This window comes from Rhinopithecus roxellana, chromosome 12 (genome assembly GCF_007565055.1).
Source record: "Rhinopithecus roxellana isolate Shanxi Qingling chromosome 12, ASM756505v1, whole genome shotgun sequence".
In the NCBI taxonomy this organism is placed as follows: Eukaryota; Metazoa; Chordata; class Mammalia; order Primates; family Cercopithecidae; genus Rhinopithecus; species Rhinopithecus roxellana.
In genome coordinates this window covers 129,985,357-130,116,041 of record NC_044560.1, presented here as the reverse complement: position 1 = coordinate 130,116,041, position 130,685 = coordinate 129,985,357, and the positions used below count along the sequence as shown (strand labels likewise).

Sequence of the window (130,685 nt, the reverse complement as noted above, 5' to 3'; positions counted from 1 at the left end):
TAATCCCAGCTACTGGGGAGGCTGAGGTAGAATCGCTTGAACCCGGGAGGCAGGGGTTGCAGTGAGCAGAGATCGCGCCATTGCACTGGAGCCTGGACAATGAGAGCGAAATTCAGTTTCCAAAAAAAAAAAAAGAAAAGATAACACATCAGTAACAAACCCAATGACCCCTACCGTCCCATCACCAAGACAGAGATCTGATTTACACCCAACCTTTGCTACTTCTTGTCTCTGACAGGGCGAGTGAACTCAGTTAGGTCACCTCTTTTTTTTTTTTTTTTTTTTTTTTGAGATGGGGGTCTCACTGTATTGCCCAGGCTGGATTGCAGTGGCACAATCATGGCTCACTAAAGCCTCAACTTCCTTACCTCAAGCAATCCTCCCACTTCAGCTACCTGAGTAGCTGGGACTACAGATACATGCCACCATGCCCAGTAAGATGGAGTTTTGCTCTTGTCACCCAGGCTGTAAATGCAATGGCACGATCTCGGCTCGGCTCACTGCAACCTCTGCCTCCCCAGTTCAAGCTATTCTCCTATCTCAGCCTCCTGAGTAGCTGGAATTACAGGCACCCACCACCATGCCCAGCTAATTTTTTTTTTTTTTTTTTTTTTTTGAGACAGAGTTTTGCTCTTGTTGACCAGGCTGGAGTGCAATGGCAGCATCTCGGCTCACCGCAACCTCCATCTTCCGGGTTCAAGCGATTCTCCTACCTCAGGATTATCCTACTCTCCTGCCTCCTGAGTAGCTGGGATTACAGGCTTGCACCACCACGCCCGGCTAATTTTGTATTTTTAGTAGAGACGGGGTTTCTCCATGTTGGTCAGGCTGGTCTTGAACTCCTAACCTCAGCTGATCCACCCGCGTCGGCCTCCCAAAGTGCTGGGATTACAGGCATGAGCCACCGCGCCTGGCCTTTTTATTTATTTATTTATTTTTTCTTTTTTTGTTTTTGAGCACTTTGGGAGGCCAAAGCGGGCAGATCACGAAGTCAGGAGATCGAGACCATCCTGGCTAACACAGTGAAACCCATCTCTACTAAAAATACAAAAAAATCAGCTGGGCGTGGTGGGGGGGTGCCTATAGTCCCAGCTACTCAGGAGGATGAGGCAGGAGAATCATTTGAACCCCGGAGGCAGAGGTTGCAGTGAGACAAGATCATGCCATTGCACTCCAGCCTGAGTGACAGGGCGACACTCTGTCTTAAAAAATATATATATAGGCCGGGCGCGGTGGCTCAAGCCTGTAATCCCAGCACTTTGGGAGGCCGAGACGGGCGGATCACGAGGTCAGGAGATCGAGACCATCCTGGCTAACACGGTGAAACCCCGTCTCTACTAAAAATACAAAAAAACTAGCCGGGCGAGGTGGCGGGCACCTGTAGTCCCAGCTACTTGGGAGGCTGAGGCAGGAGGATGGCGTAAACCTGGAAGGCAGAGCTTGCAGTGAGCTGAGATCCGGCCACTGCAATCCAGCCTGGGCAACAGAGCAAGACTCTGTCTCAAAAAAAAAAAAAAAATATATATATATATATATATATATAGAAAGAAAAAAGAAAAATCAGAGATGTGAAGTATGCAATAAATACTGTTAATAATTATTAGCAGAGTGAACTCTATGCCTCATGGATAACAAGAGCACTCTACCCTACAGACTCCAACTGTAACAACAGTTAGAGTAAACAGCAATAAACAAGCTGGTTGCAGTTTGTGTCTGACACATGTAATCCCAGCACTTTGGGAGGCTGAAGCAGGAGAATTTAATGAGGCCAGGAATTCAAGACCAGCCTGGGCAACATGGTGAGACTGTCTCTACAAAAAAATTATTTATTTATTTATTTATTTATTTATTTATTTATTTATTTATTTGAGATGGAGTCTCCCTCTGTTGCCCAGGATGCAGTGCAGTTGCAGGATCTCAGCTCACTGCAACCTCTCCCTCCCGGGTTCAAGCAATTCTCCTGCCTCAGCCTCCCCAGTAGCCTGGATTACAGGCATGTGCCACCACGCCTGGCTGATTTTGTATTTTTAGTAGAGACGGGATTTCTCCATGTTGGCGAGGCTGGTCTCAAACTCCTGACCTCAGGTGATCTGCCCACCTCAGCCTCCCAAAGATCTGGGATTACAGGCATGAGCCACCAAGCCTGGCTGAGAGGATGGTTCTTATTGACAGATCTGTGTCCGTGATGTCCAAAGGGCAGCCCAGGCTTATGTTTTCTTTTTCTTTTTTTTTTATTTATATTTTAAGTTCTGGGATATATGTGCAGGACATGCAGGTTTGTTACATAGGTAAACGTGCACCATGGTGGTTTACTGCACCTATCAACCCATCACCTAGGTATTAAGGGACCTTTTCTCTTAAAAATAAAATTAAAAAAAATAAAGCATACAGCACTGAGTGTGAAACTGTGTATTAATGTCATAATCCCACTCTGACCCAGATGGATGGCTCAAACTCACTGTTTCTATGAAACACAATCACGGATGATCGGCATGCCTCATGGGAGAATCTGAATGATCCGCAGAGAGTGAAAGTCCCTCGTGAAAATGTCGCCTGGGCCTCATAAATTTGGTGGTTTGTGCAAATGTGTCCATGGATATTGTAACCTTTCAGTGGTCTATGTGACTCCAATTGCTTTATCAACACTGATACCCACTCTCAGACACGGTAGAGATGGTGAAACATTGGCCAGGTGCGGTGGCTCACGCCTGTAATCCCAGCACTTTGGGAGGTTGAGGTGGGCTGGTGGATCACCTGAAGTCAGGAGTTCAAGACCAGCCTGGCCAACATGGTGAAACCTGTCTCTACTAAAAGTACAAAAATTAGCTGGATGTGGTGTCGGGTGCCTGTAATCTCAGCTACTCAGGAGGCTGAGGCAGGAGAATCACCTGAATCCAGGTGGCAGATGTTGCAGTGAGCCAAGATTGTGTTCAAGTGATTCTCCTGTCTCAGCCTCCCAAGTAGCTGGGATTACAGGCGCACACCACCACGCCCGGCTAAGTTTTTTTATTTATTTTTTATTTTTTTATTTTTAGTAGAGACAGTGTTTCATCATGATGGCCAGGCTGGTCTCAAACTCCTGACCTCAGGTAACCACTCTCTTTGGCCTCCTGAAGTGCTGGGATTACAGGCGTGAGCCACTACACCCAGCATTCTTTTATTTTATTTTATTTTATTTTTGAGACAGAGTCTGGTTCTGTCGCCCAGGCTAGATGGAGTGCAGTGGCGCGATCTTGGATCATTACAAGCTCTGCCTCTTGGGTTCACGCCATTCTCCTGCCTCAGCCTGCTGAGTAGCTGGGACTACAGGTGCCTGCCACCACGCCCAGTTAATTTTTTGTATTTTTAGTAGAGATGGGGTTTCACCGTGTTAACCAGGATGGTCTCAATCTCCTGACCTCGTGATCTGCCTGTCTCGGCCTTCAAAAGTGTTGGGATTACAGGCATGAGCCACTGTGCCCAGCTTTTTTCTTGAGGTGGAATTTCGCTCTTGTCACCCAGGCTGGAGTGCAGTGGCACGATCTCCGTTCACTGCCACCTCCGCCTCTTGGGTTCAAACAATTCTCCCGCCTCAGTCTCCCAAGTAGCTGGGATTACAGGCACTCGCCACCACACCTGGCTGAAAACCCTGTTTCTTTTTTTTCCCCCGTGAGACAGAGTCTTGCCCTGTCGCCCAGAGCTGGAGTACAACGGCACCATCTTGGCTCACTGCAATCACCACCTCCCGGGTTCAAGCGATTCTTCTGTCTCAGCCTCCCGAGTACCTGGGATTACAGGTACCTGCCACCACGCCCGACTAATTATTGTGTTTTTAGTAGAGACGGGGTTTCACCGTGTTGGCCAGGCTGGTCTTGAACTCCTGACCTCGTGATCCGCCTATCTCCGCCTCCCAAAGTGCTGGGATTATAGGCATGAGCCATTGCCATGAGCCATTGCGCCCAGCCAAAAGCCTGTTTCCTTTCTTTTTCTTTTTTTTTTTGAGACAGAGTCTCGCTCTGTAACCCAGGCTGGAGTGCAGTGGCCGGATCTCAGCTCACTACAAGCTCCGCCTCCCGGGTTTACGCCATTCTCCTGCCTCAGCCTCCCGAGTAGCTGGGACTACAGGCGCCCGCCACCTCGCCCAGCTAGTTTTTTGTATTTTTTAGTAGAGACGGGGTTTCACTGGGTTAGCCAGGATGGTCTCGATCTCCTGACCTTGTGATCCGCCTGTCTCGGCCTCCCAAAGTGCTGGGATTACAGGCTTGAGCCACTGCGTCCGGCCCAAAACCTTGTTTCTTAAGAAAAAAAAACTACTGTGATGCCAGGGATTGAGTCCAATCTCTCCCCCTCTGCAAAACCCTATTGCAGTGTTCTCTATGAAAACAAACAAAAATTTAAAAAATGAATAGTATGACTCATCTCATGTTACAGCCAACCATAAACAGTGTGACCACCTCTAAACAGAATGTCACCCCCTTAGAATACCATCTTTCGCATCTCCCTGACCGGAGATGCTGAAGGCACCAGGGATCAGATCTCTCTTTTCTCCTCTGTCTAGACTCGTTCCCTTGATAACCTCCACCAGTCCCATGGTGGATGTTATCTCTGTGGTGATTACACCCACATTCATTTATTTATTTACTTGTTTATCTCTCTCTTCTCTCCTTCTGTGTGTGTGTGTGTGTGTGTGTGTGTGTGTGTGTGTGTGTGTGTGTGTCTGATCTCTCTCTTTCTTTCTTCTTTTTCTTTCTTGACAGGGTCTCACTCTGTTATCCAGCTAGAGTGCAGTGGTGCGATCACAGCTCACAGCAGACTTGACATCCTCGGTCTCAGGTGATCCTCCCACCTCAGCTTCCTGAGCAGCTGAGACTACAGCTGTGCACCACCACACCTGGCTGATTTTTGTATCTTTTTGGAGAGATGGGGATTTTACTATGTTGGCCAGACTGGTCTTGAACTCCTGGGCTCAAGTGATGCTCCCACCTCAGCCTCCCAATAGTGTTGGGATTACAGCTGTGAACCACCACGCCGGCCTCCGCCCACATTTGTATCTCAGTCTTGACTCTCCCCTTAACTCCAATCTGGCACATCCAACGACCTCACCAGTGTGTATATTTGAATTTCTCAAGCTTGCCAAATCAAAAATGGTTTTCCTGAAGTCCCCCCAGCTGCCCCCATAGGCTTCCCCATCTCAGGAAATTGCAATTCCATTTTGCTGGCTGCTCAGGCTGAATACCTTGGAGTCATCCTTGCCCCCTTTCTCTCATCCGATATCCAATCTGAAGGGAATTTCCACCAGCTCTACCTTTGACTATTCTAGAATCAGCTACTTTTTTTTTTTTCCTTTTTTTCAGATAGGGTTTGGCTCTGTTGCCCAGGCTGGAGTGCAGTGACGCCATCTCAGCTCACTGCAAACTCCGCCTGTCAGGCTCAAGCCTCCTCCTACCTCAGCCTCCCAAGTAACTGGGACCAAGTCACATGCTACCACTCCTGGCTAATTTATTTATTTATTTATTTATTTTTTTTTCTAAGACGGAGTCTTGCTCTGTCGCCCGGGCTGGAGTGCAATGGAGCGATCTCAGCTCACTGCAACCTCTGCCTCCCGGGTTCAAGGGATTCTCCTGCCTCAGCCTCTAGTGTAGCTGGGACTACAGGCACCCGCCACCATGCCCAACTAATTTTTGTATTTTTAGTAGAGATGGGGTTCCACCATTTTGGCCAGGCTGGTCTCAAACACCTGACCTTGTGATCTGCCTGCCTCAGCCTCCCAAAGTGCTGGGATTACAGGCGTGAGCCACCATGCCCAGCCACTCCCAGCTAATTTTTCTCTCGCTGTGTTGCTCAGGCTGGTATCAAACTTCTGGACTCAAGTGATCCTCCCGCCTCAGCCTCCCAAAGTGCTGGGATTACAAGCGGGAGACATCGTATCCAGCTTATTTATTTATATTTTTTTGAGACAGAGTTTCGTTCTTGTTGCCCAGGCTGGAGTGCAGTGGCGCAATCTTGGTTCACTGCAACCTCTGCCTCCCAGATTCAAGCAATTCTCCTGCCTCAGCCTCCTGAGTAGCTGGGATTACAGGTCAGGCTGGTCTGAAACTCCTGACCTCAAGTGATCCATGCGCCTCAGCCTCCCAAAGTGTTGGAATTACAGGCGTGAACCACTGAGCTGAGCTGGATTCAGTCTATATTTTTCACTGCCTTATCACCAGTGCTTAGACCAGTGAGTGTCATAGAATAGGTTTGTAATATTGGCTGGGCAGGGTGGCTCATGTCTATAATCCCATCACTTTGGGAGGCCGAGGCGGACGTATCACGAGGTCAGGAGATGGAGACCATCCTGACTAACACGGTGAAACCCCATGTCTACTGAAAATACAAAAAATTAGCTGGGCGTAGTGGCATGCACCTGTAGTCCCAGCTACTCTGGAGGCTAAGGCAGGAGAATTGATTGATCCCAGGAGGCAGATGTTGCAGTGGACCCAGATCACGCCACTGCACTCCAGTCCGGGCAACAGAGCGAGACTCCAGTGCAGTGGCGCAATCTCAGTTCACTGCAAGCTCTGCCTCCCAGGTTCACGCCATTCTCCTGCCTCAGCCTCCCGAGTAGCTGGGACTACAGGCGCCCGCCACCATGCCTAGCTAATTTTTTGTAGTTTTAGTAGAGACGGGGTTTCACCATGTTAGCCAGGATGGTCTCGATCTCCCGACCTCCCAAAGTTCTGGTATTACAGGCGTGAGCCACTGTGCCTGGCCCAGAGTTACACTGTTGTCGCCCCCAGTTGGAGTGCAATGGCACGATCGCAACTCACTACAACCTCCGCCTCTCCGGTTCAAGCGATTCTCCTACCCCAGCCTCCCTAGTAACTGGGATTACAGGTGCCTGCCACCATGCCTGGCTAATTTTTGTGTTTTTAGTAGAGACAGGTTTCACCACGTTGGGCAGGTTAGTCTCGAACTCCTGACCGCCGGTAATTCACATGCCTTGGCCTCCCAAAGTGCTAGGATTACGGGAGTGAGCCACAGCTCCCAACCTTTTTTTTTGTATTTCTAATGGAAATGGGGTTTCATCATGTTGGCAAGGCTGGTTTTGAACTCCTAACCTCAAGTGATCTGCCTATGTGGGCCTCCCAAAGTGCTGAGATTACAGGTGTGAGAGCTACAGCACCCTGCCCTGCGTGGTATGTCAGTTTCATCAGGTCATGGATGAGGTAATTATTTCCCATACACAGGTAGAAACTCCATGTTCTCTTGAAGCCCTCTGGGCCATGGTTCACACCTGTTTATTCCCACCACTTTGGGAGGCCAAGGCGGGAGAATGGCTCGAACTCAGGAGTTCAAGATCAGCCTGGGCAATGTAGTGAGACCTGGTCCCTAAAAGAAAAAACAAAAACAGGCTGAGCCCGGTGGCTCACGCCTGTAATCCCAGCACTTTGGGAGGCCAAGTTGGGCGGATCATGAGGTCAGAAGATCGGGACCATCCTGGCTAACACGATGAAACCCCATCTCTACTAAAAATACAAAAAAAAAAAAAAAAAAATTTAGCTGGGTGTGGTGACGGGTACCTGTAGTCCCAGATACTCAGGAGGCTGAAGCAGGAGAATGGCATGAATCCAGGAGGCCGAGGTTGCAGTGAGCCGAGATGGCACCACTGCATTGCAGCCTGGGCAACAGAGCAAGACCCCGTCTCAAAACAAAATAAAACAAAACAAAACAAAACAAAACAAACAAACAAATATTAAAAAGAAAAACAAAAAGAAACCCTCTGGACCTTTGTAACCTTCATAAAATTCCATGAACCCCCCCCGCCAACCAACAGTCTTAGTTCTTCTATAAAAAGTTACCTGGCTGGGCATGGTGGCTCAGGCCTGTAACCTCAGCACTTTGGGAGGCTGAGGTGGGCGGATCACGAGGTCAGGAGTTGGAGACCAGCCTGCCCAAGATGGTGAAACCCCATCTCTACTAAAAAAAAAAAGGCAGGTGTGATGGCTCACACCTGTAATCCCAGCACTTTGGGAGGCCAAAGTGGGCGGATCGTGAGGTCAGGAGATCGAGACCATCCTGGCTAACACAGTGAAACCCCGTCTCTACTAAAAATATGAAAAAATTAGCTGGGCGTGGTGGCAGGTACCTGCAGTCCCCGCTACTTGGGAGGCTGAGGCAGGAGAATGGCGTGAACCTGGGAGGCGGAGCTTGCAGTGAGCTGAGATTGTGCCACTGCACTCCAGCCTGGGTGACAAAAGCAAGACTCCGTCTCAAAAAAAAAAAAATTAATTAAAAAAATCAATCAATAAATACAAAAATTAGCTGGGTGTGGTGATGCATGTCTGTAATCCCACCTACTCAGGAGGATGAGGCAGGAGAATCGCTTGAACCCAGGAGGTGGAGGTTGCAGTAAGCTGAGAAGCCCCGTCTCAGAAAAAAAAAGTTACCAATAGCAGCCAGCCACAGTGGCTCACACCTGTAATCCCAGCACTTTGGGTGGCTGAGACAGGTGGATCGCTTGACTCCAGGAGTTTGAGACCAGCCAGGGCAACAGAGGGAGACCATCTCTGCTAAAAATGATAATTAGCCAGGCATGGTGGTGCATGCCTGTAGTCCCAGCTCCTGGGGAGGCTGAGATGAGAGGATCACTTAGGCCCAGGAGGCAGAGGCTGCAGTCAGCTTAGATCACGCCACTGTACTCCAACCTGGGCAACAGACTAAGACCCTGTCTCAAAAGAAAAAACAAAAAATGGCTGGGTGCGGTGGCTCATGCCTGTAATCCCTGCACTTCAGGCGGCCGAGGCGAGGAGATCAACTGAGGTCGGGAGTTTGAGACCAGCCTGACCAACATGGAGAAACTCTGTCTCTACTAAAAATATAAAATTAGCTAGGGGTGGTGGTGCATGCCTGTAATCCCAGCTACTCGGGAGGCTGAGGCAGGAGAACTGCTTACCCGGGAGGTGGAGGTTGTGGTAAGCAGAGATCGTGCCATTGGACTCCAGCCTGGGCAACAAGAGCGACAATCCATCTCAAAAAAGCCAAAACAAAAAAATTTACCCAGTATCCCTTCTATACACACAGAGATTAAAAAAACACTATGACTTGGCTGGGCACGGAGGCTCACGCCTGTAATCCCAGCACTTTGGGAGGCCAAGGCAGGCGAATCATGAGGTCAGGAGATTGAGACCATCCTGGCTAACACGGTGAAACCCCGTCTCTATTAAAAATACAAAAAAGTAGCTGGGCGTGGTGGCGGGCACCTGTAGTCCCAGCTACTCAGGAGGCTGAGGCAGGAGAATGGCGTGAACCAGGGAGGTGGAGCTTGCAGTGAGCCAAGATTGTGCCACTGCACTTCAGCCTGGGAGACAGAGCGAGACTCTGTCTCAAAACAAAAAAAAAAAAAAAAAAAAAAAATTAGCTGGCTATGGTGGCAAGTGCCTGTAGTCCCAGCTACTTGAGAGGCTGAAACAGGAGAATTGCTTGAACCCAGGAGGCGGAGGCTGCAGTGAGCCAAGATTGAACCAGGGCACTCCAGCCTGGGCAACAGGGCAAGACTATGTCTCAAAAAAGAAAAAAAAAAAACAAAAAAAACCCAGCTGTGTGCGGTGGCTCACACCTGTAATCCCATCACTTTGGAAGGCAGATCATGAGGTCAAGAGATCGAGACCATGTGGTCAACGTGGTGAAACTCTGTCTCTACTAAAAATACAAAAATTGACTGGACATCATGGCGTGCGCCTGTAGTCTCAGCTACTCAAAAGAAATAAGTAAATAAACTAAAGTTCTGCGGTCTGGGCGCGGTGGCTCACACCTGTAATCCTAGCACTTTGGGAGGCCGAGGCAGGTGGATCACAACGTCGGGAGATCAAGACCATCCTGGCTAACATGGTAAAATCCCATCTCTACTAAAAATACAAAAAAGTAGCTGGGCATGGTGGCGGGCATCTGTAGTCCCAGCTACTCAGGAGGCTGAGGCAGGAGAATGGTGTGAACGCGGGAGGCGGAGCTTGCAGTGAGCCGAGATCGCGCCACTGCACTCCAGCCTGGGCGACAGAGCAAGACTCTGTCTCAAAAAAAAAAAAAAAAAAGGTCCTGCGGTTTACTGCTTAAGGTTATTTTATTATCCCTTTTTACAAGGGTGGAAATCAAGACACAGAGAGATTAAGTAACTTTCCCAATGTCACACAGCTGGGAAAAAGCCCAGCTGGGATTTTACCTTAGGCAGTCTGGCTAAGCCTGTGCTATCCTGCCTTCTGTAGCATCACCCCTTACCCCACATGACAGTGTAATTTCAATTAACTGTGTAACTAAGTTAACTATGGTTTATGTAATTCTCCCAGGGGCAGGGTGCAGCTCCCTGTGCACACTTTTCCTCAATGACCGGGGAAACAGGCCTTGGACAGTGTGAATTCCCATTTACAGGTTTCCTTCATGTATTTATTATGCACGCTATAACTCTTTTTTTCTTTCTTTTTTTTTTTTTTCTCTTTTTTGAGTCTGAGTCTCACTTTGTTGCCCAGGCTGGAGCAGTGGTGCAATCTCACTTCACTGTGATCTCCACCTCCCAGGTTCAAGACACTCTCCTGCCTCAGCCTCCTGAGTAGCAGGGATTACAGATGCGTGCCACCACGCCTGGCTAATTTTTTTTTTTTTTTTTTGACACGGAGTCCCGCTTTGCCACCCAAGTTGGAGTACAGTGGTGCAATCTCAGCTCACTGCAATCTCTGCCTCCTGGGTTCAAGTGATTCGCCTGCCTTAGCCTCCCAAATAGCTGGGACTACAGGCGCATGCCACCACACCTGGCTAATTTATTGTATTTGTAGTAGAGATGGGGTTTCATCGTGTCAGCCAGGATGGTCTCGATCTCCTGACCTCACAATCTGCCTGCCTTGGCCTCCTAAAGTGCTGGGAGTACAGGCATGCACCACTGCGCCTGGCCTGCATTTTTATTTTTTGGAGACAGAGTCTTGTTCTGTTGCTCAGGCTGGAATGCAATGGCACAATCTCAGCTCACTGCCACCTCCGTCTCCTGGGCTCAACCGTTTTTCTTGCCTCTGCCTCCTGAGTAGTTGGGATTACAGGCACCCATCACCATGGCTGGCTAATTTTTGTGGCATTTTTAGTAGAGATGGGGTTTTACCATGTTGGCCAGGCTGGTCTCAAACTCCCGATCTCAGGTGATCCACCCACCTTGGCCTTCCAAAGTGCTGGGAGTACAGACGTGAGCCATCACACTCAGCCGAATTTTTGTATTTTTAGTAGAGATGGGTTTCACCATGTTGGCCAGGCTGGTCTTGAACTCCTGACCTCAAGTGATCTGCCTTCTCAGCATCCCAACATGGTATAACTCTTGTAAGCAGTGGGGATCCCTACATGGACATTATAAATTTACCACAGCCAGAGAAAAGCCGTTCAACTGACAGTCAAGACCTCCTTTCACTGCAGCAGGTTCCCTAGGCCAAGTTCCCTCATGCAGAGTTCCCTCATGCAGAGTACACACCTCTCTGCTAAAAGTCTAATTCTCCCTCACACCTGATGCAAACCGACTGTGGAACATGAAATCCTACCTTAATCAATAAAAATCTCCCCCAAACATAATGTAAGCTCCCATGGGCAATGTGAACTCCTGCCCCTTATGAGCTTCCCCACAGACAGTGTAATCTCTTCGTATCCATGACAAAGTTAACACAGACAGGGCACATCTCCATGCATGGAGAACTTTCTGTGGCTGCTGTGAACCCCTTTTGTGATACCATGAACCACTCCCCATGGGGCTACCTACAAAGACAGTGCACACTCTCTTGAGTGTAAATTTCCCCCAGATTCAGCATCTACCCAATGTGCACAATATAAACTGCTTTGTCAAACCTCCCTCAACTCCGGGTCCACCCAATATGGAAGGATGAATTGTCCTTTAGGATTACATTAAAGGCTAGACGCAGTGGCTTATTCCTATAATCCCAGCACTTTGGGAGGCCAAGATGGAAGGATAGCTTGAGGCTAGAAATTGGAGACCAGCCTAGACAACATAGCAAGACTCCATCGCTACAAAAAAAAAAAAAAAAATTAGCAGGGCATGGTGGTGCATGCCTGTGGTCCCAGCTACTCAGGAGGCTGAGGCAGGAGGATTGCTTAAACCCAAGCATTCAAGGTTGCAGTGAGCTATGATGATGCCACTGCACTCCGGCCTGGGCGACAGAGTGAGACCCTGTCTGAAAAAAAATTAAAATAAAATAAAAATAAATAGAATTAGGCCGGGCACAGCGGCTCACGCCTGTAAACCCGGCACTTTGGGAGGCTGAGGTGGGCGAGTCATGAGGTCAGGAGTTCAAGTCCAGCTTGACCAAAATAGTGAAACCCCCGTCTCTACTAAAAATACAAAAATTAGCGGGGCATGGTGGCGCGCGCCTGTAATCCCGGCTACTCAGGAGGCTAAGGCATGAGAATCGCTTGAACCCAGGAGGCAGAAGTTGCAGTGAGCCGAGATCACACCACTGCACTCCAGCCTGGGCGACAGAGCGAGACTCCGTCTCAAAAAAAATAAATTCAATTAAAAATATAAATAAATAAATAAAATTATATTACAATAGTACTAGGAGTATAAGTTTAAGATTGTATAAATAATATAACAGGGCCGGGCGCAGTGGCTCACGCCTGTAATCCCAATACTTGGGGAGGCTGAGGCGGGTGGATCACGAGGCCAGGAGTTCAAGACTAGCCTGACCAACATGGTGAAACCCCGTGTCTACTAAAAATACAAAAATTAGCCAGGTGTGGTGGTGCGTGCCTGTAATCCCAGCTACTCAGCAGGCGTAGGCAGGAGAATCCCTAGAACCCAAGAGATGGAAGTTGCAGTAAGCCGAGGTCACACCATTGCACTCCAGTCTGGGCGACAGAACAAGACTCCGTCTCGGGGAAAAAAAATAAAAATAAAAAAATAATAATATAACAGTGTAGGGTATAAGATTCCTTCCGAGTGTGAACTCCTTGTGGACAGTGAATTTCCCCCAATCTCAAGACAAATAATTTGTGAACAGTGGGACTTTCTCGTAGATGTTAATATCCTTCATAGTCCATGAACCCCATTGGACAACCGATATTTCTTCTATGCTATGAACTACCTCTATGCCCTAGCACATTCTTTCACACGTAGTTTGAGTGTTTCGTGGACAGTATGACTTGCCATAGACTGGATGCAGTTTCCTCACAAATGGTGTGAATTCCAGTGTGGAATTTGAACCTGTCACAGGCAAAAGAAACCCTCCCTGCGGCCAGCGTAACCCATATGGCTTCCCATTAGCCTCGGACCAGGGCAAATACAAGGTGGAATGCATAAATGCATTGGAGACAGGTTCACACCTGGTTGTAAACTCGTATCGGGGCAGCAGGCATCTACTACAAACAGGGCATCTCCCTGTCCTCCTCCACTCCAGTGTGATACCCCCCACCCCTAGGATCTTTAAAAATCTCCCTCCGCCAGGGGCGTACACCCACAAAGTGTGGCTCTCCACGTAATGCAGTGCGACGCCCCAAGAAGCGCTGCATTTCCTCATCTCGGCCCCCTGTCCCAATGCCTAGTGGGCTGTCAAACTGCGCTGTCCTAAATGTCAAACTCTTGGAGGAGGTGACCTGTCCCCCGGGCCCCAGGCCGCGCGCGTTGCCTATACTGCAGCGCGCGACACCCCACAAGCGCGCGTTCTCTCCCCTCCCGGTGGCAACAGTGCTTTCCGCGGGGCCGCGCCAGACTTTTCGAGACCGTCGATTGGTCGTAGTCCCGACCACCCGGCAGCCAATCAAGAAGGGGAAAGGTGACATCACTGGTTCGCCTCCCCTCCCCCAACCCAAACTTCCCTACTCTGTCTACCGGCAGCAACAACCACATGGGGGAGGGGTAAGAGAGTAGAGCCGGTGAGGTCATTGCACCGCCCCAGCCGCTGCTGATTGGCTGCGAGGCTCGCGGGTGGCGGTTGGCTGCTCCTTGCACCTCCCCCTCTTGCCGCTACCGCTGCCACTGAGAGAGCCCCCGGCGACGCCAGAGCCAGGAATACGGGTGAGTCGGGACCCTGGGTCTAAGATACTCCTGGCGTCCAGTGAGACTCACGATGAACTGCCCTTTTCGACTTTTTCTCCTCGCCGGGGTTCTTTGGTGCTCCAGGCACTCTGTCACATGGGAGTTGTAGTCTGCCTTGTACTGTCGGCTATGGGCCGAAGACGTGAGAAGACTACCATTCCCAGCAGGAATTGCGACTAGTCGGTCAACAAACGTTCGGGCCACGCCTCCTACGTCCACTCATTGGACAGCCTTCCCTTAGCCCCTCCTTCTTTCATTTCATTGGTTACTGTCCCTCACAGAGGTTGGGTTCCGGCCTAGGCTGCATGGCGACTGGGTACTGTATTTGTCATTTGGAACTAAGACGGCCTGCAATTGGATACGGCTGGTGTCCTTCACTTGTTGTAGGGTTGGGCCCTAGGCAGATCAGGCGGTCGTAGGCTCAGGTTAGTGTCGGTCCCGGAGGGAGGCTGGTCTTGGACCTTGGCCCCGCCCCCCAGCGCTGCCGGATGGGCCCGATTGGTCCCCGCGAACGTCGCTCGTAGTCGAGAGGCGGAGCCGACCAGGCTGCGGATATCTATTGGTCTAGGCTGGCGCCGGTCAGCGGGGTTGTGATCGCTGATTGGCTGGCTGCTCCAGCTGTTGCAGGTCCATTCACCATTTTGTGTGTTGGAGTAAAAAAAAAAGGGAGAATCGAGAGGGAGAGCCGGAGGGGGGGCGGGGAGGGACCGGACCGGACCGAGCCGGAGCCACGGCCCCCCGCCCCGAAACCCCGCCGAGCCTAAGGTGAGGGGCGGGGCCAGGGCTGACACGGGAAAGGGGGGTCCGGGGGGCTGGGGGCCTAGAGGGGACAGGTGGCAGGGACGGGGAGGGGGTACAGGGGGAAAGGGGTGGGCGGAATGGTGGGAAGGGAGGAGGGAGTGGAGGAAGTGGTGGGGGTTTGACAGAAAAGGGGTAACTGGGGGAGGGGGTGGTGGGCAAAGAAGGGTAACAGGAATGGAGGGGTGACAGGACTAGATCAGGGTGACAGGGAGAGGGAGGGGACAGAGTTGGAGAGTGTGACAAGGAGAGGTGATGGGGAGAGAAGGTGACAGGTCCGGAGATGGCTGACAGGAGAGTGACTGGGAGGAATAGGTGACAGAGATAAATGGGGGTGACAAGGAGGGGGTGACAGGAGGGGGCCTAGGGCATGCTAACAGAGAGGTAGAGATAGAGGTGGTGACAGGATGGGAGAGAGAGTGGCAGAGAAGCTGGTGCCAGGAGGGCTAATAGAAACAGAGGGTATGAGACCCCAAAGAGCCAGGGCCTGGGCTGGCCTGGGTTCCGGGAGTTACTACTCAAATCTGAGGGAGGTGAGGGCCCCCGGGGCTTGGGTGGGAGTTATTCAGAGGGGCTGGACAGGAAGAGAGTAGGCCCTAGGGGAAAGAAAGCAGCTCTGGGGTGAAGAGAGGCTGGGCCAGGCAGCAAGGTCTGGGGGTACATGCGGCATAGTTGTAGGCCCTGGGTGGGGTATGCAAAGGTTTGTGTTTGGAAAAAACTGGGGCCAGATCTCAGTCCCCAGTATGGTAGTCCAGTGGGTCAGTGGGTAGTAGGTGGTGATGGCTACCCAACTTCTGGGCACTTGGGTGCCAGCCCCGGGGTGCCCTCCAGGCTCCGCCTGTGAGGACCCCAGGAGTGGCCCAAGAAAGGGCAGGCCTGGGACTCCAGGCTCCACAGGAGGAACAGGCCCCTAGTGAGAGAGCATGAGGTCAAGGGTCCCCCAGTAGCTGGAAGACTGAGTTGGGGTTGCCCCTCATTGTGTTTGGCTTACGGTCCTGGGTCCCCCAACCCTCCTAGAGGCCTCCGTTTTGGCCTCTCAGGTTCTCTTAGTCACTTCAGAGTAAAGTTTTTTCCCCTTGTCTTTTCTCAGGGCAGCTGGAAAGGGGGCGGGCAGTAATGACTGTTCAGGAAGTGGGTGAGGTTGGCCTGTTGGGCTTGTCCTGCTTTCTTTGACCTTATCCCACTTATCCCCACTTGGAGTTGGAGGGCATATTTGGGGGCTTGCGGGGGGCTGGCCGACTCAGCCACCCTGCCAGAGCCAGCCCAGCCAGGGCGGGGATGCATGCAGGCAAGAAGAAGGGGGCTGGGCTTTCGGGTATCACGCTGGGTGCTGTGGGGGGAGGAGCAGGCTCCCATCCAGTGGGACAGAGAAACCCTGGGGTGTAGCTCTGTGTCCCACTGTGTGATGACGTGTGCGTGCTTCTGTGCGTGTGTGTGCGTGTGTGTGTGTTTGTGCGCGTGCGTGTGCTCATGCACGGCCCCGTGGCAGTGCTGGGTATGAGCTCTTGCCCCAGACATGTCCCTGCCTGCTCCCTGCCAGGATCTGGGGAGATGGCTGTACCTGGCAGCCCTGGGGTGCAGAACAGAGTGGGCAGCCGTCCCTCGGGACTCTCAGCTGCCCACTTCTTCCCACAATGCCTGGCCATGCCAGGCCGCCCAGAGTGGCAGAGGGAGGGTGGGGGGCGGAGAGAGGCTCATATCACAGCCCAGTCACCTCCCTTTCTGTGACTTGGTGCTTGTGCATGTGTGTGTGTCTGAGTGCATGTACTCTCTGCATGGCGACAGTGAGAGTAAATGTGCCCTCTGGATCATGTGACAGGCAGCACACTGAAATGGTCAGGAGCACGGACTCTGGAGCCAGAGAGCCTGGGTTCAGACCCTAGCGCTACTGTTTCCCACCTGGATGATCTTGGACAAGTTGCCTCATCTTTCTGTGGCTCGGTTTCCTCAGGTGTGAAATGAGGCCAATAGTAGCACCTACTTTTAGGGCTGTTGTGAGGATGAAACGGGTTAATAAAGGCAAGTTTAGCATGGAGTTCAGGACCCAGGGAGTGCTCCATAGGTGTGAACTGTTAGTGCTTCTGCTGTCCCCTTGGGGCGTTCAGAGCATGTGCTCTGCGTCCTCTGCAGAGCCAGCAGGTGTCTGTGAATGTTCCCCAAGGAGCCAGAGTGTGTATACTCAGGGGACTCGGGTGCTCGCCTGTGCCTGGTGCTGACTGGGGTATCACATGAGTTGAGGGCAGCCAGCGAGGAGGCCTTGGGGATGGTGGAATGGAGACAGTAGACTCAGCAAATGGGAAATCTTAGGGTACATTGGCTCTGGTGGGGGTTCCTGAGTTGCTCCGCATAATCCCCGTCTGCTTTCCCACCCTGCAGGTGAAGAAAAATGAAGCCAATGAAAAAGGCATGCACTGGCCTTTCAGGTCCTGGCAGTGGCAGCAAGTCTCCCCCAGCCACCAGGGCCAAGGCTCTGAGGCGGCGAGGGGCTGGGGAGGGTGACAAGCCAGAGGAGGAGGACGACGAGGCACAGCAGCCGCAGCCTGGGCCCGAAGAGGCTGAGGAAGGGGAGGAAGAGGAGGCTGAGCGGGGCCCTGGGGCTGAAGGTCCTCCACTGGAGCTGCACCCTGGTGACCCGGCTCCAGGCCCAGCTGAGGACCCCAAAGGGGATGGGGAGGCAGGCCGCTGGGAGCCCTCACTCAGCCGCAAGACGGCCACGTTCAAGTCTCGAGCGCCCAAGAAGAAGTATGTAGAGGAGCACGGAGCTGGCAGCAGTGGGGTGGCTGGGGCCCCTGAAGAGCGGGTGCGGACCCCTGAGGAGGCCAGTGGCCTGGGGGTGCCTCCACGGCCACCCACCTCCACTCGCTCCTCCTCCACTGACACAGCCAGTGAGCACTCGGCAGACCTGGAGGATGAGCCGGCTGAGCCTTGTGGTCCAGGCCCCTGGCCCCCCGGCAGTACCAGTGGCGGCTATGACCTGCGGCAACTGCGGTCCCAGCGGGTGCTGGCCCGGCGTGGTGATGGCCTCTTCCTGCCGGCTGTGGTGCGCCAGGTGCGCCGAAGCCAGGACCTGGGCGTGCAGTTCCCTGGTGACCGAGCCCTGACTTTCTACGAGGGGGTGCCAGGCGCTGGTGTGGATGTAGTTTTGGATGCCACACCCCCACCAGGTGCCCTGGTGGTGGGCACAGCTGTCTGTACCTGTGTGGAGCCCGGCGTGGCTGCCTACCGGGAAGGTGTGGTGGTGGAGGTGGCCACCAAGCCAGCTGCCTACAAGGTCCGTCTCAGCCCTGGCCCCAGCTCCCAGCCAGGCCCACCAGGCAGCCTCCCGCAGCCCCCACAGCCACTGCACCGTGAGCCGGAGGAGGCCGTGTGGGTGGCCCGCTCCAGCCTACGCCTGCTGCGCCCCCCCTGGGAACCTGAGGCCATGCTGAGGAAGCCCCCGACAGGCCCCGAGGAAGAGCAGGTGGAGCCTGGGGCCACCTTGCCACCCTGCCCTGCTGCCCTGGACCCCAAACAGCCCGAGGACGCTGAGGTCTCTAAGATCAGCTTTGGTGGCAACCTGGGTACTCACTGTGAGGAGGGTGAGGAGAAGCACCCTCCAGCGTTGGGTACCCCCGCCTTGCTCCCACTGCCCCCACCCCAGCTCCTGTCACCGCCACCCAAGTCTCCAGCCTTTGTGGGCCCTGGCCGCCCTGGCGAGCAGCCCTCGCCCTGCCAGGAGGGGAGCCAGGGTGGCAGCCGCAGCAGCAGTGTGGCCTCCCTGGAAAAGGGGACCGCACCGGCAGCCCGGGCCCGCACACCACTGACAGCGGCCCAGCAGAAGTACAAGAAGGGTGATGTGGTCTGCACACCCAGTGGAATACGAAAGAAGTTCAATGGCAAGCAGTGGCGCCGGCTGTGCTCGCGAGATGGCTGCATGAAGGAGTCACAGCGGCGGGGCTACTGCTCACGTCACCTGTCCATGCGAACCAAAGAGATGGAGGGCCTGGCAGACAGTGGGCCTGGGGGGGCAGGCCGGCCCGCAGCCGTGGCAGCCCGTGAGGGCAGCACAGAGTTTGACTGGGGTGATGAGACATCGAGGGACAGTGAGGCCAGCAGTGTGGCGGCTCGTGGAGACTCACGGCCACGCCTGGTGGCCCCTGCTGACTTGTCACGCTTTGAGTTCGATGAGTGTGAGGCGGCCGTGATGCTGGTGTCACTGGGCAGCTCGCGCTCAGGCACACCCTCCTTCTCACCCGTCTCCACGCAATCGCCCTTCTCGCCAGCCCCGTCACCCTCACCCTCGCCACTCTTCGGTTTCCGCCCTGCCAACTTCAGCCCCATCAACGCCTCACCAGTCATCCAGCGCACTGCAGTCCGCAGTCGCCACCTGAGCGCCAGCACCCCTAAGGCAGGTGTGCTGACGCCGCCAGACCTGGGCCCCCACCCACCGCCACCTGCCCCCCGAGAGCGCCACTCCTCTGGAATCCTACCCACCTTCCAGACCAACCTGACCTTCACCGTGCCCATCAGCCCTGGGCGCCGGAAGACAGAGCTGTTGCCGCACCCAGGGGCCTTGGGGGCCCCTGGGGCAGGGGGTGGAGGAGCCGCCCCAGACTTTCCCAAGAGTGACAGCTTAGACTCTGGTGTGGACCCGGTGTCCCACACACCTACACCCTCCACGCCAGCTGGCTTCCGGGCCGTGTCCCCTGCTGTGCCCTTCTCTCGCTCCCGCCAGCCCTCACCATTGCTGCTGTTGCCCCCGCCTGCCGGCCTGACCTCAGATCCGGGGCCCTCTGTGCGCAGGGTGCCTGCCGTGCAGCGGGACTCACCTGTCATTGTCCGCAACCCTGATGTGCCACTGCCCTCCAAATTCCCTGGGGAGGTGGGCACTGCTGGTGAGGTGCGGGCTGGGGGACCTGGGCGGGGCTGCCGCGAGACCCCGGTGCCCACTGGGGTGGCCAGTGGGAAGCCTGGCCTGCCCCCACCTCTGCCAGCCCCCGTGCCCATCACTGTGCCTCCAGCTGCACCAACTGCCGTGGCCCAGCCGATGCCCACCTTTGGCCTGGCTTCTTCACCCTTTCAGCCTGTGGCCTTCCACCCCTCACCTGCTGCCCTGTTGCCCGTTTTGGTGCCCAGCAGCTATACCAGCCACCCTGCCCCCAAGAAGGAAGTCATCATGGGCCGGCCTGGAACAGGTAAGAGGTGGAAGTGGATGGGCTGTGCCAGGCTCACCTCTTAGAGGGCCTCTTGTAAGCTGAACTCTCGAGAGGTGAGCTCCTCACCTCGGGAGGGCTTCAAGCGAAGGCCGGCCTCCTCTCTGCACAGATGTTGCAGTGGGAATTCACATGTCAGGAAGGGATTGGACTTTTAAGGCTCAAGGCACCGTTTCCAGAGGCCTCCTGTCAGAGATTCTGGTCTCGAGAGGTCTATCAGTCAGCAAACCTTTACTGAATGCAGACTGAGTCAGGTCTCCATGGAGCTGATGGGATAACAGAGAATGATAATTGTGGCAACAGCTTCCATGTCTTGGGGGACCGGGTGAGGGCATTGCCATGGTAAGCACTGTATGTAGGTGAGCTTGCCAAATTTTCACATCCACCTCATAGTGCGCTTACCATGTACCCCCTGTTCTAAATCCTTTTCAAATATTAGCTCATTTTATCTTCACAACCACCCTAACAGGAGAGTGCTATGATTATGCTTGTTTAGAGGAAACTAAGGCCAGAGTCATAACTTGCCCAGGGTTACATGGCTAGTAAATCCTGGAGCAGTCCTCAAACCCAGGCAGGCTGGCCCGTGACCACGTGGCCATAGTGCTGGATTACAGATGGGCAGACGGAGTCTCTAACAGGTCTTTCCAGGAGGTGGCAGGACCAGGACTGGAGCCGTCATCTTTACCACTGTGTCTAATAAACATCACAGGCACAGTCAGTGCCATGGAAGGGAGCCGGGGGGTGTGCTGGGCACTCCTCCAGGTGTGAATCTAGCCTGGCTGCCCTGAGGACAGGGCGTGTAATTCAGGAGTTGAAGGATGAGTGGGAACCAGCAACTGTGGGGCAGAAGAGCCTCCTGGGAGGAGGGTGACGGGACAGCGCCGAGACTGGAAGGAGCACAGCCTGGGAGGGGAAGATGGAAGGCCACGGTGGCTGGAGAGCTGAGGCTGGGGGTGGGAGAGTGTCATTTCTGAGATGATGCTGGACAGCCAGGGACCAAGGCCAGGCTGGGCCTTGTAGGAGCAACACAGAGAGGGTGACAGACCTGTTAGAAACTCCTTTCTAGCATTTCTTTCTTACTTGTTTATGTATGTATGTATTTATTTAGTTTTATAGAGAGGGGGTCTCACTATGCTGCCCAGGCTGGTCTTGAATTCCTGGGCTCAAGCAATCTTCCAGTCTTGGCCTCCCAAAATGCTGGGATTCCAGGTGTGAGCCACTGCACCTGGCCTTATTTATTTTTATTTATTTATTAATCTACTGTTGATTCAGGGCCTGGCCCTGTGCTGTGCCTGGCCCTGTGCTGGATGGTGCTGAGGACACAGTCTATTTACACAGGGTTCATGGCCTCTGGAAAAGATAGACCCCTCCCTAGACAGTAACAGTCTGGGGTGGTCAGAGATGGGGTGGAGGAAGCCCAGGAGGCCGTGGGAGCCCAGAGAAGATGCCTGTCCAGTCTGAGAAGTCAGAGAAGGCTTCTTGGAAGAACAGCCAGGTGCCTATGAACTGAAACCTGAAGGGTGTGCAGATGTGAGCCTGGCAAGGTAGGCAGGGAGGACCTTCAGGCAGAGGAAAGAGTTTGTGCAAAGGCCTTAAGGCAAAAGCAGATATTTGTAAGATGTTGAATCTGCAAAGTCAAAGGCTCTAGATGGCGAGTGAGCGTTGGGGATGTGTGGCTGGATTGGTGAGCAAGGGTCAGATCAGAGAGGACCCTTAAGTAAAATCATTATGAAATGTATCCTGAGGGTACTAGGGAGCCATGGAAGGTTTTGAGCAGATTCAACCACTGCTGCACCATGGAGGGTGTGTTTGAGTCTCTGAGGCCAGAGGCAGGGAGACCAGGGAGGAAAGAGGCTGGGTGTGGATGTGGGTAGGAGTCACTGTGGCTTGGGCTGGGGCAGGAGCCCTTTCAGGAAGGAGCACTGGCCTGGCCCTGCCCTTATGGGGTTCCAGCCCAGGCCAGTCCCTAGGGACAGGGCACAGGGACATGGGCTATGCCTGCCCCTCATGCTCATATACGGAACTGAGGTTGTAAGCCATGTGTTTCACCCTGACGCCAACACTTTTTACATTTGTTGTTATAGGTGATATGAGCAAATTTTACAGCAGGGATTTCTGTCCTTTGGCAATGAAGAAACTAAATCAGAGAGTCTGTAACCACTCCCCTACCCTTTACCCCTCCATGTGCCCACAGCCCCCAACATGGCCCCTACAGTATTGTTTCATGTGGCCACTCCTGCTGTGGAGTGGGGAGGGATGGCTCTGGTCCAGCGGCTGGGCTTACCAGAGTAGGCCCAGCAGGGCTCTTGTTACCATTTTCCAGATGAGGAAAAGTGAGGCCCTGACAAAAGGAGAGTCTTGATTGAGGCCAGCCAGGCAGTGAGGGGCAGGATGAGGGCCTTGAGCCATCTCCCAGCCTCCAGACTATGGGACACTCACTACCAAAAGTGGCAGTAATAATAACTCACCGAGCAGCACAGGTGATACACGTGTCTGGCACACTTCAGTGAGTCCTGCTGAGTCTTTACTCCCTGAATCCTCACAATGCCCCAGGCTGGTACCATGATTACTAGTTCCACTGGACAGAGGAGGAAACCATAGCCTGAGAGGCTAAGTGACTTGCCCGGCGTCCCTCAGCTAGGAAAAGAGAGAGCCAGAATTTTTTTTTTTTTTTTTTTGAGACAGAGTCTCCCTCTGTTGCCCAGGCTGGAGTCCAGTGGCGCGATCTCGGCTCACTGCAAGCTCCGCCTCCCAAGTTGACGCCATTCTCCTGCCTCAGCCTCCCAAGTAGCTGGGACTGCAGGTACCTGCCACCACGCCCGGCTAATATTTTTTGCATTTTTAGTAGAGACGGGGTTTCACTGTGTTAGCCAGGATGGTCTTGATCTCCTGACCTGGTGATCTGCTTGCCTCAGCCTCCCAAAGTGCTGGGATTACAGGCATGAGCCAGACAGCCAGGATTCTGAGACAGAGTCTGGCTCTGTCGCCCAGGCTGCAGTGCAGTAGCGTAATCTTGGCTCACTGCAACTTCCTCCTCCTGGGTTCAAGCGATTCTCCCGCCTCAGCCTCCCGAGTAGCTGGGATTACAGGAGTGTGCCACCACGCCCGGCTAATTTTTGTATTTTTAGTAGAGCCGAGGTTTCACCATGTTGGCCAGGCTGGTCTTGAACTCCTGACCTCAGGTGATCCTCCTACCTTGGCCTCCCAAAGTGCTGGGATTACACTTTGGGAGTCACCGCACCCAGCTGCCAAGAGCCAGGATTTGAAATCAGACTGTCTGGCTCCAGATCCCAGGCTCTCAAGCACTTTCAATAATAACAATGATAACAATAATAACAATAATACCTACTCTACTGAGCGAAGACTGTGTGCCTAACCCTGGGCTTGGGGCCATTTCATCAGCTCCGCCTGATGCTGTGAAGCAGATTGCCAGGCCTGTTGTCCAGGGGTAGACTGAGGATCAGAGAAGGGAGGCCCCTTGCTGGGGGCCACCTGGTCATCATAACTTGTCCAATGCCTGTCCTGGCAGTTCTGAGGAGCACCTCCCTAACAACACCCATGCTGAGGTATTCAGGCCGCCTTCAGGTTTCTGAATAGCCAGCCCTTTCATTCTTCTCCCAGAGGCCTCCCTAAGTCCTTGGGAGGTAGGCAGCTTGCAGCCTTCTCCCCACGGGGCCCAGATAGGGCAGACCATGTTCAGTGGCTTCGTCCGTTCTGCTGGCCCGTGCCAGGGCCTGACCCTCCATCAGAGGGCAGCAGGTGTGAGGGGGCGGCCCAGGGCAGCCTGCCTGCTCCTGCCCCCAGTCAGGCATTTGCTTCCGCTGGGGGACTTGCTGGGGCAGGCGGCTGGCATTCTCCACATTCTGCGCATGGCATGGCCAGCCAGCTGCCGTTGCCACCTCCCTCTGACTCTTCCCGCCTGCTCCCCAGGAGAGGATCCCGCCCCAGGGCCTGCAGCCCTAGTCCAGGAGGCCAGATGTCTCAGCCCCATTCCTGGTATGGCCTCCCGGCTCCCAGCTTCCTGCCTGGCTTCCCCTTATTGACAGGCGTTACTTCTTGTCCTGGGCCTCTGTCTGGCAGTCTGGCTCTGTCTGTCTGTCTTATCCTTGGCTTCCTCTATCTCTGGTCTCTATTTCTAGGTCGATATGTGTGTCTCTTTCGGGACCTCTGTCTGACTCTTCTGAGTCTGGGGGCTCCCTATGTCTTCCTGGGTTTGTCCGTCTCTGGACTTCAGTCCTTGTCTGAGCTTTCAGCCCACCCTCCTTCTGTTTTGGCTGCCAGTCTTGGCATCCTGTGTCTCTGGGCCAGCCTTGGCTTCTCTTTGGCCCTCCCACTCCCACTCTTTGGATGGACTTGCTGCCCCCATGCCAGCCTCCCATCCCCACCCTGTGCATATCAGGTGTTCTGTTCTTTTAAGACAGTGGGCAGTTGCCAAGCACCAGGTCTCCTACTTCCTTCTTGGGGAGTGTTGGGAGGTTGTCCAGGCCGGGGAGCCCCTCATGCTCTTTGACAAATTAACTGCCTACTACTGTCCCTGAAATCTGCTGAGAAGTGTTGAGATTCATCCTGTAGACCCATCCACCATCCAAACACCTGTTCCCAAGACAGGCAGGAAGGCAGAGGCTGTATGGACCAAGCTAGGAGATCCGGCCGTGGGGGGCGGCAGGAAAGAAGCCCACCCACCTGCTAGAGGGCATGACCCAGATCACCCTACCTCCCCCGCTACCCCTTGCCTTTCATTTGATGCCAGCTTCATTGAAACGAATCCCAGATGTAGTGCGCCCCAATGAGTAGGGCCTCAGAGACCAGGCAGTACCCATCAACTATGCTTGGGCAGGTGGGGAAAAAGAGGGGCCAGAGGGGTTAAGCCTGGGTCTCCTGACTCCCCAGATCCAGGTACTGCCCACCATAATTTCCATTTTGTCTCAAACAGTGAACCCTATCTCCACCAGCAGGAGCCAGCTCCCTCCTCATCCCTCTGCCAGGCCCAGGGCTGAGCAGTCCTGGGGCAAGTGGGTGAGGAAGGCAGATGTGGATGCAGGCACAGGCAAGGATGAGCCTAGGGAGGTACTGAGTCTGGGGAAGCCAGGGGGCAGGGACAACTCAGTGGTTCATGGGGGCTGATAAGGAAGAATCAGGTAGGTTTCTCATTGGAGGTGACATTTGAGCTGAAGTATGAGGAATGAGTAGATTTCAGAGTAGTCAAAGAAAGGAAAAGGCAATTCCACCTGAAGCAGCTGCATGAGCAAAGACCAGGAGGAGTGAAAGTGCATGAACTCCGAGTGGCTAGTTGAGGCTGGAGCTGACACCAGAGTCCAGGCTTCGCAGAAGGGTGCTGTGGACGACAGGCCCAGCCTGAATGTCAGGCTGAGAAGCTGGGACTCTACTCGGGCCAGTAAAGAGCCAAGAAAGCATTTAGAGCAGGGGAGGGAAAAGGTCGGATCTAGGTGTCAGAGACCCCTGGAGATCGCCCTGGAAAGGCAGGAGTTGGGAAGAAGATGGCTTGGGGAAGAGGAGGAGAGGAGGAAGAGCTTGTGAAGTTGCAGGAGTGCGTCTTGGTGACTTTGTAGAAGAGCCCCCAGCACCTGGAACTGCGAGGCGTCAGGCTGCCTCCTGGCGGCAGGCCGCGGCGGGACAGCAGGCGTGCGCATGCGCGGCAGGGGGGGTAGGGGTTGGTACATCCCGGAGCCCCCGGCGCCCGGGTATTAATGGTTCCATTAGTGGCCGGGAGGGAGGCGCATTAGCGGCGGCGACGGCGTCTGGCTCCCATTACCACCGGCGGCAGCGGCTGCACCGCAGGCGGCTGGACCCTAGCCCGCCGCGCCGCCTCCTCCACCCCCACCCTATCCCCTGTTCCCGCTCCCCACGAGGCACCGGGCAGGGAACTCCCGTCCCCTGTTTTCGGCGGAAAAGCTGATTGTGAAGCCAGATAGATTTGGGTTCAAATCCCGGCTGTGCCACCTCTCGGCTGCAAGATGCTGTCCCCCCACTGAGCCTGTTTCTTGCGAAGTAGTCGGGGAAACCAGGTGCTCTGGGGGTTGCGTAGACGCGGACTGGCACCCAGCGAGGGCCGCGCCCAGCCCCCACTGGCACCCAGGGGTGCTGGTTCCCGCGCGCCCCTGGGTGCAGGCCTCCTGTGTCGGCCCTCCGTCCTTCCCATTGGTTGCCGTCTCGCCCGCCGACCGCTGATTGGCCAAGGCCTGCTTCCCCGCTCCTGAGCCATTAACCCCTGCGCGGCCGCGTCCTTGCGCTGGGTGGGGGACCCTCCCTCCCTCCCACCGCAGACAGCTCGGGTGCCAGCTGGCCGGCGCCCCGCCGCGGCCCGCGTGGGTGTCAGGCCGGCCGGGCACCCGCCCGCCCTCCCTGCACAAAGCGGCTTTGTGGGGCCTGCCTGGGGTTGGCTAGGGGCCAGGCGGCGAGTGGAAAATCTCGTGAGCGCGGGGAGGGAAGGGGAACGCAGGGCGGCGCCCCCTCCTCTGCTCGGGCTTTGGCGCCTCCCTCAGCCCGCGCAGACCAACCCTCCCAGCCCCAGCGCCTGTACACCCCTTCCCCGCCCCCGCACCTTCCCTTCCCCAAACCCACGTCTCTCAACCCCCGACCCCCGCATCGCACCCATCTCCCAATCCTTGGGGACCATCCCCCACACACACTCCCCTGTCTCTCTTTTCCTCCTGGTCCCCCTGCCTACCCCAGCCCCACTCACACTGACTCACCCCAGCGCTATTTTTAGCCCCCCATCCCTGCCGAGCCGCGCCAGCCCAATCCTGGGCTCGTTCCCCAGGCAACCCTGGCCGTCGCCGACGCCGCCCGGGGTGGGTGGGTGGGTGTGTATGTGGAAAGCGGGTGAGGGGAGCTGGGGACACCGGGGTGGTGAGCTGAGGCGGGGACCTGGGCCTGGAGAGCAGGGTGGGGAGCCGCAGGCGGCCGGCAGGGGTGCGGTGCCTAGCGGGCTCAATAAATGAGTTTAGAGTGTGCCTCTGCCTGTCCCTCAGTCTGTCAGCATCCCTGGCTGCTCGCCCCAGGCCTCTGGGCAGGCCTCAGCCTGTACGGCCCGCCCGGGTGACTGTTGATGTCTTCGTCTGGGTTCCCTGTCCCCAGGCCTGGGTGTGGTGGCACAGTAGGGGCTGTTTAGGGGCAGTCCTTCTGTGGAGTTGGTTAGGGGTTGGCGCAGAGGGTGGCTGCCATCACAGTCCTGCTCAGTACCTTTTTCCAACTAGGGAGACCCCAGTTAGGGTTGGGGATGGCAAGAGAGAGGGAGCTGTCTAGGGACAGGACCTGCTCCCTCCCCTCTGCTCCGAATCCACCCCCATCCAGGGTTCCTCCACCCTGAACAATAGAAGCTAAGTATAGGGCTGGCCCAGCGCCCAGGGCAGGGGGGCCCTTCCCGCCCGGATTCCCGCCCCTCCCTACCAGGCTAGGCCCCCACTTGGTTGTACCCTGTCCCGAATGGGGCCTCTTCCCATCTCTCCTCCGTGGGCACTGTGTCTTCTACCAGATGTGCAACCCTCCCAGATGTGTGGGGCCCTCTTTCCCTCCTGTGCCATGCCTGGCTTTTTCTGAACCAACAGAAGTGGGGGATCTGGGGGGCAGAGCCCCTCTGAGGTCTGTCCTTGGGCTTTATTGCAGTAGGGAAGGGGTTAACTTGCCAGTAGGTGACTCACTCACCGGTGGGGAGAAGAGGGGGCAGTGGTGGGGGCAGTGGTGGGGAGATAGCGGGCCACATTGATTTCAGCCTCAATTCCTGCCTCACATTGCAGTCCCTGGGGCAGTGAGGTAATGGAGGGTCTGAGTCTGGGACTGCATAGGAAGGAGGGGGCAGTCACCTAATAGTCCCTCTGGTTGCCCCTCCAGGCTCACAGCCAAGTGTCTGGCCCTGCAGTCTCTGGAGGTCAGAGAGCTACAGACCTTCCCTTCCCTTTTGGGCTCAGGTTACCCAGTTTTTGCCCCCTCTCTATTCCTTCAGCTCTGTCAGTGGATGAGGCAGGTTGGGGAAAGAGCTCCTCTGCTCCTGTCAACCATCCAACCTGTGTAAGAGCCCAGTCTTGGTCCGTCTTAGCCTGTGCAACCTTTACCTGCCCAACTGTGCGACCCCAGTCCTGTGTCTTTACTGGGTATGGCCCCAGGGCCCCTCTTGAGTGATCCAGGGCCTTTGTGTCTCTGCCAGATGGGCTCTACATCTTTGCCTGTGTCTTCGTGTGAGCCCCCTCACCTTTCTGTGGTCCACGTGGCTCTGTATCATTGTCTAACTATATTCCCCAGCCTCTGTTTGGAGTTCCCTCCCTGGGTCCACCCTGAGGTTAAGCCTTGAGTAATGGAAACAGCACTTGAGTTGGAGTTCTGGGCTGGTACATCTTGACTGCATGATCTTGCCACAGTTTATTCAATCTCTGAGGCTCGTTTTCTCACCTGAACAATGGGTGTAATAAAGCATACCTCCCTAGGTGGCTGTGAGGATTCAATGAACCAGATAATACATACAAGCTCCCAGCACACAGCAGCCCCAGTAAGTGTTAGTTTCCTTTCTTCCTGGCCCTTTTTTTCTGGGAGGAGGAGTGGGGGTTAGTGGGTGGCTGGCAGAGTAGTGTGGTGGGGTCAGCCATGGTGTGCTGTGTGGTCCCCTGCCTTATGCTGCTAGATAGAGGGTCCACAGTGGCAGATGAGTGTCAGGGTGAGTGGCTGAATGACGGCGATGGCCACTGGGCTCTGTATACCTGATGGGCCTGGGTACTGAAGCAGGTAGCGCCCATTAGGGTAGGATTATATAGAGGGTGGGGTCGGTATGATGGTGTGTGTGAGAGCTGAGTGTGCGCTGGGAATAGGAGGAGCTTTGTGAGTGCTAGGAAGGCTGTGTGTGTGATGGAGGAGTATGTGGTTGTGTGGGAGGGGTGTGGAGTGTGTAGTGGACAAGCAGGGCTATGCCGAGTTCCTCCTGTTTGACATGTTGTCTGTTTGCATGATTCATGTGGGCTGGTGGGGGTGTGATGAGGATGCGGGTTGTCGAGGCATGTGTGACAGGGCATGGATGAGATGGGTGATGAGAACAGGATGGGTGAATGCACGATGGTGGGTGGGGAGCGATGGACTGTGAGCGTGTGAGGTTGTACATCTGTGTGAGCAGGTGTGTGAGGTGTGACTTCGTGTGTGACAGTGTGGGTGTAAGACAGAGGGCATGTGTCCGTGGGGTGTGTAGGAGATAATGGGTGTGGCACGAAAGTGTGTGTGTATGTCTGTGAGGAGTGTGAGTGTGAGTAGGTGAGGGCTCAGGGATGCTTCGTCCAGCCCTACGCGCAGTTTGTCTGCCCAGCGGGGCCAGGCGCGCCCAAGCGGGTGTGCGGGAGGCGGGCCGAGCCGCGCGTGAGCGTGTTCCTCGCGCCGACTGGACACACAGCACCACGCACAACCCCGGGACCTCCGCAACGCGGCGCCCCGAACCGCCCCCCTGGCTCGGTGCCTTTACTGCAGTGCGCCCTCCCTGCCACCCTCCTACCGCGGCCCCGCCCCCGGCCGGCTCGGGGCCAACCGGAGCCCGCCCCGCCCTGCCCTTATTTGCATATGACTGACGTTCCCCCGGGGCGGCCAATGGGGGCGGGCGCGGCGGGGCCTGACCCGCGCGCGGCGGCGGCAGCCAATGGGCTCACGCGCGGGGGGCCGGGCTTGCGCGGAAGGCCGCGGGGGAAGCGGGGAAGGGGCGGGGGGAGGCGCGGCGGGGGGAGGGGAGCGCGTAGTAGTGGCGGGGCGGGGAGGCGGCGGTGGTTCGGCGCGGGGCTCGCTCGGAGCGCACGGACGGACGCACGCACGCTGGTCCGTCTGCCCGCCCAGGGCCGGAGGTCGACCCGGCGCTGAGCCTCGGGCCCCGGGCCCGGAAAGGCGGGGCGGCGGCGCCGGCAGCCGGGGCGCGCGGGGCCAGAGCCGTTACCCGCCGGAGCTGCGAGGGAGGGAGGGAGAGAGCGAGCCAGCGAGCGGGGAAGGGAGGGGGCCGCCCCCGCGCACGCGCGCCGCGCCCCGCCCCGCCTGCCCCGCCTGCCCCGCCCGCTGGACTCCGGGAGGGAGGAGGGAGAGGGAGGGGGCGGCGCCGATGGCCCCCGTGCCGCGCGCCCCGTGACGGCCCCCGCGCGCGCAGGGGGGCGGGGCGGGGCCGGTGTGCGCTGACCTCCCCCGCCCCCCGGGCGGCGGGAGGCAGGCGGCGCTGTGCGCAGGCGCGCCCGGCGGAGACCCCCGCGTGGGGCGGCCGGAGAGGGGCGGCGGGGGGGGGGGGGCATGCGGCGACGGCCTCCCGCTCCCCCCGGGCCCAAGCGGCGACGGCCGAGGAGCGGGCTGCGGGCGGAGCGGCGTCGGCCGCTGAGGAGGTGCGAGCCCCTGCCGGGCCCCCCCTGCGCCGGACCATGTATTCGGCCCACAGGCCCCTGATGCCCGCGTCCACCGCGGCCTCCCGTGGCCTCGGCATGTTCGGTCAGTAGCGCCTGGGCCCTGGGACTGCAGGGGTCAAGGTGTCGGGGTGCTAAGTGCGGAGTAACGGTGATGGGGGTATAGTAGGAGAGAACAGTAAAGGCAGAGCAAAGGGATGACTGGGAAAGTTACGGAGCTCGGCCGGGCCGAGTGGTTAGTGACGGCAGGTGGGAGTGTAGGGGAGTGGCGCGTACCTGGGGACAGCTGTGATATTAAAGTGATGGGATGGCACAGGGCTGCTGTAATAGAAAGGTGAGGGGTGTCGAGTGACCGGCTCTGGAGCATGGGGTAGAATAGGAACAGCACGAGACCTGCTGGTCCTAGGGGAGGAGGCTTGGATTGGGTAGTGGGGCTGAGGACAGAGGCTCAGGAAGCGAGTGAGGCACTGTTTGCTGAGAGCAGAGTGACGGGCTGCAGTGTGTGTAGTGTAGTTTGCAGAGAGCGCGACACCTAAGAACCTGGAGGGTTGTGCACTGGGGAGGGGTTCAGGAGGGAGCAGGACCAAAGGACTGCTCTCCATTGTCTGCTGGGTCCCTTCCCTTCCCCCCCCCAGAAAAGAGGAGGCCCTGATGGGAAAGATCTTTGCAAAGAGAGGCACAGGTCTAAGTCTCTGGAGGGTTTTATGTGGGGTTGGAGGACCCAGCGGGTTTTCAGGGGTAAGGGACAGGGTCATTGTAGAGTCTTGAGTGCTCTTCAGTGCTGTCTTCGTGATCCCAGTCCCTTGTTTCTTGAGGTCTACTTTTTCCTTTGTCAGCCCCTCACAGAATCAGGTCTCCAGGCCAGTGCCTCGCACAGAGCTTCCCCCGCCCTCCCCTGCCCATCCCTCCAGGCTTCTGAAGGCATGGGGAGGTCACCTCAGGTCAGGTTGATCTGGATCAAGGGAAGGCCCAGAATGATGGAGAGCAGGGCTAGGGCGGTTCCCTCCTCCCTTCTTCGTCTTCCCCAAGCAGGGGCCTCTCTGCTGGTTCCACTTCCCCCAGGGAGCCAGGCTGTGTGAGGGGAAGCCCACTTGTATCCTAGGCCTGCCCCAAAAGTCCAGCTAGGGGTAGGTCCCAGTCTAGAGCTTGCTCTTCCACCACCCACCTCTTGGGGCTGAAGGTTGGACCCCTGGGACCAGCCTCTTGGTGAGGAAGCATCTTCCTTTGCATATCCTCAGGGAAACACCTGGCACTTGTGCCCTCTCTGGGTAGAGACTTGTAACAATCCTCTCTTCTGGCCCATTGTCCGTGTTTTTTCTTCCAAGGAGTTTACCACACCCTCCTCTGTTTTGGGCAAGGGGGCTGGACCCTGGACTACAGATAAGCCGAGGGGCTGATGGGGAAGGCAGCTAGGAGGCTGATTTGCATTCTCTTCGTGGGGGCAAAGGGGAGAGCTGCTAGAGCCACCTGTGCCCAGCCAGGAAGGGCAGGTCTGGCACTGTTTGTGGTGGGGAAGGAAGGCAAGGAGCAGGACTTCTCCCACACCACAGTTCCCACACCACAGTTCCCACACCACAGTTGTAAGAGACTCCACAGCCTGTGGGTAGTGAACGGAGAGTTGGAGGGGAGGGGACATGGGGCTGTATGCCTCAGGAAAGAGAAAGAGAGCATGAGGCCAAGGTGAGAGGTTGTGTCGGGTGGCGACTGGGCTGCTGGGAATGTGGCATGACGGGGGTGGGGGGTCCCAGCCTGTAGAGATCTGGGGCCTTGGTAGTATGGGATGGCAGCCGAGTGTGACCTGGTTTGTGGCAGGAGCAAATCGTTCCTCTGGCCTGGTCCCTGGTGGCAGGGCTGGTGGAGATAGGTGGGGGGAGGAGTGGGGCGTGAGTACTATTTCCCTTCCCCGCTTCTGTTTTCTTTTTTATAAATCTAGAAACCTTTCAGGGAGGAGTTTTTCCTGAGTGACGTTGCATGGACGAGTCCAAGAGACTCTGGTGTTGGGGGTGGGGGGTAGACAAAAGGGGTGGGGCTACCTCATCTAGGCTGGGGAAGAGCTTGAGTTGGGGCTGGGGCCAGGTTCTCCTGCTGCACAGCTCACCTGGCTCATTTCCACAGTGTGGACGAATGTGGAACCTCGCTCTGTGGCTGTGTTCCCCTGGCACTCCTTAGTCCCCTTCCTGGCACCCAGCCAGCCTGACCCCTCCGTGCAGCCGAGCGAGGCCCAGCAACCTGCCAGTCACCCAGTGGCCTCCAACCAGAGCAAAGGTGAGGGCTGGGAGGACTAGGGGGAGGCAAGGGTGTGGGGTCCAGGTGGCCTAGGAGCCCTCTGATCTACCTCTGTGTCCCCAGAACCTGCTGAGTCGGCAGCTGTTGCTCATGAAAGGCCACCAGGTGGGACAGGGAGTGCTGACCCTGGGCGGCCCCCTGGAGCCACATGCCCTGAGAGCCCAGGACCCGGACCCCCACACCCTTTGGGGGTGGTGGAACCTGGTAAGGGTCCGCCTCCCACCACAGAGGAGGAGGCCCCTGGCCCCCCAGGAGAGCCCCGACTGGACAGTGAGACAGAGAGTGACCATGATGATGCGTGAGTTCCCTGAGGTGTGGGACTTGGGGGTGGGATGGCCAGAGACATGGCCCTCACTGTCCCTGCTGCCCTGCCGCAGCTTCCTCTCCATCATGTCTCCTGAGATCCAGTTGCCTCTACCGCCTGGAAAACGTCGGACCCAGTCCCTCAGTGCCCTACCCAAGGAACGGGACTCATCTTCTGAGAAGGATGGACGCAGCCCCAACAAGGTACTTTATCCCTGCCTGTCCCGTGCTTATCCCGTGGCCACCCACACCTATCTCCCTGGTCCTAACTGTCCCACTCTGGGCTGTGTTTAATGCAGCGGGAGAAGGACCACATCCGGCGGCCCATGAATGCCTTCATGATCTTCAGCAAGCGGCACCGGGCCCTGGTCCACCAGCGTCATCCCAACCAGGACAACCGGACCGTCAGCAAGATCCTGGGCGAGTGGTGGTACGCCTTGGGGCCCAAGGAGAAGCAGAAGTACCACGACCTGGCCTTCCAGGTAACGCCCCTGCCTGCTGGCTCCTCCCAGCTTCTTCTGGTGGGGTGGGTGAGTGAAGGGTTGCCCTGCCCTCTCCTGCCAGGTGAAGGAGGCCCACTTCAAGGCCCACCCAGATTGGAAGTGGTGCAACAAGGACCGAAAGAAGTCCAGCTCGGAGGCCAAGCCCACGAGCCTGGGGCTGGCAGGAGGGCACAAGGAGACGCGGGAGCGGAGCATGTCGGAGACGGGCACTGCCGCTGCCCCTGGGGGTTAGTCAGCCCCTTGGCTCTCCCACCTTGCCACATCCCTCCCCGAGAGCCACCAGCTACCCCCTTGCTTGCTCCTCCCCTGCCCCAGCAGCTCCTCTCTGCTCTATCGCTTTTATTTGGCGACCCTTATCTGTGAAGGAACCGGCAGTTGATTCATGTGAAGGAGCCAGGGAGATCCAGACAGATAGATTCCCAAACAGCAATCTCATTATGAACTGTTGTTTAATGAGTGTTTACTATGTGCCAAGCACTACAGGGAATATAAGCTCTAGTCTGCAAAACCCCATAGTGTTTCTAGAAGAAGAAACTGAGGTTCAGAGAGGCAAAGTCACTTGCTTAAAATCATAAACAAGCAAGTGACAGAGCCAGAATGTAAACCCCAGTTTGACTGGCCCCCAACACCATAGTTGGAGCCACTGCAGCTCGCAGACACCCCTGATGGTCTGCTTCCACTTATTGATGGTGTCTGGTGTGCCTGGCAGTGTTCTGGGGCACATTTTTGGAGTGAACCTATGGATATGGCAGTTCTATGAGGATAGATGGATAGTTCCTATGGATATGCAGTTCTATGAGGGTGGGTACGCTAGTTACTTCTTCTCTGAGATGAGGGAACTGAGGCTTAGGCCAGCGGTTGGCTAGCCAGCACCACATGAACCTCTCTCCAGGCCTCCTTACTTTCAGGAGGGCTAGCCCCCAGGGAATGGGCCTGCTGTAACCCCAGAGGGCGGGAATCAGCAGGAAGGAGATGCTGGACTGGTGGTGGGTGGTGTTTTTTTATTTCACCAAGTGGCCCAGAAATTCCAGCCTGCTTTTGCCTAGTACCTAGAAATATCTATGGGTTGTTGGGCCAGTCTAGGTGCTGGTGAGAGGCTTACTGACTGTATAGCGCCCCCCTCTACAGTGTCCTCTGAGCTCCTGTCCGTCGCAGCCCAGACACTCCTGAGCTCGGACGCCAAGGTTCCGGGGAGCAGCTCCTGTGGGGCAGAACGGCTACACGCAGTTGGGGGACCTGGCTCAGCTCGGCCCCGAGCTTTCTCTCACAGTGGGGTACACAGCCTGGATGGCGGCGAAGTAGACAGTCAGGCACTACAGGAACTGACGCAGGTCTGGGGTGCAGGCCCCCTGGGGGGTGGGCAGGGAGCCTGTCCAAGGCAGCAGCCCCGCTGAAACCTCTCTGCTACCTTTCCTGCAGATGGTGTCTGGCCCTGCATCATACTCTGGCCCAAAGCCTTCTACCCAGTATGGAACTCCAGGTCCCTTTGCAGCCCCCAGTGAGGGAGGTGCCTTGGCGGCCACCGGGCGGCCTTCGCTGCTGCCCACCCGAGCTTCTCGTTCTCAGCGTGCGGCCAGTGAGGACATGACGAGTGATGAGGAGCGCATGGTCATCTGTGAGGAGGAAGGGGATGATGATGTCATTGGTGAGCATTGCAGGGCCCAGAATCTTGCCGAGGAGCCAGCAGGCCAAGGCTCAGAGGGTGGGCAGAACTTGGATCCAGGCCCCTAGGCCCCTTTGGTTTCTTTTCCACTTGGTTTATGGTTACATGTGGCCATTTCAGTAAACTGGCTGAGTAAACCCAGCCCTGCCCTCAGGAAGCCCCCAGCCCTGCAGGAAATCTGGAGGACATGGGCGTGACCAGATCTTCAGATGCAGTGTTAGGGGCTCTTTCCTGCAGGCTCATAGGCTCCCGCACTGGGCACTGAGCATGTGGGCACAGTCCTGGGCTGAGGAGTATCTTTCCTGGACAGCACTCCCTGCTGGTTTGGAGCAGAGCTGAGATCCAGGCTCCAGACTGTCTCCTCCTGGGTCCCCTTGCATCTAGCCCCCTCCCCATACTGTTCCCTCCACTTCCTCAGCTGATGATGGCTTCGGCACCACTGACATTGATCTCAAGTGCAAGGAGCGGGTGACCGACAGCGAGAGTGGGGACAGCTCTGGGGAGGACCCAGAGGGCAACAAGGTGAGGGCTTGGGTCACGGTGCTGTCCCATCACACTCCCTCCTAAGCCACGGGAATGTCTGTTTTTCCTGGGTATTTGAGAGAGGGGGAGATTAAGATCCAGAGAGGTCAAGCTGCTTGCCCCGTGGGGAGTTGGATCATAGCCAGGATGAAAATTGAGGCCTTCAGCTGGGAGGGGTGCAGCTCTAGGCTGGCCTGGCTGACAGGCTGGATGGGCGTGGCTAGGGGGCTGCTATTGAAGTGTTGGAGTGTCCTGACCTGGGGTATCTCCCTTTCATGCAGGGCTTTGGTCGGAAGGTGTTTTCACCTGTGATCCGTTCTTCCTTTACCCACTGCCGTCCCCCACTGGACCCTGAGCCCCCAGGGCCCCCAGATCCTCCTGTAGCCTTTGGCAAAGGCTATGGTTCCACCCCATCCTCCTCTGCGTCCTCGCCTGCTTCCTCCTCAGCCTCGGCAGCCACCTCCTTCTCACTGGGCTCAGGAACTTTCAAGGCCCAGGAGTCTGGTCAGGGCAGCACAGCGGGCCCCCTACGGCCCCCACTCCCTGGGGCTGGGGGTCCAGCGACACCTTCCAAGGCGACCCGGTTCCTCCCAACGGATCCTGCCACCTTCCGGCGCAAAAGACCTGAAAGTGTGGGTGGCCTGGAGCCGCCAGGCCCCTCAGTCATCGCGGCCCCTCCCAGCGGAGGAGGAAGCATTCTGCAGACACTGGTGCTGCCCCCAAACAAGGAGGAGCAAGAGGGTGGCGGAGCCAGAGTGCCCTCCGCCCCCGCCCCATCACTGGCCTACGGGGCCCCAGCAGCTCCCCTGTCCCGTCCTGCCGCCACCATGGTCACCAACGTGGTGCGGCCTGTCAGCAGCACTCCTGTGCCCATCGCCTCTAAGCCCTTCCCCACCTCTGGCCGGGCTGAGGCGTCTCCAAATGACACAGCAGGTGCCAGGACTGAAATGGGCACTGGGTCTCGGGTGCCTGGGGGCTCCCCGCTGGGTGTCAGCTTAGTGTATTCGGACAAGAAGTCGGCAGCAGCCACCTCACCAGCCCCACACTTGGTGGCTGGACCCCTGCTGGGCACTGTGGGAAAGGCACCTGCCACTGTCACTAACCTACTGGTGGGCACCCCGGGGTATGGGGCCCCTGCGCCCCCTGCTGTCCAGTTCATTGCCCAGGGGGCCCCTGGCGGTGGGACCACTGCGGGCTCAGGAGCAGGTGCTGGGAGTGGCCCGAATGGGCCAGTACCCCTGGGCATCCTGCAACCAGGTGCCCTGGGCAAGGCTGGGGGAATCACCCAGGTACAGTACATCCTGCCCACGCTGCCCCAGCAGCTTCAGGTGGCACCTGCCCCAGCACCAGCCCCTGGGACCAAGGCAGCGACTCCCAGTGGCCCTGCACCCACCACCAGCATCCGTTTCACCCTCCCACCGGGCACTTCCACCAACGGCAAAGTCTTGGCCGCCACTGCACCCACTCCTGGCATCCCCATCCTGCAGTCTGTACCCTCCGCCCCACCCCCCAAAGGTGAGACCTGGGCCGGGCAGCACTAGGAGAGGGGCCATAATCCTATTTGACTCCCTTGTAACCTTTTCCTTTCTTGCCTCTTCCAGCCCAGTCAGTTTCTCCCGTGCAGGCCCCGCCCCCAGGTGGTTCAGCCCAACTGCTGCCTGGGAAGGTCCTAGTGCCCCTGGCCGCCCCTAGCATGTCAGTGCGCGGTGGAGGGGCCGGCCAGCCGCTGCCACTGGTGAGCCCACCCTTCTCAGTACCTGTGCAGAATGGTGCCCAGCCCCCCAGCAAGGTGAGGGACTGCTTTTCTCTCTACGTGCTGAGTGTTGGCCCCTGTTCCCCACCATTTCTTTGTTTTTCCTTCAGTCTTCTTTTCCGTGTCTCTGGTTCTCTGTCTTGCTATCTTCCGTGATTTCTTTTTTTTTTTTTTTTTTTTTTTGAGACGGAGTCTCGCTCTGCCGCCCAGGCTGGAGTGCAGTGGCCCGATCTCAGCTCACTGCAAGCTCCGCCTCCTGGGTTTACGCCATTCTCCTGCCTCAGCCTCCCGAGTAGCTGGGACTACAGGCGCCCGCCACCTCGCCCGGCTAGTTTTTTGTATTTTTTAGTAGAGACGGGTTTCACCATGTTAGCCAGGATGGTCTCGATCTCCTGACCTCGTGATCCGCCCGTCTCGGCCTCCCAAAGTGCTGGGATTACAGGCTTGAGCCACCGCGCCCGGCTCCGTGATTTCTTTGTGCATCCTGACTTTCTCAAGTTCTCAGTGTCTGTACCCTATTCCTCTGTGTCCCCACCTCCCACTGTTATCTTGCCCATCCTGTTCTCACCCCAAGTTCTGTGTTCCTTGCTTTTGCTTAGAGCCCCACTTTAGGTCTTGGTCCTCCCCTGCCCCAGTCAGGAGCCACAGCTCACCCTGGCCTATGGGTGCCCTTCCCCACAGATCATCCAGCTGACCCCAGTGCCTGTGAGCACACCCAGCGGCCTGGTGCCGCCCCTGAGCCCAGCCACACTCCCTGGACCCACTTCTCAGCCTCAGAAGGTCCTGCTGCCCTCCTCCACCAGGTAATTGCAGCTGAGCCCACACTCAAGAGGCCAGGGAAGGGGTGGGGCGGGGCCAGCTTACCTTACTCCTCCCCATTTCCTCTCCCTGCGGCAGAATCACCTATGTGCAGTCAGCGGGCGGGCACACGCTGCCCCTGGGTACCAGCCCTGCGTCCAGCCAGGCTGGAACAGTCACCTCGTACGGGCCCACGAGCTCTGTAGCTCTAGGCTTCACTTCGCTGGGGCCCAGCGGCCCCGCCTTCGTGCAGCCCCTGCTCTCAGGTGAGGGGCGGCCTGGCAGGCAGTGCTGGGGACCCAGGGTGGGGCTGAGGCAGTCCGGGCCCTAACTTGGTCTCCTGCTTCTCCTTCTCCTTCTCTGTCTCTCAGCAGGCCAAGCCCCACTGCTGGCTCCCGGTCAGGTGGGCGTGTCGCCTGTGCCCAGTCCACAGCTGCCGCCTGCCTGTGCAGCCCCTGGAGGTCCTGTCATAACGGCATTTTACTCTGGCAGCCCTGCACCCACCTCCTCAGCACCCCTGGCCCAGCCGTCCCAGGCCCCCCCAAGCCTGGTCTACACTGTGGCCACCAGCACAACCCCACCTGCAGCCACCATTCTGCCCAAGGGCCCGGCAGCCCCTGCCACTGCCACCCCAGCCCCAACTAGCCCTTTCCCTAGTGCCACAGGTAGGTGTCAGATCAACCCAGAGCAGGGTGAGTTGGGGGACCCAGGGGATGGGCTCCAGTCAGGCCTGGCTCAGCAAACACTTTTTCTCACCACTGGCAGGTTCTATGACCTACAGCTTAGTGGCCCCCAAGGCCCAGCGGCCCAGCCCGAAGGCCCCCCAGAAAGTGAAGGCAGCCATCGCCAGCATTCCCGTGGGGTCCTTTGAGGCAGGTGCCTCTGGGCGACCTGGCCCTGCACCCCGGCAGCCTCTGGAGCCTGGCCCAGTCCGAGAGCCAACTGCCCCAGAGTCTGAGCTTGAGGGGCAGCCCACACCACCAGCCCCTCCACCTGCCCCAGAGACCTGGACTCCCACGGCCCGGAGCAGCCCCCCACTGCCCCCGCCTGCTGAGGAGCGGACCAGCGCCAAGGGTCCTGAGACCATGGTGAGTGCCTGCAGGCCGTGGGGCTCCCACTGCCACTTGGCTATGCCCCTCCGTTGACGTCTTTGCTTTTCTGTCCTACTCCTCTTCCCTCCATGCCTGTGTGTCTCTCAGGTTAAAGTGTCCCCCTGTCCCTTCTGCCTGCCTGTGTTGTCTCCCCTCCCATCTGAGGCCCCTGTCTTGGCTTTCCTGAGGCTGTGTGATGGCCTTCTCGAGGGGTCTGCCGGGCGGGTTCAGATCCAACTCTTTGTTTCTGGCCTTTGCCCCAGAGTCTGAGCTCAGTGTTCTCCATCTCCCTGCCTATCTCCATCCCAGGCCAGCAAATTCCCCAGCTCATCTTCAGACTGGCGCGTCCCTGGTCAGGGCCTGGAGAATCGTGGGGAGCCTCCCACTCCTCCCAGCCCAGCCCCAGCTCCAGCCGTAGCCCCTGGTGGCAGCAGCGAGAGCAGCAGTGGGCGGGCAGCCGGGGACACCCCCGAGCGCAAGGAGGCGGCTGGTACTGGCAAGAAGGTGAAGGTGCGGCCCCCGCCCCTGAAGAAGACCTTTGACTCTGTGGACAAGTGAGCATGGGCTGGGGCCTTGGTGGAGCGTGTGGGGTGGTGGGAGTGGGAGCCGCTGCAGGCCGAGGCGGGGGAGGTGACCCTGCCAGCCCTCCAGCAGGGTCCTGTCGGAAGTGGACTTTGAAGAGCGCTTTGCTGAGCTGCCTGAGTTTCGACCTGAGGAGGTGCTGCCCTCCCCCACCCTGCAGTCTCTGGCCACCTCACCCCGGGCCATCCTGGGCTCTTACCGCAAGAAGAGGAAGAACTCCACGGGTAGGCGAGCGTCGGACAACCAGGGTCCGTAAGTGGAGGGCAGACTGGGGCCACCTGCACTGAGTCTGCTTCTGTTTGGCCAGACCTGGATTCAGCACCCGAGGACCCTACCTCACCCAAGCGCAAGATGAGAAGACGCTCCAGCTGCAGCTCGGAGCCCAACACCCCCAAGAGTGCCAAGTGCGAGGGGGACATCTTCACCTTTGACCGTACAGGTGCCTTGGTGGGCAGAACTCTGGGGGCCTGAAAGAGGAGTGGGTCTCTGGAAGGCAGTTAGAGAGTGGGAGAGGTAGGGTGGGTCCATCCAGGCTGGCAGGAAGCACAGCCTGTCAGGGGTGGGTTCTGGAGTCTGGCAGGCCCCTAAGTTGCCCTGTGACTGTGGGCGGGACCCCTCTCTGACTCCACTGTGAAATAGAATGCAGTGAGGGCTTGGATGGGCACTCAGATGGTGGTAGGAAGGCCATGCCACTGCTGCAGCCTTGCCATGCTGCCTGTGCCCTGCACAGGTACAGAAGCCGAGGACGTGCTTGGGGAGCTAGAGTATGAGAAGGTGCCGTACTCCTCCCTGCGGCGCACCCTAGACCAGCGCCGGGCCCTGGTCATGCAGCTCTTCCAGGACCATGGCTTCTTCCCGTCAGGTGAGCCTGTCTCGGAGTCTTGGGGTCACTCGGGTGGGACTTGTCTGCACATCTCATCCTCTGCTCCCCACTGTTTTTCTGTCTCCAGCCCAGGCCACAGCCGCCTTCCAGGCCCGCTACGCAGACATCTTCCCCTCCAAGGTTTGTCTGCAGTTGAAGATCCGTGAGGTGCGCCAGAAGATCATGCAGGCAGCCACTCCCACCGAGCAGCCCCCTGGAGCTGAGGCTCCTCTCCCTGTACCGCCCCCCACTGGCACCGCTGCTGCCCCTGCCCCCACTCCCAGCCCTGCGGGGGGCCCTGACCCCACCTCGCCCAGCTCGGACTCTGGCACGGTCCAGGCTGCCCCGCCACTGCCTCCGCCCCCAGAGTCGGGGCCTGGACAGCCTGGCTGGGAGGGGGCTCCCCAGTCCTCTCCCCCACCCCCAGGTCCCTCCACAGCTGCCACAGGCAGGTGAGGGACCCCTGAGAACATGCCAGGACTCATAGTACCCCCTCAGGACATGGACAGTATGTGGGGGCAGGAAGGTTATCTCGTCTCGGGTAAAGCCATTTCGTCCTCTCCAGTTTGGGGCGGAATGAGGCCTGCTCCTCTTGTAAATACCCCCTTCCCTTGAAGCTCCCTCCCAGTGCTGGGGGGCAGCTGAGGGGCCGCAGGGGCAGTCTCCCTCCTCCAGGCCCCTGTACATAACCTGGAGTGTGTGACCTTCAGAGCTTTTCACTTTATGCAAAATGGCTCCTGTGAGGGCTGCAAGCTGGAGGGTGGTGTGGGCCTTGGGCCACAGGGAGGCGCCTGTGGAATAGGGGGAGTTCATGCACCCCTTTTTTCCCCAGAGGGGCTGGACTCAGGTTAGTTTGGGGGTGGGGGCTCCTGCACTTTGCCACAGGCATGGGGAGGGTTTTCTCCTCACCCCCTCTGCCCTCCCAACTTGGGTTGTACTTTCTAAGAAGGTGATTCCCCCTGCCCTTGCCCCCTTCCCCAGAACAAAACATGTTGATCATGTGCAATATTTCTTACTGTGCCGAGAAGCCACAATGAGCGAGATTAAAGCTGTTTAACACACCTGTGTGGCTGCAGGCTCTTAACAGGGAGGGCTGTTGGTTGTATCAGTCCTGTCCTCAGTTGTTGTGGAACGGTAGGCTTTCCATGATGTGCGGGGAACAATTCCAGTACCACTGCCCCCAACATCAGAGGAACCCCACAGGCCAGGTCGCTGACTTGGCTGTGGAACAGGTGGCCCCTTTCCAGTTTAGGAGCCCAGGGAGCCTCAATGCCTGTTGGCCCCCTTCTCAGCCATTGGACTGCATGAGTTTGGGGAAGGCCTGAGGCAAGATGCCACCAGATGGTTTAGCCTCACTGGCTCTGGGGTCATTTGTCCTCAGGAAACAGGCCTCAAGAGGTCTTAGCCCAGAGGTGGCAGTGGGTGGGAGGGAGCCTAGTCTACCTGGAGTACCCTTGTCCTGTGACCCCTGCTGCCCCCATGTGGCCTGGGCCAGCACTGCAACCGGGCTTAACCGCTCCCCTGGGTGACACCCCTCCCACTCAGCATGTGGACACAGTGCCCACCTGAAGTGACAGATAACTACCCCACCCACACCATGTGTGGAGGGATGACAACTAACAGTGAGAGGATCAGGACGTCTCCACAGAAGCGGCATCTAAGGTGGAGCTTGAGCACGAGGAAGATCCAGCCAGGGCAACAGCATATGCAGAGATGGACAGTGTACGCTGGGCTTGACTGTACTGGGTCACTATGTTTCCGGCATTCTTGCTTGACCTTGGTCTTGTAGGACAGTGCTGGCAAGCTGGTCTTACCTAGTGTTTACTGATTGGTAGCGCCTGCCTGAAGCACACTATTGTGATAGTGGAAATTAACCTAACCTCAAGAATCACAGTGCCTTGATGGATCAGTGGTGCCTCCCCTGGGCAGAAATAGAACCACAGTCAGGCATGGTGGCTCATGTCTGTAATGCCTGCACCCTGGGAGGCCAAGGTGGGTGGATTGCTTGAGCTCAGGAGTCTGACCAGGCTGGGCAACATGGCAAAACCACTTCTCTACAAAAAATACAATAAGCTGGACATAGTGGCACAGGCTTATAGTCCCAGCTATTCAGGAGGCTGAGGCGGGTGGATCACTTGAGCCTGGGAGGTTGAGATTGCAGTGGGCTGTGGTCTCACCACTGTACTTTAGCCCCAGGTGATGGAGAGAGACCCTGTCTCACACAAAAAGCCTTGCAGAACTGCAGGGTCACAGATCAGGATAAGGACTAGTGGTGGTACCCAGATACCCAGACAGGTTTGACCATTAAAGCAGGAAACAGCACACCGAGGAAGGAGAGTTTAATGTTGTGGGAAGGCAGCAGGATGCTTAGGGTGCGGGCTCCAGCAGGGGAGCACCTTGGCCCTGGTCTTGGGCCAGCAGACGCAGAAGCAGGGAGTGCAGAGCCCGGCAAACAGGTGCGTAGCCCAGGCGGCTCAGATGTAGGTAATCATACATGTCATGGTGGCTGATGGTGCCATCTGAGTGCACAAAGCCAGGGTCGGCATCTAGGAAGTGGGCCCGAGGGTGACCAGCCAGTGCTGCCCGTACCAGCTCATTCACTCGTCGGTTCTTCTCCCGAAGTGGGTTGGGATGCTGGCCTCGCGGAAGCAGACCCTGAGCAGGAACACGAGGCGTAGTAAGGAAACAAGCATTTGGGTATCCTGTTCTCTGTGCCAGCCTGTCCTTCACCCAACACCATGAAGTTTCCTGCTGCAGAAAACACTAGGGATGGGCAAGTGGGGAGGGCAGGAGGGTAGTTCCTAAATATCACATCCTAGCTCTCATTTAGCAAGAGACCTCTGGGTTTTAGCCTCTTTCCAAGTATCACTTAGAAAAACGTTGACATTGGCCAGGTGCAGTGGCTCACGCCTGTAATCCCAGCATGATGCGAGACAGAGCTGGATGGGTCGCTTGAGCCCAGGAGTTTGAGACCAACCTGGGCAACATGGTGAAACCCCATCTCTAACAAAAATACACACAAATTAGCGGGACATGATGGCGTGTGCCTGTAGTCCCAGCCACTCGGGACGCTGAGGTGGGAGGATCACTTCAGCCCTGGAAGCAGAGGTTGCAGTGAGCTTAGATCATGCCACTGCACTCCAGCCTGGGCAACAGAGCCAGATCCTGTCTCAAAAAATAAATAAATGGCTCTCTTGTACCGTCTCTGTCTCTCTCGCTCTCTCTTCCCCTCTCTTGACCTTTTTTCTACCATGGGATGACTGAGAAAGAAGGCCCCTGTCAGATGCTGACCCCTTGATCCTAAACTTCCCAGCCTCCAGAAATGTAAGAAATAAAGCTGTTCTTTATAAATAAAAATAATACTAAATAGGTGAGGCGCGGTTGCTCACTCCTGTAATCCCAGCACTTTGGGAGGCTGAGGTGGGTGGATCACTTGAGGTCAGGAGTTCAAGACCAGCCCGGCCAACATGGTGAAACCCCATCTCTACTAAAAATACAAAAATTAGGCTGGGTGCGGTGGCTCACGCCTGTAATCCCAGCACTTTGGGAGGCCAAGGCGGGTGGATCACAAGGTCAGGAGATCTAGACCATCCTGGCTAACACAGTGAAACCCCATCTCTATTAAAAAGATACAAAAAAAAACCAGCCGGGTGTGGCGGCGTGTGCCTGTAGTCCCAGCTACTCGGGAGGCTGAGGCAGGAGAATGGCATGAACCTGGGAGGCGGAGCTTGCAGTGAGCGAGATCGCTCCACTGCACTCCAGCCTGGGCAAGAGCGAGACTCTGTCTCAAAAACTAACTAAATAAATAAATAAAATAAAAATACAAAAATTAACCAGGCGTGGTGGTGCACATCTGCAGTCCCAGCTACTCTGGAGGCTGAGGCAGGAGAATCGCTTGAACCCAGGAGGAGGAGGTTGCAGTGAGCCCAGATTGCGCCACTGCACTCTGGCCTGGGCAACAGGGCAAGACTCTGTCTCAAAATAAAAAAATAAATAAAAGATATCAACATCATGGGTCATGGCAAGGGATCAATCCCCTTTCAGAAGAGGAAATGTCTTAGCTACCCACAAGTGATGAAGCCTAGATTTACCCCAGGAATGCCTGACAACTTTTGGCCTATTCAAGGTTTTTTGAGGATTTTTCTTTTGTTTTCTGGTGAGACAGGGTCTCTGTCACCCAGGCTGGAGTGCGGTAGCATGATCACAACTCACTGTTACCTTGAATTCCTGGGCTCAAGTGATCCTTCCCCTTTAGCCTCCCAAGTAGCTGGGGTTACAGGTTTTGTACACCATCATACCCAGCTATTTCTCTTTTTTTTTTTTTTTTTGAGACAGAGTCTAGCTCTGTTGCCCAGGCTGGATGCAGTGGTGTGATCTGGGCTCACTGCAAGCTCCACCTCCCGGGTTCACGCCATTCTTCTGCCTCAGCCTCCCGAGTAGCTGGGACTACAGGCGCCCACCACCACGCCCGGCTAACTTTTTGTATTTTTAGTAGAGACGGGGTTTCACTGTGTTAGCCAGGATGGTCTCGATCTCCTGACCTCGTGATCTGCCCGCCTCAGCCTCCCAAAGTGGTAGGATTACAGGTGTGAGCCACCGCACCTGGCCTTTTTTTTTTTTTTTTTTTGAGACAGAGTTTCACTCGTTGCCCAGGCTGGAGTGCAATAGTGCAATCTTGGCTCACCCCAACCTCCGCCTCTTGGGTTCAAGCGATTCTCCTGCCTTAGCCTCCCGAGTAGCTGGCATTACAAGCATGTGCCACCACACCCAGCTAATTTTTTATTTTTAGTGGGATTTCTCCACATTTGGTCAGGCTGGTCTTGAACTCCTGACCTCAGGTGATCCGCCCGCCTCAGCCTCCCAAAGTGCTAGGATTACAGGCATGAGCCAATGCGCCCAGTCCATGCCCAACTAATTTTTTTTTTTCTTTTTGAGACGGAGTCTTGCTCTGTCGCCCAGGCTGGAGTGCAGTGGCGCGATCTCGGCTCACTGCAAGCTCCGCCTCCCGGGTTCACTCCATTCTCCTGCCTCAGCCTCCTGAGTAGCTGGGACTACAGGGGCCCATCATCACACCTGGCTAGTTTTTTTTTTTTTTGTATTTTTAGTAGAGACAGGGTTTCACCATGTTAGCCAGGATGGTCTTCATCTCCTGACCTCATGATCCGCCCGCCTCGGCCTCCCAAAGTTCTGGGATTACAGGCATGAGCCACTGTGCCCGGCCACGCCCAGCTAATTTTTAACGATTTTTAGTAGAGACAATGTCTTGCTACATCCCAGGCTGGTCTTGAACTCCTGGGCTCAAGCGATCCTCCCACCTCAGCTTCTCAAAGTGCTGGGATTACAGGCACGAGCCACCATGCCCAACAATGTTTGAATTTTTTTTTTTTTTTGAGACAGAGTTTCTCTGTCACCCAGGCTAGAGTGCAGTGGCATGATCTCCACTCACTGCTAGCTCCGCCTCCCAGGTTCACACCATTCTCCTGCCTCAGCCTCCTGAGTAGCTGGGACTACAGGTACCCGCCACTGCACCCAGCTAATTTTTTGTATTTTTAGTAGAGATGGGGTTTCACTGTGTTAGCCAGGATGGTCTCGATCTCCTGAGCTCGTGATCCACCCGCTTTGGCCTTCTTTTTGTTTTTGAGACGGAGTCTCGCTCTGTTGCCCAGGTTGGAATGCAATGGCCTGATCTTGGCTCACTGTAACCTCCGCCTCCCAGGTTCAAGTGATTCTCCTGCCTTAGCTTCCCAAGTAACTGGGATTACAGGCGTATGCCAGCATGCCCAGCTAATTTTTGTATTTTTAGGAGAGACAAGGTTTTGCCACGTTGGCCAGACTGGTCTCAAACTCCTGACCTCAGGTTATTCTCCCACCTTGGCCTCCCAAAGTGTTCGGATGACAGGCACAAGCCACCGTGCCCAACCGTTTTTTAGTTTTTCAGTACCCCCAAAGTCTCAAGCCATCCCTGGGCAAAAAACGCTAACTGGTCTCTGAGCACGTTTTCAACCACAGCCACTCTGAAGGGTGCAGCAAGCTCCAATGTGAGATTCTGCCTGAAAGCCACTGCTCTATGTCAAGTTGCCTAGAACCGTGCCAACTGTGGCTGTATCTGAGGGGGTCCCAGACCACTGCCATTCTTCCTTTCCCACCCTCCCAGCCTCTCACCAGCACCACAACCCGGGCCTGGGGCTGCCGCTCATTCACCAGTTGCACAATGGCCTTGATGCCACCAGTCACCTGCTCTGCTGTGTGTCCGTGGTTGTTAGTGCCCACCCAGACCACCACAATCTGTGGAAAAAGAGACATGAAGCAGCGGTGAGGGGGCAGCCAAAAGATGTTTTAGAGCCCCACCCAAGCCCCGCTCACCTTGGGCCGGATATGTTCCAGCTCCCCATTCTCCAGCCGCCACAGTACATGCTGTGTGCCGTCACCACCGATGCCAAAGTTAAGTGCATGCAGAGGAGAAAAGAGCTCCCGCCAGATCTGTGGGCAAGAAGTGGTATGGGCACAAGGGCACTGTCCCCATGGACCATCCCCCTCTGTCCAGGTGTTAACCGAATGCCATTATGGAAGAATCTTACTTCATGGAAGCAGTCTTAAAATTTCACCTGGAGAAAACTCCAGCATGGCTGAACCTCACTTTATAGAAATCTATTAATTTTTATTTATTTATTTTTCATTTTATTTTTGAGACAGAGTTATTTTATTTTTGAGACAGAGTCTTACTCTGTCACGCAGGCTGGAGTGCAGTGGCACTATCTCGGCTCACTGCAACCTCCGCCTCGCTAGTTCAAGCGATTCTCATGTCTTAGCCTCCCAAGTAGCTGGGACTATAGGTGTATACCACCACGCCCGGCTAATTTTTTGTATTTTTAGTAGAGATGGGGTTTCACCATGTGGGCCAGGCTGGTCTCGAACTCCTGACCTCAGGTGATCCACCCACCTTGGCCTCCCAAAGTGTTGGGATTACAGACATGAGCCAGGTGCCCGGCCTATTTATTTTTTGAGATGGAGTTTCACTCTTCTCACCCAGACTGGACTGCAGTAGTGCGATCTCAGCTCATTGCAATCTCTGCCTCCTGGGTTCTAGCGATTCTCCTGCCTCAGCCGCTCAAGTAGCTGAGACTATAGGTATGTGCCACCATGCCCAGCTAATTTTTGTACTTTTAGTAGAGACAGGGTTTCGCCATGTTGGCCAGGCTGGTCTCGAACTCCTGACCTCAGGTCATCTGTCTGCCTCGGTCTCCCAAAGTGCTGGGATTACAGGGGTGAGCCCCCACACCTGGCCTAGAGTCTCTCACTTTAAACCAATCCCCAGGCTCTGTGGCTCATGCTGAGGTGGGCGGACTGCTTGAGCCCAGGAGTTCAAGACCAACCTGCGCAACAGGGCAAAACCCTATCTCTACAAAAATTAGCCGGGTGCGTGGTGGTGGACACCTGTAGTCCCAGCTACTCGGGAGGCTTAGGTGGGAGGATCGCTTGAGCCCAGGAGGCAGAGGTTGAAGTGAACAGAGATCATACCACTGCAAGCCAGCCTGGGTGACAGAGCAAGATCCCTTCTCAAAAATCAACCAACCAACCCACAAACAAAATAAACCAAGCTCCACAGAAGCAAGACTCACTTTATGAAAATCCAGTCTGCTTGAGCCATGCATTGAACCAACGGTATTACAGTTGAAACTTATTTTGATGAAAGCCATTACAGTTGGACATGCTTCGTGGAAAGATATTATTATGATTGACTCCTTTTTGTGGAGTGCCATTAGAGTTGACCTTCACTTCCTGTAAAGTGACTATAGCTTTGTGTAAACCCATCACGGCTTCGCACTGCTTAAAGCAAACAAGAAAGAGCCTCACTTTAGGCAAGCCTATGGTAGGAAAACCTCATTTTAGATCTTAGTACATCATACACAAATCTAATCCGATAAAACCAAGGCATACATTTCCTTCTCAATAGAATGTTGCACCTTACACCAAGATTCTCGTAGCCTCAGGCTGCCTCAGGCCAATCTAGGTACTCCCGTAATACCCCACCTGGCCGGGGTTCTGGTCCAGATGTGTCAGCATTGGGCACAGGGCTGGATGGGGCAGGGAGAAAGGGACTGCCCTCACCTCGCAGTGGTGCATTAGCTGGACCAAGGAGTCCCCGATGAAGACGACTTCAGGTTCCTTATCTTTGCTGTCAGCCACGAACCGATGGTGCTGCGGGAGCGCGCGAGAGGGAGTCAATGGCACGCACGCTCCTGGGCCCGCCCCGCCCTGCTCCCTTAGGCAGCGCCTCCCAAACTGCTCTCAGTTTCCCAATCAGGTAGTGAGAGTGGCACGAACCAGCCGTTCTCCTGAGTCACCCCCGCCGCCCGCCCCCCGGACTCCTCAATATCCCAGGTGGGAACGCTCACCAGGGACATCCAGCGCCCGTCGCCCTGTACGTCCTGCACCGGCGTGGGCTTGCTGGCTGGGTTCTCCTCTCGGCTCATCTTGGCGCCGCAGCTCCTGCAGGAAGAGCGAGTCGGGTCGGCCCGGGAGTGTTGGCTCCGCCACGCCCACTCCTACCCCTCAAGGCAACAAAGGACCGTCCCAACGATAGCACACCCGCAGAGGACGAAGGCCGATACAGGGCGCCACCTCCTCTCCAGGGACAGAAACCTTCACTTAAGAGGGAGGTGGAATCAGGAACCTTCGCTTCCCCCACGATGGCGGCGCAGTGGGCTCGCCCGGCGCTTCCCGCTCGGGCCGCGGACTCCCAGGCCGCGGACTCCCAGGCCGCGCACCGGGCACGGGGTGGGGGGAGGGAGAGGTGAGACCATCCAGCTACCGAGGCGGGGAGGAGAGAGAAACCACCCACCGGCAACGGGGAGGGGCGAACTACCTGAAGAGTCGGGAGTGGGCGGGGAAGATCTAGCCGTCTTTCTAGCAAATGGGAAGAAACCATTTGCTGCACAGAGCGAAATGTGCGGAAGGGACCACCTACTGTTGCGGGGAGGGGCGGAGGGGCGGGGGGGCCCATTCACGTGGTGGGGGGAGGGGAGGGAGTGGACGAGTCCATTCTTGGATTCCCTTGAAGGGGCGGCTCGAATGCACCTGGCTAGGAGGGGACGCTCCCATTTTCTACTGATGTGGGGGACAGAAAAGGAAGATGACAAAACGTAAAAATTCGAGGCTCCGTTCCAAGGAGCCACTCTAAGGCAGCGCCAGGGCTTTAGTGAGCCTATCTGCTCGTGGGCTTCCCCTACTCAAAACACTGTGTGTGTGTGTGTGTGTGTGTGTGTGTGTGTGTGTGTGTGTGTGTGTTAAAATCTAAATTACGGCCGGGCACGGTGGCTCAAGCCTGTAATCTGTAATCCCAGCACTTTGGGAGGCCGAGGCGGGCGGATCACGAGGTCAGGAGATCGAGACCATCCTGGCTAACACAGTGAAACCCCGTCTCTACTAAAAATACAAAAAATTAGCCGGGCTTGGTGGCGGGCGCCTGTAGTCCCAGCTACTCAGGAGGCTGAGGCAGGAGAATGGCGTGAACCCGGGAGGCGGAGCTTGCAGTGAGCCGAGATCGCACCACTGCACTCCAGCCTGGGCGACAGAGCGAGACTCCGTCTCAAAAAAAAAAAAAATCTAAAGTACATATCTTTGCATTCCAGACATCACAGGACCCCTACTCAAAACACCGTGTGTGTGTGTGTGCGCGCGCGCGGCATAACATATAAACTACGTATCTTTGCATTCAAGACACCATAGGACCTGCGTGGACCTGCGTGGAGGGTAGAAGAAAGTGCAGAAAGAGAAAGGAAATTAGAGACGCCTCCAGGGCTCAGGTCCAGTCTGGCGTCCCTCCGGCAGATCATCTTGCAGATCTGCAGCCTCTACACCCCTCTCTAAACCCGCAGGCCAACTGGGTGTGTCTGAGCTCTGAAACCTGCATCCACAACCAAGGCCACCTAGGGTCGCGCCTCTCCCCGAACGCTGCCCCAAATTAATCTCAGACCTCAGTGTCTTCTCAGATCTCCCTCTTCTCTGGGACCAGGTGGGGGTCTCACTCCCCGCTAAACGTCCTGGTCATGTTCTTGTAGCCCTACTCCAGGTGGGACCTTCCCATGTATTTATTCCTTCGAGGTGGATTGATACTGAGACAGAGATGAGTGTTATTCATTGTGTTTATGTTCTTTTTCAATCCACTTCCCTGGAACGGGCCGGGCACACAGTGGTTGTTCCACAAGTACTTGCTGAATGAATAGTAAATGAGTGGGTCAGCTCCTGACCTTGTTCCAGTGTATTCAGGGAGACAGATCCAGACACAGAGGTGCAGGGGTGTCAAAGTTGTGTTTGAGACAGGGAGCGCTGGGGAGGAAGAGGAGAAGGACTCTGAGGACTATGGGTTTCCTAGGAGTAGTATCTCAGCTGGGTCTGAAAGATAATGAAGGCTGGGCAAGCAGAAAGAAAAGACACAGGTGGCCGGGCGTGGTGGCTCAAGCCTGTAATCCCAGCACTTTGGGAGGCTGAGATGGGCGGATCACGAGGTCAGGAGATCGAGACCATCCTGGCTAACACGGTGAAACCCCGTCTCTACTAAAAAATGCAAAAAACTAGCCGGGCGAGGTGGCGGGCACCTGTAGTCCCAGCTACTCCGGAGGCTGAGGCAGGAGAATGGCGTGAACCTGGGAGGCGGAGCTTGCAGTGAGCTGAGATCCGGCCACTGCACTCCAGCCTGGGTGACAGAGCGAGACTCCGTCTCAAAAAAAAAAAAAAAAAAAAAAGACACAGGTAATCACTTTCTTATTAGGCAGAGGGAATATTGTGAAATAGCTTGATTTTAAAGTGTGAGGGAGGCTGGCGTGGAGGCTCATGCCTGTAATCCCAGCACTTTGGGAGGCTGACATGGACAGATCACTTGAGGTCAACCAGCCTGGCCAACATGGCGAAACCCCAACTCTACTAAAAAAAAAAAAAAATTAGCTGGGCATGGTGGCACACACCTGTAGTCCCAGCTACTTGGGAGGCTGAGGCAGGATAATCGCTTGAGTCCGGGAGGCAGAGGTTGCAGTGAGCTGAGATGGCGCCACTGCAGCCCAGCCTGGGCGATATAGCGGCCCAGCTTGGGTGACACAGCGAGACTCTGTCTTAATTACATAAACAAATAAATAAAGTCTGAGGGAGCCAGGTGCAGTGATGCATGCCTGTAGCCCCAGCTACTGGGGAGGCTTAGGTGCGAGGATCACTTGAGCCCAGGAGTTTGAGACCAGCCTGGGTAACATAGTGAGACCCTGTCTCAAGAAAAAAAAAAAAAAAAAAAAAAAACGCAAGTGCCTGTAGTCCCAGTTACTGGGGAGGCTGAGGTGGGAGGATTGCTTGAGCCTGGGAGATGAGGCGGCAGTGGGCCATGATTGTGTCACTGCACTCCAGGCTGGGTGACAGAGTGAGTCCTTGTCTCCAAAAAAGAAGTCATAATCAGCCAGGCACAGTGGCTCACTCCTATAATCCCGGCACTTTGGGAGGCTGAAGTGGGCGGATCACTTGGGGTCAGGAGTTCGAGACCAGCCTGACCAACATAGCAAAACCCCATTTCTATTAAAAAATACAAAGATTAGCCCAGGCGCAGTGGCTCACGTCTGTAATCCCAGCACTTTGGGAGGCCGAGGCAGGCGGATCACGAGGTCAGGAGATCGAGACCATCCTGGCTAACATGGTGAAACCCCGTCTCTACTAAAAATACAAAAAATTAGCCAGGCGTGGTGGCGTGCGCCTGTAGTTCCAGCTACTCGCGAGGCTGAGGCAGGAGAATGGCATGAACCCGGAAGGCGGAGCTTGCAGTGAGCCTAGAGCCGAGATTGTGCCACTGTACTCCAGCCTAGGAGACAGAGTGAGACTCCGTCTCAAAAAAAAAAAAAAAACAAAAACAAAGATTAGCTGGGCATGGTGGTCTATGCCTGTAGTCCCAGTTACCTGGGAGGCTGAGGCAGGAGAATCGCTTGAACCTGGGAGGTAGAGGTTGCAGTCAGTGGAGATTGTGCCACTGCACTCCAGCCTGGGTGACAGATTGAAATTCCATCTCAAAAAGAAAAGAAAAGAAAAGAAGTCATAATTATGCCTTCAAGTCAGTGGTATAATAAGAGAGAAATTTTTGGCCGGGCTCGGTGGCTCACGCCTGTAATCCCAGCACTTTGGGAGGCCGAGACGGGCAGATCACGAGGTCAGGAGATCAAGACCATCCTGGCTAACATGGTGAACCCCCGTCTCTACTAAAAAAACAAAAAAAATTAGCCAGTCCTAGTGGTGGGCCTCTGTAGTCTCAGCTACTGGGGAGGCTGAGCCAGGAGAAGGGTGTGAACCCAGGAGACGGAGCTTGCAGTGAGCCGAGAGCGCCACTGCACTCCAGCCTGGGCAACAGAGCAAGACTCCGTCTCAAAAAAAAAAAAAAAAAAAAAAGCAAAAAAAGAGAGATAATTTTTTTTTCTTTTTTTTGAGGTAGAGTCTCGCTCTGTCGCCCAGGCTGGGGTACAATGGCGTGATCTCGGCTCACTGCAACCTCTGCCTCATGGATTCAAGTGATTCTCCTGCCTCAGCCTCCCAAGTATGTGGGACTACAGACGTGTGCCACCACACCCGGTTAATTTTTTGTATTTTTAGTAGAGATGAGGTTTCACTGTGTTAGCCAGGATGGTCTCTATCTCCTGACCTCATGATCCACCCACCTTGGCCTCCCGAAGTGCTGGGATTATAGGCGTGAGCCACTGTGCCCAGCTGAGAAAAAAAAAATTAAAAGTAAAGTCTGAGGGGACAAGTGTAGACAGATAAGTTGGAGCAGTTCCTGAAGCAAAACTTGGTGAGAAACAAAGTTTCCAGGCATTCTTCATTCACCAGGCCCATTTCAAGTTAGACATATTGGTCTAGTTTATCCTTCTAGCAACCAAATGAGGAAGCTAGTTTTATTACCAATCTCATTTTATAGGTCAGAAAACTAAGTCTGACCAGTTACAAACGTTTCCAAGGTCACACAGCCCAATTGTGCCACTTTGGGCATTTAAACTAAGCCTAGCTATGAATCACAACACTATACTAACTTTTTTTTGAGATGGAGTCTTATTCTGTTGCCCAGTCTAGAGTGCGGTCGTGCGATCTCGGCTCACGGCAACCTCCACTTTCCAGGTTCAAACAATTCTCCTGCCCCAGCCTCCTGAGTCGCTGGATGTATAGTTGTGAGCCACTGCGCCCGGCTTAATTTTTTTTCTTTTACGGGGTCTTGCCCTCTCCCTCAGGCTGGAGTGCAGGGGTCTGATCATGGCTCACTGCTGCCTCCACCTCCTAGGCTTAAGCGATCCTCCTGCATCAGCTTCCCAAGTAGCTGGGCACACGGGCATGCTCCACTGCGCCCAGCTTATTTATTTATTTATTTATTTATTTATTTAATTTATTTAGAGACAGAGTGTCACTCTGTCGCCCAGGCTGGAGTGCTGTGGTGCGATCTCGGCCCACTGCAAGCTCCGTCTCCCGGGTTCACGCCATTCTCCTGCCTCAGCCTCGCGAGTAGCTGGGACTACAGGCACCCGCCACCATGCCTGGCTGAGTTTTTGTATTTTTAGTAGAGACGGGGTTTCACCATGTTAGCCAGGATGGTCTCGATCTCCTGACCTCGTGATCTGCCCGCCTCTGCCTCCCAAATTGCTGGGATTACAGGCGTGAGCCACCGCGCCCAACACTAATTTATTTTTTGTAGTCAGGGTCTCCCTATGTTGTCCAGGGTGGTCTTGAACTCTTGGGCTCAAGCCAGCCACCTGCCTCTGCCTCCCAAAGTGCTGGGATTATAGGCGTGACCCACCACGCCCGGCTAACTATATAAGTTTTCTAGGGAATATGTCTGTGGCTGCTTGGGGGACTGCTGTGCATGGGGGCTACCATGACCCTTCTTCCCCTTGGCACGCCTGGTCCCAACCAGCCCCCGAAAGACCGCCGATAGCTATCGGAACCAATCAGCATTCAGGAAGGGGGCGGATCTAGTGAACCTCACAGCCAATTGGTGGATGGGAGGTGCTAAGACCAAGAAAGGGAGAGTTCTGAAATTGAGGCTGGGAGGGGCGGGGCTATAACCGGCACTTCCCTGGCACGCGCCTCTGGGTTTCCGTCCTCTCAGAGCCACGAAGGCAAAGGGCATGGAAAGGGCATGCGCATGCGTCTAGGGGTGCCCGAGGCCCGGAACAGAGCCAGGTGGCTTCGAGAGCTGGGGTCACCGCGGAAAACAAGTCATTGCGCCCCACAGGTACATGAAGTGGGAAGGGCCGGGGTTCTTTGGGGCAGGAGACGTGCCCTTCCCCCACCCAGCTCCTACCAGCCATACCCCACTCGCTTCACTCTGCGACCCCTGCCGTACCGCGGCTGGCCACCATACTTCCTCTCCTACCCTAGGCCCTTCCTTTGTGATCAGGCCCTGTGCCTGATCGCGCCTCTGTCTCCCTTTCTGTTCTCTCGAGGTTTTCTCAGGCTCGCTGGACTTCTCTTGCTGCTCTCCCTCTCCTGCTTCTTTGAGTCTACCATCTCTTTCCACTTTCTGTATTCCCCTGTACCTCGTCTACCCCTGGATTTCTCCGTCCGAATCCCTTTCTGGTACCCCAGATCCCTCCAATCTCATGACCCCTTCGCCACCCTCCATCCTTTTTTTTTTGTTTTTTTTCTTTTTTTTTTGAGACAGAGTCTCATTGTGTCCTCCAGGTGGGAGTGCAGTGGCGCGATCTCGGCTAACTGCAACCTCCGCCTCCCGATTTCAAGTGATTTTCCTGCCTCAGCCTCCTGAGTAGGTGAGATTACAGGCATTCACCACAACGCCCGGCTAATTTTTGTATTTTTAGTAGAGGCGGGGTTTCACATGATGGCCAGGCTGGTCTCCAACTCCTGACCTCAAATGATCCACCCACCTCGGCCTCCCCAAGTGCTGGGACTACAGGCGTGAGCCACTGCCCCTGGCCCCCACCCTCCATCTTTTAACTGTTTCCCCATGTCCCTGTTCCTAATAGCCTTTCTCTATGTCCTGGCTTCTCTTCCCATTAGCAGTGATTCCTTCGACTTCATGCTAACCCTGTGATTCCTTATCTGACCAAACCTTTCCCAATCTCTCTCTGCTCACTTATTTTCTCTCATCTTCTCTCTCTTTTCAGAGACAAGATCTCACTCTCTTGCCTAGGCTGGGGCATAGTGGTGCAATCATAGCTCAGTGTAACCTCCAACTCCTGGGCTCAAGGAATCCTCCCATCTCAGCTTCTCTAGTAGCTGGGACTACAGGTGTGGGCCACAGAATCCCAGCAAATTTTTTCTTTCTTTCTTTTTTTTTTTTTGAGACAGAGCCTCATTCTGTTGCCCAGGTTTATCATGCAGTGGCACAATCTTGGCTCATTGCAACCTCCATTTCCTGGGTTAAAGCGATTCTCTTGCGTCAGCCTCCCGAGTAGCTGGGATTACAGGCACGCACCATCACATGCAGCTAATTTTTGTATTTTTAGTAGAGACGAGGTTTCGACATGTTGGCCAGGCTGGTCTCGAACTCATGGCCTCAGGTGATCTGCTTGCCTCGGCCTCCCAAAGTACTGGGATTACAGGCATGAGCCACAGTACCTGGCATCGTCCAGCTAATTTTTATTTTGATTTTTTGTAGAGACAAGGGTCTCGCTTTGCTGCTCAGGTTGGTCTTGAACTCCTGGCCTCAAGCGATACTCCCCCCTCAGTCTCCCAAAGTGCTAGGATTACAGATGTGAGCCACTGTGCCTGGCCTCATCTGGTCACCCTAAATAGTATTCCCACCTCACCCAAAAACATCTCCCTATTCACTTGTTTTTTTGTTTTGTTTTGTTTTGTTTTTGAGATGGAGTCTCACTTTGTTGCCCAGACTGAAGTGCAGTGGCACAATCTTGACTCACTGCAACCTCTGCCTTCTGGTTTCAAGTGATTCTTCTGCCTCAGCCTCCTGCCTCAGTCTCCTGAGTAGCTGAGATTACAGGTGTGCACCACTACACCAAGCTATATATATATATATATATATATATATTTTTTTTTTTTTTTTTTTGAGACAGAGTCTCGCTCTGTCGCCCAGGCTGGAGTGCAGTGACATGATCTCAACTCACTGCAACCTCCGCCTCCTGGGTTCAAGTGATTCTCCTGCCTCAGCCTCCTGAGTAGCTGGAATTACAGGTGTGTGCCACCATGTCTGGCTAATTTTTGTATTTTTATTTTATTTATTTTATTTTTTTATTTTTTCATTTTTATTTTTTATTTTTTTGAGACGGAGTCTGGCTTGGTCGCCCAGGCTGGAGTGCAGTGGCCGGATCTCAGCTCACTGCAAGCTCCGCCTCCCGGGTTCACGCCATTCTCCTGCCTCAGCCTCCCGAGCGGCTGGGACTACAGGCGCCTGCCACCTCGCCCGGCTAGTTTTTTTTTTGTATTTTTTTAGTAGAGATGGGGTTTCACTGTGTTAGCCAGGATGGTCTCGATCTCCTGACCTCGTGATCCGCCCGTCTCGGCCTCCCAAAGTGCTGGGATTACAGGCTTGAGCCACCGCGCCCGGCCTAATTTTTGTATTTTTAGTAGAGACGGGGTTTCACCATGGCCAGGCTGGTCTCGAACTCCTGACCTCAGGTGATCCGCCTGCCTCAGCCTCCCAAAGTACTAGGATTACAAGTGTGAGCCACTGCGCCCGGCCAATTTTTGTATTTTTAGTAAAGACAGGGTTTTGCCATGTTGGCTAGGCTGGTCTTGAACTCCTGACCTCAAGTGATCCACCCACCTCGGGCTACCCCAGTGTTGATATTACAGGCATGTGCCACCGCGCCTGGCCCTCCCTATTCACTTTGCTACTCCCCTTGACTTATCTGCATGCTGATGGCCACCCTATCTTTATATTCCAGGACACCATGGATACCCGGGGACAAGTCTCCCAACCTTTTCAGCAGCCTGAGAAACCTGGTCGTGTCCGCCGTCGGAAGACTAGGCGGGAACGTAACAAGGCCCTGGTGGGCAGCCGCCGGCCATTAGCCCATCACGATCCTCCTGTGGCCATTCGGGATCCACCTGTGGTCCCTACTGCCTCCAAGCTCGTGGTCATAACCCAGGGCCGGCTGAGCCGGGAGCATCGGGGTCTCTTCAACCACGAGGTGAAATCCCTAGATGTTGCAAGGCTGCTTAGCAGTGGGACACTGGTGCCAGGCAGCCCCACACTCCCCGCCAAGCCCTCTCCAAGCCCAGGCAGGGCCCAGGAAATAGCCCCACAATCCAGGGACAAAGAGAACCAGATGCCTGGAGGCTCGGGCCCAGGCCCACCCAGGTCCCCAGAGTTGCCTGGCGTGGGGCAGCTGCTGGCAGAGCTGCAGTGTCAGCTGAGTTTGCCACAGGCCTTCCCCCGGAGGAACCTGATTCAGGATGCCAGGGATGCCATCGTGTGTACCTTGCAGGCCTGTCATGGTTGTGTGCCTGACCTTGCACTGGTGCTTCGGGGCTGCCAGCCACCCTTGCCAGGTGAGCCTCACTCCTGCCCCTGTACTCCCCTTCCCTTTGTCAGCTGTAGCTCAGCTGGCCTCTATGCTTCTTTCTCTGTGCCAGGGGCCAAGCCTGGGGTCCCTGAGAGAAAGATGACACCCTTCTGGATCAATAGCCCTGATCAAGTCCCAGAGGAGGGGAAGCAAAGGAAGCAACAAGGGACAAAGGAGTTCACCTTCCCCATGCCCTACACCTCCAGCATGCCCACTGCACACAGGGGGAGTATGGCACCGCCAAGAGGTCCCTGGCCACCATACTTTCCCTCACTGTCTTCGCCATCTGGAACAGCCTGGGGTCCTCCAACAGCGTTTGACTTGCTAAAAAGCATCTGGCTGGTAGCCACGCCACCCCCTCCTCGGCCCTGGGGGGTTGGCCTCCCTCAGCCCCTGCCTCAGCCTTCATCATCCCTGTTGCCCCAAACCTCTGTCCTGGACTGGAGCCCCTGCCCTCCTTCCCCACCGCCCAGCCTCTCCTGGGTAGTGGCCCAGAGCAGTCCGGAAGCCTGGTCTTTTCCACCCATGAGACTGTACTGAGGAGGGGCTGGGGCTAGGGCTGGGGACAGATATCTTGTATTCCCAGTGACCTCAATAAAGTACTTTTCATGGCCCTCTTGATTTTCAGTGAGTTGCTGACCCAGGAGAGCAGCTTTCCTTAGCTCTGAGTTCTAGGTCCAAGATGGAGGCAATGGTGCTGTGGCTTGTTACCTTCATAGGGCCTGAGGAGCCAGCATGGTGGGGAAAATTGGGACTTCAATTAGTCCAACACATATGCCCACTGTGGCTAACTGTATACCTGACCCTGAGCTCTGGTGATGCTGGGGCCCCAGAGTGAGTGAGACAAAGGCCTTGTCCTCATGAGGCTCCCAGTTTGGTGGTGGGCACACACAACCCCAGCTCCAATGGTTGTGTCTAGGAGAGCAAGAGAGGTGCAGGGGCTGGGGCAGTCCAAGGAGGGAGTGATGACTGCCCTAGTGAGGAGGGAATTCTTCATAGAAGAGCTGTGTCTTTTCTTTTCTTTTCTGTTCTTTTCTTTCTTTTTTTTTTTGGAGACACAGTCTCATTTTCTTCTCCAGGTTAGACTGCAATGGCACAATCTCGGCTCACTGCAACCTCCGCCGCCCAGGTCCAAGCGATTCTCCTGCCTCAGCCTCCCGAGGAGCTGAGATTACAGGTGTGTGCCACCATACATGGCTAATTTTTATATTTTTAGTAGAGACAGGGTTTCGCCATGTTGGCCAGGCTGGTCTCGAACTCCTGATCTCAAGTAATCCACTTGCCTTGGTCTCCCGAAATGCTGCAATTACAGGCATGAGCCACCGTGCCCTGCCAACCCTGTAGTTTTCAAGGTTGGTGGAAACTTAGTACTTGTGGAAAAGAACATTTCAGGCAAGGGGAACAGCATATGCAAGTCCTGGAGGAGGGTGCATAGCAGATGTAGGGCCATTTTCACTCAGCAAATCCCTAGGCCACACTGGGACCTAGATAGAGTAAGCCACATCTGGGCCTGCCCTTGAATGCCTCCTGGTGTGTGAGCACAGGGAACAGTGTATGTGCAGGCTCAGGGCAGGAGTGACAGATCAGGGCTGAATCTGGTCCACAGGCTTTTTTAAATTTCACCCACGATATGTTTTAAATGTTTGAATCAATTGCCTACTGTTACAAACCAGGCAGTTTGCTTTTTTTTTTTTTTTTTTTTTTTTTTAAATTGCATTTCTGGCTTCTCTCAGAAAGAAAGAAAAAAAAAAAAAAGGGATCTGGCAGCAGAACTACAATCCTTCCTGGCACAACTGGCCAAGTAGCAGAGGCCCCCTCTTTTTGGGATCCATGCTCTCCATTAAAAATGTTTCACTTACATTTCCAGCTTGGTCCCTTAGGGGCTTAGAAAATTTTTAGGCCGGGCGCGGTGGCTCAAGCCTGTAATCCCAGCACTTTGGGAGGCCGAGACGGGCGGATCACGAGGTCAGGAGATCGAGACCATCCTGGCTAACACGGTGAAACCCCGTCTCTACTAAAAAAATACAAAAAACTAGCCGGGCGAGGTGGTGGGCGCCTGTAGTCCCAGCTACTCGAGAGGCTGAGGCAGGAGAATGGCGTGAACCCGGGAGGCGGAGCTTGCAGTGAGCTGAGATCCAGCCACTGCACTCCAGCCTGGGCGACAGAGCGAGACTCCGTCTCAAAAAAAAAAAAAAAAAAAAAAAAAAAATTAAAAAAAAAACGGTATTTTGAGCAGCCCCCAGTTTTCTGAAGTGGAGAAGGATAAGGCTAGAAATGTTTGTTGGAGTCTGATCAGGAAAATCAAGGTGAAGAGCGTGGCTTGTACTCTGAAAAGCCTTTCTAGGGCTTGCTGTTGTCCACTGGGAAACCACAGGGTTGATACCCGCATAGAGGAGACTGGGCTGAGAGATCACAGGGCTGAATGACTTGGCCCAGGTCTTATGGTGGACAAATGACAAAGTAGGGGCCAGGCTGGGATTTGAATGAACCCAAGCAAGTTATTTCTTTTTTTTGAGATGGAGTCTCGCACTGTTGCCCAGGCTGGAGTGCAGTGGCCAGATCTCAGCTCACTGCAAGCTCCGCCTCCCGGGTTCACGCCATTCTCCTGCCTCAGCCTCCCGAGTAGCTGGGACTACAGGCGCCGCCACCTCGCCCGGCTAGTTTTTTGTATTTTTAGTAGAGACAGGGTTTCACCGTGTTAGCCAGGATGGTCTCGATCTCCTGACCTCGTGATCCGCCCGTCTCGGCCTCCCAAAGTGCTGGGATTACAGGCTTGAGCCACCGCGCCCGGCCAAGTTATTTCAACTTGGATCTGAAACACACTTTTGGCTATCTCACACTACCACCTCTGTCTCTCACAGCAACCCAGTTTCACAACATGGTAAGCAGTGACAGGTCATGGTCAGGCAGAGGGGTACGGTGGTTATACTGATGGCTCCACCACCACCATGGAGTGTAACAAGTGGCTTGCCCTCTCTGTGCCTCCGTGGGCACTTCGAAGGGTGCATCAGATCTAGAATGGTGGCAACTCCAGGATGGACACAGCTGGGGGTGGTTGCAATAGAGGTGGTGATGGGCAATCAAAGACTTGTTGGCCAGGCGCGGTGACTCACGCCTGTAATCCTAGCACTTTGGGAGGCCGAGGTGAGCAGATCACTTGAGGTTAGGAGTTCGAAACCAGCCGGCCAACATGGTGAAACCCCATCTCTATCAAAAATACGAAAAAATCAGCCGGCTATGGTGGTGGGCGCCTGTAATCCCAGCTACTCAGGAGGCTGAGGCAGGAGAATCGCTTGAACCTGGGAGGCGGAGGCTGCAGTGAGCCAAGGTCGCACCACTGCACTCCAGCCTGGGTGACAGGGCTGGATCCAGAGAGTCTGGAGGAGGCATGGCTTTGGAAGACGTGAGTTCAGTTTAGGACACGGGAAACCATAGGTATCTACGGGACTCCAGGAGGGGAGGGCTGGGGCGGGGTGACAGAGGATGAACGTCCCCCCTCCCACGCGTTGAAGATAGGAGTCAGGTAGGGCCCTCTTGTAGGAGGGGGCGGGGAGCGCAGCGTCCGGCGGCTCCTTTAATCGGGGGCGCGCTCTGGCCGGCCTGCGCGCTCTCGCCTCTGTCGCCGGGCCGGAGCGGGAGCCGGAGCGGAGTCGGGGCTGGAGCGGGCGGAATGGAGCCCCAGCGCGCGCCCGCGCTCCGCCGCCTGCTGCCGCCGCTGCTGCTCCTGCTGCTGTCACTGCCCCCCCGCGCCCGGGCCAAGTACGTGCGGGGCAACCTCAGCTCCAAAGAGGTGAGCACGCCGATCCCTCCTCTGCCGCCCGCCGGCCCCCGGGGGACGCAAGGGAGGCGAGGGGAGCGGGTACCGCCCCGCCCCCTGCCGCCTCTCCTGGCGGACTCAGGGAGCCTCGGGGGAATGGGGCCGAGGGCAATGGGGGACTGGGCCAGAGTCGAGAGGAGCCGTGGGGTCGCGGCCAGACCTGGGGGTTGTAGGAGGGATGTTGAGGTCAGAGCTGGGCGGGGAGGGGGAGCAGGTTGGGAGAGTCAGAGTTTGGGAAGGGGGGTGGTGCAGAGGTGGTGCTGAAGGGACAGCACTTTTCACTCAGCAGAGAGCCTGGAGCTCACTGCTACACTCCCGCTCAGGACCGGGAGGGGGCCGTTTGGAAGATTCCCCTGCGCGGGATGGTTTTTAGGAGCACGAGGTGGGGTGCAGGGGAGTGTGGATATTGGGAGAACGGGGTCAGATATTGGCCGGGACACGAGGTGGCCAGGATGGGCATCTGGCCCCTAAGGTCTTTCTGGGGCCTCCCGGGAAATGCAGGGAGGAGTGTTAGAATGGAGGGCAGGAAACTTGGGGTGGGCAATGGAGGGAGAAAATCAGGGCGGCAGGAATCCTGGACCCACAGTGATGGGATCAGGGAAGGATTTTGGAGGTGACCTGGTCTCCTTCTAGTACTTGGGAAGCCAGGTACCTTGGGGGTAGGGAAGAAAAGTTGGGGGTCTATGGAGTAAAGAGTTCTTGAAGGACTCTCAGCAGAGGATCAGACTGGGCCCCTTTTTCAGGACTGGGTGTTCCTGACAAGATTTTGTTTCCTCTCGGATTACGGCCGACTGGACTTCCGTTTCCGCTACCCTGAGGTGAGTCTCCCCCAACGCTCGCCATACTGAGGCTGGGTACTTCCCTTGGCCTCCAAAGGCACAGGCTGCCCCGGCTCCTTGCCCCCAACATCTGTGGTCTGCAGGCCAAGTGCTGTCAAAACATCCTCCTCTATTTTGACGACCCATCCCAGTGGCCAGCTGTGTACAAGGCAGGGGACAAGGTGAGGGCTGTGAAGAGGGCATAGGGGAGGGGGGAGAAGGTCGTGGCTGGCTGAGGGAGTGACCCTGTCCCTGCCTTCCCTAGGACTGCCTAGCCAAGGAGTCCGTGATCCGGCCAGAGAACAACCAGGTCATCAACCTCACCACCCAGTATGCCTGGTCCGGCTGTCAGGTGCAGGCCTAGCCTGGGGCAGTGGGCAGGTGCTGAAGGATGGTGCCTTGCGGGCATCAAGGGCAGGCTTCAGCCTTCTTGCTTGACTCCAGGTGGTATCAGAGGAGGGAACCCACTACCTGAGCTGCTCCAGTGGCCGCAGCTTCCGCTCAGTGCGTGAAAGGTGGTGGTATATTGCGCTCAGCAAGTGTGGGGTAAGGTGCTGGGGTGGCCACCTGGGCCACCTTCTCTTTGCCTTTCTGCCAACCCCCAACTTGCCCAGGGCCCCTCTTAGGCCTCCATACTCCCCACAGGGTGATGGATTGCAGCTGGAGTATGAGATGGTCCTCACCAATGGCAAGTCCTTCTGGACACGACACTTCTCCGCTGATGAGTTTGGTGAGCACGTGGGGACCCAGAAACCAGGCTCTCTGTGGGACACCAGAGCTGGGTGCCCATTGAGGGGACATCCACCTGAATGAACCTTACTCCTCCTACCAAATTGGCAGGGATCCTGGAGACAGATGTGACCTTCCTCCTCATCTTCATCCTCATCTTCTTCCTTTCTTGTTACTTTGGATGTGAGTCTGGCACATGGGGTGTTAGGGAAGAGACAGGAGGGAGCAGGTTTGGGGGAGGTGAGATGCTCTCCCTTTCTGCCTGTGGACAGCCTTTCCCTACCCTGCTTCCTAGATTTGCTGAAAGGTCGTCAGTTGCTCCACACAACTTATAAAATGTTCATGGCCGCAGCAGGAGTAGAGGGTGAGGTTCTGTGTCCCAACTTTTGCGTTCTGGAAGAGGAGACACTTGGGGCCAGACACCTGGACTCCTGGGTCCTGGGGGAGGAGGGGCTGGGGGCCTGGACTCCTGGGTCCAAGGGAGAAGGGGCTCGGGGCCTGGAGCCCTGGTTCCTGGGGTAAGATGGGCTGGGAACCTGAACCCCTGGTTCCTGGGGGAAGAGGGAGTGGGATCTGACACCCCTGGGTCCTTGAGGGGGTATAAAGGCCTGAACTCCTGAGTCTGGGGGAGGAGGGGCTGGGAGCCTGAACTCCTGGGTCTGAGGGAGGAGGAGCTGGGGGCCTGGACCCCTGGGTCCTGGAGGAGGAGGGGCTGGGGGCCTGGACTCAGGCTGGGTCTGAGTGAGGAGGCGGTGGGGGCCTGAACCTGGGAGACTGAACCCCTGGGTCTGAGGGAGGAGGGTTGGGGGCCTGGACCCCTGGGTCTGAGGGAGGAGGGGTGGGGGCCTGGACCTGTGGGTCCTGGGGGAGCAGGGTTGGGGGCTAGACTCCAGATTCTCCTAGCAAGTAAGTGGGGGTAGAAGGTCTGGAGTCCTGAGGGAGGAGGCGGGGCTCAGATCACTTGGATGGCAGTGCTAGAGGACAGTGATGCCCCAGAACTGCTTTCTATCCTTTCTTCTCTGCCCATCCTCCCCGCAGTCCTGAGCCTTCTGTTTTTCTGCATCTACTGGGGTCAGTATGCCACCGAAGGCATTGGCAACGAGAGTGTGAAGATCTTGGGTGAGAATGAAGCTGGGTGGGGAGAGGGTGGAGCCCAGGGTTCAGGTCACGCATCAGGTCTGAGCCTGGCTCTGAGCTGCCCCCTCCTCCCTTCTCCCAGCCAAGCTGCTCTTCTCCTCCAGCTTCCTCATCTTCCTGCTGATGCTCATCCTCCTGGGGAAGGGATTCACGGTGACACGGTGCCCGGGCAGGGCGTGCTCATGGGGCGGCTGGTGGGGGAGAAGGACAGGGGCAGGGTGGGGGAGGGGGTAGGCCCATCCGCCTCCCTGACGGCCCCCACCCTGCTGTCTCCCCTCATGGCCTGCCGCCAGGGGCCGCATCAGCCACGCGGGTTCCGTGAAGTTGTCTGTCTACATGACCCTCTACACGCTCACCCATGTGGTGCTGCTCATCTATGAGGCAGAAGTGAGTCCCACTGGCCCCTGGTCAGGCCCCGCCTTCCACTGCTTTTGGCACCGCCTCCCCCTTGACCTGTCTGCTTGCCCTTGCCCACGTCGCGCTCCTGCTGGCTCGCTCTCTCTCCCGCTCTTTGATTTTCTGCTTCCCCATCTGTCTAAGTGATTCCTTCTCTCTTCACCACCCCGCAGCAGCTTTCTTCCTCCTCCCTCTGTCTCTCACTGTCTGTCACACTGATGCTCAATATCGTGACTAAGAGTTCAGGAGTCACACACACCTGGATTCCACACCAGCTCTCCCACTTCCTAGCTGCCTGACCTTGGGTGACGACCTCTGTCTCTGGGCCCATTTTCTTCTTGGAAAATTGGGAGGATCTTACCTAACCCATGGGGCCCCTCTAAGGCTTTCTATCTTCTATATGGCTTTGGCCAAAGGGCTTCCCTCTTAGCCTCAGTTTCCTCTTCTGTGAAATGGAGCAATAATAAGACCTACCTTGTTGAGTTGATGCTGATGGAAAAACTCACACATGGGAGGTGTTTAGCCCCGTGTTGAGCACACAGTAACTGATTTATTCTCTTCCTGTCTTTTTCACCCTCTCTCTCTACCTCCATATGCTTCTGTCTCCATGCCTGGCTCTCCTGTTGCTTCTGTTCTGACGGAGTACCTCTGTTCCCATGTGCCCAAGGGTGGGATCCGGGGACCCTAATAGAGGGGAGGAGGCCAGGCTGTGATGGACCCTCTCCCGCGGGTCCAGTTTTTTGACCCAGGCCAGGTACTATACACGTATGAGTCGCCGGCCGGCTACGGGCTTATTGGACTGCAGGTGGCGGCCTACGTGTGGTTCTGCTATGCTGTGCTCGTCTCACTGCGACACTTTCCTGAGAAGCAGCCTTTTTATGTGCCCTTCTTTGCTGCCTATACCCTCTGGTGAGAACTGGTGGGCCCCAGCCTGTCCCTGCCTCCCTCTCGGGGCTCCCCAGAAGTGGTTGCCCCCCATCTCAGACCCTCCATAGTGAGGCAGATGGGCTTTTCACTCAGGCAGCTGTCACCCAGAATCTGACACTTACTCATTTTGTGGAAAATTACTTTCACAAGCAGTCCATCAGGTTTATCCATAAAACAACAGGATCTCCTCAAAGGGATACCTAGAGCAAGCATAGGCCACTAGATGAGGGCCGCGTGTCTGGCACATAATAAATGTTCAGTAAAAACTATTGTAGGCTGGGTGCGGTGCCTCATGCCTGTAATCCCAGCACTTTGAGAGGCCAGGATGGGTGGATCATTTGAGGTCAGGAGTTCAAGACCAGCCTGGCCAACATGGTAAAACGCCGTCTCTACTAAAAATGCAAAAAAATTAGCCAGGCATGGTGGTGCACACCTGTACTCCCAGTTATTCAGGAAGCTGAAGCAGGAGAATCACTTGAACCTGGGAGACTGAGGTTGCAATGAGTTGAGATCGTGCCCCTGTACTCTAGCCTGGGCAACAAAGTGAGACTTCATCTCAAAAACAAACAAACAAAACAACAACAACAACAAAACAAAACAAACAAAATGAAAAAACACCCAAAACTATTGTAATTATTATCGTTCACCATAACATAGCAATAAGGTTGGCAGATTCTGAGCCAGACTGCCCGGGTTCAGATCCCAGCTCTAAAGCTTATAGATGGTGTGACCTCAGACAAGCCCATTAACTTCTCTCTGCCTCAGTTTCCTCACCTTTTAATGGAGATGGAAATTTTATCTGCCTCATAGAGTCACTGTGAGAGTTAAATGAGTTTATGTATGTCAAATGCTTAGAAACAGGCCTGGCATGCAATAAGTCCTTACTTCTTATTATCTTTTGTTCATTCATTCATCAAATATGTATTTTTTTTTTTTTTCTTTTTGGAGATGGAGTCTTGCTCTGTCGCCCAGGCTGCAGTGCGGTGGCATGATCTCAGCTCACTGCAATCTCCGCCTCCCAAATTCAAGCGATTCTTCTGCCTCTGCCTCCCGAGTAGCCGGGACTACAGGCGCATGCCACCACGCCCAGCTAATTTATGTATTTTTAGTAGACATGTGGTTTCCACCATATTGGCCAGGCTGGTCTGGAACTCCTGACCTCAGGTGATCCACCTGCCTTGGCCTCCCAAAGTGCTGGGATTATGGGCATGAGCCATCACGCCTGGCCTGATTTCTCTCTTTTTTTTTTTTTTGAAACAGAGTCTCGCTTTGTTCCCCAGGCTGGAGTGCAATGGCGCTATCTCTGCTCAGTGCAAGCTCCGCCTCCTGGGTTCACCATTCTCCTGCCTCAGCCTCCCGAGTAGCTGGGACTACAGGCGCCTGCCACCATGCCCGGCTAATATTTTGTATTTTTAGTAGAGAGAGGGTCTCACCTGTGTTAGCCAGGATGGTCTCGACCTCCTGACCTCATGATCCACCCGTCTTGTCCTCCCAAAGTGCTGGGATTACAGGTGTCAGCCACCACGCCTGGCTTTTTTTTTTTGAGATGGAGTTTTGCTCTTGTTGCCCAGGCTGGAGTGCAGTGGTGCAATCTCTGCTCACTGCAGCCTCTGCCTCCCAAATTCAAGTGATTCCCCTGCTTCAGCCTCCCAAATAGCTGGGATTACAGGTCCATGCCACCACACCCAGCTAATTTTGTATTTTTAGTAGAGATGGGATTTTGCCATGTTGGTCAGGCTGGTCGTAAACTCCTAACCTCAGATGATCTGCCTGCCTCGGCCTCCCAAAGTTCTGGGATTATAGGCGTGAGCCACCGTTATGGCCTATCTGTTGATTTCTTATTAGATGCCAGGATTTGGAGTGGTGTGGAACTGAGTTAAATTGAACCTCATTCTTGCCCCTCAGAATTTCCCAGTCCAGTCCTGCCCCATTTCAGTCTCTGGCTTCTGAAGGTCACACTGGCTCCTCTCCAGTTTGGGACCTGCCTGGGGTCTGTGTGTGTACATGGCAGGGGAGGTGGGGCTATAGGGTGGGGTGGAGGACAGGAGCAGTGTCTCTGCTGACATAATACTTCCCCTTCAGGTTCTTTGCGGTTCCTGTCATGGCCCTGATTGCCAATTTCGGCATCCCCAAGTGGGCCCGGGAGAAGATTGTCAATGGCATCCAGCTGGGGATCCACTTGTACGCCCATGGCGTGTTCCTGGTGAGGATGGGCATCCGTGGGGGCGGAGGGGAGGACCTGAGGGCAGAAGATGCGTGAGGCTCCTACACCTGATCTGCTGGACCTCCTGTTCCGAGGTCTTGATCCATTTTCCCTTTAGTTATTCTTCCTTTATTGAGCACCTGCTTGCTTCCTGCAGGCTCCTCTACTGTGCCCCTCAGAGTCCATTTTCTTCTTTTTTTTGAGACAGAATCTCACTCTGTCTCCCAGGCTGAAGTGCAATGGCTCGATCTCGGCTCCCTGCAACCTCTGCCTCCTGGGTTCAAGTGATTCTTCTGCCTCAGCCTCCCAAATAGCTGGGATTACAGGTGCCCGCCATCATGTGCGGCTAATTTTTTGTATTTTTAGTAGAGATGGGGTTTCACCATGTTGGTCAGGCTGGTCTCGAACTCCTGATCTCAGGTGATCCACCCGTTTCAGCCTCCCAAAGTGCTGGGATTACAGGCCTGAGCCACCTCTCGGGGCCCATGTCCATTTTCTTCCGTTCCTCTCTCCCACCTTGTGTCCTGGCTTCTTTCCTCAACCGCCATACTCTCTCTTTGCCCTCCCTTCCCATTTCCATTCCTGACCCTGTGTCCCCATATTCTTCCATTTCTCTTCTGTATCCCCACTGCCTTCCCCACTCTCCTTGATCTCTCCACTCTCCCCCTGCCCCCGCCCACATTCTGCCATCACAGGCCATTGTTCAGGAAGAAGCAGCTGGGGTGGCACAGGGTGAAGCTTTTGGGCTCCTGGGTCAGCATCAGGAGGGTACAGCACCACATCTATTTTTTTTTTTTTTTGAGACGGAGTCTCACTCTGTCACCAGGTTGGAATGCAGTGGCACAATCTTGGCTCACTGCAACCTCCGCCTCCCAGGTTCAAGCGATTCTCCTGCCTCAGCCTCCAGAGTAGCTGGGACTACAGGCGTGTGCCCGGCTAAGTTTTGTATTTTTAGGAGAGATGGGATTTCACCATATTGGTCAGGATGGTCTCTATCTCTTGACCTCGTGATCCATCCACCTCGGCCTCCCAAAGTGCTGGGATTACAGGCATGAGCCACTGCACCCGGCCCCCACCACATCTATTCTTTACCCGGGTTCACATCCTATCTGACATTCTTGGTGACAGTTCTAATAGTCATTAATTTATTCATCAGTTGTTCACTGGACACCTGTCTTGAACCAGTCTGTTTCATTCTAGGAACATCCATATGCATTTATTCCTGCCCTCTTGTTTAATTGTCAGAGCAGCTCCAGGAGAAGGTGGATAATTGACGTTGTTCCCACTACACAGAGCGGGGAAGCTAAGGCCCAGAGAGGAGAAGTGACGTGCTAGGGCTCCGTGGCCTTTGGCGGCAGGCAAATACTTTGAATCCTGTCCTTCTCCCGCAGACCGCAAGGTCTGAAATGAAGGCCAACCAGAAAGGGAAACAGGCATAAGCAAGTGTCCCAGCTTCTGACTCCAGGGATCTACAACATACACTGTGTAGGGAGTGGTCCCGGCCACCAAGGGAGGGGACAGGTCCCCATCCTTTGCCTCAGAGCCTGACTTAGGTACAGACTCGCTCACCTTCCCAGGCCGGTCCATGCTGAAGCTCTGCAGTAAGTCAGAAAGGGACAGAAAGAGAAGAAACGCTGAGAACCCACCATGTGCCAGGCTCTGCACCAGTGGTTTTCATTTCCACCCTTTCATCTTTCCAAGTAGGCACTACAATCCCTTTTCCCCACGGCGAGGCTCAGGGAGTTTAATCAACATGCCGCAGATCCCACACTCAGTGAGCTACAGATCCCACAGGCGGGATGCAGGCTCAGAACGGCAAGCGCGGCACCCTTCCTGCTGTATCTCAGCCAGCTTCCTTCCTATGTATGCTCATGTTAGCTCAGCACAGCTCCACCTGGGTATCCCACTGCTCATTGCTTTCAGCTCCTTGTTCATTTTTACAGCACAACCTTAGAGGAGCTGTGTTAGGCTTCTGGGATGTGGCGAGGGAGTCACAACCAGTCCCTGCCCTCGTGGCCTATCAGACTAACTGGTACCAGACATCCCTACATTCCACCAATATTTATTTTATTTTATTTTACTATTTTATTTTATTTTATTTTATTTTATTTTATTTTATTTTATTTTTTGAGATGGAATCTTGCTCTGTCACCCGGGCTGGAGTGCAGTGGCATGAGCTGAGCTCACTGCAACCTCTACCTCCTGGGTTCAAGCAGTTCTCTTGCCTCAGCCTCCCGAGTAGCTGGGATCATAGGCGCACCACCACACCTGGCTAATTTTTGTATTTTTAGTAGAGACGGAGTTTCACCATGTTGGCCATGCTGGTCTGAAACTCCTGACCTCAGGTGATCCACTCACGTCGGCCTCCCAAAGTGCTGGGATTACAGGTGTGAGCCACCGCGCCCAGCCCACCAATATTTATTGAAGGCTTATATGTGCCGGCATGGTTCTAGAAGGTACTAGGGACTCAGTAGGGAACAGAAGAGTCTGGTTCCTGCCTCATGGAGACATTTTAGAGTCTATTAGTTGCTGTCCAATTGAACTTTCTGTATTTATGAAGATATTCTATTATCTGCACTTTCCAATATGGGAGCTACTAACCATAGGTGACTGTTGAGCACTTGAATGTGGGTAGTCCATAGTGAGTGTGTAGTGGGGAGTGTGACTGACCAACATTTAAAATTTATTTTGATGAAATGTAAGCTACATGCAGCCAGTGGCTATCATACAGTGCAGGAAGCTGACCCTAACCAGTCATGGATAGCTCAGTGATCAGGCCTCTGATGGAGGAAGCACAGGTCAAGTTGTGTTGAAGGGAAAAGGTGAGGGTCCAGGGCACCTCGAGAGCCCAGAGGGGGGCACCTAATCCAGTGTGAATGGCTTCAGGGAAGTGTGGGGGATGTCAACTGAAAGGGAATCCTTCGGACCCCAAGTTTATGGGGACAGCCTCCGGCCTAACAGTGCCTCTCACACCTGCTCCTGGCCCTGGCTTCAGATCATGACCCGCCCATCAGCGGCCAACAAGAACTTCCCGTACCACGTGCGCACGTCGCAGATCGCATCAGCTGGAGTCCCTGGACCCGGAGGGAACCAATCAGCTGACAAGGCCTTTCCGCAGCACGTCTATGGGAACGTGACGTTTATCAGCGACTCGGTGCCCAACTTCACGGAGCTCTTCTCCATCCCCCCGCCCGCCACCTCCGTAAGCCCCGCAGCCCCAGTGCCCGAGGAGCTGCTGGCGCCGCCCCTGGAGTACCTGACCCCGCTCCCGGCCCCGCCGCCGCCCCCGGCGCCCGGGCGCCTGAGCCCTCCCCCTGCCTTTCGCACACCCCGCGCCCCAACGCCGCGCCGCGACCGTCCCCTGGCGCCCGCGCCCACCCTGCCTGACTGGGTCCTGGCGCTGTTGCGCACACCCCTGCAGACACCCTGCACCGTGCCCCCACCGCCCGCCTTCCGCGGCTCTCCCCCAGCTCCCCGGCCGCCGCCGGAGTTCGCCCCGCGTGCCCTGACGCCGCCTTTTGAGTACCTGGCCCCGCTGCCCAGGCGCCCCGCCACCCAGTCCTTCCCTGACTGACACGTGCGTCCATACCTGGGGTGGAAGGGTTCTCCGGGGGAGGGGGACGGGCCTTCGGGGCCGCATCTGCCCCGCGAGGGTCCAGGACTGCCTCTGACCCTGACCCCCCTCCCAGGCCGGGAAGCAGGTGGAGGAGACGGCGGTGGCGGCGGCGGTGGCCCCGAGGGGCCGCGTGGTGACTATGGCCGAGCCGGGCACAGCCTCCTCCCCACTTCCCGCTCGGTTCCCCAAGGCGGCCGACCCGGGCTGGGACGGCCCGACGCCGCCCTACCAGCCGCTCGTGCCCCAGACGGCGGCGCCGCACACCGGCTTCACCGAATACTTCAGCATGCACACGGCCGGGGGCACCGCACCCCCGGTCTGAGCACCCCTGCCCGCCCCTGCCCCATGGGCCGTGACCGGGCTCCGGACCCCTGCTTTATCCCGGCCCGAGAGCTCGGCCATCCCGGGCCTTCCCGACCCTTCCTACCCCGCGCGCCCAGGTTGGGTACGCTGCGTCCCGCCCCTCTCCCCTCTGTGCCAAACGATCCCGCGGGAGCCGCTCTCCCCGTCCCCTCCCTCAGCCCCTGCCCCGAGCGGCGCCGGATTCTGGGCTCCCGCTGTTCCGTGACCTCCGGCCCCCTGGCCCCCTTCGAGACCTCTGACCCCGCTGGACTCCGGAACACCCGTGGTGACCGCCGGAACCCTGCCTGTGACTCTCCAGGACTCTGCGACCCCGGGATGGATATTGCGATGCTGGTCTCGACCCTGAAACCCTCCCTCGGATCTGTGACCTCGGACCCTTGCTGCGTCTGCCCCTATCTCCATTTCGGGGGCCTTCCCTCGGGTCCCTGGCAGAAAGACATTTCCCCCTTCTTGCCAAAATAAAAAGGATTCGTTTTTATCTATAACATGGCTTCTTTTACATCTTGATGGTGTTCAGTGGCGGGGCTGAGCCAGAACTATGTCAGGCTCGGGACCTCATTGTGTCCATCTGTGAAATGGGAATTTGGAACCGGAGGCAGAGGCCTGTATAACCTGATCTTTATGTTGCTCCAGAATCTGGGAACGTTGAAGATGATCAAACATCTAGCAGGGCCTTGCACCACTCCTTTATTTTTGCCTTCCTTTCCTCACTCAGAGGTAGAGGCGCCCTCCAGTGGCCCGTGCTTTGCTCAACTACAGGCACCCAGAGTTTGGGTTACGATCTTAGCATTGCGCATGTGTAATTTTCTCGTCTCCAGGAGCGTCGCTCCAGGAGGAAGCTGCTGCGCATGCGGTTGGGAATAAATGGGCGGGGAATTTCCCCGGAAGTCTCCCTTTATGGAGGATTGGGGTTGGGCGCTCCGCAGTCCTCCCAGGGCCGCTCTGACCGACCGCTCTGCAACTTCTCGCCTCCTCTCCGCCGTGCCTCCCACTGCGGCTCCTCGGCTCCCGGCCCCTCGCCCTCCCACAGCGGGTCTTCCAGCGGCCGCTCTGGCCCAAGCGTCCCCTCGTCTCTCTGATCTGGCCCATCCGGCTTGGGAGGGAGGCGCGGGTGGTTGAGCGAAGGGACTGCGTCTATGGGGTCCAGGCCCGAGCCTCTGAAGACGGGCCCCGCCCCCGGCTGGAGGAGTCTCCCCTGGACCATCGGATCCTGGCGTGTCCCAGCCCGCAGCCTCTATGGAGGCTTCTGCCGGGCCGTAGAGCCTTTCGCCCCCTGGGGACTCACCCGTCTATAAGGTCCGTTTGGCCTGCAGCAGCCCGAGTCCGTAATGCTGGACACTGTTTATGGGGTCGGCCCCCTATGGGGGCCCGTGTCTATAGGGGACCCCTAAGGTCCTTAGGGGTCGTCCCCGTCCATAATGACTCCATATACAGGGCCTTCCATCGCTCTATAGGGCCCAGCCCTCGGCTTCCAGAGCCTGTCAGCAGTGGCCATTCCCTTCGCCGGGACTGCGTCTCCGGGACCTCCTCGGTCTACAAGGCCATGTTATGCCTATAGAGGTCGCATTTGCAGGGCCTCACGCCGGGTAGAGGGTCCTCTCCAGGTTTTTACTGCCCGTCCCCGCTCTAAGGGTCAGTACAGGAGGCGGCGATGGCCCTGGGCAAGGCTCTGGCCACGGCACTGGCTTTGGCCTTGGCCGTGCTGGGGTCGCTGTCCCCTGGGGCCCAGGCGGGGGACTGCAAGGGGCAGCGGCAGGTGTTGCGGGAGGCGCCAGGCTTCGTGACGGATGGTGCTGGCAACTACAGCGTCAATGGCAACTGCGAGTGGCTCATCGAGGGTGAGTGGGGCCGCGTGGGTCACTCACTAATTCGCTGCTAGTTCATTCATGTGTGCATTCATCCACTCACCACATTCGCAGAGCTCGGTTTTGGTCCAGGCCTTTTGCTCTAAAATGCCTGACAGCCAGGGTTGCAGCCAGCCTGGGCCCTGCCCTGGAAGGCCTCCCAGTCTGGTGGGGGAGATGCACCTACACCCAGGTTTACAATTACAAGACAGGAGCATCAGTGTCGGGTCTTGTGAGTAACTGTTAAGAACTCAGGGTCTGGATCCAATCATCTGGCTTTGAATTTGGTTCTACTACCACTCCTTTTTTTTTTTTTTTTTTTTTTTTTTTGAGGTGGGGGTCTCACTCTGTCATCCAGGCTGGAGTGCAATAGTGCCAACACAGTTTACTTACTGCAGCCTCTACCTCCTGGGCTCAAGTGATCCTCCCACAACAGCCTCCCAAGTAACTCGAGTGTGTAGAGACAGTCTCACCGTGTTGCCCAGACTAGTCCCGAACTCCTGGGCTCAAATGATTCTTGCACCTCAGTCTCCTAAAGTGTTGGGATTGTAGGTGTGAGCCACTGTGCCTGGCTTCTTATTAGTTTTGTGACTTTGAGCACATGACTTTCTTTCTCTGAGGTTCAGTTTCCTTCCCCCCACAAATGGGATAACAAGAGTACTCACCTCATAGAGTTGTTGCAATAAAATGAAAATGGGTATTTAACGTGCCTGATGTGTGGCATATAGTAACTGTTCTATAAATGGCATTAGGATTATTGTTGTTATTTGTAAAGTACTTCAATAAAAGCATTTTTCTTCTGTCATTCATGTGCCATACATTATGTTTCCCATTGGACATAGCCCAGACTGAGACAGCTCCAGCAATCCCCGGTGACTTAGGTCTTGAAGTCTAGTCAGGGAGACAAACACACTAATAGTGAGAGCCAAGAGTGGTCTGTGATGGAGGAACCCCACAGGCCTGGGAAAGCCCAGAGAAAGTGCCTGATTTGGGGCTAGGGAGAACAGAGAGGCTTCCTGGAGGAGGAAATGTCTAAGCTGAGACCTAAAGGACCAATGGGAATCTGTCAAGAGTGGGAGAAAAGGCCCCAGCCCTACCCTTCTGGACTCCCAGTCAGTGGAAGAGACAAACCCACTTCAAGGCTGTTTGTTTTCCTTTTCCATCCAATAAACTCCTATGCATGCCTCAGAACCCTGCCTGCCTCAGTGGCTCTTTCTCTGTGAAGACATGTGACTTAACCTAGGGTATAGCTGAGATCAGAGGCATCTATAGGAGGGAGCAGAACGGCGTTCCAGGCAAGAATAGCTGTGCGAAGGTGGGGAAGCAGGAGAGTGATGCTTCTGAAGAACTAGAAATCCAGTGTGTTAAAACATAGAATACTGGCAGAGCATGGTGGCTCATGCCTGTAATCCCAGCCCTTTGGGAGGCCGAGGCCAGCAGACCACCTGAAGTCAGGAGTTTCAGACCAGCCTGGTCAGCATGGTGAAACCCCGTCTCTACTAAAAATACAAAAATTAGCTGGGTGTGATGGCGCATGCCCATAGTCCCAGCTTCTCAGGAGGCTGAGGAACAAGAATAGCTTGAACCTGGAGGTTGCAGTGAGCCGATGTTGCTCTGCAAAGCTCCAGTCTGGGCGGCAGAGGGAGACTCCATCTTAAAAGCAAAAACCTGGAATACAAGACAACAAATGAGCCAGAGGCTGCAGAGTGGGAGGAGCCAGCAGGTGAAGGGTTTTGTGATTTTGAGCTGTATCCTGAGGGCAAACAGGTGGAAGAGAAGTTGAAAGGCAGTACCTGCAGAAGCCCAGGAAGGCCTCACAGAGTAGTGGATGTAGAAACTGGCCTCCAGACAGGGGAGGTCTGGGGCAAAGGCAGGAGGTGTGACAGGGCCTGAATCATGCAGGGCCTCCCTTGGGAGGCTGTGAAGCTTTGTCTTTGGGGGCTCTGGGGAGCTATGGAAGGGTTTTGAGCAGGGAGGTGACATGATCTGATTTATGGTTTTTTTTTTTTTTTTTTTTTGAGACGGAGTCCCGCTCTGTCGCCCAGGCTGGAGTGCAGTGGCGCAATCTCGGCTCACTGCAAGCTCCGCCTCCCGGGTTTACGCCATTCTCCTGCCTCAGCCTCCCGAGTAGCTGGGACTACAGGCGCCCGCCATCTCGCCCGGCTAGTTTTTTTGTATTTTTTAGTAGAGACGGGGTTTCACCGTGTAGACCAGGATGGTCTCGATCTCCTGACCTCGTGATCCACCCGTCTCAGCCTCCCAAAGTGCTGGGATTACAGGCTTGAGCCACCGCGCCCGGCCTGATTTATGTTTTAGAAGATCTCTCTGGCTGCTGTGTGGGCTATGGATGAAGGCATGTTTCTTGGTGTTAGCATGTTTACCTGTCCCCAGTTTGGGGGCCATTCCTGTCAAGCTAGTGGGATGAGAACAGAATAGGAAGTGTGTTTGTATGTGTGTATGTGGCAAAGAGGTCTGTGTGCTGGATATAAATCACTCTCTGGCCTTAAAGAGTCCCAGACTGGCTAGGCCGGGTGCGGTGGCTCACACCTGTAATTGCAGCACTTTGGGAGACCAAGGGGGGCGGATCACCTGACATCAGTTGTTAGAGACCAGCCTGGCCAACATGAAGAAACCCCCCCTCTACTAAAACTGCAAAAATTAGCCCAGCATGGTGGCGCACATCTGTGATTCCAGCTACTCAGGAGGCTGAGGCAGGAAAATCGCTTGAACCCGGGAGGTGGAGGTTGCAGTGAGCTGAGATTGCGCCACTGCACTCCAGCCTGGGTGACAGAGCGAGATGCCACCTAAAAAAAAAAAGTCTCAGACTGGTTGGGAATAGTCGGGCTGGACACAGATATTTAGTCCCCAGTGTGTTCACTGAGACAGTGCTCAGGGCTGAGAAGGGAAGTGGAGGGGTTGGGTGGATTTACCTAGGGAGGAAAGAGGACTGTGCTGGAGGTCACAGAGGAGGAGCCACTGAAACAGGGTTCTGAAGCATGTGTAGGAGTTTATTGAGTGGGAAAAGGGAGCAAACATCCTCTATGAAGACATGAGGGTGGCTGGAGTATCTCAGGATCCCTGTCTAGGTTTGTCTGGTCTGATGGCACTTTTGACTGGGAGGTAATGAGAGCCAGAAGCAGGGGAAGAGGGGCCTTGAATGTCACACTGTGCAGCCTGGCCTTCCCCTTGGGGTCAATGGGGAGCCACAGGATGTTTTGAGCAGGAGTAGGGCATTGCCCTCAGGCTGGGTGGGGGGCAGACTGGAGACTTGGTGAGCTGATCTGGCAAGAGAGGATGAGTTCCTAACTAGGGCAGGGGCTTAGAGGGGTGGAGAGGTGTAGAGAGTGCAATAGATGTTTGTGGAGTTTCACTGATGAGGCTTGGGGACCAACTGGGTAGATGTTGGGGTGAGGGAGGAGTCTGGGAGACCTCCAGACCCCCCTTGATGATCTTCTGTTCTTACCAATGCCTGTCACTTCTTACCTATGAGAACCAACATCTTCCTCCATCTATTATAAAATAACCGGCCAGGTGCAGTGGCACACGCCTGTAATCCTAGCACTTTGGGAATCTGAGATGGAAGGATTATTTGAGCCCAGGAGTTAGAGACTAGCCTGGACAACATGGTAAGACACTGTTTCTACAAAAAAATTGCAAAAGATTAGCTGGGCGTGGTTGGTGGTGGCATGTGCCTATAGTCCCAGCTACTGGCAAGGCTGAGGTGGGCAGATCCCTTGAGCCTAGGAGGCTGAGGTCACAGTGAGCAGAGATTGTACTGCTATACTCCAGCCTGGGCAGCAGAGAGAGACCCTGTCTCAGGAAAAAAAAAAAAAAGATAAACAACCAACCCACTAACTTTTGTATTATGTTCACACTTTACCTAGTCCTAGACTTTTCTTTTTTTTTTTTCCCGAGACATAATCTTGTTCTGTTGCCCAGGCTGGAGTGCAGTGGCTTGATCTCAGCTCACTGCAGCTTCTGCTTCCCAGGTTCAAGTGATTCTCGTACCTCGGTTTCCTGAGTAGATGGGATTACAGACATGTACCACCACGCCTGGCTAATTTTTGTATTTTTAGTAGAGATGGGGTTTCTTTATGTCAGCCAGGCTGGTCTCAAACTCCTGGCCTCGAATGATCTGCCCTGGGATTACAGACGTGAGCCACCACGCCCAGCCCAGTCCTAGTCCTTATAACATCCTCATGAATAAGAGGCATCCTGCTTTTGAGCAGGAGGGGTTTGGGATCAGATTTCTGTCTGGAATGGTATGGGGGTTGGGTAGAAACAGACTTTCAATTTAGGGAAGAACTTGGGGAGGCAGATGGTGAACTGGCCTCCATCAGGCACTTAACAAAGATGTACTTGTGATTCCAGGAACAGAGCTTTATAGTGTGGTTGAAGCTGGTAAGATTCTGGGAGGTCTGGTTGTGTGGCCCTGCTGAATGGTTCTTCTACGTTCCCCAGAGCATGGGTGGGGTCTGTGTCTGATGTTCTTGGGGTCTCTGGTCAGAGGCTGAGGGAGAGCTTCCAGCTTTAGTATTCTTTCTTTTGTGTATTTGTTCATTCCGTCATCCAGCATTTCCTGAGCCTTTGCCAAGCCCAGGTCTGGGCAATGCTGCAGAGGGAATTAGGCCCACATCCAGGCCCTGCTCTATGGGCCTTGTAGGCTGCAGGGAGACAGACCTGGACGTAGATGTTCCTGGCCCAGAGGAATGAAGGTTATAATGGAATGTGAGAACCCTGGAGAGGGGCACCTAACCCAGCTAGGGGGCATCAGGAAGAGGGCTGGTGGTGGGAAGAGTTAATATGTTGCAGACAGAGGGAGAAGCTTGTACAAAGGCCCAGATCCCATTAGAACAGTAAGCAGTGGAGTGATTTGAGACAAAGCAAGGGTTTGAACAGCAGGTTAGGGAACTGGACTTTCTTCTAGGGTGCTAGGGAGCCATGCAGGGCTTTGGGGCAGGGGAGGGATGGGGCCAGATGTTGAGTTGGGAAGATCACAGACTCATGTCAGGGCAAGAAGGAGGCTGGGTGAATGGTTCTGGTGAGACAGGATGAGGCTGGGCAGTCAGGGCACACCGTGGCTCTAAGCTGGCAGGCTGGAGTCATCATCTCGTTGAATGTTCACTCCAGCCTTTGTGGGTGGGGGGAATTATCCCCATTTTACAGTCATGGAAACTGAGGCTCAGAGAGCCCATGGAACTGGCCCAGGATCACCCAGCCATTGGCAGTGGTGGCTGAGTGTCTCCAGAATCTAGATAGACACACTGAGGGTCATGGGGGAAAGGACTGGCCCAGGGTCCTCCAGCTGGTTATGGGCAGAGCCAGAGCCAGAGCGAGAGCCTAGGCCTCCTAATTTCCCTCACCCAGAGGACTCCCCTGAGCTGCCTGTTCAGAAGCCTTCTCATGTGGGATGTGGAATGAGAGGGGCTTCCAGAAACAGGACTGGCAGAGAATAAGACAGTGATAGTGTTAGAGGTAGTGGCACTCACCACGACGATATGTGGGCCTCGTTGTCAGCATTTCTTTTTTTTTTTTTTTTGGAGCAGAGTTGCACTCTTGTCGCTCAGGCAGGAGTGCAATGGTATGATCTCAGCTCACTGTAACCTCTGTCTCCCAGGTTCAAGAATTCTCCTGCCTCAGCCTCCCAGGTAGCTGGGATTACAAGCATGTGCCACCACATCCAGCTAATTTTTTGTATTTTTAGTAGAGACGGGGTTTCACCATGTTGGCCAGGCTGGTCTCGAACTCCTGACCTCAAGTGATCCACCCTCCTTGGCCTCTCAAAGTGCTGGGATTACAGGCATGAGCCACCCACCCCACTCTGTTGTCACCATTTCATATGCATTATTGCTCCTCATGAGGTTGCAGTCAGATGTCAGCTGGGGCTGCAGTCAGCTGAATGTTCACCTTGGCTGGACATCCAGGAAGGTCCCTCCCAGGGCTGGCAGTTGATGGTGGCTATCAGCTGGAAGCTCAGTTGGGACTGTCAGCTGGAATGCCTGTGTGTGGTCTTTTTTGTGGCTTTTCTTTTCCTTTCTTTTTTTTTTTTTTTTTGAGATGAAGTCTCGCTCTTGTCCCCCAGGCTACAGTGCAATGGCACAATCTTGGCTCACTGCAACCTCCACCTCCTGGGTTCAAGCAGTTCTCCTGCCTCAGCCTTCTGAGTAGCTGGGATTACAGGCGCCTGCCACCACGCCCAGCTAATTTTTGTATTTTTAGTAGAGATGGGGTTTTGCCATGTTGGCTAGGCTGGTCTCAAACTGCTGACCTCGTGATCCGCCTGCCTCAGCCTCCCAAAGTATTGGGATTACAGGTGTGAGCCACCGCGGCTGGCCAGCTTTGGTTTTTCATGCATGACAGCTGTGTTCTAAGAAGGAGCGTTCTACGAGGCCCAGGTGAAAGGTACAAGTCCTCTTATGATCTAGCCTTGGAAGTTTCAGAATTTCTGCTGTTTTTTAATTGGTCAAGCAAGTCACTAAGGCTTTTCCCAGATACAAGGGGCAGGGAATTACCTTTCAGTGGCAGGAGTGGCCTGTAAGTTTGAATCCACTACAGTACCACTATATCCTACTTTACAGATGAGGAGACTAATCCAGAGAGGGTGGGTTACTTGGCCGAGATCACACAGCTAGTAGCTATTCGGTGACAGAGCCAAGACATAAGCTCAGGCAGTCTGGTTTCAGAGTTTGTGCTTGTAGCCATCACAATAAACAGAGGTGAGACTCTGGATGGGGACTCTCACCAGAGTGAGAGGTTAGGTTAGGCCACTCCAAGGTTAGGCCTCTGTTCAGGGGGAAGAAACTGGATTCTTCTCTTGAAGCTCTGTTCAGCGAGGGCCAGGGGACTGTCACAGAGGTGCTTTTCTCACTGGGATTATGACCTTGACCCTCCAGCCTGGACACGTCTGAAGCTCAGGCATGGACAGGAAGAGAGAGGCATCAGGAATACTGTGACTTCTGCTCTGTGTGGCCACTGGGATGGGGTTTTCTCTCTGCACTTTATTTTCCCATCTGAATGGTGGAGTGTGCATTCTGATCTCAGGTGACCTTTCTAGAGGTCTGGAATATTGTGATTCTTTCTCTGGGCTCCTGTCCCTCTGGCTGTCACAGCCCTTGACTGCCCTAGGTTATGAGACTGGGAGCCCCTCCAAGGTGGGGTCCAGGTCTGACTCATCCTTGAGCCCCCAGCATCACCTGGAGCAGGGTTTGGCGTACCATAGTGGCTACAGGGAGGTGTAGGGAGAAGATCCGCTTTAGAGCTTAGTCCCTCTGTGCTCACCTCCCAGCCCCAAGCCCCCAGCACCGGATCCTGCTGGACTTCCTTTTCCTGGACACAGAGTGCACGTATGACTACCTGTTTGTGTATGACGGTGACTCCCCGCAAGGGCCGCTGCTTGCCAGTCTGAGTGGGAGCACCCGGCCTCCGCCCATCGAAGCTTCCTCAGGCAAGGTTAGTGGGGATGGGGCTGTGGGTAGATACACCGACGGAAATGGAAGAAGAAAGGAGGGACAGAGAGTCAGTAAGAGGGCGTCTGAGAGCAGAGCACAGGGACAAGGGAAGGTGGAGAGAGGCAAAGGAAGGAGGTGAGGCTCTGGGTCCCCCAGGATGGAAGGGGACAGGAGTGGGCTACCCTCCCAGGCCAGTCCCCAGGCTCTGCCCACCTTACCCAGCCCACTTTGTGCCTGCAGATGCTGCTACACCTCTTCAGTGATGCCAACTACAATCTACTGGGCTTTAACGCCTCATTCCGCTTCTCCCTGTGCCCGGGTGGCTGCCGGAGCCACGGGCAGTGCCAGCCGCCGGGTGTGTGTGCTTGTGAGCCGGGCTGGGGGGGTCCTGACTGTGGCCTACAGGAGTGCTCAGCCTACTGTGGCAGCCATGGCACCTGCGCCTCGGTGAGCTGGTCCCCAGCCCTGTTTCCCCTGGGGCCCTGATCTGTGAGCACACTCTCCACGCCTATCTCAGGTCTGACCTTGCTCCTGCATGAAACTACCCCCACCACCCCACCCTGCTCCATGATACCCACTTCCCTCTCCTTCCAGAGCTTGCCCCCAACCTGTTACTCCAACCCCACCCCACCTTCACCTGCAGGCCCTCCCCTGCTGAGCATACCCCACTCTCACCTGTGAACACCACCCTCCTTCCTCCAGCTAGGCCCAACTCCGTCCTCCCATCCAGTCACTCTGTGTGGCCTTGGACCCCCTGCCATGACTTCCAGCCTCGCACTGCTGACCTTACGCTGAAGTTGTGCACACCCAGCTTTCAATGTGGATTGTGCTTTGAGCCCTCCCCACCTTGACCTCCCCAGATCTGAGCTCTTTCACTTCAGGCTGAATGTCAACCATGCTGTCTGTCTTCTCCAGCCTGCCTTCTTTCTGTCTTTTCTCCTTTTTCTCTGTGTCTTTTCCTTTTTCTCTTGGTCTTTTTTCCATCTGTCTGCTTCCTTCTGGTTGTGTCTCTTTGTCTCTTGTTTCAGTCTGACAATTTGCCTTTCCCCTCTTCCTGTCTCTCTGTCTGCCTTTCTTTCTCTCTCTTTCCGTTTCCATCCTCTCCCTTCTTGTCTATCTCTTTCTCTCTCCCTTCGTGCCTGTCTCATTCTGCCTCGTTTTCTCTTTGTGTCTCCTTTGTCTCTGTCCTTGTCTCTCTCTCTCTCTCTCTTATCTCTGTCATTATGTCTTCTTCCCCACAGCCCCTGGGACCATGCCGCTGTGAGCCTGGCTTCTTGGGACGTGCCTGTGACCTGCACCTGTGGGAGAACCAGGGGGCTGGCTGGTGGCACAACGTGAGTGCTGGGGACCCTGCCTTCTCTGCACGTATTGGAGCAGCTGGTGCCTTCCTGTCCCCACCGGGGCTGCTGGCAGTTTTTGGAGGTGAGCAGATGGGATGAGTATCTGGGGTCTGGAGGCCGGGCAGCCTGTGGCCAGGGCATGAGACTGTCCACCCCTCCACAGGCCAGGACCTCAACAATGCCCTGGGTGACCTCGTCCTATACAACTTCTCCGCCAACACCTGGGAGTCGTGGGACCTGAGTCCTGCCCCGGTATGACCCCTCCTCTGCCCTGGAGGAGCCTATACACTCAATCAGACCCAGCTGGGGACCCCCAGACTGATCCCCTGTCACCCAGTGCTCCCCCAGTTCCCACAGCTTGATGTAGGAACCTACTTCTCCCTGTTTCTGCCTTTTCTCTCTGATTTTCTTTTTTCTTCTTTTTCTTCCTTTATCTGCCTTTGTGTATCTTATTTTTCCACGTCTCCTGTTGCTCGATCTGTCTCTTTTTTCATCTGTCTGACTTTTGGGCTTCTGTGTTCTCCGTTTCTGTGTCTCCATTTCTCTGGGTCTGTTTCTGTCTGCCATTTGTCCCTCTAACTCTGTCTTCTTGCCTCTTCCCTCTCTTATTGTGTTTCTCTGTTTCTATGGATCTGTCTCTTCTTTTCTCTTTCTGCTGGTCTCTACCTTTCTCTTTGTCTCTGTCTTTATCTCGCCTTCTCTCTATGTTTCTCTGGCTCTGCATCTCTCTGTCTGAGCCTGGCTCTGGCTCCCTTGCTGTGTCTTTACCTCTGTTTCTTGTCTCTTCCTCACAGGCTGCCCGTCACTCCCATGTGGCTGTGGCCTGGGCCGGCTCCCTGGTGCTGATGGGTGGTGAGCTGGCAGACGGCTCGCTCATCAACGACGTGTGGGCCTTCAGTCCACTGGGCAGGGGCCACTGGGAGCTCCTGGCACCACCTGCCTCCAGCTCCTCGGGGCCCCCAGGCCTGGCAGGTCATGCAGCTGCCCTGGTGGATGATGTCTGGCTATATGTGTCTGGAGGCCGCACCCAGCATGACCTCTTCTCCTCTGGCCTCTTCCGTTTCCGCCTTGACAGCACCAGCGGGGGCTATTGGGAGCAGGTGATTCCAGCAGGTGGACGGCCCCCTGCTGCCACCGGCCACTCCATGGTATTCCATGCCCCGTCCCGTGCCCTGCTGGTCCATGGTGGACACCGGCCCTCCACTGCCCGGTAAGTGACCTGTCCCATAACCCATGCCCACAGGCCAGGCCCAGGTGAACACCATAGGCCTTTAGTCTTTAGAGGTCTTTGCCCACTATTGGACTCCTGTGGTCTTTCAGTCATTCCTTCCTTTGTGTATTTACTTATTCCTTCATTCACTTATTCACTCACTCACCCACTCATGCATTCTCTGATGTTTTATTCAATCTCTTGGTGAATTGCCTCCCACACACTCCCACCCATGTATCCATTCAACAGAGCCCTGCTTGGTGTCCACCCCTTGCTAGCTTATGCAGGTAACCCAGCGATGACTCAGGGTCCTGCCCACAGGGAACTTCTAGTTTGGAGGGGACATAGAGGCAGTCATGATCAGTCTCATCCCTGGGTGATCACATGGCTCCTAAGAGCCTGAAGGAGGGAGAGAGACGCTTCCTGCCCTAAGCTCGTGCCCTGCTTCTCCTTTGATAGGTTCTCTGTGCGAGTGAACTCCACTGAGCTTTTCCATGTGGATCGGCGTGTGTGGACGACGCTGAAGGGGCGGGATGGGCTTCAGGGCCCAAGGGAGAGAGCCTTCCACACAGCCAGTGTTCTGGGCAACTACATGGTGGTCTATGGTGAGGAGGCTCCCCAATCCTGCCTGCCTGCCGAGGGCCTGAGCCAACCCTGAGCTGAGGCTCCCTGCATGGGAGTCCCCACCTCCACCAGGCTTGCCAGCTATGCCCCTTTTCTTCTTTCTCAGGGGGCAATGTGCACACCCATTACCAGGAGGAAAAGTGCTACGAAGATGGCATCTTCTTCTACCACCTTGGCTGCCATCAGTGGGTGTCAGGAGCTGAGCTTGCCCCACCAGGAACCCCTGAGGGTGAGTGGTCCCTGTTCTTCCCTAGGGGCTCCCGAGGGTCCCACCTCCCTCCACAGTGATCCTGGACTCAAGCTACCTCAGTCCGTAAGGGTGAGCCTGACATCCAGGTCAGTTGGTGCCAGCCTCAGGAAGCAAGCCTGGGATGGAGATGGGACCAGGGCATCATCACTACGGAGATGGAGGCCCTTATGGCAATATCCAATGTGGGTTCCAATCCAGGTTTTGCCAGTTTCCAGCTGCCCCAGGGAAATGCCTAAGAGACAGCAACTTTTCCTTCTTTTTCATTTTCTTTTCTTTTTTCTTTTTGAGATGGAGTCTTGCTCCATCGCCCAGGCTAGAGTGCAGTAGCGTGATCTCAGCTCACTGCGACCTCCACCTCCTGGGTTCAAGCGATTCTCCTGTCTCAGCCTCCTGGGTAGCTGGGATTATAGGCATGCATCTCCATGCCTGACTAATTTTTTTGTATTTTTAGTAGAGACATTGTTTCATCATATTGGCCAGGCTGGTCTCAAACTCCAGACCTCAAGTGATCCGCCTACCTTAGCCTCCCAAAGTACTGAGATTACATGTGTGAGCCACCATGCTTGGCTTTTTTAACTTTCTTTTTTTTTGAGACGGAGTCTCGCTCTGTCGCCCAGGCTGGAGTGCAGTGGCCGGATCTCAGCTCACTGCAAGCTCCGCCTCCCGGGTTCCCGCCATTCTCCTGCCTCAGCCTCCCGAGTAGCTGGGACTACAGGCGCCCGCCACCTCGCCCGGCTAGTTTTTTGTATTTTTTAGTAGAGACGGGGTTTCACCGTGTTAGCCAGGATGGTCTCGATCTCCTGACCTCGTGATCCGCCCGTCTCGGCCTCCCAAAGTGCTGGGATTACAGGCTTGAGCCACCGCGCCCGGCCGGCTTTTTTAACTTTCAATTTAGGTTCAGCAGTACATGTGCAGGTTTTTTATATAGGTAAATTGTGTGTCGTGGGGATTTGGTGTACTGATTATTTCATCACCCAGGTATTAAGCATAGTACCCAACAGGTAGTTTTTTCTTGTGTTTGTTTGTTTGTTTGTTTTGAGAAGGAGTCTTCCTCTGTTACCCAGGCTGGAGTGCAGTGGCGCAATCTTGGCTCACTGCAACCTCCACCTCCTGGGTTCGAGTGATCCTCCCACCTCAGCCTCCTAAGTAGCTGGGAGTATAGGGGCACACCACACCCGGCTAATTTTTTTTTGTATTTTTAGTAGAGACGAGGTTTCACCATGTTGGCCAGGCTGATCTTGAACTCCTGACCTCAGGTGATCCCCCAGCCTCAGCCTCCCAGAGTGCTGGGATTACAGGCATGAGCCACAGTGCCCAGCCCCAGTAGGTAGTTTTTTGATCCTCTCCCGCCTCCAACCCTCAGGTAGACCCCTCAAGAGTATTATTCCTTTCTTTGTGTCCATGTGCACTCGATGTTTGGCTCCCACTTGTGAGAACATGTAGTGTTTGGTTTTCTGTTCCTGTATTAGTCTGCTTAGGATATGGGTCTCCAGCTCCATCCATGCTGATGGAAAGAACATGATCTCATTATTTCTTATAGCCACGTAGTATTCCACAATGTATATGTACCACATTTTCTTTTTTTTTCTCTTTCTATATATTTTTTTGAGATGGAGTTTCACTCTTGTTACCCAGGCTGGAGTGCAATGGGGTGATCTCAGCTCACTGCAACCTCCACCTCCCAGGTTCAAGCGATTCTTCTACCTCAGCCTCCCGAGTAGATAGAATTACAGGCGCCCACCACCACACCTGGCTAATTTTTGTATTTTTATTGGAGACGGGGTTTCACCATGTTGGCCAGGCTGGTGTCGAACTCCTGACCTCAGATGATCCACCAGCCTTGGCCTCCCAAATTGCTGAGATTACAGGCGTGAGCCAATGCGCCCGGCCTCCATTTTCTTTATCCAGTCTATCACCGGTGGGCATTTAGGTTGATTCCATGTCTTTGCTATTGTAAACAGTGCTGCTATGAACATACACATGCACGTGTCTTTATGTTAGAACAATTTGTATTCCTTGGGGTATATACCCAGTAATGGGATTGGTGGGTCAAATGGTAATTCTGTTTTAAGTTATTTGAGAAATCTTCAAACTGCTTTCCACAATGCCTTAACTAATTTACATTCCCATCAGTAGTATGTAAGCATTCCCTTTTCTCTGCAACTTCACTCGCATGTGTTATTTTTTTAATTAATTAATTTATTTTGAGACGGAGTCTGGCTCTGTCGCCCAGGCTGGAGTGCTGTGGCGCGATCTCGGCTCACTGCAAGTTCTACCTCCCGGGTTCACACCATTCTCCTGCCTCAGCCTCCCGAGTAGCTGGGACTACAGGCGCCTGCCACCACGCCCAGCTAATTTTGTTTTTGTATTTTTAGTAGAGATGGGGTTTCACTGTGTTAGCCAGGATGGTCTCAATCTCCTGACTTCGTGATCCGCCTGCCTCGGCCTCCCAAAGTGCTGGGATTACAGGTGTGAGCCACTGTGCCCAGCCGCATGTGTTATTTTTTGACTTTTTGATAATAGCTATTCTGACTGGTGTGAGATGGTATCTCACTGTGGTTTTGATTTGCATTTCTCTCATTATTAGTGATATTGAGCATTTTTTTCATATGCTTATTGGCCATGTGTATGTCTTCTTTTGAAAAATGTCTGTTCATGTCCTTTGTCTACTTTTTAATTGGGTTGTTTTTTACTTGTTAGTTTATTTAAGTTCCTTATAGGTTCTGAATATTAGACTTTTGTTGGATGCATAGTTTCCAAATATTTTCTCACGTTGTTTTTTTACTCTGTTGATAGTTGTTTGTTTACTCTGTTGGTAGTTCTTTAGCAGCAACTTTTTCAAGATCACAGTAGATAAGTGACAGAGCCAGCATGGCTATCCCCAAACAACCATCTGTATAAAACTGTCACTTAAGGCTAGGCGCGGTGGCTCATGCCTGTAATCCCGGCACTTTGGGACACCATGGCGGGCAGATCATGAGGTCAGGAGATCGAGACCATCCTGGTTAACATGGTGAAACCCCGTCTCTACTAAAAATACAAAAAAATTAGCCCGTCATGGTGGCGGGCATCTTTAGTCCCAGCTACTCGGGAGGCTGAGGCAGGAGAATGGCGTGAACCCGGGAGCCTGGGCGACAGAGTCAGACTCCATCTCAAAAAAAAAAAAAAAAAAAATTTTGGCTGGGCGCAGTAGCTCATTCCTGCAGTGCCAAGGTGGGCAGATCATGAGGTCAGGAGTTCGAGACCAGCCTGGTCAATATGGTGAAACCCCGTCTCTATTAAAAATACAAAAATTAGCTGGCGTGGTGGCGGATGCCAGTGGTCACAGCTACTCAGGAGGCTGAGGCAGGAGAATCACTTGAACCAGGGAGGCGGAGGTTGCAGTGAGCCGAGATCACACCTTTGCACTCCAGCCTGGGTGCTGTGCAGAGGGAGACTCCATCTCCCAAAAAAAAAAAAAAAAATTTTTTTTGTAGCCATGAGACCTGACTATGTTGCCTAGGCTGGTTTTAAGCTCCTAGGCTCAAATCATCCTTCCATCTCAGCCTCCCAAATAGCTGTGACCATAGGCACACACCACCACACCTGGCTAATTAAAAAAAAAAAACAAAAACAACTTTTTTTTTTTTTTTTTTTTTAGAGATAGGGTCTTGCTGTGTTGTCCAGGCTAGTGTTGAACTCCTGGCCTCAAGCGAGCCTCATGAGACCCAGCCTCCCAAAGTGCTGGGATTACAGACGTGAACTACTACGCTCAGCCATATTCTCTTTCTTATAGCAGTGAGGGTCCTGTCTCAGGGCCAGAGGGGTCACCAGGGAGGAGATATGGAGAAATGTTTCACTTTTATTAGATCAGACGCTGCTTTGAAATCGGATGAAAGCCACATGCCCTCTCTTCAGAAGATGCTTATACCCACAGGTTGGACATATCACTTCGGGGACATGTGGGCTTCCCAGAGTCCCATCTGTTCACTCCTCCTCCCTGAAAAGGAGAGAGAGGAGAGGGCAGGCGTAAGGAAGGAACCTTACCACTTAAGGGATGCGGAGGAGGAAAGGCCCTAGAGGAACCCTGTGTGACCATCAGTAATAAAGTCCAGACCCGGTGTCTGAGGCCCTCATTCTAGGTCTCGTCTGCCTATCCCTTGGTCCTTTTCACTGGGCAGGAGTCAGGAGTGTGATGTTTCTGGAGGCCTCTTCCTGCTTCGCAGTTTGTGATTCCCTGGGCCAAGTCCCACACGTTTACAGTGCATGCAGGTCGGTAAGAGGGTAGGGAAGTCACCATTCACTGACCACTTACCTGTCAGTCAGGATTCTTGGCTGTAACTGACAGAAACCCAACCCAGCTGGCTTAAGCGAAAAGGAGAATTTCCTGGCTGACTTGAGTGAAAACTATAGGGGCTGTCTTCAGGCTGGGCTGGATCTAGGTGCTCACAAAATGGCATCGGCCATTTCTCACTCCATTTTTCAGCTGGGTTCACTTCAGTCTCTTGCCTTGTGTAGATGGTCACAGGCAGCTCATGGATTACCTTCTACTGCTGTAAAATGCCCAGAGAGAAGAGAGTGTCTTTGCCCCAAGAATTGAGAATCAGGCCCTGTACTCCTCCCCGAGCCAGTCACTGAGACTGATGGGCCTGGGCTAAGGCCTCACTTCTGCCAGAACCAGGGACAACTCCACCTAAGTCTCATGGACTGGGAGAGGGAAAGGTTGGTTTTCCAGAGGAAAATCAGGCGCTATCATCAGAAGAGAGGCTGGTGCTAGACAGACAAAAACAGGAGACTGAGGCAGCCTGCTGGGGGCTCAGCAGATTCTTCCGTCCTCCCAGCTCCTTGAGGACGAGATGATGGTTCTTTTTTATAGAGGAGGAAACCAAGACTCAGAGTTCAGTCTCCTGTCCAGGGTCACACAGCTAGTCAGTAGTTGATCCACAATTTGAACCCAAGTAAGTGGTAGACCCGGGATTTGAACCCAAGTCTTTCTGACCCTAAAGATCAGAAAGATGATTTGGGTAGGGGTGAGGGAGCTCAGCTTGTTCAGGGCCAGGTGGGCTGGGAGAGTGTCCTTGGGTAGGTGAGGTTGAAGCAGCCACCAGAATAGAAGGCTGGGCTGTGGCCCAGGAGAATCGGGAGCCATGGAGGTGGTGGAGGGGCTGAGAGTCTAATAATGTCATTGGGGTCTCTATTCCCTTAGGCCGAGCAGCACCTCCCAGTGGTCGGTACTCACATGTGGCTGCGGTGCTTGGTGGCAGCGTCCTGTTGGTGGCTGGGGGGTACAGCGGCCGTCCCCGTGGGGACTTGGTGGCGTACAAGGTGCCCCCCTTTGTGTTCCAGGCACCTGCCCCTGACGTGAGCACTGGGGTGACAGGGAAAGGGTGGCTGGGGGAGGAGGTAGCAGGGTTTCCACAGGTGAGGGGAAAGGTAGGAGGGGATCCCTGGGAGAAGAAGTGGGGATCCCTAGGGCTATGAGGGAAGGGAAGGAGATCCCCAGAGCAGAGGAAAGAGGAGCTAGAGGTCCCTGGGCCTGGGGGAGAAATGGATGGACATGCTGAGCACTCAGGGTCCTCTGGGATAGCTAAAGCAAGAGGGGACTTGGGAGTCCGGCCCAGGTCTGAGAGTCTTGTCCTCCGTCCCCTTGTCTCCCTGCAGTACCACTTGGACTACTGCTCCATGTACACAGACCACAGCGTGTGCTCCCGGGACCCGGAATGCAGTTGGTGCCAAGGAGCCTGCCAAGCTGCACCCCCTCCTGGGACCCCCTTGGGGGCTGTAAGTGACTGCCCTAGACCCTCTGTTCCCTAGCACAGAGACCTGCCCTCAGTGTCTCCCTCTGCCTAACCAGCTGGACAAGGACTTTCCCTCAACTGGGAGACTTGTTTTCATGCCGAAGATCCTCCCTCCTGATTCCAGACCGCGGAGTCCTGAATCTTTGCCTGTCCCACCCAGCCTGACCCTTTTGAACCCGTGACCCCATCCCTGCATCCCCGGTCCTCTGAATCTCCCACATTCCAAGTCGTCTTTCAACTCCGTGTTCTTCAGTTTTTTGGCCCTTTCCATCGCAGGACCCTGTATCCACAGCCCTTCCTTCCCAGATCTCTTGAGCTCCAGTGGACAGTGAGCCCTTTACCCTCTCCTCTTCGCAGTGTCCAGCCGCCAGCTGCCTGGGCCTGGGCCGCCTCCTGGGTGACTGCCAGGCCTGCCTGGCCTTCAGTAGCCCCACAGCCCCTCCGCGGGGACCCGGCACCCTGGGCTGGTGCGTGCACAATGAGAGCTGCCTCCCTCGGCCTGGTGAGTGTCCACAGCAGTGGGCTGGGGGGAGGGGACCGGAGCACTCCACACTGACCCACCAGCCCACACCCACTGTCCTCTCAGAGCAGGCCCGCTGCCGAGGGGAGCAGATCTCAGGCACGGTGGGCTGGTGGGGGCCTGCGCCTGTCTTCGTTACGTCCCTGGAGGCCTGTGTCACCCAGAGCTTCCTGCCTGGCCTGCACCTGCTCACCTTCCAGCAGCCGCCCAACACCTCCCAGCCTGACAAGGTGGGTAGGAGGCGTGGCCTTGGGTGGGGCGTTGATGATGATCCTGATCCTAGGGTTTGTTTTTTCTCAAATGCATCTTTATCACTCTTGTGTTTACTCCAAAAGTCTTTACATTCAAGGGTCTGATTTTCCTTATGGACTTTATTCTTTATTTTTATTTTTATTTTTAGAGGGAGTCTCGCTCTGTCGCCCAGGCTGAAGTGCAGTGGCGCGGTTTCAGCTCACTGCAACCTCTGCCTCCTGGGTTCAAGTGATTCTCCTGCTTCAGCCTCCTCAGTAGCTGAGGTTACAGACGCCCGTCACTGTGCCCAGCTAATTTTTGTGTTTAGTAGAAGACGAAGTTTCACCATGTTGGTTAGGCTGGTCTTGAGCTCTTGATCTTAAATGATCTGCCTGCCTTGGCCTCCCAAAGTGCTGGGATTACAGGCGTGAGCCACTGCGCCTGGCCTCTTTATAGATTTTAAAGAGAATTTTTGCACTGTGGTAAAATACAGATAAAATTTTTCATCAGTGACGTTTAGCACATTTACAATATTGTGCAACCATCACCACTAGCTTGTTACAGAACATTTTCATCACCCCAGAGGACAACCCTGGACTCACTAAGTAGTCACTTTCTATTCCACTCTCCCCCGAGTCCCTGGCAGCCACTCATCTGTTTTCCATCTCTGGATTTGCCAGTTCTGGACATTTCATGTACATGGAGGCCTATGCTGTGTGGCCTTTTGTGTCTGGCTTCTTTCACTCAGCATAGTGTTTTCAAGGCTCATTCATTTCATAACTTCATTCGGAAAGGAACTCTGTTCCTTTTTATGATTGAGTAATATTCCATTGTATAGCTGTACCACATTTTGTTTATCCGTTCGTGTCAGCTGATGGACGTTTGGACTGTTTCTGTCTTTTGGCTATTGTGGATAATGTTGCTGTACACATTGTGTACACTTGCGTACACATTTTTGTTTGAACATCTGTTTTCAGTGCTTGTGGCTGTATACCTAGGAGCAGAATTGCTAGGTTATATGGTAATTCCATATTCATCTTATTGAGGAATGTCCAAACTGTTTTCCACAGTAGCTCTTTATTTATTTATTTATTTATTTATTTTTTTTTTTTTTTGAGACAGAGTCTCTCTCTGTCTCCCAGGCTGGAGGTGCAGTAGCATGATCTCGGCTCACTGCACCCTCCAGCTCCCGGGTTCAAGTGATTCTCCTGCCTCAGCCTGCTGGATAGCTGGGACTACAGGCACCTGCCACCAAACCCAGTTAATTTTTTGTATTTTTAGTAGAGACGGGGTTTCACCATGTTAGCCAGCATGGTCTCGATCTCCTGCCTCGTGATCCACCCGCCTCAGCCTCTCAAAGTGATGGGATTACAGGCGTGAGCCACCACGCCCGGCCTCTTTATTGATTTTTATTTTTTTTGAGACGGAGTCTCGCTCTGTTGCCCAAGCTGGAGTGCAGTGGCCGGGTCTCAGCTCACTGCAAGCTCCGCCTCCTGGGTTCACGCCATTCTCCTGCCTCAGCCTCCCGAGTAGCTGGGACTACAGGCGCCTGCCACCACGCCCGGCTAGTTTTTTGTATTTTTTAGTAGAGACGGGGTTTCACTGTGTTAGCCAGGATAGTCTCGAACTCCTGACCTCGTGATCCACCCGTCTCGGCCTCCCAAAGTGCTGGGATTACAGGCTTGAGCCACCGCGCCCGGCCTACTCTTTTTTTTTTTTTTTAACAGTTGTGTGATATTCCATTTACATTTGTAGTTTATTTAAATAGCCTCCCACTGGTGAACACTTGGACTGTTCCACTGTTCTGCTATTACAAAATCACACACCAGGAAAATAAATCTTACACTTTGTCTGTCACTTTGAATATTAGATCTGGGCTTTGAAGTGCTTAGCTGAAAAGGTGAGGAGTTGGATAAGAAGACACTAAAGTGTCCAGTCCTGGAGTTTTAATGTGAGATGGAAATGGCGAGAGGCCAGGGGTAAAGGTGGGCTCTGGGACCCTGTTGTCTATTGTCTGAATTTAGGTCTTGCCTCTTTTCCCAGAGTGACCTTTGACAAGCCACCTAACCCCTGTCCCTTGGCCTCAATTTCTCATTTGGTAAAATGGGGAAGAAAGTTGGGTTGACCAGTCTTTTCTGGCTCTGATGTAGCCTCAGGGGTGTGGAGACTTGGGGGCAGTCCAGAAAGGGACTCACGCATACACCCATCCCTGGTGGCACAGGTCTCGATTGTCCGCAGCACGACCATCACCCTGACACCCAGCGCAGAAACAGATGTGTCCCTGGTCTACCGTGGCTTCATCTACCCAATGCTGCCTGGAGGGCCAGGTGGGCCAGGGTCTGAGGACGTGGCTGTGTGGGCCCGGGCCCAGCGCCTACACGTTCTGGCCCGGATGGCCCGGGGCCCTGACACAGAGAGCATGGTGAGGCTGCCTGGGACATTCAGGGGGGTGTTTATGGTAAATACGGGAGCTAGGGGTGTGGTACAGGGCATCTGTGGTGATTTGAAGGTTCTGGGGGAGGACTGGGGAGAAATCAGAGGCAGGAGATGGATTTTTTTTGTGTGTGTGAGACAGTCTCACTGTGTTGTCCAGGCTGGAGTGCAATGGCGCGATCTCGACTTACTGCTACCTCCCCCTCCCAGGTTCAAGCAATTCTCCTGCCTCAGCCTCCTGAGTAGCTGGGATTACAGACATGCACCATCACGCCCGGCTAATTTTTTTGCATTTTAAGTAGAGATGGGGTTTCACTGTGTTGGCCAGGCTGGTTTGGAACTCCTGACCTCAGATGATCTGCCTGCCTCAGCCTCCCAAAGTGCTGGGATTATAGGCGTGAGCCACTGCGCCCAGCTGGGGATGGATCTTTAGTAGAGGAGGGAGGGTGCTGAGGTTTTCAATTGTGAGCAGAATTTGAGGGAAACTTTGAAGGAGATGAGGAAGGTCTGAGTCAGACCTGAAAGGCCCCTGAAGGCCGGGTGTGGAGGTATACATCTATAATCCCAGCCTTTTGGGAGGCAGGGGCAGGTGGATTGCCTGAACCCAGGAGTTTGGGACGAGCCTGGGAAACATGGTGAGACATCATCTATCCAAAAAATACAAAAATTAGCTGGCCATGGTGGCATGCACCTGTAGTCCCAGCTATTTGGGAGGCTGAGGTGGGAGGATCACTTGAACCTGGGAAGTTGAGGCTGCAGTGAGCCATGATCGTGTCACTGCACTCCAGCCTGGGTGATGGAATGAGACCCTGTCTCAAAAAAAAAAAAAAAAAAGCCCCTGAGGAGGAGGAGGGTCCCTGGGGGTCTCACCTCAGAGGTTCTCAGGATCTAAGGAGCTCTGAGGCCCTCTTCTTAGGAGGGGGTGGGGTGCAGGGTGGGTTTGGAGGTATCAGGGGTCTGAGGAAGGAATGAGAAGGGTTCTGAGGCCCCTGCCTGTCACTCACCCCTACCCCAGGAGGAGGTGGGGCGCTGGGTGGCTCATCAGGAGAAGGAGACGCGGCAGCTGCAGCGCCCTGGGTCTGCTCGTCTCTTCCCCCTGCCTGGGCGGGACCACAAGTATGCAGTAGAGATCCGGGGCCAGCTGAACGGCTCGGCAGGCCCTGGGCACAGCGAGCTCACTCTGCTGTGGGATCGGACTGGTGTGCCAGGAGGCAGCGTGAGTACCCAGGACCCACCTCCAACCCTAGCCACAGGCCCCAGCTTCAGATCACCTGGGCTTTCTGAATGCCAGGTCGCAAACTCTGAAATCCCTAGATTCTGGCCTCGGACTACTTAACTCTTCGCCTCTGAACTCTGAACCTCCCCTTGAACCCTGTGGCCCCTGACCTCTGCCCATAGACCCTGACCTGATCCCATAGTTTGACCTTCGTCTTCTGACTCCTCACCCTTGACCCTGCTGACCCTGACCTCTGCCCTTCATACTTTGACCTATAATAATCTCCAGATTCCTCCAGACCCTAGACCTCTACTGATTTCCTAAATCCTGACTTCCTATGTGCCTGAGTTCTCAACCTGAGTTCCAAACCCTTACTTTCAGTTAGCCCCAGACTCTGACCCCTGCCCCAGACCTTGACTGCTGCCCCTCCTGTGACCCCTTCCTCAGGAGATCTCCTTCTTCTTCCTGGAGCCCTACCGCTCGTCGGCCTGCGCCTCCTATTCCTCCTGCCTGGGCTGCTTGGCAGACCAGGGCTGTGGCTGGTGCCTGACCAGTGCCAGCTGCCACCTGCGCCAGGGTGGAGCCCACTGTGGGGATGACAGGGCTGGTGGGTCCCTGCTGGTGCTGGTGCCTACCCTCTGCCCACTCTGCGAGGAGCATCGGGACTGCCATGCCTGCACCCAGGTGCCTGTGGGACCACCAGGGGAGGTCACAAGGTGGAGGCAGCCAGAGCAGGCAACACGCAGCCAAGGGAACCCCTGGTGGGGGGCGTGGGGGAAACAGCAAGGGCTTTTGTCATTCATCAGCAGAGCCTGGTGGGGAGGGTGAGATGGAGCTAGAGAGAGAGGCACCTGGGAGTCAGGACTCTCCCTGTTGCAGGGGCCAGAGAATGCAACTCCATCCTTTTCTACTAGCGGGGAGTTTCTCAGCACAGGCACTGGAGCCCAGGAGTAGGCCTTCAGGCCTGCCAGCTCCTAGTGATGTCAGGCAGGCCTCGACACCCTGCTTCCTCTTGTTCCCTGGGAGCGTTTGTTTCCTTGTGAGTTAAGGCTCCAGGCTCTCAGTCCTTGCTCTGTCTCAAACAGTGAGGCTTTCTGTTTCTCTCCCCTCACCCCACCACCATCCAGGAGCTCAACAGAAGTCCCAGGATTGTACTTCAGTGGCTCTGGTTGGGCCTTGTGCAGGCTCCTGGGCCAATGACTGGAGTAGAGGGGAGGGAATGTGGCCCCTTGCCCACCTCTGGATCCTGAGGATTGAATCAGCCCCACCCGGACCACACAGAAGGGGCGCTGTTGCCCAAAAGAGAGAGTCGGTGCTGAGCAGGCAGAACTATGGGTGTCTGTGGCTGAAGGGAGGGGTCCAGAGACGCAGGCAGCTGGGGAGGGAGATGGCCTTGCAGGGACAGTCTGCAGGGTGGGGCAGGGGGTGGGATAGGCACTGGGATCCCAAAGGAGATGGCTGAGTGGGGTTTTGACTCCTCTGCCCAACTGACCCCCAGGACCCCTTCTGTGAGTGGCATCAGAGCACCAACCGCAAAGGAGACGCGGCATGCAGCCGGCGGGGCCGGGGTCGGGGTGCCATAAAGAGTCCAGAGGAGTGTCCCCCACTCTGCAACCAGTGAGTCTGGCTGGGTCCAGGGAGTGGGTGGGTGGATGTGCCCGTGGATGTGGGCTGGCTGTGGAGTGACGTGGCCACCCGCTCCCCGCCCCAGGCGACTGACCTGTGAGGACTGCCTGGCCAACTCGAGCCAGTGCGCCTGGTGCCAGTCTACCCACACCTGCTTCCTGTTTGCTGCCTACCTGGCCCGGTACCCACACGGGGGCTGTCGAGGCTGGGATGACAGGTACGGTCCCTGGGGCAGGGTTAACAGAGGAAGATCCCCACCAGCAAGGGGCCGGGGCTCTGACCCCCACCCCTGCCATCCTGCAGTGTGCACTCGGAGCCACGGTGCCAGAGCTGCGATGGCTTCCTGACCTGCCACGAGTGTCTGCAGAGCCACGAGTGTGGCTGGTGTGGCAATGAGGACAACCCCACACTGGGACGGTGAGCCCAGGCGGGTGGGTGGGCAGGGTGCCCGGCTGTGTCCTTCCTCCATGACCGGTCATTCTAATAGCCTCTTTGCTTCTCTGCCCTCTTGCCCTGACCCCATCCCATGGCCACCTTCCCTTTTCCGTATTTTTTTTCTGTTGTTTATTTTACCCTCCCGCTCTTTTTTCTCAATTTTTCCTCCTTTGCTGGGTCTCTGCGACTCGTTTTCTTTGTCCTTGTCTGTTTCTGTCTCTCTGCTCTCCTTTTCACTGCATCTCCGTCTATGTCTCTCTTCTGTCTTCCAAAATTGTTTTTGTCTTCGACTTCTCCTGGTTTCTCTGTCTTTCTTTCCAAATCTATATTTTCATCCCTCTCCTTGCGATTGGCCTCCTCTCTCCCTGTCATTGTTTCTATGTATGGCTCCTGTTTCTATGTTGTCCCCTGCTTCTTCACTCTCTCACCCCACAGGTGCCTACAGGGGGACTTCTCGGGGCCCCTCGGTGGGGGTAACTGCTCCCTGTGGGTGGGGGAGGGCCTGGGGCTTCCCGTGGCCCTCCCTGCCCGCTGGGCATATGCCCGCTGTCCTGACGTGGATGAGTGTCGCCTGGGCCTGGCCCGGTGCCATCCGCGGGCGACCTGCCTGAACACGCCCCTCAGCTACGAGTGTCACTGCCAGCGGGGCTACCAGGGTGATGGCATCTCACACTGCAACCGCACGTGAGTGAGGCAGGGGTTGCTATGGAGATGTTGCCCCAGGCTGGGGCACATGGAGGTGGAGGGAGGAAGCCATCATGGCACTGGGTCCCTTCCTGTGGAACCAGCATCCCCAGTTAGCCAGGGGTTTACCTTGCACACTAGGTCCTCGTTAGAGTGACAGGGTCCCCAGTGTAACCCTGGTTACCATGGAAACAGGGCACCCATAGGCTGTGGGCCATAGTCTTCAGCGTTGCCATGGAGGCAGAAGACGTAGTTGAAAGAGGTTTTCACAGTGGTGCTATGTGGTTGCTATAGAGACAGGCATGGTGATGCATGGAGTTACCTTGGAGACAGGGTCACCCACGTAGCGCAAAACCATGGAAACAGCCAGTGGCTTTGATGGTGTCATGAGGTGGGTGGAGGTGATGAGGTGCTTTAGGGGCTCTGGGCCTGCCTGGCGCTTTCCCCACCCCCAACACGGCCCCTCAGGTGCTTGGAGGACTGTGGCCATGGTGTGTGCAGCGGCTCCCCGGACTTCACCTGCGTGTGTGACCTGGGCTGGACATCAGACCTGCCCCCGCCCACACCTGCCCCGGGTCCCCCAGCCCCCCGCTGCTCCCGGGACTGTGGCTGCAGCTTCCACAGCCACTGCCACAAGCGGGGCCCTGGCTTCTGCGACGAGTGCCAGGGTGAGCAGCCCTCGTCCCAGCCCCAGCCTGGACCCAGGGAGCCTCCTCCCTTCCTGGGGCTCCAGCTTGCTCTTCTTGGAGGAGGCCTCAGTGTCCCCTCATGCAGCTCTGGGTCCCCTGCCCCATTGCTGTTCCTGACTCAAACAGGTTTCAGTGCCACCCATTACTCTGGCTGGGCTTCACTTCCCCCTCTTGGGACTTGCTATTTACCCTGATCTGGGTCTTGGTTTCTCACCTTTGAAGCAGCTGGGTGGGGTCAGGGTTTAGCTGACCTGGTAGGCCTGGGCCTGTTTCCACCCTTGACTTGACTCTGTCCCACCTGCTGGGGCCTCCACAGACTGGACATGGGGAGAGCACTGCGAACGATGCCGGCCCGGCAGCTTCGGCAACGCCACGGGCTCTCGGGGCTGCCGGCCCTGCCAGTGCAATGGGCACGGGGACCCACGCCGTGGCCACTGCGACAACCTCAGTGGGCTCTGCTTCTGCCAGGACCACACCGAGGGTGCCCACTGCCAGCTCTGCTCCCCAGGCTATTATGGGGATCCCCGGTGAGCCAGTGGGCCAGCCAGGGCTAGGTAGGGTGTGCTTGGGGATACAGTAGGGAGGGGCAGGACTGGTCTGACACTAGCTCTTCTCCATCTCCCCAGGGCCGGTGGTTCCTGCTTCCGGGAGTGTGGAGGTCGCGTCCTCCTCACCAATGTGTCCTCAGTGGCACTGGGCTCACGCCGGGTCGGGGGGCTGCTGCCTCCAGGTGGCGGGGCTGGGAGAGCCGGGCCTGGCCTGTCCTATTGTGTGTGGGTTGTCTCAGCCACTGAGGAGCTACAGCCCTGTGCTCCCGGAACCCTCTGTCCCCCACTCACCCTCACCTTCTCCCCTGACAGCAGCACCCCCTGCACGGTGAGCACTGAGAAAACAAGGGTTCAGGCCCATGAGCCAGAACCATGTCCCCTGACCCAGCCTGCATCCCCAGACCCTGACCCCAGTGTTGCTTGTTTGTTTGTTTTTGTTTTTTTAATCCTTCAAAACCCAAACTCCTCCTCAGATCCCCAGCGCTTTGTTCCTAGGCCCACAGACAGACCCTCCCATTTCCCAGATAGCTTCCTATTTCCTCAACTCCCATCTCCAGTTCTCCAGATCCTCAATCTCCCCATTCCCAGACCAGGAATGGTAAATTGTTACACCTTGTGCACCAACTCTGATTGACTGGTACTGACTGCCAGGAGCTGCATGTGGAGAAAGAGGCTTAATGCAAGAAGTGCCTGATAGATGAGCCATATCTACTTTGGACACAGGAAGGGGAGTCGTTGCCTCCCTGCCATAGTTTGACAGTCTCCCCTGGATGTTCAAACAGCCCATTTCCCAGTCTCAGATTGCCTCCCCTCTTGAACCTCTCCTTCTCCCAGACTCCAGGTGCCCTCGTTCTCATCCTCATTGTCTCCTAATCCTCGATTCTGCACCCCTCTAGCTGAGCTACGTCCTGGCCTTTGATGGATTCCCACGCTTCCTGGACACTGGTGTTGTCCAGTCGGACCGCAGCCTCATAGCTGCCTTCTGCGGCCAGCGACGGGACAGACCCCTCACTGTTCAGGCCCTGTCTGGTACGGGGGCTAGGGGAAGTGGGACCTCTTAGTCCTGGGCTATGTATCCCTTGCCCCCGAACTCATCACCTGAAGTGGGCACAGGACCCGGGTCTGCCACTGCTTGTGGGGTGATGTAGTCCCTCACCGTCTCTGGACCTCCTTGTCCTTAGTTGAGAGGAAAATAGGATTGGGCTGGCTGAGCTACGTCTGCAGAGAGAAAGGCTGAATGAGACATGTCTCTGGGGCACATAGAATGTGGCTGGTGTGAGGACCCCACACCACTCACTCTTTCCAGCTAGTCTGGAGTATAGTAGCGCAATCTCAACTCACTGCAACTTCTGCCTCCTGAGCTCCAGCGATTCTCCTGCCTCAGCCTCCCAAGTAGCTGGGATTACAGGCATATGCCACCATGCCTGGCTACTTTTTGTATTTTTAGTAGAGATGGGGTTTCAGCATGTTGGACAGCCTGGTCTTGAACTCCTGACCTCAAGTGATTCGCCCACCTTGGCCTCCCAAAGTGCTGGGATTACAGGCATAAGCCACCGCGCCCGGCCTATATATATAACTTTATTGAGGCATATTTTATTTTATTTTATTTTATTTTATTTTTGAGATGGAGTCTTGCTCTGCCACCCAGGCTGGAGTGCAGTGGCCGGATCTCAGCTCACTGCAAGCTCCACCTCCCGGGTTTACGCCATTCTCCTGCCTCAGCCTCCCGAGTAGCTGGGACTACAGGCGCCCGCCTCGTCGCCCGGCTAGTTTTTTGTATTTTTTTTTTTTTTTTTTTTTTTTTTTTTTGAGATGGAGTCTGGCTCTGTCGCCCAGGCTGGAGTGCAGTGGCCGGATCTCAGCTCACTGCAAGCTCTGCTTCCCAGGTTTACGCCATTCTCCTGCCTCAGCCTCCAGAGTAGCTGGGACTACAGGCGCCCGCCACCTCGCCCGGCTAGTTTTTTGTATTTTTTAGTAGAGATGGGGTTTCACCGTGTTCGTTAGGAGGGTCTCGATCTCCTGACCTCGTGATCCGCCCGTCTCGGCCTCCCAAAGTGCTGGGATTACAGGCTTGAGCCACCGCGCCCGGCCAGTTTTTTGTATTTTTAAGTAGAGACAGGGTTTCACCGTATTAGCCAGGGTGGTCTCGATCTCCTGACCTCATGATCCGCCCGTCTCGGCCTCCCAAAGTGCTGGGATTACAGGCTTGAGCCACCGCGCCCGGCGAGGCATATTTTATATATAGTAACATATCAAGTAATTCCTGTCCCACCTGCCCCTAAATCACTATCTTTTCTAAAGAGATCCAGTCTTATGTAAGGGCAGTAGGAGTTGTAGAAGATTTGGAGCTTGCTGAGGACAGGGCCCAATTCATGTTTTGAGGATCACTGGGCCACCGTGAGTGGGGAGTGTAGGCAGCCAGGAGGACCAGTAGGGGATGGGTACCAGTGTCCAGGTGAGACGGGACTTGGGCTTGGATAGCAGCTCAGGAGGTAGCTATCAGTTGGTGAGAGATTTAGGCTTGAAGATCAATCTTGATGGGTTGGTCGAGGGAGGGGCTTAGACTGGTTCATCCTGGTGATGATTATGAATAATATGGTGCCTTCCTTCCCTGCCCAGTCACACTGGGTTTTCTCAGCATCTGGGGTTGGATGGGGCCAGGAGCGTGGCTTTGCTGCCAGCCTCTGGCCTCTCTCCCCACAGGGCTGCTGGTGCTGCACTGGGAGGCCAATGGCTCCTCATCCTGGGGCTTCAATGCTTCGGTGGGCTCTGCCCGCTGTGGGTCAGGGGGCCCTGGGAGCTGCCCAGTCCCCCAGGAATGCGTGCCCCAGGACGGTGCTGCAGGTGCGGGGCTCTGCCGATGTCCTCAAGGCTGGGCTGGCCCACACTGCCGGATGGCTCTATGTCCTGAGAACTGCAATGCCCACACTGGGGCAGGAACTTGTAACCAGGTACAGGTGGGAGAGGTCAAGCCTGGTGGGACAGGGCTGGTGATCAGGGCTCCCCTGAGTCCCTTGTCATCCCCCAGAGCCTGGGTGTGTGCATCTGTGCCGAAGGCTTCGGGGGCCCTGACTGCGCCACCAAGTTGGATGGCGGGCAGCTGGTCTGGGAGACCCTCATGGACAGCCGCCTCTCAGCCGTGAGTTGCTGGTACCCGCTGTCTAGGGATAATTGCCCCCAGATCGTTCTCCCACCTCCACTCCTGGTACCACCCCTACACCCTACACCCTACACCCAGGCCTGGCACTTTGTCCTGACCCTAGCCTGATCCCTGACGTCCCCACCCACCCCTAGGACACTGCCAGCCGCTTCCTGCACCGCCTGGGCCACACCATGGTGGAGGGACCTGATGCCACCTTGTGGATGTTTGGGGGCCTGGGCCTGCCCCAGGGGCTGCTGGGAAATCTGTACAGGTGAGGACTGCCCTAGGCAGGTGGGATTCGCAAATGAGAGAAGGTCACCTCGGGATGCTAAGAGTCACCTCAGAGGAGTGCAGAAAAGCCTCTAAGGTAAAGGACAGCCCAAAGGATGCTGGGACAGTTGTCACAGGAGGCTCACCCGGGGACACTTGGTGACCAGGGTACTTCTTTAGGTGATGCTACCCCAGGGAATGGTGAGAGGACTGTCAGAGGAAGGTCACCCCACGGGATGCAGGGACATCTGTCAGGCAGGGTCACCTTGAAGGATGCTGAGATGACTATAATGAGGCTGCTTTTTTGCACCCTGGCCCCAGGTACTCAGTGAGTGAGCGGCGGTGGACACAGATGCTGGCGGGAGCTGAGGACGGGGGCCCAGGCCCATCGCCCCGCTCCTTCCATGCAGCTGCATATGTGCCCGCTGGCCGTGGCGCCATGTATCTGCTGGGGGGACTCACCGCTGGGGGTGTCACCCGTGATTTCTGGGTCCTCAACCTCACCACTCTGCAATGGCGGCAGGAGAAGGTGAGCAACTCTCCCCAGCCCACTCCCCAGCCCTTCTGCTGGGCCCTGACAGAGACAGCTGTGGTAGCTCCTGCCAGCTTCACCCCCAGAGGAAACAGAAGCCCTGGACTTGAATTTCCTCAGCCATCCTGGGGCACACTGTTGTCCCGAGCCAGTCCTGGGCTGGGACACAGCTTCACTCAGCAGCAGAGAGAGGCCAGGGGAGCAAGGGCTTCCCAAAGCCACACTTCCCAAAGCCACACCAGGCTTGGGCAGGTGGAAATGCCAAGGGGCCCACTGTGCACCTGCCAGGACCCAGGCTGGTCTGACTGGCCCCTGGGGGGTCACTCCTTCCTTAGTACTTCAGGGAGGACTCTGGGGGGCTGAGGATCGCTTCTACCCACAAGGTGACCCCTGACCTCTAGCCCCATCAGTGACCTTGGCCCTCCATCCCTCAGGCCCCCCAGACCGTGGAGCTGCCAGCCGTTGCTGGTCACACCCTTACTGCCCGCCGAGCCCTATCTCTGCTCCTGGTGGGCGGTTATTCCCCGGAAAATGGCTTCAACCAGCAGTTGCTTGAGTACCAGCTGGCGACCGGCACCTGGGTGTCAGGAGCCCAGAGCGGGACACCCCCCACAGGTGGGGCTGGGGACCGGGAGGGGACAGCTCCCATGGACCTCCCGGGCATCCAGGCTTCCTGTGGGCTCTCCGTCCACTCCTGTGTTCTGTGGCCACCTGTTTCCCTCTCTTTCCTGCCGCCACGCAGATTCTCAGGACCCCCTCTTGAATGCTCATGTTCTCTGTCTGTCCTTCCCAGACTCCATAATTAACTGCCCACTCCTGGCCACATGTGGCCACCAGCCCCCGCCCCTAGGCTCTGAGCTCCCTGCTCCTCAGGGTTTCTTTCTCAATCTCACCTCCTTTCTTTGATCACTGACCCTAGACATTCTGGATGCCCTGTCTCCCTCCCGAGAGCCTGGTAGAACTTCCTGCCAGTTGAGGACTCCCTTCTCTTTCCCAGAGTCTCTAGTGATTGTCTGTTCGAACCCAAGTGAGAGGGATGGGTGGAGAGGGGCTCCCAGGCCTCCAGCCTCAGTGGTCACTGAACAGGGGGACCAGGAGGTCAGCGGGATCAGTGCTGTTGTCAGCCCCTCCCCCACCCTGTCACCCTGCCCCCCACCAGGTCTCTACGGTCACTCCGCCGTCTACCATGAGGCCACCGACTCCCTCTATGTGTTTGGGGGGTTCCGATTCCATGTGGAGCTGGCGGCCCCATCCCCCGAGCTCTACTCCCTGCACTGTCCTGACCGCACCTGGAGCCTGCTGGCCCCTTCTCAGGGGGCAAAGGTCAGAAAAGAGGCCCAGACCCATGGGTGTATGGGGCAGGAGGGAGGGGCCCTCTTTCCCAGTGCCCCAGGGACTGGCTCCATCCCAGATTCCTGCTTCCCCTCCTTTCTGTGTTCCCTAACTAAGCTGATACCTCCACATCTCCCCTGCTTCCATTCCTGATTTGGAGGAGAGAACCCGAGGCCGGGAGGTCAGAGGCATGAGCTCTGCCCAGCTCTGTCCTGACTTGGTGTGGCCCCGGCAGGCCCCTTCCTCGTCCTGGGTTTTTCCACTCATACAAAGCAGGACTGAGCCTTCAAGGCCAAGGAGAATGTGTGTGGGAGGGCAGGGAGCCCTGTCTGCACTGGTTCAGTCTACATGTTTCCAAGCTCGTCTTGGGAGCAAGGGGCTAGAAGCATGAGACTTGAGCCTCACCCCCAGGATGCCCCCACTGTCTCTAGGGAGACTGTGTGAGGAATGTGGGTGGCTCATCTCAAGGGGTCTGGGCTAAGTTCCTAGTAAGCAGCCTGGGTCATGGGGGTTCCAGGAACTCAGGAAGGAGATGGTTCTGTGGGCTGCTCTTGCCGGCACAGGAGGTTTCCTGGAGGAAATCTCACCTTACCTAAAGGAGGTGAGATTTGATGAGAGTTAGGATTGGGTGGGCTGCGGGGGGCAGGTAGAGAAGTGCAGGGGTGACTGGAGGGCTGAGAGGGAGCAGAGGACAGCTCTGACAGGCTGTCCTGCCCGCCCCCTCACCCCGTCTCCCCAACAGCCCCGTCCCCGGCTTTTCCATGCCTCAGCCCTGTTAGGGGACACCATGGTGGTTCTTGGGGGGCGCTCGGACCCTGACGAGTTCAGCAGCGACGTTCTGCTCTACCAAGTCAACTGCAATACCTGGCTTCTGCCCGACCTCACCCGTAAGTCCCCATTGTGGCTCCCAGGAGGCTGAGGGACATTCAGGAGGAGCCCCATACCTGTCCTGGGACTCCCACTCCTCAGGAGTCACTGCGCCCCTGTAGACCCACTGGTAGAGCTCCCTTCTTTCTGTATTATCTAAATACCAGGAGATGCCCTCCTTCCTTTTTTTTTTCTTAGAGAAGTTTATTTTTTATTCTGACTGTAAAAGTAACAGTGTTACTGTATATAATTTGTAAAATAGGAAGGAAAAATATACCTATAATCCCCCTCTCTAGAGACAACCACTATTAGACATGGGGGTGTTTCCTGCCAGTCTTTGCTGTTCATAGGTTAGAAGCGTGCCTGTCACTTGCCTTTTTATTTCAATGTTGTGAGTGACTTTTTTTTTTTTTTTTTTTTTGAGACGGAGTCTCGCTCTGTCGCCCAGGCTGGAGTGCAGTGGCGTGATCTCAGCTCACTGCAAGCTCCACCTCCCGGGTTTACGCCATTCTCCTGCCTCAGCCTCCCGAGTAGCTGGGACTACAGGCGCCCGCCACCTCGCCTGGCTAGTTTTTTGTATTTTTTAGTAGAGACGGGGTTTCACCGGGTTAGCCAGGATGGTCTCGATCTCCTGACCTCGTGATCCGCCTGTCTCGGCCTCCCAAAGTGCTGGGATTACAGGCTTGAGCCACCGCGCCCGGCCGTGAGTGACTATTGTGAGTGTGCTTCTGAGTCTGTCTTCTTTTCTTTTCGCTTCTCTCTCTGATCCTTTGTTTCTTTTTCTGTTTTTGTTAGAGGCAGGGTCTCACTCTGTTGCCCAGGCTGGAGTACAGTAATGCTATCTTGGCTCACAGTAGCATCTGTCTTCCAGGCTCAAGCAAGCAATCCTCCCTCCTCAGCCTCCCGAGTAGCTGAGACTACAGGCACGCCACCAGGCCTGAATAATTTTTTTTTTTTTTTTTTGTAGAGACAAGTTTTTGCTGTGTTGCCCAGGCTGTTCTTGAACTCCTGGGCCCAAGCAGTCTACCTGCCCCAGCCTCCCAAAGTGCTGGGATTTAATTCCCTTTTTCTCTTAATCTGTCTTTTCCACTACTTCATGTCTCTCTCTCTCTCAGTTTTGTTTTTGAGGATTTAAAAAAATTGAGGTGAAAGTCACATAACATAAAATTAACCATCTTTTTTTTTTTTTTTGTGATGGAGTCTTGCTCTGTCGCCCAGGCTGGAGGGCAGTGGTGCGATCTTGGCTCACTGCAAGCTCCGCCTCCCGGGTTCACGCCATTCTCCTGCCTCAGCCTCCTGAGTAGCTGGGACTACAGGCACCTGCCGCCACGCCCGGCTAATTTTTTGTGTTTTTAGTAGAGACAGGGTTTCACCGTGTTGGCCAGGATGGTCTTGATCTCCTGACTTTGTGATCCACCCGCCTTGGCCTTCCAAAGTGCTAGGATTACAGGCGTGAACCACGTGCCCGGTCAAAATTAACCATCTTAAAAATGCATTGGTGGGGCCGGGCACGATGCTTCACTCCTGTAATCCCAGCACTTCGGGAGGCCGAGGCGGGTGGATCACGAGGTCAGGAGATCGAGACCATCTTGGCTAACACGGTGAAACCCCGTCTCTACTAAAAATACCAAAAAATTAGCTGGGCGTGGTGGCAGTTGCCTGTAGTCGCAGCTACTCAGGAGGCTGAAGTAGGAGAATGGCGTGAACCCGGGAGGCGGAGCTTGCAGTGAGCTGAGATTGCACCACTGCCCTCCAGCCTGGGCGACAGAGCGAGACTCCATCTCAAAAAAAAAAAAAAAAAAAAAAAATGCATTGGCGGCCTGGCGCAGTGGCTCTCCCTTTTTTTTTTTTTTTTTTTTTTTTTTTTTTTTTTTTTTGCTTGCTGTCTCCCCTCATGTGTTTCCTCTCTGTTTCTGCTCTTTTTTTTTTTTTTTTTTTTTGAGACATGGTCTTGTTCTGTTGCCCAGGCTGGAGTGCAGTGCACTGCAGCCTCAACCTCCTGGGCTCAAGTGATCCTTCCACTTTAGCCTTCCAAGTAACTGGGGCCACAGGTGCATACCACCATGCCCCACTAATTTTTTATTGTTTATAGAGACGGGTTCTTTCTATGTTGTCCAGGCTGGTCTTGAACTCCTGGGCTCAAGCAGTCCTCCCGCCTCAGCCTCCCGAAGTGTTGAGATCAGAGGTGTGAGTCACCACACTCGGCCTTGTTTCTGCTCTCCTTTGACCCTGTGTTTCTCCTCTCTCCCTGCATCCTTCTCTGACTGGCATCAAGGTGTGGGTCTCTTCCTGGAGTCTCCTGCTCTCTCTTTGTCTGAATACCCCATCTTTCCTTAGGCCCAGCCTCTGTGGGACCCCCAGTGGAGGAGTCTGTGGCCCATGCTGTGGCAGCAGTCGGGGGCCGCCTGTACATCTCCGGGGGTTTCGGGGGAGTGGCCCTGGGCCGCCTGCTGGCACTGACCCTGCCCCCTGACCCCTGCCGCCTGCTGTCCTCACCCGAAGCTTGTAACCAGTCTGGGGCCTGCACCTGGTGCCATGGGGCCTGCTTGTCCGGGGATCAGGCCCACAGGTAACCATGGCGACCATGGCAGGCAGTGGGGAGTGGAGCCCTCTGAAGGGGGTCCTGTGCTAGGCCACACCAGGACAGAGGCCTCAGGAGTATACTGTCTGGTTCAGGAAAGGGGTGAATCACCGCAGGCAGGGTGGCCGGGGGAGCTCTGAGTGGGGACACCTGCCTCTGAGTGGGGTCTCATGCAAGAATGCTTGCTGGAGGAGCTGAGTCTGAGCTGGGCCCTAAAAGAACTGGTAGAGTGGAGATCATCAGCAATTTAGAAGTGAGGCTGAGACTGGAAGCCAGAGGGGGTCAGCTCAGATAGGGCTTCCCGTGCCTGGCAGAGACACTGGCTCCGTCCAGCTCCGCAGACCCCTCAGCTGCGGTTCTGGGAATCCAGACATCCTGGATACTGAAAGTGCTTTCCTAAGCTTAGCACAGACTCACCTGGCTGCCCAGTCACCCTCACTGACGTGAAGCTAATAGTGAGCCTTATTCGCCTGATGGGTGTGTTGTCAGTTACTACAAGAATGTTTATGGTTTGATTACGGGGTGCTCCTTCCCCCAGACCCCACTGGAGGTGTTGTGTAACAGTGGGCACACCCACTGCTCTTCTAAAATCCACAACAGTTTGAAACATGTGTACCTCTTGGGATTTGGGGTAAGGGATTGTGGACCCCCACTGTGTGGGGCAGGTAGCCATGGAAGAAGGCCTGAGCAGGACAGGGATGGACCTAGGCAGTGAGATCCCTGAAGCTGTTGTGAGGGGCAGAGTAACGAGAGGCTGCAGGTGGGGACCAGGTTGGGCAAGGGGCTGCAGGAGTGGGGAAGGGGGGTGGTCAGAGAGAAATCCAGGAGGCAGAAGGCTTCGGTGGCTGCATGGGCGGGAGGACCTGTGGTGTGGTCCAGCATCTCTGCTCTGGGTGACAGGTGGATGTGGGACCATCTATTACCAAGTGGGGGTGGGGAGAGCCAGGCTCAGGAGGCCTGTGCTGTGTCCAGCTTGGGATGCAGGGTTGGGGGCCTGCAGGACAGTGTCTGGGAGGCAGAAGGAGGGGGTCTGGATGGGTGTGAGTGAGCCAGGCCTCATTCCCTTTAGACTGGGCTGTGGGGGCTCCCCCTGCTCCCCAATGCCTCGCTCCCCAGAAGAATGTCGACGTCTCCGGACCTGCAGTGAGTGCCTGGCCCGCCATCCTCGGACCCTGCAACCTGGAGATGGAGAGGTGAGTGGTGGGGGAGGCGGGGATGAGAAGCGGCAGGTGTAGGGCAGGGAGGTCCTGGTCTCCACTCTGGTCAACTGTCCCACCCACCCCAGGGTCTCAGGAACCACCAAGCTCTCAGCTGGCTCAGGAAGGGTGCTAAGGGCCCCATCCAGCCTGTCTTCCCTCACCAGGCATCCGCTCCCCGCTGTAAGTGGTGTACCAACTGCCCCGAGGGTGCTTGTATTGGACGCAATGGGTCCTGCACCTCTGAGAATGACTGTCGGATCAACCAGCGAGAGGTCTTCTGGGCAGGGAACTGCTCCGAGGCTGCGTGCGGGGCTGCCGACTGCGAGCAGTGCACACGGGAGGGCAAATGCATGTGGACGCGGCAGTTCAAGAGGACGGGTGAGCAGTGGGCCCAGTTCCTGAGAGGGGAGTCTTGGGGCCTGGACTCCTGGGTCTGAGGGAGGAGGGGCTAGGGGCCTGTACTCCTAAGTCTGAGGGAGGAGGGACTGGGCCTTGATTCCTGGGTCTGACGGAGGAAAGGCTGGGGGCCTGGACTCCTGGGTCTGAGGGAGGAGGGACTGGGCCTTGATTCCTGGGTCTGAGGGAGGAGGGGCTGGGGGGGCTGGACTCCTGGGTCTGAGGGAGGAGGGACTGGGCCTTGATTCCTGGGTCTGAGGGAGGAGGGGCTGGGCCTGAGCTCCTGGGTCTGAGGGAGGAGGGGCTGAGCTGGTTCTAATCCCTGTGCCCCACCTCCAGGGGAGACCCGCCGCATCCTGTCCGTGCAGCCCACCTATGACTGGACCTGTTTCAGCCACTCTCTGCTGAATGTGTCCCCCATGCCGGTGGAATCATCACCCCCACTGCCCTGCCCCACCCCTTGTCACCTCCTACCCAATTGCACCTCCTGCCTGGACTCTAAGGGAGCGGATGGGGGCTGGCAACACTGTGTCTGGAGCAGCAGCCTGCAGCAGGTACTGTACCCGGCCAGGACCGTGCCAGGCAAGGGCCTGGGCAGGTCTCCCTCCTCTCTGCCCTGCAGGGACCTTTCTTCCACCATATCCTCCACCCTCCTCCTTCCATCTCCCTGGCTCTAGCCACAGTCCTGCTTCCTTCTGGTGCCACCATCTCTTTCCTCCCTCGTTGCCTCGTGAGGGTCCCTGCTGTGTCCTCCAGCCATGCTTCTGTGTGTGCCACTTTCCCAGCCCCCAGCCTCTGCTTCTTCAACTCTTGTCCATGGTATCATGGTCTCCTCATCCTTTCCATGATTTTAAACATTTTTAAATTTAATTTTTATTGTTAATTTTGTTGATATAATTCAGAGGTTCACATCCACGACTCTTAATACTTTCCCCTTCAACCTCCCAAACCTTTTCTGTTTCCCTCCTCTCTCTCTTTCTCTCTCTACTGATGGAACTTTTGGTTGTAAGAAACAGACACTCCCTCGAGCTGGTTTTGTTATAAGGAAGTGGGGGTATTTGATGGACTCTGAGAGCAGGAAGTGTTGATGCTCTGCCGCTCTCAGGCCACGTGACCCATAATCTCAGCTGTTCTCTGCACTTCTCCATTGTCTGCTTTCTCTCGGCCTGATAGTCAACACACATGGCCTCAGATGGCGGCCTTGACCCCCAGTCTAGATGCCTTCTAATTCCAGAGACCACGTTCATCTCCGTGTTTGTCGGTTAGCTCACATTCTCGAGGAGAAACTCTGACTTAGTGCACGAGCTACATGTCCAGCCTTGGTGTAGTGGGGTGTGGCCAGGGAGGGCTAGGAGCACGCAGTTCAAACGTGGCAGGTCAGACCTAGGCCTCTTCTAGGCTGTGGGGTGGAGAGATCATTCCTGAAGGTGGGTGTGGCCTAGGCAGGCATGTGTGTACCCGTGACAGTCTGCCCCTTGGACTGCCCAGCACATGCTCTCTTGTTTCCAGAAAGTCCATTCCAAAGATGCTTCCAGCTGACATGATTAAACTGTTGTGGTGGCGGACAAAGGCATTCGCACCCCACCCCACTGCCCCCCAGTGGGAGATAAGACACATTCACCTCCCACTGTAACATGTGGAAGCACTGTCACTCAGCCAGAGTACACTCCTCATTCATACTTCGATTGTGCAAGACCCACTGGAGGCAAAACTACTCACCATCCCACAACCCATGAACTAAGTGATCAGTCCAGCCACCCAGACACTAGTAGACAACAGTGCAGGGATGTGGGACACTTGCCATTTTGAGAGGTGGACTAAAGAAACCAACAATGCGGCCGGGTGCGGTGGCTCAAGCCTGTAATCCCAGCACTTTGGGAGGCCGAGACGGGCGGATCACAAGGTCAGGAGATCGAGACCATCCTGGCTAACACGGTGAAACCCCGTCTCTACTAAAAATACAAAAAAAACTAGCTGGGCGAGGTGGCGGGCGCCTGTAGTCCCAGCTACTCGGGAGGCTGAGGCAGGAGAATGGCGTAAACCCGGGAGGCGGAGCTTGCAGTGAGCTGAGATCTGGCCACTGCACTCCAGTCCGGGCGACAGAGCGAGACTCCGCCTCAAAAAAAAAAAAAAAAAAAAAAAGAAACCAACAATGCTTCATGGAAATCCGAGACCAGGAGGGCAGGGTGTGGAGGACCAAGAATCCCACAGACCTTGGCATCCAGTGCTAGGAGCCCTGCCTGGGAGTGGTACATTAGCTCTCACCCGGAGGTAGTTTGCCTTGTGATCAAAAGCTCAGGCTGTGAAGTCAGTGGGGTCTGGGTTTGACTCCAGCTTGGCCACTTCCTGGCTGTTTGACTTTGGATGAGTGACTTCCCCTCTCCGAGACCTCAGGGAGAGTTAGCTAAAATGGGAATCATTTCACTAGATCCTGTCCCCTAGGGAGGTTGTACCATTTAAATGGGGGATAATTTACTTAGAGCATAGAGCAATGCCTGCCATTCAGGAAGGACTAAAAAATGGTTAATGATCATGATCATTGTTACTGTTTTTTTTTTTTTTTTGAGACAGAGTCTCGCTCTGTCGCCCAGGCTGGAGTGCAGTGGCGTGATCTCAGCTCACTGCAAGCTCCGCCTCCCGGGTTCACGCCATTCTCCTGCCTCAGCCTCCCAAGTAGCTGAGACTACAGGCGCCCGCCACCACGCCCGGCTAGTTTTTTGTATTTTTTAGTAGAGGTGGGGTTTCACCGTGTTAGCCAGGATGGTCTCAATCTTCTGACCTCGTGATCCGCCTGTCTCGGCCTCCCAAAGTGCTGGGATTACAGGCTTGAGCCACCGCGCCCGGCCGATCATTGTTACTGTAATGAGCAGTGGTGAGAGGGCCAATCTGGCTGACCCAAGTCCTGCCACTGGGAGGGTTCCATTGTATGGGACACACCAAGAGGGTGACTGCGGGAGTTCCCCATGGGGGCTCTCAATGTGGCCAGAAGGGCAGAACCCCCTGTGATTTTGGTCTGTGGTAAAGCAGGGGCCTCTTGTCTCCAAGCCTGGGGTCCTACTGGTGGTGTGGGTACTCCCCAGATATTATTGAAATTTCCATCATTTATCCTTGTGGGAGCTCCAGGGAGCAGAAGGCATACCCACAGTCCTGTGGGCATGTGCTATTCCCCCAGCCTCTTGGTGCCTGCCAGGTTCTCACATGCCTGAAGAGCTGGGATGGCTAAGGAGATTGGGGAGTGGCCAGGAGGGAGGCAAGGGGACAAGGTGGGGCCAGTGAATTGGAGAACACAGCCTGCTCACAGGGGCCAGATGAGCATAGTGTTGATGGTGTATGTGAATGTGAGAGGGGACTTTTGCCAGACTTTCTATGAAACCTCCTAGCTTTAAAGTGATGGCTTAGCTGGGTGTGGTGGCCTATAATCTCAACACTTCAGGAAGAATCTCAACACTCAACCTATAATCGGGCCTATAATCTCAACACTTCAAGAAGCTGAGACAGATGGATTGCTTGAGGCCAGGAGTTCGAGATCTGCCTGGGCAACATAGCAAAACCCTCATCTCTACAAAAAAAAAAAAAAAAAAAAATTAGCCAGGTATGGTGGTGTGTGTCTGTAGTCCCAGCTACTTGGGAGGCTGAGGTGGGTGGATCACTTGTGCCTGGGAGGTTAAGGCTGCAGTGAGTCATGATTACGGCACTGCACTCCAGCCTAGGTGACAAAGCGAGACCCCATCTCTAAAACAAAAGAAAGCAAAACAAAAAAAATTAGTCTGGGCGCTGTGGCTCACGCCTGTAATCCCAGCACTTTGGGAGGCCAAGGTGGGTGGATCATGAGGTCAGGAGTTCAAGACCAGCGTGACCAATATGGTGAAACCCTGTCTGTACTAAAAATACAGAAATCAGCGAGGCGCGGTGGTACATGCCTGTAATCCCAGCTACTCAGGAGGCTGAGGCAGGAGAGTCGCTTGAACTTGGGTGGCAGAGGTTGCAGTGAGCTGAGATTGTGCCACTGCGCTCCAGCCTCGGTGACAGAGTGAAACTCTGTCTTAAAAAAAAAAAAAAAAAAAAAGAAGTGTTGGCTTAGATTCCACCACACAAATCAAACATAACAGGTGAGACCTGTTGTGATTTGGCTCAAGGGCTACCTGATTCTAACCTTCCAGCATTGTTCTTTTTTTCTTTTTTTGGAAACAGAGTCTTGCTCTGTCGCCTAGGCTGTAGTGCAATGGTGCGATCTCGGCTCGCTGCAGTCTCCACCTCCCGAGTTCGAGTGATTCTCCTGCCTCAGCCTCCTGAGTAGCTGGGACTACAGGCACACGCCACCACACCCGGCTAATTTTTGTATTTTTAGTAGAGACCGGGTGTCACCATATTGGCCAGGCTGGGCTCGAACTCCTGGCCTTTTGATCCACCTGCCTTGGCCTCCCAAAGTGCTGGGATTACAGGTGTGAGCCACTGCCTGGCCCAGCATTGTTCTTTTTAGTAACTTTGGCCTATGAGTCTGGGGCAGGCAGCGGAGACACCCTTCTCCCGTCTGCCTTCTTCCTCCCATCCTCCCTCCCTCTCTTCAGCGAATTTATCATTGAGCACCTTCTTTCTGCTGGGTGCTTTGCTAGGCTGGAGGGAATATCAGCAGACGAGCTAGAGTCCTGCTCTCAGAACTTATGTTCATATACCTTTTCCATAAACTCAGGAAATGCAGTGTATGGTGTTGGGCGTCTTTGCATTTGGTCACTAGGGAGATCACAGCAGAAAGTGCTGTCCAGGACTGAGGATTCAGGGTGCTCTACCCCTCCCAGATTGTCCCACCATCTGCCAACAAGTGTCCTAAATTTAGATCTGGAAGCCCAGCCCAGCAGAGAATTTGCCTCTGGCAGTTCAGCAAGTCTCAGCTCTTTGCAGGCCCCTCAGTGGGCTCAGAGCTCCAGCCACAGCAGTCAGGGTTTTCTATTTTAGGATTCCATGGTTGCTTTGCCTTTTCCTAAGTGCTTTCAGGCAGCCGGCCCAGATTAATCTCTTTCCTCTTATACTTCACTTATGGCCCAAGCAATAAATAAAATGCCTTATGCACTGAGGTAAGTTTCCAAGAGCCTGAATCTCATTGTGCACATTTTTGGGGTCCTGACATATAAATATGGCTTGTGAGTTGCTACCCACCCCCTTACCAAGGACTCTTCAGCTTCTCAGTGTGGGGTGGGAGAAGCCTTTTTTTTTTTTTTTTTTTTTTTGCCTCAGCAGCCACATTTTTTCTTCTTTTTCTTTTCTTTTTTTTTTTGAGACGAGTCTCACTGTGTCGCCCAGGCTGGAGTGCAGTGACACGATCTCGGCTCACTGCAAGCTCTGCCTCCCGGGTTCACGCCATTCTCCTGCCTCAGCCTCCTGCGTAGCTGGGACTACAGGCGCCCGCCACCACACCCGGCTAATTTTTTCTATTTTTAGTAGAGACGGGGTTTCACCGTGTTAGCCAGGGTGGTCTCGATCTCCTGACCTCGTGATCCACCCGCCTCGGCCTCCCAAAGTGCTGGGATTACATTTTTCTAAGAAACTGGTTTGCAACCCCACTCCTGAGACTCTTTTCTGTCTCCTCGGATCGTTGCCATTGTTCCTTTACCTTGAAGAAACAGAAACTCTTAGTGAGGAGGGGAACTCCCTCCACCAATACAATGGTACCTGTTGGAATCCAGGGTAGAAAGTACAGCAGGGCCTCACGAGGAACTGGAGACAGAGCCTGGACAGCTGCCTTTCCATCTGTCTTTGGGGCACGTGGTTCTCATCTCTGTCTCTTTCTGCAGCCTGCTCTTTTCCTGTCTGTCTGCGTCCTCTTTCTTTGATCATCATTTGCTTATCTAAACAATCCCTTCAACCCAAGTCTACATGATCTTCCAGTTTATTTTCTTTTTTTGAGACAGGGTCTTACTCTGTTGTCCAGGCTGGAGTGCAGTGGTGCAGTCATGACTGATTGCAGCCTCCACCTCCCGGGCCCAAAAAATCCTTCCACCTCAGCCCTCCAAGTAGCTGGGTCTACAGGTGTGTGCCACCATGCCCAGCTAATTTTTTATTTTTTGTAGAGATGGTGTCTCACTGTGCTGCCCAGGCTGGTCTGGAACTCTTGGGCTCAAGTGATCCTTCCACTGTGGCCTCGCAAAGTATTGGGATTATAGGTGTGAGCCACTGCGGCCAGGCAACCTTCCAGTTTCAAGATCCTCCCCAGCCTGACTTCCAGCCTTGGAGTGTAGTTACAAATGCTTGAGCGGGAAAACTTGAAGACCCCAGTTAGTGTCCACTTTGCTCTACCTGTCTGTGGCCAGGGAGGGGCGAGACCTCAAAGAGGGTGTGGTATGGGAAGATACCCAGAATGTGTTTGTTTAACCTTATTTCCCCACCTCTCTCTTTCCTGCATCCCCATCCCCCTCCCCTCCCCATACAGTGTCTGAGCCCTTCCTACCTGCCGCTGCGATGTATGGCCGGAGGCTGTGGGCGGCTACTCCGGGGACCTGAGAGCTGCTCCCTGGGCTGTGCTCAAGCAACCCAGTGTGCCTCGTGCCTGCGGCGCCCCCATTGCGGCTGGTGTGCCTGGGGGGGCCAGGATGGAGGCGGTCGCTGCACGGAGGGTGGACTCAGCGGCCCTCGTGATGGTGAGAGGGCTTTGGGCATGGGGGAGAGGGGCTGGCCCTTGGCTGGGGTCTGATACAGTGAACATGGGGGTACTGGGCCAGACCCAGAGGTGGGACTCAGAGGAAGTAGGAGGGAGGGCCTAGGCGGCTGGGGCAGGTGGTACAGACGTCCAGGTAAAACGCTGTATCCCCGGTGTTAGGGCTGACGTGTGGGCGTCTGGGGGCCTCCTGGGCCTTCCTGTCCTGCCCCCCTGAGGACGAGTGTGCAAACGGGCACCATGACTGCAACGAGACGCAGAATTGCCACGACCAGCCCCATGGCTATGAGTGCAGCTGCAAGACAGGCTACACCATGGACAAGTGAGGCTGCAGGTGGCGCGGGGGCCAGACAGGCTAGGGTGGGAGAGTCTGTGGGAGCAGTAATGGATGAGGCCTAGAGCCAGGCAGGATGGAAGAAAAGAAAGCTCCAGGCATGAAGGCTGTGGGATTGATCCCGGAAGGGCAAGTGTGGTGAGACTGAGCAGGGAAGAATGAGTTTCATAGGGTACCCCAATGGCCAGGCACAGTGACTCATGCCTGTAATACCAGCACTTTGGGAGGCCAAGGCAGGTGGATCACTTAAGGCCAGGAGTTTGAGACCAGCCCATAGGGAGACCCCATCTTTACAAAAAAATAAAAAAGAGAATAAGGTACCTTCAAAAGAGGAGAGCGGGTTGTGAGCTACACCTGGAGCAGGTGGTGGGCTAGATCCTGAAGAGGAGATAGCAATGGGACAGAGCAGGGATGAGCAGCCAGTTGAGAAGAGGGTGGGGTAGTGGGTTGGGTGCTAGGCCATGGAGCCATGAGGAGGGTGGCCACCTGCCCTGACCCCCACTTTGCCCCTGCAGCGTGACAGGGCTGTGCCGCCCTGTGTGCGCCCAGGGCTGCGTGAACGGCTCATGCGTGGAGCCCGACCACTGCCGCTGCCACTTTGGCTTTGTGGGTCGCAACTGCTCCACAGAATGCCGCTGTAACCGCCACAGTGAATGTGCTGGTGTTGGGGCGCGCGACCACTGCCTGCTCTGCCGCAACCACACCAAGGTGGGCCTTCTGGGGCCTCAGACCCCCGACCCTGGGACCCAGGCCCTTACTTGCCTTCATCCCACACTCAGGCAGCTCACATCTCATTCTGAGCCCTGATAAACCAGGAATAGATAAGGCAGAGCCTTGTCCCAGGGAGATGTGTGGAGACTTGGGGGATGCTGCCTGGGTTTGGATCCCAGAGGATCTGCCCTGGACTAGTGGACAGAGTGGGAGCTGGGCCAGGAGGACAGGCACGTGGAGGAGGATTTGAGATAATGGAGGGAAGGGCTTTTGAGCTCAGGACTTTGGGCTGCAGGTGTGCAAGGGAAGGCAGGGGCTAAATCCCAGGGAGGCTGGGATTGTCCAAACCAGGTAGCCGAGCCTCTGCTGCCCTCCCATGAGCTCTCAGAACCTGCCCCTGTGCCCCCCATGCCCTCCTACCCCAGGTGACTCTCCAGTCTCTCTGACCACCCTGTCCTCGGTTCTCAGGGCAGCCACTGTGAGCAGTGCCTCCCGCTGTTTGTGGGTTCAGCTGTCAGGGGCGGGACCTGCCGGCCTTGCCACACCTTCTGTCGTGGAAATAGCCACGTCTGCATCTCCAAGAAGGAGTTCGAAATGGCCAAGGGAGAGCCACAGAAGTACTCACTGGACCCAGAGGAGGTGAAAGAGAGTGGGGTCAGATGCCTGGGTCTGAGGGAGGAGGGGCTGGGGAGCTCCTGGGTCTGAGGGAGGAGGGGGCTGGAGACCTGGACCCTTGGGTCTGAGGAAGGAGGGGCTGGAGGCCTGGATTCCTGGGTCTGAGCATAGAGGCGGGAGTCTTGGACTCCTGGGTCTGAGGGAAGAGGGGCTGGGGCCTGGACTCCTGGGTCTGAGGGAGGAGGGGGTGGGAGCCTGGACTCCTGCGTCTGAGGGAAGGAGTGGGCTGGTCCATGCCTTTCTGTGATCACACTGTCCTTCCTTGGCCAGATTGAAAACTGGGTGACAGAGGGTCCTAGTGAAGACGAGGCCATGTGTGTGAACTGCCAGAATAACAGCTATGGGGAGAAATGCGAGAGCTGCCTGCAGGGCTACTTCCTCCTGGACGGGAAGTGCACCAAGTAAGAGGAACGGGGGTGCCAGAGATCCGGCCCTTCTCACTGGGAGTAGCTCTAGAGCCAGACCCCCTCCTTAGTCCTCTGCCCCCAGTCAGGAGAGGATGACATCCCCAGGGAGCACCCAGGCTAAGGTCGGGGTAGGGAAGGATCTGGAATGTGATGCCACTCCCTACCTCCAAGGCTAGTGCTGAAGTGCAGGCCACAGAGCGGCCCGATGGAGAACAAGATGGGACGGCTGAGGGCAGAGGCCTTGGAACAACCTCCCCTTTCCATCTCCTTCTTTCTGGGTGTTCAGTGAGTGCTGGAGTCTGTGCAACTTGGGTTCTAACCCCAATGGCAATTTAACTGCTTTGTGGCCTTGGGCAAACAGCTTGACCTCTGTGAACCTCAGTTTCCTCTTCTGGCCTGTTGCACAGAGTTGAGCTCACATAGAGGGTGTCCATCCTGGACCGCTGCAGGCCATGGGGGCTCCGTAACCCTCAACTTCTTCCCCAGATGCCAGTGTAACGGCCACGCGGACACATGTAACGAGCAGGATGGGACGGGCTGTCCGTGTCAGAACAACACAGAGACAGGCACATGCCAGGGCAGCTCCCCCAGTGACCGTCGAGACTGCTACAAGTACCAGGTGCGGCTGCAGAAGCGAGTGATAGGCCAAGGGCCTTACACCTTGTAGAGGTCAGGGCTGGGATGAGGTAGCCAGGCTCGGGCAGGACTGACAACATGGTTCTGAATCAGTAGTTTTGGGATCAAGGGCAGCTTGACAGACTGTTCCTGAGCCCCGTTCAGTTATAGGCCCTGGGCGGTGATGCTGGGCACCCAGATATGAGCCTCTGGGGGACTCTCAGACTGGTGGGGAGACAGTCTCCATTACAAGTAGTCACAGCTAAAGGTGGCACATGCCAGAAAATCTATCTCATGGTAGCTGCACCGAAAAAAGAAAATGGGTTGGGCATGGTTGCTCATGCCTGTAATCCCAGAACTTTGAGAGGCTGAGGCGGGAGGATCACTTGAGCCCAGGAGTTCAAGACCAGTCTGGGCCACATAGTGAGACCCCATCTCTGAAAAAAATTTAAAAATTAGCCTGGCATGGTGGTGCACATCTGTGGTCCCAGCTACTTGGGAGGTGGAAGTGGGAGGATTGCTTGAGCCCAGGAGGTCGAGGCTGCAGGTTCTGTCTCCAAAAAAAAAAAAAAAAAAAAAAAACAGAAGACAAGAAAATGTATTGACTCTTAGAACTGAGGGTCTGGGGTCTGCCTTCAGGACTGGCTGGATCCAGGTACTCACACAATGCCATCAGGAGTCTCTCTGCATCTTGATTCTGCTTTCCTCTGCATTGGCTTCATTTTCAGGCAGATTCTTCCCAGTTGGCAGACCCCCTCTGATGAACTGAGGCTAGCAGAGATCTCATATCATTTAATACCCAGATTCAAATTCCCCTGGAGTGCATTTCCCTTTTTCTTCTGCACAGAGGCTCCTGGAGTGCCTGCACTGGCCACCTGGGTGGCTGCTGTGTTCCAGACTTGCCTCCATAATGTCCCAGGCTCCCTCCTCAGAGTACAGTTCCCGCCACCTGTCTTCTCTCTCCAGTCCCAGAGGGATGAGAAAGTCCCTTGCTCTCAGTCTCCCTTCCCCATCTATGGAAAAATAATAGCTGCAGAGATGCAACCCCACCCCAAATGGCAACAGTTTTACAAGCCTTACTCCTAACATTTCTATCCTGGGCCAGAATTTCTGCTTTTTTATTTTATTTTTTTAATTTTTTTTTTTTTTTTGAGACGGAGTCTCGCTGTGTCGCCCAGGCTGGAGTGCAGTGGCGTGATCTCGGCTCACTGCAAGCTCCGCCTCCCGGGTTCGCACCATTCTCCCGCCTCAGCCTCCGAGTAGCTGGGACTACAGGCCCCCCCGACCTCGCCCGGCTAGTTTTTTGTATTTTTAGTAGAGACAGGGTTTCACCGTGGTAGCCAGGAGGGTCTCGATCTCCTGACCTCGTGATCCACCCGCCTCGGCCTCCCAAAGTGCTGGGATTACAGGCTTGAGCCACCGCGCCCGGCCTTTAATTTTTAATTTAATTTAATGTTTTTGGACACAGAGTCTTGCTCTGTTGCCCAGACTGGAGTGCAGTGGTGTGATCTTTGCTTGCAGCAACCTCCACTTCCTGGGTTCAAGTGATTTTCCTGCCTCAGCTTCCTGAGTAGCTGGGACTACAGGCATGTGCCACCATGCCTGGCTAATTTTCTATATTTTAGTAGAGATGGGGTTTCACCATGTTGCCCAGGCTAGTCTCAAGTCTCTGAGCTCGGGCAATCCGCCCGCCTTGGCCTCCCAAAGTGCTGGGATTACAGGCGTGAGTCACCACACCCAGCCCAGAGTTTCTGCCTTCTTGATAAGGGAAAGGCCTATTGGCTTTTACCAGGGAGTCTCAGAGATTAAATCAGACCTCCTCCTCTACCATGTCTGTTGGCTGCTCAGAAGTAGCAGTTTTTCTTGGTTCTTTTTTTTTTTTTTTTTTTTTTTGAGACAGTCTCACTCTGTCACCAGGCTGGAGTGCAGTGGCTCAATCTCAGCTTGCTGCAACCTCCACCTCCCAGGTTCAAGCGATTCTCCTGCCTCAGCCTTCTGAGTAGCTGGGACTTCAGGCGCACACTACCACGCCTGGCTAATTTTTGTATTTTTAGTAGAAACGGGGTTTCACCATGTTGGCCAGGATGGTCTCAATCTCTTAACCTTATGATCTGCCCACCTCAGCCTTCCAAAGTGCTGGGATCACAGGCGTGAGTCACTGCACCTGGCCGGTTCTTTTTTTTTAGTGTATTTATTTTTGAGATAGGGTCTGGCTCTTTCACCCAGACTGGAGTGCGGTGGTGCGATCTCGGCTCACTGCAACCTCTGCCTCCCCAGTTTCCATCATTCTCCCACCTCGGCCTCCTGAGTAGCTGGAACTACAAGCATTGTGCTATCATACCTGGCTAATTTTTTTTTGTAGAGATGGGGTTTTAGCCATGTTTCCCAGGCTAGTCTTAAACTCCTGAGCTCAAGCAATCCACTCACCTTGGCTTCTCAAAGTGTTGGGATTATAGGCGTGACCCACTGTGCCTGGTCAGGCTTTTGGTTTTTTTTTTTTTTTTTTTTTTGATACTGGGGTTACTCTGTCACCCAGGCTAGAGTATAAGGGCGCAATCATAGTTCATTGCAGCCTTGAAGTCCTGAGCTCAAGTGATCCTCCTGCCTCACCCTCCTGAGTAACTGTAACTATAGGCACACACCACCATGCCTGGCTAATTTAAATTTTTTTTTTTAAAGATGAGGGTCTTACTGTGTTGCCCAGACTAGTCTCGAACTCCTGGGCACAAGCGGCACTCCTGCCTCAGCCTCCCGAAGCAGTGGGATTACAGGCATGAGTCACTGCGCCTGTTTTCTCTTGGTTCTAATAGTGATTGCAGTAATAACTAGAATGCCAGGAGTACCTGCCACAGAGCTGGATATGTGCTGTGTAGACAGTGGTGACAGCATAGATATGAAAGGCTTTGCAAGACTGTGCTGGGGCCTCAGTGGGGTACAGACTTAAGAGGAAGACAGATTCAGACATTAAATGTCCTAGCTGGGCACAGTGACTCATGCCAGCACTTTGAGAGGCTGAGGCAGGCAGATCACTTGAGGTCAGGAGTTCGAGACCAGCCTGGCCAACATGGTGAAACCCCTTCTCTACTAAAAATACAAAAATTAGTTGGGCGTGGTGGCAGGCGCCTGTAATCCCAGGTACTCGGGAGGCTAAGGCAGGAGAATCACTTGAACGTGGGAGGCAGAGGTTGCAGTGAGCCAGGATCACACCACTGCACTCCTGCCTGGGCAACAGAGCAAGACTCTGTCTCAAAAAAAAAAAGAAGTATCACCCCAGATCACATGGTCAGTTAGGCTTGGAGCCTGGAGTGACCCTGATCTGATCTCAGAACTTGAGTGGTTTCCACTAAGCCACAGGAATCATAGCCGTTATCCATCCAGCCACACATTCATTCAGCACACAGTCATTGAGCACCTAGTATATGGCAAGCACTGTGTGGGTTTCTGGGGACACAGTAGGGAACAAAGCAGGCAAATGTTCTGTTTTTAGGGGTTTGTATTCTCATAGAGGCATCCAGAAATGAACAAACAAGTCAGATGCTCATGTGTTAGACAGTGATGAGCGCTAAGGAAAGTTAAGTAGAAAGCAGGGGCTAGGGCTGTTGGGGAGTGGGAATGGTAGACACAGGACATAGTGGCCAGGGAAGGCCTACGTGAGAAGGAGGCTCTTGAGCAAAGACCTGAAGGAGGCAAGGGGGCCTGACAAGCTGGCAAGTGAAAGGAGAACCATGCAGGCAGAGGGTCTGTCAGTGCAAAGGCCCCGGGGTGGGAGAACGCCTGGCACAGTATAGAAGCATCCAGGCAGGCGGGCGAGGCTGGCTGACCCTGCGCCAAGTGCCATGCACATGATCTCAGCGGTCCTGTGAGCAAGCCATGGTTGCTCCCTATGTGCAGAGCTCATGGGTTAAGTCTGTGTGCTGAGGCTTATTGAGGTTAAGTCACTAGTCCAAGGCCACACAGCTAGCAAGGAAGTAGAGCCGGAATGCAGCAGCGTTCTTTGTTGCTGTGCCTCAGAGTGCCAGAGGCCTCAGTATCAGGGTGCTCAGGTTACTAGGATGGCACCAGGGGCAGCAGTGCTGGAGTATCAGGTCCTGGCAAGGTCTACACTGTGACAGAGAAGGTCCGGGGGTCACAGGGAAGTGACTGGGGCAGTGGGGGTGAGGCCCAGGGCAATGGCTACTTAGCAGTGGATATAGAGTATTCGTCACTGCTGCTTGGGGGACAGGCTGGCACCGTGCTCAGCCCTGATGGCCACCGCCTCTAACCCTGCCCGCAGTGTGCCAAGTGCCGAGAATCATTCCATGGGAACCCGCTGGGCGGCCAGCAGTGCTACCGCCTCATCTCAGTGGAGCAGGAGTGCTGCCTGGACCCCACGTCGCAGACCAACTGCTTCCATGAGCCCAAGCGCCGGGCACTAGGCCCTGGCCGCACTGTCCTCTTTGGTGTGCAGCCCAAATTCACCAACGTGGACATCCGCCTGACGCTGGACGTGACCTTTGGGGCCGTGGACCTCTATGTCTCCACCTCCTATGACACCTTCGTGATCCGTGTGGCCCCTGACACTGGCGTCCATACTGTACACATCCAGCCACCCCCACTTCCGCCACCCCTTGCAGATGGTGGGCCCCGGGGGGCCGGGGATCCAGGAGGAGCAGGAGCCAGCAGTGGCCCAGGCACCCCAGCAGAGCCACGGGTACGGGAGGTGTGGCCACGGGGCCTGATTACCTACGTGACAGTGACGGAGCCGTCAGCAGTGCTGGTGGTCCGCAGTGTGCGGGACCGGCTGGTCATCACCTACCCACATGAGCACCATGCCCTCAAGTCGAGCCGCTTCTACCTGCTGCTGCTGGGCGTGGGAGACCCAAGTGGGCCCGGTGCCAACGGCTCAGCCGACTCGCAGGGCCTGCTCTTCTTCCGGCAGGACCAGGCCCACATCGACCTGTTTGTCTTCTTCTCCGTCTTCTTCTCCTGCTTCTTCCTCTTCCTCTCACTCTGTGTGCTCCTCTGGAAGGCCAAGCAGGCTCTGGATCAGCGGCAGGAGCAGCGCCGGCACTTGCAGGAGATGACCAAGATGGCCAGCCGCCCCTTCGCCAAGGTCACTGTCTGCTTCCCACCTGACCCTACTGCCCCGGCCCCTGCCTGGAAGCCAGCTGGACTCCCACCGCCCGCCTTCCGCCGCTCTGAGCCCTTCCTGGCACCCCTGCTGCTGACAGGGGCCGGTGGTCCCTGGGGACCCATGGGAGGGGGCTGCTGCCCGCCAGCCATCCCTGCCACCACTGCTGGGCTGCGAGCTGGGCCCATCACCCTCGAGCCCACAGAAGATGGCATGGCCGGCGTGGCCACCCTGCTGCTCCAGCTGCCTGGCGGGCCCCATGCACCCAATGGCGCCTGCCTCGGGTCAGCCCTCGTCACACTGCGGCACAGGCTGCATGAGTACTGTGGGGGTGGCGGGGGTGCTGGGGGCAGTGGGCATGGGGCTGGTGTGGGCCGGAAGGGACTGTTGAGCCAGGACAACCTCACCAGCATGTCCCTCTGACATGCCGAGGGTCCTCATCCACAGCAGCCAGGTCACCCAATGGGGCCGCCCTGGACTTGGGGTCCCTTCACCTGGGGGCCCCTGGACACTGTCTCCTTGGAGACCACTGGCTCCCTTCCCCCAGGGGTGCCCCGACGGGGCCTCCTTTGTTCTGCATTCAGCAGCTATTTATTGAGTACCTACTCTGTCAGGCACTGTCATAGGCGTGGGGCAAAGCAGGAAAGGAGAGACGAGGTTCCCTGATCTCATGGTACTTAGGTTCTAGTGAAGGGAGACAATCAGTTCACACGCACACATCCCACATGCACACACACATGAACACTTGCACATGTGCACACATGAGTAACATGGTTTCAGAGAGGGAGAAGTGCTGTGAGGCTTCAGAGGACGTGGCAGTGTGGGACGACGGGGTGAAGTCAGCTGGACATTCAGAGAAGCTAGACTGAGAACGCTTGGGAAGAACCAGCCATGGGAAGAGCTTCAGGAAGTGAAGGCAGAGGCCCTGGGGTGGGAGCAGGCTTGTTTTATTGGAAGGACTGGAAAACTGGCAAGTGTGACCCAGATCAAGTGTGAGGAGATGAGACTGGGGACAGGCAGGGGCTGGATCACCCAGGGCCTTGTGGACCCCACCCAGGGTTTTGGGTTTTATTCTCAGGGCAACGGGAAGCCGTTGGATGGTTTGATGAAGGGGAGTGACAGGATCCGATGTACCTATTTCAGAATTTAAGAGGGCTGGGCGCGGTGACTCATGCCTGTAATCCCAGCACTTTTGGGAGGCCAAGGCGGGCTGATCACAAGGTCAGGAGTTCGAGACCATTCTGGCCAATATGGTGAAACCCTGTGTCTACTAAAAATACAAAAATTAGCCGGGCGTGGTGGCGCACACCTGTAGTCGCAGCTACTTGGGAGGCTGAGGCAGGAGAATCACTTGAACCCAGGAGGCGGAGGTTGCAGTGCACTCAGATTGCACCACTGTACTCCAACCTCAGCGACAGAGCGAGACTCCATCTCAAAAAATTTAAGAGGTCACTTAGTTGTGCTGTGGAGAATGAACTGGAGGGACAAGAGGGGCAGCAGGGATGGTGGACTGGAATAGGGTGGTGGCAATGAGTGAGTCCGGCTCAGATGCGGGATGTGTGTGGAAGAATGTAATGATGGTGTGGACGTCAGGGTGAGGGAGGAGACGAATCCACGATGACCCCTAGCTTTGTGGCCTGAACTGTGGATGGCTGAGGGGGTCATTAATTGAATGGGGCAGAGTGGGGCTTGTGAGGAAGATCAGAGTCTGGTTCTTGACATGAGATGCCCTTCAGACATCACTCAGGTCCAACTAGGGATACAGAAACACTGAATATTTCAATAGCAGAAATTGAGTGGGGGGATTGGTAGTGCTGGTGAGGGAAGCGGCTGGGAAGAGACAGATGGCACCATGAGACAGCCCAGAGGTGAGCAGGATCCCCAGGCTGCAGGGACAAAGCTCAGCAGTGGTGTTACCTCACTAGGACCAGGGTCACGCAGCGAATGCTGGAACAACAGAGGCGTGTTCAGGGGGAGCCTCAGAGGGGACAAAACCTCTGCCTGAGATCCCACCCCAGGTGGGCATGGGGGACACTGAGGTTGGGGATGAAAATGTCGGTACCGTCACTGCACAGCCCTCTTCCAGACAGTGCTATCTGGAAGATTTCTGGGCTCTCCCGAGGGGCCACGCCACACCTGAGCCACCTCTTTGGACTCCTGTTCTCTACCCCTTGAGGACCTCCCTCCCTTTAACCCTAGCTATCTTCTTGAACTTGGGACTCTCCCAAGACTTCCATCACTAGCTCCTGGAGAAACTGGACTCTGCATCTTCCCTTCACGTGGAGCCTCAGTGTGAGAGGCCCTGCCAATGCATGCATGTCAGAGGTGGCTGGGACCATATCGGAAGAAGAGGGGAGCGACGAAATTAACAAATAAAAAGTATGGGCAAGACCCAGGTGTCTGAGTGCATCTGCACATGTCTCAGGAGGGCTGGGTCTCAACTCTGATGCAGCCCCGAACACTGGATAACTTGGATAATTGCCCTTATGATGGTACCACTTCCAAGCTGGGATGGCTTTGTTCCTGACTGCCCCTCCTAAAGGTGGAAGGGGGAAGGGTCTGCCATGACAGAAGCGTAATAAATATCAATAAACAACTCGTTTCCCAGAAGGGATGCGCCGAGGGGAGACGTGGGCAGTGGCTTTTGACCCTTCCCTAGATCTTCCTCAGGGAGACCCCAGTTTGGCTCAGGAGGGGAAATAGGCTGCATTGGTCCCAGCTACGGCTTTTTGTTGTTGTTTTGTTTTGCTTTTTGAGGGGACAGAGTCTCACTCTGTTGCCCAGGCTAGTGTGCAGTGGTGTGATCTTGGCTCACTGCAACCTCCATATCCCAGGTTCAAGTGATTTGTGTGCCTCAGCCTCCCAAGTAGCTGGGATTACAGGCATGCGCCACCATGCCTGGCTCATTTTTTTATATCTTTAGAGGAGACAAGGTTTCACCATGTTGGCCAGGCTGGTCTCAAACTCCTGACCTCAAGTGATCCACCTATTTTGGCTCCCAAAGTGCTGGGATTACAGGCATGAGCCACCGCACTTGGCCTTGGTTTTTTTGTTTGTTTGTTTGACACAGGGTGTCTCTTTTTCTGTGACACAGGCTGGAGTGAAGTGGTGCAATCATTGCTCACTGAAGCCTCAGCTTCCTGGGCTCAGGCGATCCCCGAACTTCAGCCTCCCAAGTAGCTGGAACTACAGACGTGTACCACCTCACCCAGCTAATTCTTGTAATTTTGGTAGAGATGAGGTTTCACCATGTTGCCCAGGCTGGTCTTGAATTCTGGAGCTCAAGTGATCCTCTCCTACCTTGGCCTCCCATAGTGTTGGGATTATAGGCGTGAGCCACCATGCCTAGCTCAGGCACAGATTTTATTCCAGGCCCCCGATAGAAGGGTTCAAACCAGACAGGGCCGAGAATGAAATGAGACCCTAGAACAATGAGCTTTCTCTACTTCGATGAGAGTCATAGCCAAAACCAAAAGCATTGTGAGAGCTGCTTTACCTGGCATGCACCTGGGCAAACAAAAGCCCTGATTCCTCCCAGGTGGGAGCTGGAGATCTCTCTCCTCCATCAGCCTCGGCAGCATAGGCATCTTGCTGGGTGTGTTAAACAATGTATCTTTTCTGCACAACCCGGCTCCTAAGTGCAAGCCATCAGGTGCTCAGCGGAGGACGATGTGTTGGACTCAGAGGGTGTGTGAGTCTCCGTTATGGGCCAGGAATAACACGGTATTTTCTTTTTCTTTTTTTTTTTCGGAGATGATCTTTATCACTCAAGCTGGAGTACAATGATGTGATCTTGGCGCACTGTAGCTTCAACCTCCTGAGCAGACGATTTGCACCATGACTGGGCCTTTTCTCTGGGATGCATAGCCACGCTCCCTGACTCTCACAAATGCCCTGTGGTACGTGTTCCTCCCTCCACGTCAGCCCTCCACCATCACTTCTGCCTGCACATACCTGAGTGCAAGTGGCATATGTTGAGGCGGGAGAGAGTCTGGGCATGGAAGGCTGGATGCCTGAGTTCTAGACTATGTGTGGCTCCCAACCCCTTGGGGATTTCAGGGATAGAGGGAATATTTTACTGAGAGCCTACAGCCCTCCGGACACTGTGCTGGGTGCTTGGTGTGAGTCTTAATCTTCCCAACGTCATCGCTGGGAGGTGCCGTCTTGGTTTTCCATTTTGCCTATTCAAAAGCTCTGTTGCCTAAGAACTCAGGGCTAATTAAGAGATGAGCCAGATTGTGACACAAGCCTGTCTCCGTTGCCCCACGCATTACCTCCAGAGTTGCTTCTCTTTTCTAAGCCAGTGTCTTCTGATTGCCTACAATGGGCCCTGCATTGTGCTGGGAGCTGGGGACAGAGTAGTGAACAAGGTCTCTGCCCTCATGGAGCTGATAAGCCAGTGTGGTCCCCAATAATAAGTAAATGATGCTGCATGCTGGAAAGTGATAGAAAAGGCAGTGAGAGAGCAGGAGGTTGGCACTTGCTTTTTTTTTTTTTTTTTTTTTTGAGACGGAGTTTTGCTCTTGTTGCCCAGGCTGGAGTGCAATGGCGTGGTCTCGGCTCACTGCAATCTCCGCCTCCCGGGTTCAAACAATTCTCCTGCCTCAGCCTCCCAAGTAGCTGGGATTACAGGTGCCTGTCACCACGCCTGGCTAATTGTTGTATTTTTAGTAGAGAGAGGGTTTTACTATGTTGGCCAGGCTGGTCGTGAACTCCTGACCTCAGGTGATTCATCCACCATGGCCTCCCAAAGTGCTGGGATTACAGGCTTGAGCCACCACGCCCGGCCTGGGACTTGTTATTTAACATAGGTGGGATGGGAAGGCCTTTCTTATAAGACGACACATGAGCAGAAATAAGGGAGTGAGCCAGAGGGACATCTGAGGGAGGGAGGAGCATTCCAGGCTGAGGGAACAGCCAGTGCAAAGGCCCAAAGGCCCAAAGGCCCTGAGGTTGGAGTGTGCCTAACATTTGAGAGAAACAAGACTCATGTGGTTGGAGCAGAGAGGGAATAAGGGGAGATAGGGAGACAAGGTCACAGAGGGAACAAGAGCCATGTCCTGCAGGTCCCTGCACCATGGTGAGGACTCAAGCTTCCGCTCTGTCAGGGATGGCACCATGGGAGGATTCTGAGCCTGGGAGGAATGGGCTCTGATGTAGGTGTTCACAGGATTCCCCTGGGAGGAAGAGGCTAAAGGGGTAGGAGAGGGTGGGAAGCCCAGTGAGGAAGCCCCTGTGTCCGTGTTGAAGAGGAGAGTGACTGGAACAAGGTCGGGATAGCAGAGCAGGGAGAAGTGGTGAGATTCTGGATATATTCTGAAAGGAGAACCAGCAGCATTTGTTGACAGAATGGACCCTGGGTGAGAGAGAAAGTGACTGAGCAACAGAACGGGTAGAGTTTGCTGTTTCCTGGCATGGCAAAGACTAGGCGGTTTGGGGATTGGGGTACATCAGCAGTTAGGTTTTATATATGTTAGATTTGAGATGGTTCTTAGATATCCCGAGGGAAGATGTCACTCAATGACTGGATACAGCTCCAGAGAAAGAGAGAGAGAGAGAATAGCAAATAATAGTAATATATTAATATTAGAATAGGCCGGGCATGGTGGCTCATGCCTGTAATCCCAGCACGTTGGGAGGCCGAGGTGGGTGGATCATGAGGTCAGGAGATCGAGACCATCCTGGCTAACACGGTGAAACCCTATCTCTGCTAAAAATACAAAAACATTAGCTGGGCGTAGTGGCGGGCGCCTGTAGTTCCAGCTACTCAGGAGGCTGAGGCAGGAGAATGGCATGAACCCGGGAGGCAGAGCTTGCAGTGAGCAGAGATCAGCCTGGGTGACAGAGCAAGACTCTGCCTCAAAAAAAAAAAAAAAAAAAAAAAAAGAATAGTTGCTATATTATACATATTATAATAATAATAACAATGATTTTGGCCAGGTGTGGTGGCTCGCCCCTGTAATCCCAGCACTTTGGTAGGCCAAGATAGGCGGATTGCTTGAGGTCAGGAGTTTGAGACCAGCCTGGGCAACATGGTGAAACACTGTCTTTTTTTTTTTTTTTTTGAGACGGAGTCTCGCTCTGTCGCCCAGGCTGGATCTCAGCTCACTGCAAGCTCCGCCTCCCGGGTTCACGCCATTCTCCTGCCTCAGCCTCCCGAGTAGCTGGGACTACAGGCGCCTGCCACCTCACCCAGCTAGTTTTTTGTATTTTTTAGTAGAGACGGGGTTTCACCGTGTTAGCCAGGATGGTCTCGATCTCCTGACCTCGTGATCCGCCCGTCTCGGCCTCCCAAAGTGCTGAGATTACAGGCTTGAGCCACCGCGCCCGGCGGAAACACTGTCTTTAATAAAAATAGAAAAATTAGCCAGGCATGGTGGCACATGCTTGCAATCCCAGCTACTTGTGAGGCTGAGGCATGAGAATTGCTTGAACCCAGGAGGTGGAGGTTGCAGTGAGCTGAGATGGTGCCACTGCACTCCACTTTGGGTGACAGAACGAGATTGTCTTAAGAAAACAAAAAACAGGCCGGGCGCGGTGGCTCAAGCCTGTAATCCCAGCACTTTGGGAGGCCGAGACGGGCGGATCACGAGGTCAGGAGATCGAGACCATCCTGGCTAACACGGTGAAACCCCGTCTCTACTAAAAAGACAAAATCTAGCCGGGCGAGGTGGCGGCGCCTGTAGTCCCAGCTACTCGGGAGGCTGAGGCAGGAGAATGGCGTGAACCCGGGAGGCGGA

General features: G+C 55.1%; 5 protein-coding genes across 19 annotated transcripts; 4 read left to right on the top strand and 1 right to left on the bottom strand.

Annotated features, from left to right (window-relative positions):
- The first annotated feature begins 14,667 nt into the window (after nucleotides 1-14,667).
- On the top strand, nucleotides 14,668-41,810 carry CIC (capicua transcriptional repressor). Of its 6 annotated transcripts, none has more exons than XM_030942876.1 (21): nucleotides 14,668-14,797; nucleotides 17,207-20,004; nucleotides 32,502-32,651; nucleotides 32,736-32,970; nucleotides 33,050-33,179; nucleotides 33,275-33,457; nucleotides 33,540-33,705; nucleotides 34,607-34,809; nucleotides 34,898-35,123; nucleotides 35,560-35,663; nucleotides 35,945-37,178; nucleotides 37,265-37,452; nucleotides 38,098-38,219; nucleotides 38,314-38,480; nucleotides 38,589-38,879; nucleotides 38,980-39,302; nucleotides 39,615-39,859; nucleotides 39,957-40,111; nucleotides 40,195-40,326; nucleotides 40,618-40,749; nucleotides 40,838-41,810. In XM_030942876.1, the coding sequence occupies exons 2-21, from the start codon at nucleotides 17,217-17,219 to the stop codon at nucleotides 41,203-41,205; spliced, it is 7,542 nt and encodes a 2,513-aa protein (XP_030798736.1). In that variant the 5' UTR covers nucleotides 14,668-14,797; nucleotides 17,207-17,216; the 3' UTR covers nucleotides 41,206-41,810. The 6 variants fall into 6 exon arrangements, with proteins under 6 accessions (XP_030798736.1, XP_030798738.1, XP_030798735.1 ...); XM_030942878.1 differs by having other exon boundaries at nucleotides 38,586-38,879; nucleotides 39,960-40,111; nucleotides 40,195-40,320; XM_030942875.1 differs by having other exon boundaries at nucleotides 38,586-38,879; nucleotides 39,960-40,111.
- Nucleotides 41,811-43,071: 1,261 nt separating this feature from the next.
- On the bottom strand, nucleotides 43,072-49,727 carry PAFAH1B3 (platelet activating factor acetylhydrolase 1b catalytic subunit 3). 6 transcript variants are annotated; one of them, XM_010358827.2, is made up of 6 exons: nucleotides 49,616-49,727; nucleotides 49,146-49,239; nucleotides 48,859-48,948; nucleotides 47,113-47,229; nucleotides 46,912-47,034; nucleotides 43,072-43,404 (listed from the first exon to the last, which is right to left on the bottom strand). In XM_010358827.2, the coding sequence occupies exons 2-6, from the start codon at nucleotides 49,221-49,223 to the stop codon at nucleotides 43,117-43,119; spliced, it is 696 nt and encodes a 231-aa protein (XP_010357129.1). In that variant the 5' UTR covers nucleotides 49,224-49,239; nucleotides 49,616-49,727; the 3' UTR covers nucleotides 43,072-43,116. The 6 variants fall into 6 exon arrangements, with proteins under 6 accessions (XP_010357129.1, XP_010357122.1, XP_030769502.1 ...); XM_010358820.2 differs by lacking the exon at nucleotides 49,616-49,727 and adding an exon at nucleotides 49,339-49,596; XM_030913642.1 differs by lacking the exon at nucleotides 49,616-49,727 and adding an exon at nucleotides 49,393-49,596.
- Nucleotides 49,728-54,863: 5,136 nt separating this feature from the next.
- PRR19 (proline rich 19) lies at nucleotides 54,864-58,856 on the top strand. The gene is made up of 3 exons (XM_010358855.2): nucleotides 54,864-54,991; nucleotides 57,624-58,230; nucleotides 58,315-58,856. Exons 1-3 carry the CDS (start codon nucleotides 54,896-54,898, stop codon nucleotides 58,782-58,784), a joined length of 1,173 nt encoding a protein of 390 aa, XP_010357157.2. The 5' UTR covers nucleotides 54,864-54,895; the 3' UTR covers nucleotides 58,785-58,856.
- A 2,996-nt stretch (nucleotides 58,857-61,852) lies between these two features.
- Nucleotides 61,853-72,735, top strand: TMEM145 (transmembrane protein 145). Of its 2 annotated transcripts, none has more exons than XM_010358808.2 (15): nucleotides 61,853-62,034; nucleotides 62,805-62,879; nucleotides 62,984-63,061; nucleotides 63,145-63,231; nucleotides 63,324-63,383; nucleotides 63,525-63,609; nucleotides 63,720-63,791; nucleotides 63,904-63,972; nucleotides 64,647-64,727; nucleotides 64,828-64,906; nucleotides 65,039-65,132; nucleotides 65,878-66,050; nucleotides 68,151-68,271; nucleotides 71,267-71,473; nucleotides 72,409-72,735. In XM_010358808.2, the coding sequence occupies exons 1-15, from the start codon at nucleotides 61,915-61,917 to the stop codon at nucleotides 72,487-72,489; spliced, it is 1,482 nt and encodes a 493-aa protein (XP_010357110.1). In that variant the 5' UTR covers nucleotides 61,853-61,914; the 3' UTR covers nucleotides 72,490-72,735. The 2 variants fall into 2 exon arrangements, with proteins under 2 accessions (XP_010357110.1, XP_030768791.1); XM_030912931.1 differs by having other exon boundaries at nucleotides 61,915-62,034; nucleotides 63,324-63,425; nucleotides 71,961-72,709.
- Nucleotides 72,736-73,179: 444 nt separating this feature from the next.
- Nucleotides 73,180-125,254, top strand: MEGF8 (multiple EGF like domains 8). Of its 4 annotated transcripts, XM_030912922.1 has the most exons (42): nucleotides 73,180-74,088; nucleotides 81,380-81,543; nucleotides 81,783-81,989; nucleotides 82,784-82,964; nucleotides 83,046-83,134; nucleotides 83,677-84,092; nucleotides 84,552-84,697; nucleotides 84,823-84,945; nucleotides 90,152-90,306; nucleotides 90,607-90,726; nucleotides 91,101-91,245; nucleotides 91,330-91,493; nucleotides 93,716-93,916; nucleotides 94,943-95,143; nucleotides 95,591-95,827; nucleotides 96,642-96,760; nucleotides 96,855-96,986; nucleotides 97,073-97,186; nucleotides 97,640-97,888; nucleotides 98,357-98,556; nucleotides 98,894-99,104; nucleotides 99,204-99,453; nucleotides 100,022-100,154; nucleotides 101,829-102,076; nucleotides 102,154-102,264; nucleotides 102,420-102,538; nucleotides 102,859-103,066; nucleotides 103,504-103,684; nucleotides 104,229-104,392; nucleotides 104,919-105,002; nucleotides 105,144-105,288; nucleotides 107,606-107,837; nucleotides 108,919-109,042; nucleotides 109,213-109,426; nucleotides 109,784-109,998; nucleotides 115,869-116,076; nucleotides 116,256-116,415; nucleotides 116,943-117,135; nucleotides 117,607-117,777; nucleotides 118,084-118,214; nucleotides 118,707-118,839; nucleotides 123,109-125,254. In XM_030912922.1, the coding sequence occupies exons 1-42, from the start codon at nucleotides 73,902-73,904 to the stop codon at nucleotides 124,366-124,368; spliced, it is 8,445 nt and encodes a 2,814-aa protein (XP_030768782.1). In that variant the 5' UTR covers nucleotides 73,180-73,901; the 3' UTR covers nucleotides 124,369-125,254. The 4 variants fall into 4 exon arrangements, with proteins under 4 accessions (XP_030768782.1, XP_030768784.1, XP_010357099.1 ...); XM_030912924.1 differs by lacking the exon at nucleotides 118,707-118,839 and having other exon boundaries at nucleotides 123,109-124,042; XM_010358797.2 differs by lacking the exon at nucleotides 104,919-105,002 and having other exon boundaries at nucleotides 73,181-74,088.
- The last annotated feature ends 5,431 nt before the right edge of the window (nucleotides 125,255-130,685 follow it).

Coding starts and splice junctions, on each gene's coding strand:
- CIC (XM_030942874.1), top strand. CDS start 17,217: ATGAAGCCAATGAAAAAGGCATGCACTGGCCTTTCAGGTCCTGGCAGT. Junction 32,652..32,735: donor GGCCTCCAACCAGAGCAAAG/GTGAGGGCTGGG, acceptor CTGTGTCCCCAG/AACCTGCTGAGTCGGCAGCT. Junction 40,750..40,837: donor CCATGGCTTCTTCCCGTCAG/GTGAGCCTGTCT, acceptor TTCTGTCTCCAG/CCCAGGCCACAGCCGCCTTC.
- PAFAH1B3 (XM_010358827.2), bottom strand. CDS start 49,223: ATGAGCCGAGAGGAGAACCCAGCCAGCAAGCCCACGCCGGTGCAGGAC. Junction 47,230..48,858: donor AGCTAATGCACCACTGCGAG/GTGAGGGCAGTC, acceptor TCTTGCCCACAG/ATCTGGCGGGAGCTCTTTTC. Junction 43,405..46,911: donor AGGCCCGGGTTGTGGTGCTG/GTGAGAGGCTGG, acceptor GTTCCTGCTCAG/GGTCTGCTTCCGCGAGGCCA.
- PRR19 (XM_010358855.2), top strand. CDS start 54,896: ATGCGCATGCGTCTAGGGGTGCCCGAGGCCCGGAACAGAGCCAGGTGG. Junction 54,992..57,623: donor CAAGTCATTGCGCCCCACAG/GTACATGAAGTG, acceptor TTTATATTCCAG/GACACCATGGATACCCGGGG. Junction 58,231..58,314: donor CTGCCAGCCACCCTTGCCAG/GTGAGCCTCACT, acceptor TCTCTGTGCCAG/GGGCCAAGCCTGGGGTCCCT.
- TMEM145 (XM_030912931.1), top strand. CDS start 61,915: ATGGAGCCCCAGCGCGCGCCCGCGCTCCGCCGCCTGCTGCCGCCGCTG. Junction 62,880..62,983: donor TCCGTTTCCGCTACCCTGAG/GTGAGTCTCCCC, acceptor TGTGGTCTGCAG/GCCAAGTGCTGTCAAAACAT. Junction 63,973..64,646: donor GGCCGCAGCAGGAGTAGAGG/GTGAGGTTCTGT, acceptor TCCTCCCCGCAG/TCCTGAGCCTTCTGTTTTTC.
- MEGF8 (XM_030912922.1), top strand. CDS start 73,902: ATGGCCCTGGGCAAGGCTCTGGCCACGGCACTGGCTTTGGCCTTGGCC. Junction 91,246..91,329: donor GAGCTGCCTCCCTCGGCCTG/GTGAGTGTCCAC, acceptor CTGTCCTCTCAG/AGCAGGCCCGCTGCCGAGGG. Junction 107,838..108,918: donor TCCGGGGATCAGGCCCACAG/GTAACCATGGCG, acceptor CATTCCCTTTAG/ACTGGGCTGTGGGGGCTCCC.